At 38.1% G+C, this 144,179-nt stretch overlaps 2 protein-coding genes across 2 annotated transcripts; both read left to right on the forward strand.

Moving 5' to 3' along the window:
- The first annotated feature begins 33,602 nt into the window (after positions 1 to 33,602).
- On the forward strand, positions 33,603 to 68,578 carry ARL8B (ARF like GTPase 8B). Its single transcript, XM_026722616.2, has 7 exons — positions 33,603 to 33,854; positions 57,058 to 57,138; positions 60,260 to 60,333; positions 62,390 to 62,483; positions 63,502 to 63,569; positions 64,275 to 64,345; positions 66,319 to 68,578. Exons 1-7 carry the CDS (start codon positions 33,732 to 33,734, stop codon positions 66,366 to 66,368), a joined length of 561 nt encoding a protein of 186 aa, XP_026578401.1. The 5' UTR covers positions 33,603 to 33,731; the 3' UTR covers positions 66,369 to 68,578.
- A 7,570-nt stretch (positions 68,579 to 76,148) lies between these two features.
- On the forward strand, positions 76,149 to 99,634 carry EDEM1 (ER degradation enhancing alpha-mannosidase like protein 1). Its single transcript, XM_026722600.2, has 12 exons — positions 76,149 to 77,436; positions 81,184 to 81,256; positions 83,409 to 83,512; positions 84,785 to 84,956; positions 85,376 to 85,559; positions 88,350 to 88,524; positions 90,394 to 90,514; positions 90,945 to 91,115; positions 92,281 to 92,354; positions 93,146 to 93,242; positions 94,683 to 94,868; positions 96,329 to 99,634. The coding sequence occupies exons 1-12, from the start codon at positions 76,937 to 76,939 to the stop codon at positions 96,416 to 96,418; spliced, it is 1,947 nt and encodes a 648-aa protein (XP_026578385.1). The 5' UTR covers positions 76,149 to 76,936; the 3' UTR covers positions 96,419 to 99,634.
- The last annotated feature ends 44,545 nt before the right edge of the window (positions 99,635 to 144,179 follow it).

Here is a 144,179-nt window from a genome sequence, read left to right on the forward strand (position 1 = left end):
CACATTACTCTGAGAAGCACAGAGCCGAAGACACAAGCCTGAAGATGATGAATGAGACTTCATTGAAACGTTGCCTAGATATTTCCAATCTTACGCGGGAGAAAACCCGAATAATCATATATATATAGTTTTTGCGGGTACTTACATGTATGGTATTCAGCTTTGTTCGGGTATTTTCCCACGTCATTATAGTTGTACTTTTAAAATTGTAGCAACGTTTCGGCAAAATCTGCAGAACTTAAGAAAACATTAGGACTCCAAGATTACAAGATTTTGTGAGCATGTTTTTCTTTTTCTTAGTCCCTTTCATCAACCTCCGTATTTTGTTAACTTTAGCAACAGAGTCTGGAAAAAGATGGAGAATGGGCCAGAGGGATAATTTCTTTTGCACAAGCATACCTCATTAAATCTCCCTGCATTATGGATTTTGTGGTTTGCATAGTTTTTATAAACAGTCAATGAAGCAGCCTACAGTCTGAATTCATCTACCCTACTTTTTAATTTGTGTGATTTAATCTGCTCCCTTTGTTAACAAGTCCTACAAGGCATTGAAATCTGGATGCTCAGGTACTACTGGAAAATGTTTTCCTACAGCTTCCCTGTCTTACTTCCTTACTACACGATTTATGTAACTTCCTCCATAGAGTTCAAACTCACAGTAGAATTAGGTATGGTCCATTGTTTTTTTCCACTTTATCCTCATCAGAATGTAGAATGTGACAGGATTTTCTACTGTTAGAAAAGAACATCTCACAGTAAGAGCAATTTGACAGTGGAGCCAATTATACAGAGGAATAGTGAGCTAGTGGATATGTACAAACCAAGGCTGGACAGATCTCTGTGTGAGTTGCTTTGATTTTGATACCTGGGCTAGGTAAGGAATTGGTGATTTCAATGGCACCTTCTAGCACTAAGATTCTGTGACACTATTTTGCAAAATAGATTAAGGAGGAAAAAATATGTATAGCAATAGCAATAGCACTTAGACATATATACCACTTCACAGTGCTTTACAGTGCTCTCCAAGCAGTTTACAGAGTCAACATATTGCCTACAACAATCTGGGTCCTCAGTTTACTGACTTCAGAAGAATGCAAGGCTGAGTCAACCTTGAGCCTGGTGAGAATTGAACTGCTGAACTGCTGAACAGCTGGCAGCAGAAGTAGCCTGCAGTACTGCATTCTAACCATTGTGCCACTACAGCTCTTGTATGTATAGCATTATACACGGGGCACAAAACTTGAGTATGAATATTTGTTTTTCTCCTTCCCCTTCTTGAAATTTGAGGACCCAGGATCATACAATGAAGTGGAAAAGGGAGAGATTCTGAATATAAAAAAGGATATAATTATTTATGCCACATATAATTAAATTATACAGTATTCCCATGCAAGATATAATGATGGATGCCAGTTTAGATGGTTTTAAAAGAAAATGGGATAGAGGAACATGCAGTTTGGGGATATTAGTTATGTTGGCTATAGTTCTCTAGTATCCATTTTCCATGAAGAAGAAAAGGAGGGAGGGAGGGAGGGAAGGAGGGAAGGAGGAAGGGAGGAAGGGAGAAAAGGAGGAAGGAAACCAATCTATTCATATCTTCTGGGATCTGGTTAGTTGCAGAACAGAGGACTAGCCCAGGCAAGTCTTTGACCAGATCAGAACAGCAATTTAGGGTTATTTTTGATTTGATCCGCGAACCAGCTGTTCAACTGTCTGCCTCACTCAGTCCTGGGACTTCTTTTTTCTTCACACCATCTTGCCAGAGGGATTATCTTTCACCTAGCAAGCCTCTATATATGAATACATAATCTCTGCCATAGAAACACGATATCTTGTTTTCAAATACTGTAGATGTTTAATCCATCATTTCCTCCACATTTAAGAATCTCTATCAGCTCTCCTCTTAAGATTCAATACAAATGTAGGAAGAAATATTTGGTTAGTGCAAACAGGGAATATTTGTCACAAGCAGTACTAACACACTGGAAGAAACAACAGAGAATAAATTCTTTGACATATGCCAATTAGTTTGGATTTCCAGTTTAGCACATGCTCTGAAATGAAGATTCTTTGATGTTATGCAAATTAAACCCTCTAGTAGTTAACACAGAGAGTCCAGTTTCCTTTCTCTTTGGGGCTGTCAAAGGGTGAAGGCAAGGTCATATGAGGGATTTTAAGAATTGTTCTGATGGTTTTGATCTCTGTCTAATCCTCTGTGTTGTAGCTAATTAGGCACAGCAGCTCCAAGGTGGACTTAGAAAACCAGGTTTTTTGATCAAGTCATGCTGGTCAAATGAAGAGTTCCATCCTGGGAAATGAAGTGCTACTAATTAGTCTGTTACCAAATGCACTCATTGACTTCAGACTCTCAGCAGTAGGGCACTTTTCTCAATTTGGGTCACTCCATCTTGGGCATCCAGATTTGAAAATAAGTTATTTTGATGGTGGCTGACCTAGGTCGTAAGAATGGATTATAACCCGCATTCCTAGAGAGGGGCGATTTGAAGCACAACCTGAATGATGGGAAACTTATTGCACAGTGCTCTATGCCCTTTTCCTTCACAAGTTGGCAACAGGTTTAAAACACCACCAAAAGGGATTTCTAAACATTTTTTGTTAGCTAAACTGTCATGTATTGTAACCATTTTATTCTCTTTCAAATTCTTGCCTTCAATCTTCAATAACTTGGTTTGGCCATAGAAACATGTTTTCTTCTTTTTTTAAAAAAAAAAAAACCTATTAGACTTTGAATCTTTAAAAAGTCTGCATGAGGGAAAAGGAAGATTATAGAAATGCAATTCTGTAGGAAAATGTTGACAGGAAAATAATTAATGATTTGATCGTCTATCTCCTACCCACCACCCACCTGATAAAAACTCTACATATCCAGGTAGTTTTCTTGGCAGTCATAATGAAATGGCAATATCCAGTTTTGTCACTACTATGTTCATGGAAATATAGACAGGAGAGGTTTGATTGGCAGATGTCAAAAGCAGTGGTGGGATTCAAATTTTTTTACTACAGGTTCTATGGGCATGGCTTGGTGGGTGTGGCAGGGGAAGGATACCATAAAATCTCCAGTCAGAGGTGGTATTTGTTGGCTCTCTGAACTACTCAAAATTTCTGCTACCGGTTCTCCAGAACAGGTCAGAACCTGCTGAATACCATCTCTGGATAACTGGAGGATGGCAGTGGAGCCTTTCATGGGACATTATTCAAAACTGTTGCTTAACTACTTGCCTGCCATACTCCATCCAGAGATCCATTTGCCTCACATCAGGAATTTATGGAATCCAGAAAAATGTTATTTTGCTACTGGAAAAAAAAGCAATGACTTTAATCTGTGGAATAAAAATGTTCATATTTAATATAGTTCATGCATATTACACAAAGCTATACTTTTGAGAGTGAAGGACAGAGGAAGCTGAAATCAATATATATGTTCAAATTACTGCATCTGAAGTTTTTCACATGTTCTGGATGGATTTTATGATAATGTAATTCTGAAGCTTCAAGATGGAACAACTGCTAAAGGAATGGCATAGCCTGATGCTTGTAAGCTGCTATAGGTTAATTTTGCATTGGAAATTGTTCCACAATGAAACAGGATGATGAAAAATCTGGCATCAATTGACTCTTCTATTTCAATTAGCTTTTGCCAGTCTGGCACCATTAGGATGAGCTGAGACACAACTCTAGTCATTCTGTTGGCACATCCTCCAAAAGTCACCAAATGGCCTTATACTTTTTTTTCTCTTCTTTAATGTACAAGTACTTGGGAGAACAAAATGACTTTTTAAAAAATGGCACAATGCTGGATACAAGGCCATGATGCATTTTAAAATGCCCTAATATGCTGGAAACCAAAGAAGAAAAAGTGCATTTTAATATATCCGTAACCAATCCTGTCATCATCATCATCCTGCAGTGAATGTGTAGGGTTTAGTGTCTATGTACAGCAGGTGACAAAGTGAAGAGTCGGTAGCTGAAATTATGGCTTCCACACCCTTCTATTGTAATGGGAAATGAGAAGAGTTCTGGATGATTCAACACAGACTCCATGGAGAAGATCACCTAGTTCTAGCTTGAGAGATTATGTATCGGATGATCTGAAAGACTTCTGTCTGTGAGTCAGGGTAATAGGTAATTGTTGTGCAAGGTATCTCCTCATGTGAAAGCTTTGAGTTTGTGTGCCAAATTAGGCTTATTCATCTTCTTTCAGTTCATTTGCCCCCACTTGCTGTTAGACTGCATTGTCTTCTAAATCACACGGGCTATTGATGGGTTGCTGTGAATCAAAATGAACCAGTGTAGTTGTGTAACACATTTCACTAAAAATTAAAATATTTGTAAATGATTGTTCTTTCCATGAAAAGTAAAGAGGCTGAGCAGGATTACTGTTCTAATGCAAAGGTATTTTGGGATAAAACCACAGTGCACTGATGTGTTCTCGTGGTACAATGAGTTACCAAAGATGATTGAATTCCTATTTTATTTGGAATCGAAGATGAAATCCATAGAATTACATGGGCTTTAGATCTTCACAAGTATGCTCTGCCACAAAATCCCTTTGGAGATTGCGTGTGAATTGTGCTAAGCTACTAATATCTCTGGTACCCAAACTGTGTTGTACAAAGGGAATAGTTTCCACTGAGGAGTGGACATTCTTCTCTGCCTGATTTACAACACAGATGACTTTCATTGTAGGAATTTGAAAAAAAAAAAAAAAAGATGGGTAGATCTATGGACTAAGCAAGATAAAATACCGACCTAAGTTAACCCAACAGTAACAAAGAAGATTTCAACCCTCCAAAGAGTCTTGTAGGTATAAGGAAACAGTCCTTTTCTACAGACTTTTTAGTTCTTGGGCCAACTTGTTAATGAATCAGATGTTTGGGGATAAATTCAATAATTATTATGCATTTAAAACTTGAAATTGTAAAATTGATTTTGGAATTCAAGGTACATCTGATACTGAAGTCCTAAGAGATGGGTTTAACAGGATCAGGAGGTCAAATGGGAGAGTATTACAAAGATTAGTGATTTTGCCTGTTTTTAGGTTCAAGATTTTACACTTGAATAAACCAAAATTGCAGCACATTTGCTGAAATATTCCGACATAGTTATTCATTTTTATTCTTCTTCTCCTCCAGGAAATTTCACATGAATCCAAATGATTCTTCATCCATTTTATTGCTATAACAACTATACAAGAGTATAAGGAGATAAATAGCTAGTGGGACAAAGTGAACTTCAAGCTAAACAGGAAATTTCATTATCCAAATCAAAGATTAGAACCTCAGTATTTATGTGTACCTATCAACCTAAATTGTACATACATGTTTGCCACAATCTAAATTCATGGCATGTACTTGGAATTTAGACCTGCATAAATGAGTATTAATGGGGATGGCCTTGTGTCAAGGAGAGAAATGACAAAACACATGGCATGGTCATGCAAACTTGACCCCTTCTATGTTTGCATGTGATATCAAGATACTGATACCAAAAAGGCAGAGCTTCAGTCATGATGTCATGATTGACATTTTGGCATCATTGTGGTAGCTCTGGAAAACCTATCTCTCCATACAGTTTGATTTCCAAATAATGTCAATCCTACAGTAGCTTTTAGAAGCAGCTGCAAGATTGGATTACAAAGCAGGGCTGTTTCTGCCACAATATCTTTACCTTTCTGTCTGACTTTTTCATACACAGCACCAAAGAGCAAACAAAATTGGTAGGAGGATTATCCTTTCCTACCCCTACCCTCCCACCTGGCCTCTGTACATGTACTTTTGAATTTGGTTGAGATGTTGGCACTAGTCACACAGTGTTGCTGTGTTTTCTGGCCTAACATTGATGGTTAAATCTCCTGTCAGTGATTAATGATAAACATGGCTTAGCCTGCTGTACAAGCATAGTAAATTAATAGATAGCTCATTTCTGAGTTATTGGAAGCAGCATATATGTTCATAAAATGTGTAAAAAAAAAGCTGTGCAGACAACTTTTTGCATGCCATTTTTACATCCCTTGGCTTACCAGGTTATAAAATAACTAGTTAAAGGTCTTTAGTACATGTCTCTTTCATCAATAATATAGTCAGCTCTTGAACTTGTTTGCTCAGTTTTTAATTCAAATGCTAAAATTACACTCATATTAAGATTGGCTCTGCTTATTATACTATACAGAGAGCATTTGGAAATAACACATTCCAACTTGAAAGGCATTAGTTGGATGATTAACCTGTCGTGGCAGCATATATTTGGGGCTGAATTTAATTTTTCATTCCTATAAAGTGGGCTGGGTCAGAAAGTTTATAAAATCTTCCATTTTCCAATCTTGTTCCTGCAAAACTGCTTCTTTTCTGTTGCTTTTATGTCCTAGGAAATGAAGTTATCTTTGCTGAGTGATATAGTTTTTGAAAAAACAATAGAGAGAACAGGCAAAATGATGATTTTATTTACTTATTTGTTTCCATCTACTCATGATTCTCTCATCCATTAATTCTCATGGCAAAATTAGAACAATCCACAGTATGGTATATCAGTCCTACATGTATAATATCTGTGACAGCTCTTTAAAGATCTTATTAATTTCTAAACCATGAATAATAAAGTCATAAAAATACTAAAGGTTTAGAAGTGAATGCTTGTTCATGTATATAGATTTTTAGATTTCTCTTAATAGCAGATGTGAGTGTGAAGCCTATCTCTCAGAAGGAGAAAGTTCTACTACATTGATGCTACTCTACAGAATGCCATGGGTCTACTTGTTTCTAGCTGAGCTTCCTTTCAAGATGACATCTAATATAATAAATCCATGAAGATGAATTATCATATTCCTCAAAGATGCCATTGAGAGAGGAATGAAAATATATCAGAACTATGTTTTCAGAACCTCACCTTCCTTGTAAAATTCATCAGGATGCCATAATGTATGGTATCAAAGCCACAAAATAACAGAGTTGGAAAGGACTTTGGAGGTCTTTTAGTCCAACCCTTATTCAAGTAAGAAAACCTATACATTTTAGACAAATAATTGTCCAATCTCTTCCTAAAATTTCCAGTGTTGGAGTATCCACAACTTCTGGAGGCAAGTCATTCCACTGATTAATAGTTCCAATTGTCAGGAAATTTCTCCTTAGTTCTAGGTTGCTTCTCTCATTGAGAAACCGTACTCAACGAGTAGTCCTTAATGGGTCTAAGTCTACATGGAGGGAAGTAAGCAGTGGGGTGCCACAAGGTTCCATCTTAGGCCCAATACTCTTCAATATCTTCATGAACGACTTAGTTGAGGGAATAGAAGGGGAACTTACCAAATTTGTAGATGATACTAAGCTGGCAGGAAGAGCTAACACCCAAGAAGACTAGAACACTGGGCCATATCTAACAAAATGAAATTCAATGTAGAGAAAAGTAAAGTCCTACACTTAGGCAAGAAAAACCAAAAGTACTCATACAGACTGGGTGAAACCAGGCTCAATAGCACTAACTGTGAGAGGGATCTTGGAGTCTTAGTGGACAACCAGCTAAATATGAGCCAGCAGTGTGCAGCAGCAGACAAAAAAACCAATGCAATCCTAAGTTGCATTAACAGAGGGATACAATGAAGTATTCTTTTTAAATACTTTGTTTATTACATAGTTGAATCTGCTGACAACAAAATCACACAAAAATTATCAATGGAAATCAAATTTAGCAACCCACAGAGGTCTGAATTTGGATTTACACTCAAAATTAAAGTGGAAAAAAACACTACAGGCTGATCCAACTTTGATATAATGTCCTTAAAACAAGTCAAAATGAGGCTCAGTAGTGTGTGTGGCCTCCACGTGTCTGTATGACCTCCCTACAATGCCTGGGCATGCTCCTGATGAGGTGGTGGATGGTCTCCTGAGAGATCTCCTCCCACACCTGGACTAAAGCACCCCCAAACTCCTGGACAGTCTGTGGTGCAATGTGGCATTGGTGGATGGAGCGAGACATGATGTCCCAGATATGCTCAATTGGATTCAGGTCTGGGGAATGGGCGGGCCAGTCCATAGCATCAATGCCTTCATCTTGCAGGAACTGCTGACACACTCTAGCCACATGAGGTCTAGCATTGTCTTGCATTAGGAGGAACCCAGGGCCAACCGCACCAGCATATGGTCTCACAAGGGGTCTGAGGATCTGATCTCGGTACCTAATAGCAGTCAGGCTACCTCTGGCAAGCACATGGAGGGCTGTGCAGCCCACTAAAGAAATGCCACCACACACCATTACTGACCCACTGCCAAACCGGTCATGCTGGAGGATGTTGCAGGCAGCAGAACATTCTCCACGGTGTCTCCAGACCCTGTCATGTCTGTCACATGTGCTCAGTGTGAACTTGTTTTCATCTGTGAAGAGCACAGGGCACCAGTGGCAAATTTGCCAATCTTAGTGTTCTCTGGCAAATGCCAAACATCCTTCCTGGTGTTGTCCTGTAAGCACAACCCCCACCTGTGGATGTCGGGCCCTCATACCACTCTCATAGAGTCTGTTTCTGACCGTTTGAGCAGCCACATGCACATTTGTGGCCCACTGAAGGTCATTTGGCAGTGCTCTGGCAGTGCTCGTCCTGTCTCTCCTTGTACAAAGGCGGAGGTAGCGGTCCTGATGCTGGGTTGTTGCTTTCCTACGGCCTCCTCCACGTCTCCTGATGTACTGGCTTGTCTCCTGGTAGCGCCTCCATGCTCTGGACACTACGCTGACAGACACAGCAAGCCTTTCTGCCACAGCTCGCATTGATGTGCCATCCTGGATGAGCTGCACTACCTGAGCCACTTGTGTGGGTTGTAGACTCCATCTCATGCTACCACTAGAGTGGCAGCACCGCCAGCATTCAAAGGTGACCAAACCATCAGCCAGAAAGCATAGGAACTGAGAAGTGGTCTGTGGTCACCACCTGCAAAACCACTCCTTTATTGGGGATATCTTGCTAACTGCCTCTGCTTTCCACTTGTTGTCTATTCCATTTGCACAACAGCATGTGAAATTGATTGTCAATCAGTGTTGCTACCTAAGTGGACAGTTTGATTTCATAGAAGTGGAATTGACTTGGAGTTACATTGTGTTGTTTAAGTGTTTCCTTTATTTTTTTGATCAGTGTACATATATTCCCTTCTGTTAGCATTACTGTTTTCATTAATTTCAATCCAAATGGTACATTTAAATGACCTTGAGAAAATACCTGCAAAGCTGCTGCCAAGGACAAAAGACATGCTCGGCTGTGTCAACTCTAGCATCAGATAGCAGAGCTTGCTAGGGTGCTTTTTAGCAGACAAACCTCTTATGTTCCACTCTCAAGGTCAACGTGTTATTTTTCTCAGTGCCCTGTACACTGTGTATGATCGTATTTGCTTTTGGATTTCCAGGTCACTGATTGGACTAATTTTTGCACTTTCACACTAGTCAACTGGAAGGAGAAGTTTTTGGCTTCTGGTGCTACATAGTTAAGCAGAGGTGAAGATAATCTTTGTCACTGTAAGAATTGGGAGGAGAAACTGTGATGTTCTGCAAATGTCCACTGAACAATGTTCCTGCTACTTCTCTATTTAATATACTGAATTTCTGAAGAACCGGAAACTTTTTAAACAGTTTTAGCTAGGCCAAGCAGAACACTGATCACTGCCATTAGTGCATTTTCACAACTGACAGGAACAAAAAACATCACAAGATCCTGCACTCATTTCTCTCTTTTTTCTCCTTCAAAGCAATAGGAGGTGGCAATGAACTCTGATTTTCACACAATTCTCACTCTCTTTGCAAAATTGAAATGATCTTTCCTTTTGTTGGAAATGTGTCTGATCAAGACCCACACATGTTTTGTTCCATGAGACAAATAGCAACTTCAGGAAGTAGATTTCAATTTCAGTTAGGAAATAGCATGGGGTAAAATGTCATCCGATAAGGGAAGGGCCAGGGAAGGGCATCCCATAGTCGCTTTCAATGTCAATAAAACAAATCAAAGCCACATTTAGCTCCCATCATAGATTATTTGTGATTGGTGTGAATAAGACTTGACTTAGTTCCCAGGCTGTTTAATCAAGGAGAAAATATTCATGGGTTCTTGAGAGTTCATTTTAATGACTGTGGGAGGTTTTTTCATTTTTTTAAAAAAAAGATTATTGCAGAGATACCGGGCTTATTTGCAAAATAAGAACAATGATGAAGTTACTCAAAACCTGTTACTTGACCTTCAACCACAGAGAAAATGGATTTCATAAGTAATTAGTTCATTGGAAAGGATTGTGAAGTAAAATAACCATAAGTAAAAACAGGATGCTAAAAACTTTTGCCTCCATGTTTTTCTTGAATCTTGCTATAGGAAAAATTATGAATGTGGCATTGTATGGTTTGAGGAGAGTGAATGGTGAATCAGCTCTGCTCTGGAGGTATAGGTGCCCTCTCTGAGTTGAAAGGTAGGGGAGAGGATAGGGGTAGAAGCAGCAGCCTGTCATTTAACCTTTGAATGCATATGTGAATCTCTAGGGGAATTGTGTGAACAACAGGTGCAGAAAGTGGGTTGTGTATGCAGATGTCTGGATCAGTGGTGGAATTCAATTTTCTGATTGCCTTAGAATGGCTTGAGACATAGTGGCTCAGTGGTTTAAAAGACACCAGAGAAGGTGTCTTTTAAAGCTCTATCCCCACATATTGGAGTGAGCTCCCATCACTTGCCTCAGCTCCTGCTCCTGCTAGCAGTTCACAAGCATGTAAATGCAAGTAGATAAATTAGACCCACTTTGGTCGGAAGGTAGCAGTGCTCCTTGTTTCGACACACAATTGCAGAAGAAGGTGATAGTTTTCATATCTCTTCATCACTTTCAAGTGGTCATCCATACTTTTATGATTCAGATGTGATAGCCCTAATTAGAGTTTCCTCAACATTTTGCAAGCGTGGAACTACAAAGTATTGTAGAGAGTAAGTGAGATATGGTTTCTTGGTTGCTAATCTAAGTTAGGTAGCTATTTGGGTTTATTCCCCCACTGCCTGCCCTTGCAAAAGTAGAAAGCAGGAACATCTCCAAAATTTCAAAATGGCACAGATAACATGGCTTTTGAGAGCTGCAATCCTATGGAGCTGTTTTACCAAACTTGTTTATGTGAGCATCACATCAGTATGTGATAAAATCTACCGAAAATATTGAGATCTTTTCATAACCAACCTTGTTTAAAACTTAAAAACTCCCACTTTGATAAATATAAAGTGATCTCCAGACCTTGGTTTCCTGAACCAGGTAGAGCCAGGAAAGACATGGATGACATCATGTACTAGGGTTGGGCAACCAATTTTTGTATGGGACATGAGGACTTGCATCAGAGATGGTATTCAGCTGGTTCAGACTGATTCTCGCATATCAGTAGCCTAAATTTTGAGTAGTAGTTCAGAGAATCAGCAAATACTACCTCGGGCTGGTCGCTCCCCTCCCCTCACCCCACCCCCACTGTTACCTCTCCTATATTTCCTTGTTTTTTTAGCCCAGCTGATTCATGTGGCAGAGCGGATTGCCGTGCCTCAGCTAAGCTAAAAAACAGCACAGCTTACCAACATTGACACAGAAGGGCAGTCTTTAAGCTCTGCGTGTGCGTGCAAAGTGTGTGAGCATGCACGAAGCACCCTCTCAGAACCAGTAGGAAAAACATTGGAAACCCAACACTGGTGGAGATAGAGAGACTGATTAGGGAACAGATGTGTCAAGACATTCATTGGGTATGGCAGACTGAATCAGACAAAGGAAAGAAAAGCCACCAAACCAAACCACAAAACACAATTCCTATGAATGTCTGGCAAACCTGATGAAGTGTGGTGAGTCTACTTGGCAGAATGCTCTGACAAGCAGGCAGATTAGCAAATGTAGCTGTTATGCTCACAGTTCTTGCACGCAAGCATACACAATGATTCTCTAACTCTGTGTTTGTATGGTACCAGCTTCCCAATTGCTCTTCTTGGTATCCTGCTGGGCACAGAACTCGGGCAATTGTTGGATAATCAGAAAATTATCTTTGGTGATTCATTGGATTTGTTGTTACAGATTTCAATCAAGAATAGGCCATAATTATTTGGTTTTGGGATTTGATCATGATTTCAGTAATATATAAATATAAGGAAGAAATAAAGAAATAAATAGGGATGGGGTGCTGGCCTAGAAACCAGGCAACTGTGAGTTCTAGACCCACTTTAGGCATGAAAAAATGGCTGGATGACTTTGGCCCAGTCACTCTTTCTCAGTCCAAATTACCTCACAGGACTTTTATTGTGAGGAAAATAAGAAGAGTATTAAGTACCTTTGCTGCCATGAATTACTGGGAAAAGTAATAAAGACGGGATAAAAAAAATCTAATAAATAAATAATATCACAAAGAAGTATATCCCAATACCATAAATATCTCCTGATTATTAATAGAAAACATTGATTAAGGCTCCTAGCTATATCCTCAGAAAAACTATTTCTTAAATTATTCCAAAGATTACAGGCAAAATATGCATATGGCAGGCATGGACATGCTACTTTTTGGCTTTATTTCAAAAGTTCCCTCTAAGTGACCAGTTCAGACTTTTAACCAGAGTCAGTGAGTCTGCTATTCCCTACCAGCATGCTGGATGTGATAACAGGGACCTAGATAAATGAAAATAGAAAGGAGTGGCAAAGAGAAGAGAGACAAAAGTACAAAGAAGTAACTCTCAGTTACGTTTGTCTTAAGCCCTACCTACTGCTGCTACCATCTATTGCCAGTGCAAGTTTTTTTTTTTTTTTTGGGGGGGAGGAATATAGTGATAACCAGGGAAAGGGATTCCTACACTTCTGCCGTAAGGAGTTTCCCCTGAGCAACCCTATACCTTTCAATTAAAATAATAATAAATAAAACACTATGCACATCCAAGTAACTCATACAAATCTCCAAAGAAACTATTAAATTATAGATATCCTCCAAGCCAGGATTGACTTGGACAGTATCAACTGGATGTAACTTCAATGCTTTTGTAATTGACAGTGTTGTGCATAAATATTGAAAATTAACTTTCACATTGCAGAATATGGGAATGAGGTTCAATAAAAGAGAAAAAGTAGATGTGGATTTGGGGGATTCACAACTCAAAATGTGCTTTTTTTTAAATGTAGGAAACATCATTATTTCACAAACACAAGTATTCTCTGGTGGATAATATTGCATACTGATAGCAGGGATTTACTGAATATGTATACAACAATGGATTATAATCTTCAAATAGATTTTTTTGTCATCTAGAGAAGTTCAATTTTTTTTTTTTGACCAGACTTTGCAATGGACTATGCAACTATGTCTGTGCTGAGATTGTCTTGCACTGTATAGATTTACTACAATTGGAACAAAATTATGGAAAGTATTGTTTCAGGAAGCTCAGCTTAATTCATATTGCAGATATATAACTGTGATATATGCACTTTCTGAATGGTAAGACAACATTGAATTCTTCAAGAGTATTTCTAAGCATCTTCACCATTGACTGGATCATCAATTGAATTACATACTCACTGTTTGCAAATGAGGATTTTCTTATTGTAAAGGTCACACTGATCCCAGGTACTTGTTTAACTGAAAGTATGCATTGTAACTTCCAGGGAAGAAATGGTAAACTGGCCACTGCTTTCCTAGAAGTGGAGCTGAAAATTGCAATGAAATGAAGACCTGGCAAGAAATTAAAACATTAAAAGAACGAAGGAGTTATTGTAACAAGGCAGATCACGTCAATGATAAAGATAAAGAAAAATAAATTAACCATTGCTCAATATAGGCTGTAAAATGTATATATGTAGATAGATAGATAGATAGATAGATAGATAGATAGATTTGTCTGTTTTAAATGTATGTCAAATAAATGTTTTTTTCTAGAATAAAATAAAAGAAAAAAGAAAAAGAAATGAACACCTGGCAAGTAGAACCATTCCTTGTAATTCTTCTCTGAACAAGGAGAGGTCTGGAGATTGCTCACAAGTGATCCTTGGGAGAAAACCACTAGACAGCCATCTGGTAGGTTTAGAGATGAGGAAGATGAGGACATAAGCATCTTGCAGAATCCATGATTGATGCCATCAAAAAGATCAGTGGGTTTGCAAGTTTCCTTTTCTAATCACTTTTATACATTTCTTGTTAACTGCTTCACAACTATTAGGAGACTATGGATCAACCAGTTTTATAGCACCAGTTTTCTTCAATCCTTAACTAAATTAAAATTTTTAAAGGACTTACTTTTTTCTGAAATAAAAGCAAAAGGTAATTAGAACTTTGATTTTGGAAAATTACAACTCCAGATGGATTTGAAATAAGACTTTAGAATTAAAAACTTTCCCATTGAGTTTTCTTTTGGAAATTGCTAGGGAGCATTTGAAATCCTCCCTCCCTCCCTTGAATTTCTGCCAACTTTCCCATTTATTTTACGTATGGGAAGCTTCCAGAGAGAAAGTCAGCAGGAAGTTCCAAGTCCAAGACCAGCAGGCAGCTGAGTGACTGCTATCAGGTGAGGGAGGAAGCAAAAAATTGCTCAAGTGGCTGGGAAACTGTCATAGAAAATTGAAAATCAGGATCATGGGAGTTAAACAATGGCCTGGCAATGTTGAAGAAGGGACTAAAGATCAAGTAAAAGGATATAAAATTGGTTTACATGACCAAGGTTAACCAAGGTTAACCAAGGTTAATGTGCAGCATATTCAGAAAGTATTCAGACTTGGTTCACTTTTGTAAATTTTTTAGTTTTTTCTTTTTCATAAATTTACAGACATTTCTAAAATTCTGTTTTTACTTTGTCAATAGGAGGTTTTAAGTGTAGATTAATGAGGAAAAAAATTGAATTTCAACAACTCTAGCAGCATAACAAAATTGACAAAAGTGAAAGGGGTCTGAATGCTTTCTGAATGCACTGTATTGTTATCTCTGGTAACCTTTAATGATTTTGCCAATCAGGATTAAATTGTTTGTTTATAGATAAGAAATGAGATATAGGAAAATTTGTTGTATTTTAAAGATAGACGACAAGTTAATAAAATTGTTTACACTTGTGATAAAGTGGGAAGTCATTCTGGTATATATTTCTTTATTTTTTCTTTATGCTTTACTTCCTTTTCAATTTTTCTTTCTGCACTATTTTACCTTTTTAATTGCAATTTTAATAAAATTACTATTAGAAAAGGGGAGTATACAGTTGCACTGCAATAATAGATAGAGAAAGGGGGATTGTTTGCAAGTGACCCAAACAAATAAAACATAGTCCACCTGAAACTGTAGTGATCAGTCATGCTTTAATAAATACCCTGTTGGAAGAATTATCCTTCTGGGTTCAGTTCCAAGTGGGGAAAAAGACACTGGAAATATGGAGGCTATTTGGGAAGATGGTTTAATGATGGACAGGACCACATGGATTGGAGCTCCAAAGTGAAAAGGATGGTCATATGCTTCAAGGTGAAGGAAAAGATCAAGAAGGGCTGATATGCTGATAGTGCCTGGGTTTTATAACTTTCATTGGGATTTGAATTGGAGCTTATATTCTGATTGGTTGTCCGACTCCCATGGGTCCATGCAGGGAAAACTATGTAGGCTGTCCTGAGTTCCAGGCTTGGTTGAGCCTTGCTGGATGATGATGCACTGAAAGGGCTTTTGGGCAATTTCTATAGCTTTACTTGGAGATCTTTATTATGTAAAGTATTAACAAAGGTGGGGGTGAACGCCTGCTTCTGAGGTGTTTCTGCTCTTGAGTTTCTACTCTTTTTAGGGGAAATATTCTGCCTTTTTAACATTTCCTAGGATATTTCAATTTTCTAGGAGAGGGATGGGTGTTAACTTCCTACAACCCAGTGGTGGGATTCCAAATTTTTTACTACCAGTTCCATGGGCGTGGCTTGGAGGGCGTGATGTGGCTTGTGGGGGTATGGCTTGGTGTGTGTGGCAGGGAAAGGATACTGCAAAATCCCTATTCCCTCCCCACCCCACTAACCTGCTTCCCAGCTCTGTTTTCCTTTGCAGGGCAACAAAAGAAGACCCAGCCAATCAGCTGGGACTCAAAAGGCAGACAATAGATGGGGGTGTGGCTAGTCAGAGGTGGTATATGCGAACTACTCAAAATGTTCACTACCGGTTCTCTAGAACTGGTCAGAACCTGCTGAATACCACCTCTGCTACAACCCTTCCTGTTTAAACTAATTTATTTCCATTCAAAACATTTTTGCAGTGATTAAATTGCTATATGAGAAAGCTAACAGGTAGCTCATTGTAGCAAAGGGATACTTGTATATGTGTGCGTGTGAGAATCTTATCCCCTTATTTTTAATCTGGGTCGCCACCATCTCTTTCCCAGAGGCATTCGTTTTAAAAATAATATCCTGGATCTGGAAGTTGGAACTGCTCAAAAGCTCCCTGCTCTGTTCATTCATCATTTGTCAGCAGCTATTGACCAGAATGGTTGGCTTTGGATTACTATGTGAGCTGGAAGATAAGATTTGTTCAGGCACATGCTGGCTACATTAAGCAGCACAGGAGACCTCAGATCACGAGGAAACCACGTTTCCTGCAGGGGTGGCCTGATTAGCTTTGAGAGAAGAGGCTGTTTTCATGAGATCACAGCTCCCTCTGCTGGATGATGGGGGAGACAGAAGGAGAGCCGGAAATCATAACATAGCATCAGGAACTCACTGGGAAGGGCAGGAAGCAGACAAATGTAAATGTTCTTCAAGGTCACTTATTTAATTGACAAACAATAAACTTTTCATGTTGCTAGCATTCACCTCACATTTAATAGATCTACAGAGAATGCTATAGTCATCACTCTTCACACTGCTCTGACTCATCTAGAACAGCAGGGTGTGTGTGCTATGTGAGGATGCTTTTTGTGGATTTTAGTTCTGCGTTTAACACAATTCTTCCACTGGTGTCTAAACTTCTGGACCTTGGGCTTTCTAATTCAATCTGCCTTTGGATTATGGATTTCCTGTCTGGCCGCTCACAGAGGGTCGGATAAGATAATCACACCTCTTCAGCCCTTATTCAAAATACTGGCACACCACAGGGTTGCGTGTTGAGTCCCTTACTCTATACTCTTTATGGGCATGACTGCATTCCCACTCACACTAGTAATACTAATGCTAAATTTGCAGATGATACAACAGTGGTGGGACTTATCTCCGGGAGAATGAAGTCTTAATTCTGAGGAATTGTGTACAATGGATAGCAAGTGTTATTTGAATACATTAGAATCAGGGGTGGGGATTCTACCGGTTCTGTCTACCTCTGTAGAACCAGTAGTTCTGAAGAGCAGCAGACAGAGAGCATACATAGAACCGGTTCTATGTCTGTTGCTGTTTTGGCCCACTCACCTACCTGGGCTCTTACCTGACCTTTATTTCCTGCTTTTTCAACCACAGGTGCTTTGCGCGACACAGCTGTGGTTGAAAAAGCAGGAAAAAGGGGCTTTTCCAACCACTGCGAACTTGCAAGCAGCGCTGCTCAGCTGTCCAGGCAGCTCAGCAGGTCGTAAATTGCCCTTGCACAATTTGTATGACTAGCCCGTGCGCACACGCGCACACGATGCAGAGCAACAGAACCGGTAGTTATACCAGTCGGATCCCATCCCTGATTAGAATGTCTCTTTTCAAAACCCAAGAAAAGTGTAGGGTGAATGTCATAACAAAATTGCATAGATAAGGCTGGCTTCCTGTACACTAAGGACATAGAACACGGATCATAGAATAATAGAGTTGGAAGAGACCACAGAGGTCTTCTAGTCCAACCTCATGCTCCAGCAGGAAACCCTACACTATTTCGGACAAATGATTGTTTAATCTCTTTTTGATGGAGCACCCACAACTTCTGAAGGCAAGCTATTCCATTGGTTGATTGCTTCCATAGTTAGGAAATTTATCCTTAGTTTTAGGTTGCATGTCTCGTTAGTTATGTAGTTCCCAGTCATTATTTCTCGTATTGCCATTTGGTGCTTTGGAAAATAGTTTATCTTTGTAGGAGCCCCTGAAATATTAGAACTATCATGTCACTCTACTCCTTCTTTTCATTTGACTAGACATACCCAATTCCTGTAACTGTTCTTTGTAGGTTTTAGCTTCCAGTTCCCTAATCATTTTTGTTACCTTTCTTTTCCAGGGTCTCAACATCTTTTTTATATTGTGACCAACACTGGATGCAGTATTCTATGTGTGGTAAAATACTGCACTGGATTCAGTATTCTATGTGAGGCTTTGTAAAGCAGAACTAGAACTTCACATGACCTCAGTTCTATCCCTCTATTAATGCAGCCTAGGATTGCATTGGCTGTTTTGATTGCTGCCACACACTGTTGACTTATATTTAAGTAATTGTCCAGTGGGACTCCAAGATCCCTCTCACAGTTATTGGCATTAAGCTAAGTTTCACCTAGTCTGTAGCTAGATAGCTGGCTTTTCTTGCTGAAGTGTAAAATCTTTTATCTACACTGAATTTCATTTTGTTAGATGGGGCCCAGTGTTCAAGTCTGTCAAGATCTTTTGGGAAAGAACTTGTCAAGATCTTGCCTAAAGCTATCTTGAACTTATCTAAAGCTGTCTAAATAGGCTAATACATTTTGAATTCAAAACACCTCAGAGTTGGAACAGCTGTTTGAGGTTTTCAATTGAATGGGACAGTTTCAAACTTAGAATATCACAGACTGGTCAGATCAACCACTTTTAAACTCAAAACAACTGTTTCAAATTCAAAATGAACCATTGAAACCTGAGATCATCTCAGATGTGAAACCTGTAACTGTCCCCCAACCACTTCTTTTTTTAATATGTCAGGACTGGGTCAGTAGCAATTCTTCCTCAGTGATATAGGTTGTGGGCACCAGATATATGATACATTTAAGATAAATTATCAAGGTGAAAGACATATAAATGACCCCACAAAAAGGGTGCCAGGCTTTGAACTATCACATCAGCAATGGATAATCTTGAATAGGATTCGCAATGTTGAAATATATCGCTAGTCCATATATATGTGCCATATGCTAAATAAATCAAGGTGCATAATGATGTCTATTATTTACTTGCTTATGTACAGGTAGTCCTAGACCTATGATCAAAATTGTGTCCAAAATTTCCATTGCTATGCAAGACAGCTATTAAGTGAATCTTGTCCCCCTTTTATGACCTTTCTTGCCACAGTGGTTAAATGAATCACTGCAGTTGTTCAGTTAGTAACATAGTTGTTAAATGAATCTGGCTTTCCCCTTGTTGTTGCTTGCCAGAGGATCACAAAAAGTGTTCACATGATCCCAGATACTGCAGCCATCATGAATATATGCCAGTTGCCAAGCATCTGAATTTGGATCATGAGATCATAGGGATGCTACAACAGTCGTAAGTGTGAAAAACAGTCATAACATTGTAACTTCAATCACTAAATGGTAGCAATTCGATGCCAACTGTACCATCAAGTTAGTGTCAACTCATGGCGATCATAAAGACAGCTCTCTCTTCAACCTTGCCCTTCAGCTCTTCCAATGGTGCACCCATTATAATATGAGAATCACTATATTTATACATTCCAGGCAAGTGATGGCAATGGTTTCACAAGATAAAATACAGAAACATAGAAAACTGTCTTTAAACCAGGGGTGGGATTCTCCCGGTTTGGACCGGTTCTATAGAACCGGTTGTTATGATTCTGTGCAGTTCAGAGAACTGGCAAATCGTGCCCCTGGCTGGCCCAGCCCCACTCCACCCACCCCTCCCCTCCCTGCCCAGTCAGTCCTTAAGGTATTTCTCCTCCCTCCTGATGATCAGCTGTTCTGATGATCAGCTGTGCCAGGATCCCCCTTGCTGTCTTACTGCTTCACTCAGGAGGCTTCCCAGAGGCCCAGGAGGCAAAGGGGGGAACATGGGGGAAGGAAGCTGTGCCCCCCCAGGCTCCATTATTTGCCTTCCTGAGCCCCAGGGAAGCTTCCTGGGAGCAAAAATGCCCCCCAGGAGGCTCCCCCGAGACCCAGGAGGCTCAAAAATAGGGGGGAGGGTGCTGCAAAAGAGAAGCCACACTTACCCAGTCACATGGCAAATCCTAAGAAGCTTTGAAGTTGTTTTCGGGTGCGTGGTGGGGCCCACTCCAACACAGCCGTACCCACCTAGCCATGCCCACCTAGCCACTCCCCCAGAACTGGTTCTTAAAAAATTTGAATCCCACCCCTGCTTTAAACCAAGTTATATTGGTAGCCCAACATTGTCAGCACTAAGTGACACTTGTTCCCTAGGAAATTTCTCAGTAAATTTGAAAGGAGGGCACCTGCTCCTTTTTTCCTTGAAAAACAATACTCCATGGAGTTATAACAGTGGTGCGATATGTAACTTGAGGCTGTGGCCTAGTTTTAGAAATGGGCTCTTCGCTGTGAGTGGCTCAGTATTTATATTTCAGGAACATTAATAGTCCATAATGAAGTAGAATGAAAACTAAATAGAGAAATATAAATGTGTTATATAATTTATAGTTCTTGGGGCCTATAAGATAATAATTCGTTGAAGCAGGTCTGTGTCTAGTCACTACCAGAAACAAGGGATTGTCCAAGAAATTTTATTCTTTGGGTGGCATTGTGAAAAAAAGAGGAATGATTTTAAATAAATGAAACATACATTTTCCTCTAAATACAGTAGTCTGAGGAGTGAACACAAGATTGACATGTAGATTATATTTCTGTAAACTGTTTAATTAAACTGTTTAATATTATAAGGTAGTAAAAGAACTCTGTAAACTGATTAATATTATAAGGTGGTAAAAGAGCTCTTTGGGTCAGGGAGGTGTGATATTTTAATACTATTTATTATTTATAATTAATAATTACAGATTGCAGTAGCTGTTCTGCTAAAAGCACTTGAAAAAATGCATTTAGTAACCATGAAAAATTAAATCACTGTAATTGACTTCAGAGACATAGTTTCATATAGAAATACATTATAAAAAAATAGGTTTCAGGAAGCTAAAGATAACTCTGAAAAGTATCTGTGAGTCCAGTAATTTCCTTAAAACAAATTTGAACTTTTTGTTAAACTTAGAACAGAGATACCATCTGGTGGCCATAAGGAGAAGAGTTTTAAATGATTAGAAATGTAGAAAACATTTTGCGCTTTGCTTGGATAACCAGATTTGAAGCCAATGTGGAAAGAGACTTCCTTAAATTTTGGATAGATGTATGAATGAAACTCTAGAGACAAGGCAGATACACATTTTCTGATGGCTGGACAGTGCAATTGGGAAAATGGCAGGAAAATTCTGCCCAGCAACTTCTTTCCTTCCCTTTATGTTTTGTTCATTGCTTTCACATAAACAAAGAAAACACCTGTAGCTATGTGGTACAACCCAACAGCACTCTCATTTGAAGAGGGAGAGAGAAATCTCAGGAGCAAATGGCAAGAATTTCAATGAAAAGTAACTGCTTACTCTGGCAGCTTCATGAAAATGTTGGAGCAGTAGCCAAGCAGCCAACCAAAATCAGTAGACTCATGCAAGCTCCATGGTATTATCACAGAAACAAAAGGATAGTGCTATATGTTTTACATGCCATAGCTTCAAGGCACTAGAGTTGATTAGGGCATATATTAGGTGAATTTAGGCTAGTTTTAGTCTACCTATCTCAGAAGAGTTTTGTGATCAGATGCCCTATGCACAGAGAGGACGAAAATATTTTTTTAATGTTTTCAAAAGACAAATCTACAGGTGAAACTTGAAAAATTAGAATATCGTGCAAAAGTTCATTTATTTCAGTAATGCAACTTAAAAGGTAAAACTAGTATATGAGATAGACTCATTCCATGCAAAGCAAGATAGTTCAAGCTGTGCTTTGTCATAATTGAGATGATTATGGCTTGCAGCTCATGAAAACCCCAAATCCACAATCTCAGAAAATTAGAACATTTAGAAAGGGTTCCATATTCTAGGCTCAAAGTGTCCCACTCTAATCAGCTAATTAAGCCATAACACCTGCAAAGGATTCCTGAGCCTTTAAATGGTCTCTCAGTCTGGTTCAGTAGGAATCACAATCATGGGAAAGACTGCTGACCTGACAGTTGTGCAGAAAACCATCATTGACACCCTCCATAAGGAGGGAAAGCCTCAAAAGGTAATTGCAAAAGAAGTTGGATGTTCCCAAAGTGCTGTGGATGGGAAAAATGTGGAAGAAAAAGGTGCACAAGCAGCAGGGATGACTGCAGCCTGGAGAGGATTGTCAGGAAAAGGCCATTCAAAAGTGTTGGGGACTTTCACAATGAGTGGACTGAGGCTGGAGTCAGTGCATCAAGAGCCACCACACACAGATGGATCCTGGACATGGGCTTCAAATGTCGTATTCCTCTTGTCAAGTTGCTCCTGAACAACAAACAACGTCAGAAGCATCTTACCTGGGCTAAAGAAAAAAAAAACTGGTTTGCTGCTCAGTGATCCAAGTCCTCTTTTCTGATGAGAGCAACTTTTGCATCTCGTTTGGAAACCAAGGACCCAGGGTCTGGAGAAAGAATGGAGAGGCACACACTGCAAGATGCTTGAAGTCCAGTGTGAAGTTTCCACAATCTGTGTTGTTTTGGGGAGCCATGTCATCTGCTGGTGTTGGTCTACTGTGCTCCATTAAGTCCAGGGTCAACACAGCCATCTACCAGGAAATTTTGGAGCATTTCATGCTTCCTTCCGCAGACAAGCTTTATGGGGATGCTGACTTCATTTTCCAGCAGGACTTGGCACCAGCCCACACTGCCAAAAGCACCAAAACGTGGTTCAATGACCGTGGGATTACTGTACTTGATTGGCCAGCAAACTCACCTGACCTGAACACCATAGAGAATCTAGGGGGCATTGCCAAGAGAAAGATGAGAGACATGAGAGCGAACAATGCAGAAGAGCTGAACGCCTCTATTGAAGCATCCTGATCTTCCATAACACCTCAGCAGTGCCACAGGCTGATAGCTTCCATGCCACGCCGCATTGAGGCAGTAATTGCTGCAAAAGGGGCCCAAACCAAGTACTGAGTACATATGCATACTTATACTTTTCAGAGGTCCGATATCATTCTATGTACAATCCTTGTTTTATTGATTGCATGTAATATTCTAATTTTCTGAGATTGTGGATTTGGGGTTTTCATGAACTGTAAACTATAATCATCTCAATTATGACAAATCACGGCTTGAACTATCTTGCTTTGCATGTAATGAGTCTATCTCATATACTAGTTTCACCTTTTAAGTTGCATTACTGAAATAAATGAACTTTTGCACAGTATTCTAATTTTTTTGAGTTTCACTCTATGTTAGATAACTTGTTCCATTAGCTTCTGAAAAGAGATCTCTTTTCTAATTTATTATAGTTGTGGTTGATGTTTTAATAGTCTACAGTAGTTACCTCATGGTGAGATAGTTGGCAAACAAATTTAATAAAATAAGTAAATAAATAAATGTTTGTCAACTCTCTTGACAAAATTTTCCTTTAGAAAAAGAAAAGTATTTAAACAAACATAAAAATATCAATACACACATACACTAAGAGGTTTTTTTTATTTTATTTTTCCAAATAGCCTACCCATGCATCCTATGCAAATCCATGGTGAACCAATGGAAAAATGTGGATATTCTCATCACACAATTGCCTCAACATACATAATAGCAGTATTTATGTGATGATGATTCAGATATGAAATTGTCACTTATATGATTTACATGTTATGGTTACAGTTTCATAAACAGAACCATCTGCCTCTTTTTAAAGAGAAAAAAATCAGGGTGGGGAGAATATTCAAGTTTGTATAAATAGCAAGTGATAAAGCTTTGTTAAAAAGCAGTTAACAATGAAGCAGTTTATAGTTAAAATTGTGTTGGTCTAATCTGAGATTTCTAGCATTATTTGTGGACATAATTTATTAGTAATTATTGGAAGAATTATCCTTCTGGGTTCAGTTCCAAGTGGAGAAAAAGACACTGGAAATATGGAGGCTGTTTGGAAAGATGGTTTAATGGTGGACAGGACCACATAGCTTGGAGCTCCAAAGTGAAAAGGATGATAACATGCTTTAAGGTGAAAAAAAAAGGAAGGGGGAGGGCTGAAAGTGCCTGGTTTTATACCCTCTGTTGAAATTTGAATTTGAGCTCGTATTCTGATTGGTTGTCAGACTCCCATGGAGCCATGCAGGGGCAACTCTGTAGGTTGTCCTGCGTTCTAGGCTTGGTTGAGCCTTGCTGGTTGATGAAGTAAGGAAAAGGGCTTTCGGCAATTGCTGTAGCTTTACCTGGAGATCTTTGTTTTGTAAAATATTCTGGTCCAGGCCTTAATGGCCCACCCATTAACAAAGGTGGGGGTGAGCTTCTACTTCTGAGGTGAGTTTCTGCTTCTGAGTTTCTACTCTTTTTAGGGGAAATATTCTGCCTTTTTAATATTTCCCAGGATGTTTCATTTTTCTAGGAGAGAGGTGGGTGCTAACTTTTAGCATAATTTATTCTGCAACTTTATGTTAGACTGACAAAATAATAAAAATTCAAGCTCCCAATCAAAATCGCTCTCATTTTAATGTTCAGACTCAAATCTTTCCTAGAGCAGAATAATATTTGTTTGCATCACAAGAGTTAATTTGATCATTTATTTTGGAAAAATAATTTCAAATAGAAATGTTAAATGAGACTAAGTTTCAGTGACTCTAGTAAACTTGTTTCTGAACAGATTTGTATAAACTTGTACTAAATCACTAGTGATGTATACTTATTTGTATCCATGCCCCACTTTGACTACTAACTCATAAATATTCATACAATTGCATTTTAATGTTTTTGTTTTAACTGCTGGATAATTCTTTTTCAACTGTTGGGGAATATGTTCAAAAATGATGCTTTGGGCATTGCTAGAAACTTAAAACAGCTTGGATCTACAACCATAGACAACATTTAGCCTGAAATTCACTCCTGCATATTTATAAATCTAAATCAAACTTTGGCTAACTTTAAGTAAAAGACAAGCAACCTCAGTGCTAAAGTTTAATCTAGGGCAGTGATTTCCAAAGTAGGCAACTTTAAGATGTGTGGACTTCAAGTCCCAGAATTGCCTAGGCAGCATATCTTGGCTCAGAGATGATAAAGGATTCAGAAATGTTGACATCTGCTATATGCTTATGGAATTCTGAGAGTTAAAGTCTGCACAATTTAAAGTCTGAAAAATATTGATCTACAACGTATCACCAGGGTTTTTGTTTTGTTGTTTGATATGTGCATTTGCCGAAACTGCTACTCTATATAAACTACTCTATATAAAAATAGGCATTTTCTGACTTCTGGGAGGCTTTTTTGTGGATTTTGCAATCTCTTCAAACTGTCATTGCTTAAAACTGTTGATTTTAATATAGTTCAAAACAAAGGCACAGGAAAGAAAGAAAACTCTTGGTCCTTATTTATCTCATCCCTGAAATTAATACATAATTAATATGTAATATTATATTAATATATATAATAAAATAATTAATACATAAATAATCATCCCTGAAATTAATACATAATTAATACATGAATATACACATTGTGCTATACTTTGAAGAATGAGCTAGAATTGTAAGGTTTGTTCGTTTTTATTTGTAGCCTGCCTTTATTATTTTTAGAAATAACTCCAGGTGGCGAACATAACCAATGCACCTTCTTCCTCCTATATGCCCTAGTACAACAACCCTGTGAGGTGAGTTGGGCTGAGATAGAGTGACTGGCCCAAAGTCACCCACTCAGCTTTCATAGCTAAGGCGGGACTTGAACTCACAAGTTTCTGCTTTCTTGCTTGATGCTTTAACCACTAGACCAAACTGGCTCTCATGCATCATAGAAAGAAATAGGCCAAGTTTTATAAATAATGATAGATTTTCACAATAGGATGAGTCTCAATAAAAACAAAACAGCTTCCTGGTAGTTAAGTAATGTATAAATCTACAAAAAATGAAAAAATTTCCTTTATAGGATGGTGGAATAATGGAGTGTGAGGGATTGTCAGAAATTAACAGCTTTAGCTCTCCAATGTAAGAGCTCAGAGAAGGTGTACAGGTAGAACTTACTTACCCACTGCTTTGATTAGTGACTGGAAAATTACAATGGTGAAAAAACAAGTTTTGCCACCCATCTTTACATTTACAAGTGTCATGTGATCATAACTGGGGCACTTCTGCAACTAGTGCACATTTACAATGGTTGCAGCATCCCACGGTCATGTGATTGTCATATGTGTGCTTCCCAACTGGCTTGTAATGAGCAGAGCTAATGGAGAACACAGAAGTTAAATAGCAAGTTGCTGTGATGACCCCGGGGCATGGCACAAAGGCAACACAGTCAGATAATCAGCTTTATTAGCTTCAACTTTGTCCCCATTGTCCTGGTTACCTTCTGACTGGAGAAAAACTCTCCCAGGAACAGTCTTTGGCTGCAGAGAATCAAGTCCAAAGTGCAATCAACAAAAACTGTAATGTTAAGTCCAATAAAGGCAAAATGAGGTAATTAGTCCGGCAGATCAGGAGCAAGAATTCCAGAAGCGAAGGCACAACAATAACTCAACATGATTGGAAAGACGCCAGGAATGCAGATAACCAAAGTAAACACAAGATAAACTGTTGTGGTTAGCCTGCAGCAGGTGCAGACAGCTGAGGAGAGTGAGGACTCAGATGAGGGGCAGGACCAGTAGGGAGTAGACTTCTATCTTCAGAATTTGTGGGGCTGGCAGCAGCAATGAGGAGGTTCCCGAGGAGCCTGTGCCAAGTGCGCATGTGCACAGGATTGCTCGCAGGAAAGAGCAATTACAACAGCATGGGTGAATCGGGAGTATGGCTGCAAGGTAATGGCCCTCCTTCAAGCAGATAAAAGCCAGCTGTGAAACAAACATTCTTTGCAGAAGGCAAAGACGTTTTGAAACTCCAGCCTCATGGACATTCCGGTATCCTGAGTTTGCATTTAAAGATTCTGGTATTGCAAATTATTTCTTGTCTGTTATCTTTTGGCAGTCTTGCACAGTTTGGCAAGGCTTGTGCTTATTACAGCTAATTATTTTGCAGAAGCATTACAAGATTTCTATTCCCTTTGGATTGTGTTTGATTTGTTGGAAAAGGGCATGGGTCAGAACATAAACTCATATTTGTTCCCAGCAGACATCTTTTTTTAAACTCTCTCAGCATGCATCTCTTTTAAACTCTCTTCCCAGGTGTGGCTAATGAAGGGAATCAGGGCCCTTTCCTCCCCCATAAGCCATGCAACCCATGTTGCTCTCTTCTCCATTCCTCCCTGCATGCCTAGGATGAAGAGGGAGTGGGCCTGGGTCTTCCTCTGAACTCCCTCTCCCTTGTTCTACCTCTCCCCTACTCTGCCCAGCTGGACTTTGCCCTTCCCCAGTTTCCTCCACAGTCAACGGAGCCACACTCCCACTCCCTTTTAGCTGTTTGTCTTCCTCCTTGGATTCAGACTCCGTCAGGGGCATGACAGTTGCAATTCCATGACATCTCACCTAATAACCACAGTAATTCACCTAATGACTGTGATATTGTAAGCCAATCACAGTCATGTGATTTTTCTTCTGAGCGACCATACCTCTTGATGAAGTTGCCAATCCTAATTGGGTTACTAAGCAAGGACTATCTATATATTACTCATAGATTCATCAAAATTAAACTAAGCATATGCTGCAAGTCAATATGTGATTTCTGAGTGTTAAATTTTGACGCATCTTTTTCTTTTTGTTCTTTGTGTTATTCCCCTCATATCACAGGGTCCACCCTCTGCATCACGAGAAAAAAAAGAGCTATGAATACAGAAACTGGCAATAGGTTAGCTGGAGAGCATGGTTCTTACTGGTTGCCCAGTGACTACTATTGTTACTCCATTTGGGTAAACTATATTATGTGTTTATGTAGCAGTTTTGCATTCTTCTCTGTCTCTCTGTCTCTGTCTCTGTCTCTGTCTCTCTCACACACTCTCTCTCACACACACACATCTGAATACATCCTCCTGAACGTTTGCAACTTGCATAGAAAACTATTGTCCTATCAATAAACAAATATTTTAAGGGCTCTTATTCTCTAAAAACATAAGTGTACTAGTAATGGATCAGTCCCTCCAAGTTCTGCAGAATTAGACTCAAGAGTTTCATGTCATTACTTTGGAGATGGCTGTATCATTGCCAACCTGAACAGATTTGCCATGAAAAAATGTTGAGTTCTTGGACAGGTCCTTGTAGGATCTTCATAGTAATACCAAAGTGGAATGGAATGGAATGGAATGGAATGGAATAGAATAGAATAGAATAGAATAGAATAGAAATATTTATTGTCACTTTAAAGGTTGACTCAGCCTTCCACTCTTCTGAGATGGATAAAATGAGGACCCAAATTGCTGGGGGCATTAAGTAAACTGCCTACAGAGGGCTGTAAAGCACTGTGAAGCAATATAAGTGCTATTGTTGTTGCTATTAAATGTACACTAATCAGCATACATTAAAATGAAATTTTGTAGCATTCAGCTCTCAAAAGATAACCATTATGCATATACCCCCCCACACACATCTATGACACAAAAAAACATTACAGTCTAGGTTGAATGTATACACATGGAGAAAAAAAAGAATCCTGTGAATTTACAAAATGGATGGCATAAGGAACAAAGCTGCTACAGAATCTAGTAGTCCCGCTATGGATACTTGAAAACCTCCTCCCAGAGGAGAGCACCAGAAACAAACTGTGAAATGGGTGTGTGGGGTTTCTAACAATGCTTCGAGGTCTAAGCACATAGCTCTTATAAGCAGTATCCTGAATAATGGGAAACAAGTTTCCTAAAATCTTCCCAGCTGTCCTTTGCAACTCAGTGATTTGCAACGGTTTTCTAGCCCAGGATGGTACTTTTTATTTATTTATTTCCTAATCTAGACCAGGGGTGTCAAACTCAAGGCCTGTGGGCCGGATCTGGCCCGCAGGGTATTTAGATCTGGCCCATGGAGCTGCCCTGGAAGGACTGGCCTGCATGCCTCTACTAGCGAAAACGGGCTCCCAAGATCCATTTTTGGCTGCAACGACCTCCTGCAATCCTCTGCCAGTGAAAACAGAGCTTGGGAGGGCTGTGCATTTTCACTGGCAGGGGGTTGCAGGAGGCCGTTGCAACCAAAAATGGAGCTTGGGAGCCCGTTTTCGCTGACAGAGTGCTTGGGCCATCACGGGTGCCGACACAAGTGATGTTAAGCTGGCCATGCCCCCCCCCCCCAGATCAAACTCAACTCTGATGCAGCCCTCAATGAAATCGAGTTTGACACCCCTGGTCTAGACTATAGTTTTGGGTACACTTCCTGATGGTTTCAATCTACATAATAAACATTTCAATCTTGCTTAGCCTTTTGAGATCAGCCAAGTTCAGCTAGGTGCTGTCATTTATTGGCAGTGAGGATCTAGGATTAAAACTCACTCTAATATAGAAATTTTACAATTGGATTATCATGTGAATGGGATCTTAATTTAAATTTAATTGATATTGAGATGTATAGTCTATCATATTACTGGATTTTCAGTGCCCTTAGTAAGAGTAAACATATCTGCAATAAAATGCATATGAACATTTTAGTATTTTTTTTGTAGATTCCAGACAGCCACTTATGGCCAATTTTAGAAAATTCTTCTTTTTCCTTCCAAGTCTCAAACCTGTTTTAAGTTGACTGCAGCTGCAGTTGACTTCACAGGTTCTTATGTAAGCAGAAAAGCAAAATATAAATTAAATATTTTTCTTGGCCAAAATACAGGCATTGTTTTCTATTGCTTGCGTTAGGGACTTTTTCAACTTTCTAGACTACAGCTCTTGGATTTCCATTCAAGCACTGTTCAGACCCAAATATGCATAGCTGCCTAGCCCAAGGAAGATAAACCAGATGCTGTAATCTAGATTTTGAAATCTAGATTCTGCTATATGTATTCCTATTTAGACAAGGAAAACAAGAAAAAGGAGATTTTATAGTTACGTTTATGGTTATGTTAAAAGCAGTTAAAGCTCAGTGGCAAAATACTAAATGGGATTGGAATCAAAGCCACAGTGACTGATCACTGTGAAGTCCTGCCTTATCATTTATCAAACATGTTAATATTGGCCATGTTTACTTGGAAAAAAGACATTCACTCTTCAGTGGAGCATTTCTTTTCATATTCTGTCAACTCAGTCATGGTCCTTTAACCTAGCTTCCAAAGGCGGGAAGGAAGGCTATTTCTACCAGTTCTTGCAAATGAGACCACTTGAACCATTTAGATTAATGTAAAAATTGCTATGTTTTTTAAAGGATGTCATCTCTTTTTAAAAAAATTCTCTCTTTTCAGACCATTTTACTTTTGTGCTATTTATTTACATGAATATATAATACAGCACAAAAAGACTCAGAGTGGTTTACATTTTGATGAAACAGATAAAAACAAGTACAATAGATGTAATCAGTATAACCAAACCCACAGAAATCAAATTGCCATCAAGTGCATTTACCCCCAAAACACACAGGAATGGAGGGAACAGGACTGATGGGCCTCTTCAAGAGGCATATTATTCTACAGTGTGAAGGTTGCCACCAAGAAAGCATGTTCCCACCATGCATTGGAAGGACTGTCAGTAGAGATGCACAGGATAAGTTATTTTGGGGTCCTTGGTGTTCTCTGAACTTGGTTAAGGTTTTTTTTTTTGGTGGATGTTTTATTACCAAACTAGGTGACAGTGCGTTGATGGTGTCATCTAGTTTGGTAATAAAATGTCTACAAGAAAACAATCAAATTCAGAGAATACCAAGGACTCCACAGTTCAACCCTGAGCTACAAATTCTTTTTTCAGGACAAGCTACATTTAGTGAGGAAGACCCTCCAAGAGCTTTGTACAGCTTTATAGGTTGCAACCACCACCTTGAATTGAGTTTAGAAGTTTATTGGCAATTGAATCTTATTGTCTCTGTTAAGAACCAGACCACTGCATTTAATATTATCTGCATTTTCAAGTTGTTTTCAAAGATAGCCTAAGCACAAAACAAAGAGGGCATGAGTCACAGTTGCAAATATTTTCCAGTCCCCAAAGGCTCACTGGAAGTTATGTGGTCAAGACTTTCCACTTAGTGATCCAAAGGAGATCTCAGTCCAAAGACTCAGAAATCCAAGAAGTCACAGATGTACTCCCACCTTCTCCAAAACTAATCTAGTGACTGGGATTGAATCAGTTGGATCAGTTAAAACAGGGATATTGGGTACAAGCTTGTTTGAATCCATCAGTCCTGTTTAGTTCCTCCCGACTGGGAAGTATTCAGATCTATTTTGTTTAGGATCTCTTTAGCTGAAACTCCATCAGCATATCCCTAATCTTCTCCTAAAATAGATTTGGGACTGGGCAGAAGTTGTCTAACACAACTTGATCAAGACACTCTCCTTTTGTAATAGGCAGTACTTCTTAAGAAAGCTTTAACCACCTCCGAAATCCATACACACACCTTTAGAGAAAATAGATGGACCAATAGCTCCAGCTTATACATGGTATAACTCATGTCACAGATAAACCTATCTGGTTCCTGGATTGTTACAAGATCAAAATAATGTTACTTTGAGTCACAAGGCATTATTTGATCTAGATTTCCCATTTAACTCTGAGCAAATACGTTCTGCAAAGGGTTGTGGAGATATGTCACAGTGGCCCAAAGGGCAATCTTCATCCGTCTTTCCCCAAAATAGCACAGGTAACTCCCATAAAGGTTGCTGGATACCAGTCTTCAGATGCAGTAAGAGTATAGTAGAAGAAATGCTTTGCTGCTTCTATTCCCACAGTATTTTCCTGTGGTGATATTCACTTGATTTGTTTTCTACCATTATATTGCTGTTCGTTTCAAGGTTCAAGTACCTGGCACCAAAAAGCAGTTGCTTGGGAGCAATCTCATCTAACTTCCTAGTGACAAAAGAGTACAGTGGGACACATTCTTTGATTCTCTGAGGAAAATTTCTAAGTACCTTCAGAAAACTCTCTGGATTCAGCTGGCTTCTTAGTCCAACTGCTTTGTCTGAGTTTGTGTGAGATACCAATAAGCATGCATACAGAGTAATCTGATCATGGCAAAACACTGACAACTTGTCCTCCATCTGCTGATCACCACTATTTTAAAGTAAACACCATATCCTGCGTGCAATCTCTTATCTGCATAAGACCACAGAATGCTTGGGGAAAACCAGTGGTGTTTCAGTATATATATAAATTAAACAAAAATCACCTCAAAGGCAGAATGTATCATGTATCAAGCACATCAAATGTGTATACATCCTGAGATGGAAACAGTGCAATCAAACAAAATAGTCAGTTTAACACTGCAATTTAATAGTTAGAAACTGGGGGACCATGAGTTTTAGTCCTGCTGTAAGCACAAAGCCAGCTGGATGGCTTCGGGCCCGTCATTTTCTCTCAGCCCTAGGAATTAAGTCCACTCCAACTTACTGGCTTTGTATTCTGAGCCAGGACCACCAGTTTTATGAAGTCAAGATGCACTAGTGAAGGAATAAAGAAAAACTATGAACAATTCACTCCCACAGAAACATGTCAACCTTCCTCATTTATCAGCCGGAAGACTCAAATTCAAGAAATCCCCACTGGCACTTGCACAACATCTGCCTAAGATCTTTAGTATTGTTTCCCAACAGAAAGCCAAATACAAAGAGTCTCAGCAGATGCTGTGTGAGGTACATATCCTAATTGCTAATTTGCACCTCATACAGCATCTGCCGAGACTCTCAGTATAAATGGGGCATAGTATCTTCCCCTCAAAGTGACTGCAGGGTCCTGCATCAAACTGTAAATCAACATGGTGACCTGCTGTAAGCTGACGGCATATACTGGTCCAGGATGTATTTTTTAAAAAAATAAACACTGTTTCAATGGTTAGATGGCCCTAGACACTGGCATTTGGACATAGACCTTAATGTTTATATTTTATTGTGTTTTCCTAATCTAGATGAAATATGTGTGTGTGTATATATACACACATACACACCTATATATATACACACACACCTATATATACATACATACATACACATACATACATACTGCTAGTCCATGTATGATATGCCATACACTAAATAAATACTAAATCCTAGGAAGCAGGCAATTGGCAAACCACTTCCAAACTCTTGCCAAGAAAACCACAGGGACTTGTCCAGGCAGTCGCCACGAGTCAAAACTGACGCAAAGGCACGCGCGCACAAACAAAATAACATTCACTTCAAAGTGAATTCTGGCTCAAATTTCTTCCTGATCGGGGCTAACCAGGAATTGCACCCGGGGTGGGAAAGAGCAGAAAATCTTTAACCCAGATCAGGTCTGCCACCCCAGCTCTGCCCGCGTCTCCTTTTGTTGCCTTGGCTATCTATCAGGTAGTTCAGGAAGCGATTCTTGTCCGTCCCTCCCGACCTCTCCGCCTCCTTTAGTCTTCCACGGGTGTGGCGCCACCCCGCTGCCGGCAGAGGCCGCTGTGAGGCCATCCCGGTGGAAGCCGTAGGGACGGGAGCCGTTCTTGTCCTCCGGTACGCCAAGCCGTCATATGACCCACGGACGCGAAGAGGCAGAGGGGAACAGCTGCAGCCGCCGGGAGTCGGTCGGTGTCGTGGTGACGGAAAGGCGAAGCGGAACGAGTGGAGCCGGCGAGGCGGACGCAGGAGAGAGACGCGGGGCTGGGCTGCTGTCGCTGCCACCATGCTGGCCTTGTTGTCTCGGCTGCTGGACTGGTTCCGGTCGCTCTTCTGGAAGGAAGAGATGGAGCTGACGCTGGTCGGGCTGCAGTACTCGGGCAAGACCACCTTCGTCAACGTCATCGCGGTGAGAGAGGCTTCGGAGCGCCCCTGCCCCGCCCCGGCTCGGCTCTTTCTGCCCGGCCGGAGTTTGGGGAAGGGGAAGCGAAGGGAAAGGGGTTGTCCCGGGGCTGCTTCGCCGCTTCCAGTGGGAATCCAGCGGGACCAGAAACTGGCTGATCATCCTCTTTTTTTTTTTTTTTAATGAAAAGTGCCACGGCACGAGAACGTGTCCCACGCAACCTGGGAAGGGGTGGGGGGAAGCCATTTGGTCTGCAAGTGCTGGCTGAAATGCTGCCTTTACGAGGGTGGTTTGTAACAGGGTCACGTACGAAAAAAATGCCTGCAAAGAAGAAAGATCGATGCTTTTTCCCTCCTTCCCCGATCCCGAATCTTTCCCCACGCACGATGTTTTTTTCTCCCCTCTTATGGGCAGCGTTGAGCTATCATAGTTTGCTATCCCGTGGTTTGGGGGAGGTTTTTAAGCTTCGTGGCGTGGGGATGCTGCTGCCTGTAGGGACCGAGGCTTCGTCTTCTTGGGCATGGGGTGGGGCTGAGGATTTTTTTTTTTTAATTTTTAAACCCTAATTGTTCTTAACGCTTTGGAGACGACCAGCTTGGTATCTTCGCCTGGCTGGACCGGAGCTTCCTGCGTAGCTCCTTTGCGATGAGCAAGGTCAGGATCTGCTTGCTCTGGATTACCCTCCCGTCCTTGGGGCTGTTGTCATTCTGAGTCTTTCGTGGGTGTGGCATCCCCCCAAAAGGAATCGTCTAATCGTGGAGGTTAGAGGTTCCCAGGGTGGCAAAGACAAAAGGCGTTTGGGTTTATGGCATTTGACTTTATAGTGCTCTTTTGGGTTTGCCTGTCTTGTCCCTCTTTTGAAGAAATCGGGACACAAAGGTTTAGACTTGACATTTAATGTCAGATCACTTATATGTATAGAGATTGGCCTCATTATGTAGGACTGAATATGGTGGGATCAATTGGAGAACTCAGGACTGTCCTGGAACGTGTCTGAGATTTTCCAGGAAACATACAGATGGCTCATTCATATACCAATAGTTGGTTAGAAATATGCAAAATTTATTGTACCTTTTAACTACCACCTGTATCATTTAACCACTGCCTGTAGTCTTGCTTCCCTAAGTGAGAATTCAGGCTACCTCTTGGGGAACTAGCAATCTTCTTGCACCTCAGAGGCAGGGTATTCTGTAGTTATAACAGATACTTTTCTTTGTCATAGTCTTCATTTTACCTCAGCTGATTTTCTTCTCATATACTATTGAAACAATTAGCTCTGCAAACTTAAGGATGTATATTTAAGAGGTAATTCTCAGTTCAGTGAGATAACTCTCAAAAAAGTTTTGTAAGTTGCAGTCTTAGATGCAAATAGAAATCTTTTGGTATGGTTTGGATTTGGGAATATGATTCTTCATCAGAGATAATTTGAGCAAAAATTACAGTGGAAAAATATGTTATAGTGATCCATACAGCTTCTTAGAACAGTGCGTTATATCTAATGCTTTGATACTGGAATAAACTGTGCTGAATTTGTTTTTATGGCATAGTTAATAAAGACTGAGGGGATTTAGAAAGATAAGAGTTAGGGAGTAGCATCTATGATAGTCATATGATACAACAAAGTCACCTTTTACTTAAAGCAGCAACAATAGGGTGGGGTCAAACTACTGATGGAAACTGGTTGGGATAGATTAGGAAATGCTTTTGCAATGGTACAGTTTAGAACATGCCTGTTTAATTTAGCTGTTCACTTGATTATGCATGCTGAAATTAGTTCAAAAGTCTTTGTTGGTGTTTTTTTAATGTGTTAGTTTGACAGAACAAACAAGATATGTGTGGCCAAGCTGGGTGATCCTGGTAACAGTATTGTTCACTGTTGCTCTAGAATTATCATTTTGGTATATTTAAGGTATTTGTAATGTTGTAATTTACAGTTTTTGAATTTGTAATGTTATGATTTACAGTTATAGTTTGCAGTATAAACTGTAGCTTCATCACATGCTAAGTTATTCTTTACAGCCCCCCTCAATATAATAAACTTTGTAAATATTTTCTATTTTTGTTTATGAAACTTAAAAATGGACCCTGCTTGGATTTTATTACATTTGTATCAATAATGTGTATAAAAAAATAAGCAAGGCACCAATTATGCTTTGTAGAGTATGCCATTTAAACTTGCCCTGAACTTAGGCAAGAGTGCATTTGTAAATATATTTAAATGAGTTATCACTCTTACTAGCAAACTGTGTAAGTATATTATCTGAGATTGAAGCAGGCAATTGAAGCAATTTTAATCTTAAAATTCATTGATATAAATACAATATTCATTGTATTTTTTAAGTGTGGATACAACCCTAATTCTGACAAGATTTTCAAGTGCTTCTTAAGGGAGTATTTAAATGAAGCTGTCCTGTAGGGGTTTTTTTTTGTGTGTGAATTAATGTTCTAGGATCTAATCTGGGTCAGTCACTGGAACTTCTGCTGGAGAGAGGTTCCCTGAACCTCCCAGCATGAGTCTGAAAGCTCAGAAGACCTCTGGTCCCAGTAACTGACCCAGATTATTGGATCCTGCAACATTATTCTGGGATCATAAACACATCATGACTAGTTTCAGCAGTTTATCTGCACTTAAAAGATACGAGCCACTCTCTTAAAGACAGCAAAGTCCACATTTTGGACAGAAAGGATTGCTGGTTTGAAAAAGGAGTAAAAGAAGCCATTGATGTTAAAATTGAGCAGCCCTCTCTCAACAGAGGGGGAGGAATACAACATCATCTATCTCCAATCTACAACACAGTCCTTTCAACAGTTCCAAGAAGGCTCCACTCAGGTGACCCTGATGAAACATAAACCTCCAGGTGACCTTAATGACTCACTAAAAGAATGCAAATGACCAGCTGTCTGCAAGGAATATAAATCCTTCCATGCCCCACTATCCAGTCAAAGTTGAAGAAGCTTCTTGGATGAGAAGTGAAACATATTCAAAGAAAAACCAAAAAGTCCAGTTGCCTTTTGAAAAAGCACCTTTGGGACAACCATGACCTGGATGATTGAGAATCTCCATAGACATTATCCTGGGACACATATATTCACATTCATTATTAATGTTCAATTTAGGAGATGAGCATGTTGACATGTTCTTTTTAATTTGGTTGATACAGGCAGAAAAGCTTTAGTATAAACTAGGTAAAATAGGATCCTAAGATACATTCTTGTTTATTGTTTGAAGGGTCCCTGGCAGCAAAACGCTATTTTCAGGAAGAAGGTAGCTCATATATATATAGGTTATTGAGTAGGTGCTTGAAGATCCTACTCTGTTTGATTCACCCTTTTATTCCAGGTCCTGTATTTTATTTGGATGGGTATAGGTTAGAGTTAGGATTTAAAGCTTAACTAATTGAACATTTTCCTGAAATAATTTACTTCTAAAGTGGGGAAATCATTGCAGATTCCTTAAGGATTGTATTCCTATATAATTTTTCTTTTTTCTTGATGTGATAAGTTGTAGTATTGGGAAGTATGTTTAGCTTTGGGCATAGACATTGCTAAAAATTCAAAAGTTTGGGTGTGCAACCACAAATAAATATGTCCTGAAATTGATTCTGAATAGGGATTTCTTCTTTAAATTTAAAATATATTGATGACTTCTGTTGCTGATAAAAGAGAAGTAAACTACACAAGACCGAAATTAGCCTACTTGCCTAGGCAAAAGAAAATAACAGGAAAATTAGGCAAATATTCACGGAATATATTTCTATGATCAGCACTCAAGTGCTAAATGTATTGCTATGACAAAGTTTTGTGTTGGTATTGTTTGATTAGAGATCTTTATCAAAAGTGGCAGCAGAATACTTGAGTTAATATATAGCCAAATTAAACTAATAAAACATGATCCTGAATATCTTGTTCTTTGACAATTATATTACTTTTTTGAAGATTACAAAGCAAATACATTTAAGCGAGGTAGTTATTGAATTATAATGGTGAAGCCAAAATACCATATCAGCAATGATTTATGCTAGTTTCTTATTCCAATTATTTTTTGAGAGGAGAAGGCTATGTTAGCTTCCTTTCAAAATAATCTTCAAAGTAAACATGCCCTCTTGTAACCTCTTGTAACCTTTCAAATGAATTGTCAGCTATCTTTAACTTGGCATACGTGGCTGTATTTGTATAGATGAAATAAGATTTTGTTTTTATTGATGAGTCAAATTATGAGGAAAAAAATTGCTTCAACTGAGTTGCTATTGGTAACATAATTTTTGTTTTATGAAAGGGACCTTTTTATCTTCAATAAAAATTGGTTTATTATGGAATAACAAGGAGAGGTTGATATACAGATGTGGAAAGAAGGGAGGGTTTTGTATATAAGAAAAGTAAACTTAAATTCTTAAAGCAGAAATAGAATTCATTATAAATGATAGACAGTTATTTGTTAATTCAATTTGTGTAGTCGTAGGATTACCAGATCTGAGCATAAAAAGTACGGATAACCACAAAATAACTACAGAAAGCCCTAATTCTTGGCTGTCATGTTTTGGTCATACTGATTTTTTTAAACCCCAGTTACATAGTTATTGTTTATTTCTTAGTTGAATAAAAAGCTATTAAAATGTGTCTTCACAAGTCCATTGATTAACTTTAATAATTAACTTATTGCTTACTTTATGTAATGCTCTCTTCTAGGAGTCGACTAGGCTCGTATAAGTCCCAAATAACATGATCAATATTTTGAATGATGTCCAGAAACACTTTGAGAATAACAATATATCTGGGTTAACAAGTGAATTATGCATATATAACTAAATTTGGATTCAGCGCAAAGGCTTTGTTGTCCTTTGGACCATACCTTATTGCCATGTGGCAAATGCTACATTGTTTTAGATGGTATTATAAACCTGCTTTAATTTTGTATTGGTCTTCTATTGATAAGAATAATATATCTCCAATAACATGATTAAATTAATAATTTACAGTAATTTATAATTTGCCAAATTATAGGCTCAGGCCTCTGTGGCTTATTTTGTATTGGTGTTCTTGTACCCTTTTAATATTTATTAAATGTTAAAAGATTGTAAGAATCCTTTCCTAGATTGGAATTGATACATATTTAATGTTTATTACTTTATCATAATTCTTGTATTGCAAGTTTTGTTTAAGAACTAAAGTGAATATAATGGTCAGAAACCTAGATAAAGTTTTCATTTTTTTTCCTTTGGGAATGAAATTAGACTGATTTTATATATCTTTTCTTTTGGGTAGTAAAATATAGAATAGTATTATAAATTGTATATGGCATTAAAAACGGTATAGTTATATTTATGTGCAGCCATCATTGTAGCAAGGATCTCTGGAACAATTTCACTTCTGTTAATGGTAATACAGGTAGTCCTATATTTACAATTCATTTAGTGACAGTTTTAAATTATAATGGCATTGAAAAAAATGTCTTATGACCATTTTTCACATTTATGATTGTTACAGCACACCTATGGGCACATGATCAAATTTCAAACACTTGGAAATTGGCATGTATTTATGATGGTTGTAATGTGCCAGGGTCGTGTGGTTACCTTTTATGACCTTCTGACAAGCAAAATCAAAAGGGGAAACCAGATTCACTTAACAACCATGTTACTAACTTAACAGCTGCAGTGATTTACTTAACAGCTGTGGCAAGGAATACTGTAAGATGGGCCAAAATGTTCTTAAAAACTGTCTTGCTTAGGAAGACAGGAATGGAAATTTTGGCCTCTGTTGTAGTTGTAAGTTGAGCATTCCCTTTTCACTGCAAAGTAAACCTTATGTACAATGTAGTTTCTTATGCAGTCATCAGTCAAACTGGATCATGACTTATTTTCCAAATGAATGTAATAGTATTACTCATGAAATACGATGTTACAAAACTGGATAAATTCAGAATATTTAATAAAGCTGAAATCATCTGTTATGAAGCAGAGCATGCCACTCCATTTAGTGTATTAAAGCAAAGGTTGCAGAGTTGTATCTGCTCTTCTTCTAATTTTATGGAATAATATTTGTGGTTGTTAGTGATTGCCAACATCTGGTCACAGATGCTGTTTGCTAATTTATGGCTATTGGGGCCAAAGCATGCGGACACTTCCATGGCTGATTTTGATATATGAAGGTTTAGCAGTGATCTTTGCTAAACCTTTCTTTTGATCTTTATTAAAAGCCTACAGATGACTTATGCAAAGCACAAACAGCTCTAAATAGGAAAAGGAATGCAAATAATAATAATAATAATAATAATAATAATAATGAAATGGCTTTTCATAGGAATATATATATGTATGTATATATGCATGTATGTATGTATATATATATATATCTGTATAGATATATATATGAGATATATGTATATGTAATATTTGTATATATCACAAGTGAAAAGGAAATTACAGCTGTATTTCAGCTAAAGTATGCTTGCAAATAAGGCAACCAGTTAAAGCAATGCAACCCCTCCCTTTAAAACAATAGAATCTATTCAGAAATCACTGTTGATTTGTGTAGCATATTGGCAATAGGTGGAAGGTGTTGAGGGAAAATGTTTCTGATTTATCTAGACAGAGATGTTGAGTTTCCTTGTGCAGCCAGGTGAAAAAAAATTATCTTGGCCTAAAAATTAATGTTTCTGTTTTGGTCATATATACTATCATGGTAAGAATAACGTCAGTTTATTTATACAGTTATATAGAGCATTCTTTTCCTAAATGATTCAGATGGCTTGCAAAACAGAATACAGTGTTTAAAATCATTATTGATCTACCTTAATTAAGTCAGCCCATTGCCATCAGTGCATCTATTCATTCTGTGAAACATCATTTTGGACACAAGAAGGTGAAGGCATTCTATATCTTGAGTGATACGATGTTGTGGGGTGGGAAAGGAAAGCCACTGGGAAGGTGTATCAAGGTTTCACTACCCTTATTTCCAGGGAATGGAAACTTTTAGCGTTGATTGATTATTGATTATGGACTAGGTCGTTTTAGGCTCCTAGGAACCACATCGATTTTCTCCATGTCAATCCTTATCTTGCTCTTTCAGGTCTTGCAATGTGCATTGATCGCCATCATAATTCAATCCACCCATTAAGTTGTTGATCATCTTCTTCTCCTCTATCTTTCCCAGCATTAGAGCCTTTTCCAGAGAGCTAGGTGTTCACCTAAATGCATCTATCAGTTTTCTTGGCTATCCACAATATACTTAAGAGTCTTCTCCAACTTCAGTGTTCAAAGGTATCAATATTCTTCCTATCCTGTTTGTTAAAGATGAATTTTGCTTCCATAGAGTATCACAAGAAATACCATGGCTCGTGTGATTCTAATCTTTAGCATAGTTGTATAGATCTTTAGCATCTTTAGATTGCACATGGCAAGGTGAATTTGGCCTGGGTACCAAGCCATGTAATATTTTAAAGCAGCACTTTGAATTGTACTGGAAACAAAACAGTAGACAGCAGTTTTACTGTTAAACATGTCAATGTTCATTTAGCGAATGAGCACTTCATTTTCATTCAAATGAGCACTGGAAGCACCCATATTTTTTCAAAGGCAGCTCCTTCTAATACATGCTACAATTCTTATTACCTGTTTTCCACCTAATCTGAATATTTAATAGCAATTTACAATCCAGTAGGCATAAAACATTAAAATCACAACTGAAAGCAAAGAAGATATCCCAATAAAAAGTATATGCAAACAATATTTAGTTTTTGTTGTTTCAGTTGCAATTGATTCTATGTGATGAACCAACTATTTATACATAATAAATACCAATGAAGTAGTAATAAGCAACAATAGATCATGCCTGATCTCACTAAGACAACAGTATTATTCCTTGAAGACTGTTGAGTTCTAAAACAGATGGTCCTCAGTTAATGACTTTTCATTCCGTAACTGTTTGGATATACAACAGTGCTAAATAAGTGGTACTTAATGACTGGTCCTCAGTTCTGGCCCTGCAGTTATGCAATTGTGATCTGGGACTTCAGCAACAGGTACACATTTCCAACATGGCTGTTTTTTTGTAGTCATGTAATTGTGACCAAGCAGACCAAGCAGAGTCAATGGGGAAGGTAGCAGGAAATTGGAAGTCAGAGCCACAACGAGATCCTTGTTTAATGTCCAATGGTGATTTGTTTAACTGTGGTGATGGTAATTGGAAACTGCTGGAAGTGTCAGAACTGCCATCACTAAGCAGCATGGTGATGTGACACTGCACTTTATGCTTAGTGATGGATATTTCAATCTCACCATTGTAAATGTTAAGTGAAGACTACCTATAGTTTTAATAAATTTTCAGAGGTGCTAAGAGAAGAGGCTATTCTTATTTCCTATGAAGAATGCTTGTTTCTGTGTCCTATCCTGCCAGATATCTAGGTAGAAGAGAACCTCAATAATACTCTGTATGTATTGGAAGCATAAAACAAGTGATGTTAAAAATGCCCATATCATCCTTTAAATAATTTTATTTCCTCTGAAACTTTTCCTAATTTACTGGATAGAAGTAGAAAGAAGATCCCACTTTTTGCTTCCATTGTGTAAATGCCCATTTATTCCTTCTTTTTGTTTTTCGTTGCTCAGTAAGTTATCGGTCTATTGGAGGACCACTTCTGTAATACCATGATTATTCCAACTTCTCAAGTCTTTGTAGAGAAACTTTGTTGAAAGCTTTTTGAAATTTGAAATTCAGGTTTCAACTGGATTATCTCCATCTGCATGTTTTTGACACTTTCAAAGAACTTAAGCAGTTTAATGAGGCAGAACCTACCACTGTAGAAGTCATGCTAACTCTCCTTCAACAAGGTTGCTGTTCTACATGCTTCATGATTTTAACTTTGATGACATATTCTGCAGGTTGTGCAGTATGTTAACTGACCTGTGCTTTGTGTGGATCTTAAGCAACTTGGGTTGAGAGAGAATCAAACCCTGGAACACCCTGTATAGAGATATCTGAATGCTGAACCTTTTTTGTTCATAAACACCTGAAATCAGCTACTTGGGAACTAATGGAGCAGAATGGTTTCCTTCCTAGACAACACAGGAAAATATTATAGTTGATGTTATTAAAGACCACTGAGAGATCTAGCTTTAAAGGGCTATATGTAGGAGAAGAGCAGGCAGAGCTGGGGGCAGAGTTAAGTGCATCATTAGCTTGGCTTCATTATGTTCCCACAAATGGTATAAATCCAGCACCTCTTGAATTATTTGGCGCCAATTTAGTATTGAACTTTAGTAGGTTTTTTTGACAATAATTTGTATTGTTCTTTTTTACACATATTGTTCTTTTACACATATTGATCTTAATTTTAACAGTACTATGTCATCATTATTATACAAATTATTATACAAACCAATCTCATGTAAATATCTACTTTTATATACCTTTATCATAATTTTTTAAATCTCCTTTATCCTTATTTCTATTGTTCAACCATTTATACCAATTATCCCAAATTTCGTAACACTCCGACTCTTCTTTATCTTTTAATTTTAATGTCAATTTATCCATTTGAGCACAGTCTAGAATTTTTTGAATTATTAATTTCTCCAAAGGGAAGTGTTATTTTGTTCCCAATATTGTGCATATACAATCCTTGTTGCTGTCAAAATATGTAATAAAATATATTTAATCTTCTTCCTATATTTCCCTTTAATTATTCCTAACAGAAACAACTCCGGTGTCAGCAGTTTAAATTCTATTCGATCTTCCACTATCTCTTGTATCCAACTCCATATTTTGGTCCAGTATTTTTGTGCTTCTGGGCATGACCACCACATATGATAGAAGGTACCTTGGTTCTGTTTGCATTTCCACTATGTTGGATTCGTGTTAGGATACAATCTCATTGGTGGAAAAATGCCAGCAATAAAACATCTTGTACATATTTTCTTTATAGGCTGTTGATCTTGTTAATGTATAATTTTTGTTCCAATTTTTTCTCAACTTGCTAAATCTATATTATGTCCAATATTTTTTGCCCATGCTATCATGCAACCTTTTACAACTTCCTCTTCCAATGCAACTTTTAATAATTAATTATACATTCATGTTATGAATTTCTCTTCAGGACCAATTAAGATTTTATCTAATTGTTGCAGCTCAGTATGAATTCCACATTCTCCTTAGAGCTGCTCAGAACATCCAGAAGTGCTTCAGTCTCTGCACTTGTAGGCTGAGCTTAATTTTGAGGAACGCTCCTCCTCCTCCACATGACACCTCCATAGCGTTCCCCAGTTTATGCTCAGCCTCGTGCAGACAGGCAGCAATTTCGAAGAGCTCCTTGGCCGTTTCAAGATTGTTTCTTTCTGACTCATTTTTCGTCCCATTTCAGGTCGTATTGCTCATTTATTTTCCTTAACCCTGCCTTATTGCTTGGTTTTTCCTTTTACTTTCCACTCCGCTTGCCAGCGGCTTGATTTTATTCAGTTAAATACGTTCCGTTCACCCCACCCCCACCCTCCGAACGCCATTTCCTTTGCCTTTTCACTACCAGAAGAGTTTTTCTCTTCCCTTCCTGCCCTCTCCTTTTGCGGACCCTAGATTGTCCCTGGGGAGGTTTTTTCCGCCACTGAGAGGCCCCGAACTACGCGCTTCACTGGCGTCCGCCATTTTGAGCACCGCCTCGTGGTTGGGCGCCATTTTGAATTCACTATAATGCTGCGGTGCGTATTTACCTCAAGGAACGGGACCCGTAGGCCTGTTCAGAGCTGTTCCTTTTTTTTCTATTACCTTCTCCAGCCTTTTTTGCCCTGAGGCTGATTCAGTGCTTTACTATTTGTTGGCTATCCTGCAGCTGGACTCAGCAGGCGCAGCAGTAGCAGCACCACATCCGCCCAGTTCTGCCTGGGAAGGCAGCTGCTGAAGGCCTAGCTCTCCCTCCTCAGGCCTCTGGCGTTCATTTGGCTGATTGGACTCCCATTTTTTGGTATTTTATTGTTTAAAAATAAAATAAAATTAATAACAATAATAAAATTAATAACAATAACAACAACAACAACAACAACAACAACAATAATAATAATAATAATAATAATAATAATATAAGTAAAGAGTAAGTCAAAAGGGGGATGTGAAATAATTCTTTTTTAGGGCTGCTGGCCTTGTTGCAGGTCGAACCCTAGGCGTGCCCACCGCCTCATATTGACTCTTAATCTTCCACGATTCCTTTTGAAATGGTAGAGGGCAATCCTTCCAGAGGTCCTTCGTTGAAGGCCAAATCTAAAACCCACCATTTGCGCAGGCAGGCTAAGGAAACATCCAAAGCCTCTCAGAGGGATGCCTTAAGACGCCACAAGGTGCTGGAAAAGGAGATCGACAGATGCACCAGACAGCCTCTGTGCCTCCTGCCCTTCCACCCTCCACCCCCTCTACCTCCACGCAATCCCCCGCTCCTCCAGTCTATTCCTCTTTATCCAGGCGCAGCTCACCCTCTCAGGGTCATCAAACTCCTGAAGCACCGGCTAGACGTGCACCAGAAGCTATCTTCACCCCTACAGCTGCTGGTCTGCGACAAGAGGAACCCCTCATCCAAGAGGTTCCAGAGCAACTGAGGTCCTGGATGGGGTTGGCTATCTGCCAAGGGATCGCAGAAGGACTCCAGCAGATAGTCAGGCCCGGTATCCATCCGATGGCCCCTGATTACGAATCACAATCAGTAAGATCCCTGCCCAGATCGGAACCGCTCCATGAACAGGTACCCCCCCAAGGGGAAGTCCCCCCTACAATAAGAGAGGAGGAGGAGGTGGAAGGGGACCTAGATCTAATCAGGGAAGAAGAGGAGGAGTTTGATTTGGGGTCTTTGCCATACAGCGAACCCCTTTCTGAGGTAGACCCACTCGAAGCAGAGATGTCCAAGGATGAGGGCCTCACTCCCGACCAACCTGCCTTTGTGGGATTATTCAAGCCTCAATTATTCAAGTCCCTCCTCTTCAAGGCCAGGAATATTTCGGGCCTAAATACTCAGTCTTCCTCTGATCCCACTCCTCTTGCTCCGGAAGGTCCAGAGGACTCCATTTTCAAACAGCCCATAGTAGAGGCTGAGGTCATACCAACTCCTCCCATCTTCTCTGACCTGGTAATCAAGCAGTTGGCCTCTTCAGCGCCCCTCCCACCCCGTTGGCCCACGATAAAAATTTTTTCAACCTGGACCCCGAATTCTCCAATTTATTAGGCACTCTGGAGGTTGATGAGCCCATTGTGGGTCTGGCCTCTTCATCCACCCTCAGTGACCCCTTGGAGGCCTTGAGGCCGGAGGAGAAGCGGGCCGAGCTGGCCTTGCGCCGAGCCCACCAGTTGGATGCCTGGGCAATCAGATCGGCCACTGCTGCCTCCTTCTTCACCCGTTCATCCATTCGCTGGCTCCGCCAGCTCAAGCAACATGTCTCAGTCTCCAATGTCAGAGCTCATCAGGACATTGCCAAGATTATGGCCGCAGCTGAGTTCTCGGCCGACACCACCTTCCACTCTGTCAAATTTTCCACCAGAGCTATTTCTTCCCATATCACTGCCCGCCGTCTGCTCTGGCTGAAGCATTGGCAGGCAGACCTCAAGAATAAGGTTAAACTGGCTTCCGCTCCTCTGGTGGGAAACAAATTATTTGGACCATCTTTGGATCCCCTCTTAGTGGAAGGTCGCAATAAGAAAAAATTTCTCCCATCCCTCACCCGGAAGCCAGAATCTAGAACCTCTCAGCCTTTTCGGAGGGCTCCCTTTCGGCCCTTCTACCAGGCCTCCTTCTCTCCTAGGTATCAAAGGCCCCCTCCCTTTGGGTTGAGCCAACCCCAGGACAGGACCGACTCCTCTGATAGAAACAGAAGGGGCGGTAACTACAAAAGGCCCTTTCGGGGTTCGGGTAGCTGGCCCTTTTGGCGCTCCAGATAGGCCACATGAATCAATCCCCATTGGAGGGCGTCTTAAAGCCTTCGTCAACCAGTGGGATGCCTCTACTTCTGACGCCTGGGTTAGGGACACCATCAGGTTCGGCCTTGCCCTCGAATTTCAATCCCCCCCCCCGATTTCTTTATGCCATGTCCTCTCTCCAGGAACTGCACTGTGCAACCTCATGGATTCAGCGATCCAGCACCTAATTGACATAAGGGCCATCCAACCTGTCCCTCAGTCTCAAAGAGGGCAGGGCTTCTACTCCCACTTGTTCGTGGTCCCAAAACACTCGGTGGGGATGGAGAGCGATACTGGACTTAAAGCGGTTTAACCGCTATCTAGTATATCGCAAGTTCAAGATGCACACATTGCAATCTATCCTCCTGGGAACTAGACAGGGGGACTGGTTGTCATCTATTGACCTCACAGAGGCATACCTTCACATCGCAATCCGACCTTCCCATTACAAATTTCTACATTTTTGTTACAACAACCTACACTTCCAATACGTAGCACTTCCATTTGGTTTAGCCTCCGCCCCCAGAACCTTTACCAAGGTTCTAGCTGCACTAGTGGCCCACCTCAGAACCCTCCCTGTGCACCTCCACTGTTACCTGGATGACATCTTCATCCTATCCCACTCTAAAAATCAAGCAGTGAGGGACACTCAGGTTACTCTAGCCACTCTCCAGGACCATGGGTTTCTTATCAATTGGAAGAAAAGCCAGTTATCCCCTTCCACCAAAACAACACACCTAGGGACGGTGATTGACACTCTGAAAGGGAAGGTGTTCCTATCTCCGGATAGGCTTCTCAGCATCCAGAAATCCATTAGAACCATCAGGCGCCTTAGGAGGGTTTCCCTTCTGGAACTATCTCAATTACCGGGGAAAATGATTTCATGTATTTCCATTATTCCCTGGGCCCGTTTACATTCCAGATCCCTCCAGTAGTTCCTGCTTCCATACCAAAGAACCGGATCAAGCAACTCAAGACTCAGGTTCAGGGTTCCACCAAGGGTCCTCACGTCCCTCCTTTGGTGGAGCAAATCGTCCATCAACAAGGGCTGCCTCCTCAAGGAGCCCCAAAGGCTCACCGTCACCACAGATGCCAATCTGTTCAGATGGGGTGCTCATGTTCAGTCCCTCACATCACAAGGCAGATGGTCAGCGACAGAGCAACTATGCAACATAAACTGGCTGGAACTTCACGCCGTCCACCTGGCCCTCCGCAGCTTCCTCCCTCAGGTACATGGCCACCACATCCTCATCCTCACAGACAATATCACGGCCAAAGCCCACATCAACAAACAAGGGGGCACACAATCATCATGTTTGATGAGGGAGGCCGAGCGCCTCTGTCGTTGGCTGGAGTCCCACCTCCTTTCCCTCAGGGCAGATCACATCTCGGGCCTATCAAACACACAAGCTGACTGGTTGAGCAGGGCCACCATAGACCAGTCGGAGTGGCGCCTCCACCCACCACTGTTCAGGGAGGCAGCATCTATCTTTGGGCAACTGGAGGTGGACCTGTTTGCCTCCCCCCCCTCAATGCCCAACTTCCAAGGTTCTTTTCAAGATTCCCATCCCAAGGGGCAGAGAACCACAACGTCTTACCTTGCCCGTGGCCCAAGGGTCTATTGTATGCATTGCCCCCCCCCCCGGCGCTGGTGCCCAGGGTCATTCAAAGGGTACTTCAAGAGAAAGCGGAACTACTTCTTGTAGCACCTTACTGGCTCAGACGTCCTTGGTTTGCAGACCTCCGCAGCCTCTCAGTGGCCCCACCCTGGAGGATCCCGCCAGACAGGATCTCCCTGTCTCAAGGACCCCTACTCCACCTGGACCCTCAATGGCTCCAACTAGCCGTCTGGAGGTTGAGCGGGACCGCTTGAGGGGTCATTGACACTATACTAGCAGCCAGACGGCCCTCAACTATAAGAATCTACAATGCTATTGGTCCATTTTCCGTAAGTGGTGTGTCAACCTACAAATTGACCCAGCTGCCCCTTCCATTGCCCAAATTCTAGACTTTCTGCAGGAGGGACTCAGCAAGGGGCTATCTCCCAATACATTAAGATGACAGGTAGCAGCCTTATCAACAATTATCTCCTCTAAAGAGGCCGGTTCCCTTTCTCATCATCCCCGTATTCGGGCCTTTCTGAGGGCCCCCCCACAAATTTACACCCTCTGACCCTTCACGGGTACCCAACCTGGGACCTTAACAGGGTCCTTATCTCGCTCACAAAACCCCCTTTTGAGCCCTTAAGGGAAGTTTCTCTCCAGTTTCTATCATACAAGGTAGTCTTCCTTGTAATGATCACATCAGCTCGTAGGATATCAGAGATCGCCGCACTATCCATCAGGAAAGACCTTTGTGTATTTCACACTGATCGAGTGGTCCTCCGTCCTGACCCTTCCTTTTTGCCCAAAGTCAATTCGGTTTTCCACAGGGCTCAGGAACTTATCCTCCCAAATTTTTGCCCCAGGCCATCACAGGAAAGGGAGAGGCAATGGCACACTCTGGATGTGAGGCGTGCCTTGCATGTTTACATCAAACGCACAGAGACCTTTCGAAAGTCAGAAGCCTTGTTTATTTCCTTTCAGCCTAAAACACAGGGACTTAAGGTTCCACCAACCACCATAAGCTGCTGGATAAGGGCTGCCATTGCCAGGTCATACCAGTCACAGGCTCTCCAGGTACCCAGGGGTATCACGGCTCACTCCACTAGGAGTGCGGCAGCTTCGGCTGCCTGGGCTACCCAGGCTCCAATAAACGAAATCTGCCAGGCAGCGACGTGGGCCTCCCCGTCACCCTTTATCAGGCACTACAAGATTGACACGTATGCCTCAGCTGAGGCTTCCTTTGGCAGAAGGGTCCTACAGAAGATCCCCAGAGAACCCGGCGTGACTACAGACCAGACAGCGCCCCTCCCGTAGGACAAGCCCAGCTTTGGTATGTCCCACTTCTGGATGCTCCGAGCAGCTCTAAGGAGAATGGGCATTGGTACTTACCTGACACGCCATTTCTCTTCGAGCTGCGAGGAGCATCCAGCCCCACCCTAATTTCACCGTCTAGTGAGGTCTTGTTTCAGCCAATGAACCATTAGTTAGTTAGGATGTGAGCACGAATTTTTTTCCTCTCGTCTTCGCAAAACTGGGGAACGCTACGGAGGTGTCACATGGAGGAGGAGGAGGAGGAGCGTTCCTCAAAATTAAGCTCAGCCTACAAGTGCAGAGACTGAAGCACCACCCACTTCTGGATGCTCCTCGCAGCTTGAAGAGAAATGGCATGTCAGGTAAGTACCAACGCCCATTCTTCTACATCTTTTTTGTATCTGTTTTGTAATTGAAGATATGGCCACCAGTCTATGATTATACCTTGCTCTTTTAATTCCTGATTTGTTTTTAATTTTCCTTGTTTATGTAATAATTCTTTGTATCTGACCATTTTGCTCAAATCCAATGTATTGGGGTATATCATTGCTTCCATGGTAGATAACCAGGCAGATATTTTCATATAATGTTTTTTCCTAATTTTATTCCAAATCTGTATCAATGAATCTCTCATATAATGTCAATAAAAATATGTTTGCATCTTACTTTTCTTTTCCCATAGAAAGGTGTGCCACTCCATCTGTAAATCATGGCCCTCCAGAATTAATATCCTTTTATTACTCAAATTTATCCATTCCTTAATCCATATAATGCTGCCGCATTATAATGGAGTTCCCAGTCCAGGAGTCCAAAGCCACCTCTACTTCTACTGTCCTGTAACACTATTAATTTTATTCTGGCTTTCTTTCCTGACCATATAAATTTTAACATAGTTTTGTCCAGTTCCGTAAAAAAAATTATCTAATTTTATGGGGATTGTTTGAAATAAGTATAATAATTTGGGTAAAATATTCATTTTAATCACAACGACTCTCCCTAATAATGATAATTGTAATTTCTCCCATTGTTCCAAATCTTTCTTTATTTGATACAATAATTTCATGTAGTTATTTTCTTTTACTGAGTATTGAACTTTAGTTAACTAGATTCTTGTCTATAAGCTTGAGCAATAAATCTTCTGAACTGAAACTTAATGTATGATCCTGTTCTCTTCCCCTAATGTTATACTACCCATATACAAATCCTGCCATAAATTATCTGTAAGATCAACCAATTCAGTATTTGTCCTGTGTTTGGGCCTGTCAGGAGTCCAAATAATCTACTTCTTTTTGTGTTCCAGTAGTTTACTGTATTCCATTCAGTTGTGGTATACTGTAATATGGGCTGAGTAGCAGCCAGAATTTCTGATTCACAACCTTTCAAATCAGACTCTGTTAAGACTGGTCATCAGAATAATTAATAGTATTTGTTCCTTGATTAAAAAAATTGAATTAAATGATGTAGTTTGGGAATATTATTAAAGAGCTCAGTATATACCTCTAAATAAATTGTCTATCATTATATTGTTTACATATTGTTTAGATTTTTTTCTTTATTTATTATTCTTAATTTATATACTGTCCGTCTCACTGTCAAGCCGCGCTGGATGGCTTACAACTTTATAAATAAGAATATAAACAATTAGAGCATTAAAACCATTAAAAAAATAAGCATTAAAAGTGGAAACATTAAAATTAAAAACAAACTGATTAAAAAGATATCAATGGGTGTGGGGGGAATGGACCAACAAAATGAGATGCCTCAAGGCAGATGAGAATTGAAATAGGTGGGCTGTGGCTAATGTATCCACAGTGTAAAAAGAAGTACCATAAATTGCTGTGTCATTTGCTCCAACGATAAAAATTTGCATATATTTGATGTCTCTTTCATTAATACATCTGCTTCCTGGCTTGTTCAGAATAATCCTTTATTCCCACCTACTGGTTAAATTTTCAACTTTTCAGCATTTATTATTTAAACAACTCCTAAAGATTCTTAAAATACTCTTCCCAGCTTGGGCTGAGGGCCTTGCAAGATAGGTATTGGAAGAGTGAAACTGTTATATTTAAATTGTAAGTGAAATCCTCAAAACCACAGTTGATTTTTAATGATTTACTGATTTGTAACAAGCTTTGGAGTATTTTAATAATCTAATCATTCATTTATTTGTTGGCCAGTAAATAAAAACACCTCTGCTGCTTAATTTTAAACCAATATGATTTTAATACTCACTACCTTTGAGTCATTGTCTGATCTTGACAGTGGGCCTCATGAGAGAGTATGTGTGCCTTTGAGTCAGTCTTTCTCCTAGGCAGGTTCCTGCAGTTTTCTTGGCAATATCTCAGAAGTAGTTTGCCTTTGCCTGCTTCCTAGGCCCAAAAAAGAGTGACTGGTCCAAGGTCACAAGGTTGGCTTCATACCTAAGGTGGGACTAGAACTAATTAAGGCAATTCTAGCCAGGTGCCTTAACTACTACACCCATGGTGAACCTATGGCATGTGTGCCACAGGTGGCACACAGTGCCATTTGTATCAGCACGCAAGCCACAGGCAGACTTACCTCACTGCGCATGCACGCATCTCACAGCTGATTTTCGGCTGGTTTGAGGCCTTTTTCGGCCTCTTAGAGGCTTGAAAAAAGCCTCTGCAGGCCACAAGGCCTGTTTTGTCACTTCCTGTAATAGCGGAAGTGACAAAATGGGCCTATTCAGCCTTTAGAGGCTTTTTTCAAGCCTCTGGGAGGCCAAGAAAGGCCTCAAACCAGCCTCAAACCAGCTGTGAGGCGCAGTGCAGGTAAGGGGGCGGGGGGGGATTGTGCGTGCAGGGTGTGTGTGGTGACCTACGCACTGCCTTCTGGGTGCTGGCATGTGAGCGCACGTGCACCAGCGCACACACAATTTTTGGCATAGGAGCCCAAAAAGGTTAGCCGCCACTGTACTACACCAAACCAGCTAACTGTATAAGACAGTACAAGGTGAACAAAATCCAGGCAAAGAGGAAGGTCCATAAAGAAAAAAACCCCCTGAACTTTGGGAACAAATTGAAGCTTTTTTTGGATGGAGTTATATTCCACCAGAAACAGTAAATTTATAGTCTGAGATTACCGTAATCTTTAATTTCCAGTGCTGTTGGACTTGAGTTGTGGCAAGGAGTGTTTTATTTTTTACAGTTATAGCTAGTGTGCAAACAGTGATGTGAGCTAGTTGAATTTAGCAGCTATCCACAACATGGTTACAGCCAGCTTTGTTTACTTCAACTGTTTTGCCATAAGTGAGGTTCGTTTATTAGGTTGTAGTAACATATATCACATAGCATACCTGTTTTCCAGCTTTAAGCAAAACAATGGAATATTAACAATGTATCATTGTTTTTTTGAACTCCTAGAAGGAATTTAGAATAAGAAACGCAGATCAAACTATTTGACTTTTCACTATGCTTTCTGTTTCAAGTGTATCCATAGGGTTAGACTCATTAATGGAGGTGGCAGATTAAGCAGGAGGGTTTGTGCATGTTTTACCGAAAACATAGCCTTTTTAGTAGCTTTGCTAAATATATTGTAATACTTATATAACCACCCATTTCATGGACCAATAACTCTGGATATTGTACAACAAAGTGATGATATCATACTCCATGACAATTAATTATCTCACCCAGAGGCTTCACAAAAATATTAAATAGGAGTGGAGAGAATACTGAACCCTGTAGAACCCCACATAACAGAAATTGAGGATGGGACCTGTTTCGTCTTTCTAAGCTTTTCTGTAAACCATGAAGATCAACCAGATCAATGAGAGAGGAGAGGTTGAATATGACTGTGATCTAGTCCAAAGCCTCAGCTCCCTCTTGTTCCACACAATGTCCAATGTTCAGGCAAACTAACAGGGATAAGCCCAGCTCTGGAACCCATCCAGGTTCATCAGTCCTGGGGATGGACCAATTTAATAGGTCCAGTCTCCTTTGGGCAGGAGGGCAGTGGCCGAGGATCTGATTACTACCAGGGCAAGATCTAACTATGACAGTTGATGTACAATTCCCCCAATTCAGAACATATTGCTACTACTCTGATGAGAAAACCAGTGTTGGAGACACTGCCCCTGGTTGACCACTAACTTCTAAGATACCTCTAAGGAGCCTTGGTAGCATAGTGGTTGGAACGCAGTATTGCAGGCTACTTCTTCTGGCTGTTGATTGCCTGTAATTTGGCAGATTGAATCCCACCAGGCTCAAGGTTGATGTAGCCTTCCATCCTTCCAAAGTGGGTAAAATGATAATGCAGATTGTTGGAGACAATATGCTTAGAGAGGGCTGTAAAGCACTATATAGCGGTATACAAGTCTTAAGTGCTATTGCTATTGCTACCTCAGAGCCTGTTCCCAGGGAAGGCAGACTAAAATCCCCAGTACCATAAACCTCAGGAACTGCACTGCCAGTTCTGAGTCAGAATCAAGAGGTTCAGGCAAGGATTTTGCTATGCAGCCAAGAAGCTGTGGTACAACAGTAACAATTCCAAAAGATTCCTATAGCCCAACTTCATATCCAGTAACTTGTGGAGCAGGAGAGACACAGAGCTTAAGAGAGCTTTGGAAGATAATCTGATCCTGACATGAAGTCTCAACTGATGTCAAACCCAAAATTCAGCTGGGCACATTTCTGAGAAGTCTCAGTAATAGATAACAAGTTGGTTCTCTCGTCTGTGATTAAGGAAGCTAACATTGTGTTTAGCAGCAGCAGCCAAAAGCCAAGACCTCTGAAGACCAGCTGACAAGGGAATGGGGTTGAGTCACTTATGTGGTGATGTTATAATGAAAAAGATGCACACTTTGTCATTTAGATAATGATATTATTAAGCAACTGATATAAATCAATGTAATGACGTAATTGTCTAATAGATATTTGGGGACCCATTCATTGCAGAATGAATGTTCTGCTAAATTGATTTGCTATTTGAGAGTGTTGAACTTGCCAGAGCAAGAGGTAGCAAAAATGTTGAGTGGAGAATGGAAAGGATTCATTATTATTTTCCATAGTGGAATAAAGACTGATTTGTTGTATATAGTCAGTTTTTGCTTATCCTATATTTGTAAATGTTTCCAGAAGTTAACTTCATAAGAGCTTGTCCTTATCTTTGGGAATTCTAGAAATATATTTCAGATTTGTGATTTAGCAGAATAACTAGAATAATCAGGCTTTATTGTTTTGATCTTTATTCCTTTTTTGAAGAATGAATTATTTAAGTAACTGATAGCACTAGATTCTGATTTATTTAAACGGAATGCATGTTGCCATAACATGTTGACATTCTGACAAGTGGGGTCAGTCTAGTAAAATAAACTGAATTCAATAGAGAAGATACAGCATAGGAACGATTAAACCAGTTTTCTTTCCACCAGTGACTGCAAACTTTAGTAATATTTATGGTACCCATAAAATACTCACAGATGTCTGAAGATGGGAAGCAGCTGCTAAAAATGGGGCTACCATATCTAGTTTTGTTCCAGGAAAAACTGTATATGCACATAGTAATTCTTCAGCATTCTAGTTCTTAAGACTTAAATATATTCTGCTAATATTACAGGACATCTACCTAAGCATTTGCCACAGGAACTGAAAGTAGTTGGACTTCCTAAAGGACAAATGCTAAGCAATTGTGAACTGCACCGTGGCCTGTAAGCCCCCTTTGTGCAGTTCTTAGCAGCACAAGCAGCACACTTAGCAAGTTTACATTCGTGGGTTTCCATGAAGTTTACAAAATATCAGATACGGTTTCCTACTATTGTTAAATGAAAAATAAGAAAATGTGTAAATAATTGGATGGATTTCATATACCTTAATAGCTTCTTTTAAACAATTAAAGATTAATTATATATGCAAAAATAGCTGTAAAATTAAAGCTCCAATTTATATAATATCATGACTTCATTGTCCTACGTACTGTAAACCTGAGTGGCTGACAAGAAAGAATTGCCTGCCCATGTCATAACGTACAGTAATTTTCCTGTTGCTTCATCAAACTGTCAGTTCCTTTTACATATATGTGACATACTATGTTTGCATTGCTACTCCATAAGATGCCATGAGTCTTTCTTGGGATCTCTCTGTCTCTCTCTCTGTCTCTGTCTCTGTCTCTCTCTCTCTCTCTCTCACACACACACACACACACACACACGTTTTATTCCAACAAAGACTCATGGCATCTTATGGAATAGCAATGCAAACATTCACAGTATATCACAAAGATATATCTTCAAGCCCAGCCACATCCACTCCAAGTCCCTAAGGAGTTCTAAGCTAGACCGAAATCCTTGGGAAAAGAAGCAGCAAAGATGCCAAGTGGTGCCTTTAATAGTGTTCAAGGTAGAGAAAAAGTTCACAGAAGATCCATTGTGGTGTTGCTTGCTCCTTTTATCAGCAGATCCTGAGAGAGCAGCATGAAGCTAGCTTTATATATTTGATCTAAACTCCCGTTGAGCTGGCCTAGAGCAAGTGCTTCATGAATTCAAGGAAGATATATATTTGCATGTATTGAAATTATAAGCCACTCGGTCATCTCGCAGTGAGATGGACAGCAAACAAATTTAATACATAAATATGTTTTGAAGTGTTTTCTCATATTTGTTCCATCTTGGAATATACCATATTGAAATAAATAGCTATAAATTCTTTAATAAAAATATAAATAACTTACATGTCATGTTACAGTAGAATATTAGATGTACAATTTTTGAAAATTCATTTATCATATTTCACAAGTGTTTCAAGCCTGGGCTCATCCTTTAAGTAAACTTTCAGGTTTTATGCTTTGGAATAATGTTGTATGATGCTGACTTCATACTTTCCCATGAAGTGCATAAGCTTTTCAGGTTCTTCCAGATGCTATTGTGTTGACTCAGGGTATTGGGAAGATTACTTTTTATGCTGATGTCCAATTTAAAAAAAGGAACAACATGAGACATTCTAATTGGCCAGTACTGATTCCTAACACTTTTTGGGAGAAAACAATTTATTTCTGGGAGTAGCCTTCTAGATTTAATAGAGTATGCTGGGAAACTTGAATAATTTCAATCCAATATTTCTAAACCAACAAAGTATTTTTGAGTCATTACATATGACTCTGTATATGTTGGCCTCTTGTTCCCTTTTATCCCTTTTCCTTCCACTTCATAATTTTCCTGGCCTCACTCACATGCGATACATACTTATTAACTGTCTTAATTGCAAAAAATTAACCTTCTAAAATAGAAGGGGAAGAAAAATAATGCTAACTAAGACTTAGTATTACAAACGTTTTTCTGTTCTATCCAGCAAATACCCTTGTATCTGAAAGCAACTGACAGATCTCACTAAAGGCTATCTCTTTTCTGTCTTCAGTCAGGCCAGTTCAGTGAAGACATGATTCCTACAGTGGGCTTCAACATGAGGAAAGTTACCAAGGGTAATGTTACAATAAAGGTATGTATCTAAGTTAATTATATTTTGCTAATGAGAAAATCATGGGAAGAGTGATTAGATTGTTTTAATCTTTGAATAAGATTAACATAGTTCCCTGATCATCTGTGTTCAAATATATAGAGAAAACATTACATAGAACATTTTACTAAAATCTCATGGGAGAATATGTTACATGTAGTCCTATCTTTGAGGAACAAACTTATGTAATAACCTAAGAACTATTGCAGCCACCATCTTGTACTGCTGGGTTTCAAGTTCACAGGCTGCATGCTAGGACTGGCCAGTCTCTGGAATAAGAGTATAACCAGACTACCAAATGAGCTTCTGCGAGCTTCTTATCTGATGGGAGATGAAACTAATTAAAGGCATCTAAAGCAGCGGCCGCCAACCGATGGGCCGCAGCCCACTGGCAGGCCGTGAGCAAATTTTGGTGGGCCACAGAGAAATCTCACCCCCAGAGCACCCCCACAAAGCAATTAATCCAGGCTGCGCAGAAACGCAAGGCTGCTCAGCCCACATGGCCCATGGGAACCCTCTCCACCCACTCACCTTACCCGACAAATTTGTCTGCTAAGGTGCTATTTTTCTTTTTTCCGACCATCATCTGTTCTGCTGTGCCGGGAGATTTAGATTAGCTAGGAAGCAGGAAATGGTTGGATTTCTAGCTAAGCACAGCTGAACCTCCCTTAGGACTGAAGGTTTGCTTGCAAGCAAATTCAGTGCAGACTCACCGCAAGCAAATATGAGAGATGAGCTAGCTGATGGCAGATAGATAGATCACTGAATGATTCGGTGAGGAACTCAATCTGCCTGCTTTGCCTGATTTTGGATAAAAGTTGCTTTTTTAATAAAAAAAATAATCAATATTTGCATGCATGTTGTGTTGTGAGTTAATTTTGTGAGTTTGCTTACTAGCAAATTTTATGTGACGGTCTGAGCTAGCCAATGGCAGATAGATAGATTTCTGAATGAATCTGTGATTCTGTGAGCAACTCAATCTGCCTGCCTGCTTTGCCTGATTTTGGGTAAAAGTTGCTCTTTTTTAAATAAAAAAATTCAATATTTACATGCATGGTGTGTTGTGAGTTAATTTTGTGAGTTTGCTTGCAAGCAAATTTTATGTGATAGACTGAACTAGTTAATGGCAGATAGATAGATTTCTGAATGAATCTGTGATTCTGTGAGCAACTCAATCTGACTGCTGATTTTGAGTAAAAGTTGCTCTTTTTTATAAAAAAATCAATATTTATATAAATATTTATAATATTTACATACAAGCCATGCCCAGCCAGTCACATGATCACCAAGCCACACCCACAAATTAGGCCACGCCCACAGACCAGTTAGTGGTCCCTGGGATCTAAAATTATGAGTTTGGTGGTCCCTGAGGTCCAAAAGGTTGGCGACCCCTGATCTAAAGCAATGGTTGCAAAAGACCACAAATGAATTTGACTAAGTAGTGGCCTACAAAGTAGTAATAATGGTGGCAAAGCATTTGTACTTTTTTTGTTGTTATTGCAGCCATAAATTTCTGTCCACTAGACCTATTCGAGATGACACAGTTCCTTTTGGGAAATACAGGAGTGACAAGGTAGCCAGGGGTCCTGTGATGTTTTGTATGGGACTATTTGGGGATAGAGGCAATACTGATGAAATCTGTACCATCTGTAGTATCCATTCAAGGCTGTGCTGTGCTGTTCTGCCTAGTTACCTTGTCTGCATTGTTTCAGATTGTTTAGAACAGGCTTGTCCAACCCGCGGCCCACGGGCCGCATGCGGCCCAGGTCACCTCGTAATGCGGCCCAGTGCCCACCCCAACCATGGTGCCACAGCCAGCGAGGAGGAGGAGGAGAGGCAGGTGCGAGGCGGGGCGAGGCGAGCGCCAGGCCAAGCAGCAAGAGAAAAGACGGGCGCCGTCAGAGCGCCACCTCCTGCTGTTACCACCGCCGCTTCTGCCCCTGCCACCGCTGCTGCTTCTGCCCCCGCCGCCGCTGCTGCCCCCGCCGCCACCGCTTCTGCCCCGCCGCCTCCCCGCCGCTTCTGCCACCCCGCCGCCACCCCCGCCGCTTCTGCCCCGCCGCCAACCCCCCGCCGCCACCCCCACCGCTTCTGCCCGCCGCCCCCGCCCCCGCCGCTTCTGCCCTGCTACTGCTTCTGCCGCTGCTGCTGGCCCCGCCCCGCCGCTTGTTCTCTCGCCGCCACCTCCGCCGCTTCTGCTCCGCTGCCACCCCCGCTTCTGCCCCGCCGCTTCTGCCCGCCGCCACCGCTTCTTCTCCCGCCACCACTTCTGCTTCTGCCCCGCCGCCGCTGCCTGCGCGGGCGGGGAAGAAGCGGCGGTGGTGGGGAAGAAGGCACAGCGGGGCAGAAGCGAAGGCAAAAGCAGCGGGGGCAGAAGCGGCGGCGGGGCAGAAGCAGCAGCGGTGGCGGGGCAGAAGCGGCGGGGGCAGCGGCAGCGGGGCAGAAGCAGCAGCGTGGGGCAGAGGGGAAGAAGCGGCAGCGGGGCAGAAGCAGCAGCGGTGGTGGGGAAAAGGCGGCGGGGCAGAAGCCTTCCCCGCCGCTGCTTCTGCCCCCGCCGTTGCTGCTGCTGCTTCTGCCTTCCAGTCCTGCCTCATCCAGCCTATCCAGGCTATTTGCAGGAGGAGAGGTAGGCATGAGGCAGGTGAGCTTTCTCCCCCCCTCCTCTCCCCCCACCCCGCAAAATTTCGCCGGAAAATAAACTGTGGTAAAAAAAACTGTGATAAAAAAACCGTGATAAAAACAAATAATTTTTAATAAATAATTAATAATAAATAATAAAAACATCTCACTAACTTTATTTCCAAATAAATTTAATATGTTAACTATGTTTTCTATGGTTTTTTGGGATGATCGAGTATCGTTACTGTTATTTTATTTTATGTGCGGCCCAAACCAAATTTTCATCTTCTAATGTGGCCCAGGGAAGGTGAAAGGTTGGACACCCCTGGTTTAGAACTTTGCAGGTCTAACCAGCATCTTATATTGCAAAGAGTATTAAAAGAGATGTTTGGTTGCTGTTCCTGACAAATGAACATTGTGAGCTATAGTAGTCTTTTTAATTGCAAAATCTCCAGATATAATTGTTTTTTCCCCTCTTAAAAAGATTTGGGATATAGGAGGACAGCCACGATTCCGAAGTATGTGGGAACGCTACTGCAGAGGAGTTAATGCTATTGTGTAAGTTCTTTTTTGTCTTTTGGTTACTTTAAATGTTTTTTTTCTGCTGTGTTTTGTTGCATGTTATTCTCAACTGTTTAGTAAGAAGTCTGGATTATAAAACTATGAAGTTCTTTAAACTATCACTTGGAAGTCGATAGGTCTCACCTCATCCTCTTTTCTTTGTAGTCCCCATGGCCTATTACAGAAATTTGGTAACAAAATCACATGTTGATGGTATACATTTATTTATTAAAGCAAAGAAAGAAGCAAAATAGGTACATTAAGTTTCCACTAAGTTTATCACACGTAATTTACTTAAAATTCTCCCTTCCAAAAGCACAAAATAAAACTTGTTCACTTTTTTGGGTGATGTAATTATAATGTACCTCTCCCTTCTTAGAAGTTGATTTTATATAGGTAGCACTTAACCTGCTACTATTTAAAATTATGATGGAGATGAATGAAGGGGACTATGACCAGTCCATGAAGATACAGCCATCAGTGTCCCACCATCACATGATTGGCATCTTACTAAATGAAACAAGACTTTTAAGATTCAGGCTGCAAAAACCCAGATGACCACTAAATAGTGGCAAAGAGATTCAGAAAATTCTAATATTTTGCTGCCATCTATTGGTCATCAGATTTTTGCAACGCAGACCTGGTAGCACTAACTTGGAACACTTAGCAAATATGAGACCAAAATTTTCTAAAAGAATGAGCTTAAGGGCATGATGAATGTAGGTTTCTAATACTATGTCTTATTAACAAGAATACATTAGAACTTTTGTTCCTTAGTCCAGACAAAATAAGAAATTGCAATATAGTTTGTTTACTTTCTATATTTCTAAACTACAACATTCCCTAAGGACACAAGCTTTATAGCATAATGACATGACAAAGGATTTCAAACAAGTTTGAAATCAAGTTTGAGTATTACAAAACTGAAATTAGTATTAAGTAATGAAAGCTTCCAAATATATCTTGGAGTTGGGGAATGGAGAATGGTAACCTAAGATTTGCTGCAGCTTTTCCTTGTATTACTCTGTCAATGATATTCTGAATGTAAATATTTGAGTTAAATATGGCTAAGTAATTTACATTATAGTAATTTACATATTTACATTACATGTAATTTAGATTATAGTTCGATGAATTCTAAAGTCTTAGATGAAAATGTTTTTAATAGTAGCAATTATAAATGAAAACTTGGAATTCAATATTGTTCCATATTTAACATGGCTTAGAAGCCATATTGGAACTCTGTGGTGACATAGAATATAGTTAGTCCTCGACTTATGACTATTTCAGCCCAGAATTATGGTTGTAAGTTGTTCTGTTTGTTATGTGAGTCAATACCTGACTGAATCTAATTTGATGGCAGTTTTTGTTGTGGTCATTAAGTGAATTCATTTTACCCAATGAACCTTTTTTTTGCCTGAAAGCAGCAAAAAATATCAAACATCACAGTCATATGACTGCTGACCATATGGTAAGCTGGTTGTCAAATGTCAAAACTAATCACATGACCGCAGAGGGATGCATCCGTTGTAACTTTAACACTGGGTTGTAGGTAGCTTTTGAGGAAGTCCGTTATAACTTCAAATGATCTTTAAGTGTCCAGTTATAAGTGGAGGAGTACCTATAGAATTCAAATGTTGAAACTCTGTTACAAAAACAGATATCAACATATTTAAAGTACAGTATAAGGAAATTTTTAGGCAATACTGATCAGAAAGAGGATCGGTTTTGCAATTTTCAAATTAGACGTGTCTTGTTACTTCCCCTCAGTTGTTATGAGGAAGAATTCTGAAAAACTTCAAACATATTTTAATATAATTTTAGCCATGCTGTCCTATAATTTAAGGCTTTGATTAGTGTTGTGCGGTCAGATTACCAGTTTTTAGTCACTAAATGAGATTTTGGCTTGCAATTTTCTGATACCTTTTATAATATTTTGATGAAATTCCTTGTTATTTGAGATTCTTTGGGAGGGGAATGTGGGTAATATTGCTGGACTGGACTGGTGTACCTTGCATTGCCCAAACTGGTTTAAACAAATTCTTTTTAATAGCTATATGGTAGATGCTGCAGATCGTGAAAAAATTGAAGCTTCTAGAAATGAGTTACACAATCTCCTAGACAAACCACAGCTACAAGGAATTCCTGTGAGTAGTGGACATGTTAATACTGCCTGAAAATTTTGAAGAAATCGATGAGGAAATGTGCTTGAAATTTTAATTTGTTTCGAAAATAATTGCATTGTTGTCTGTGGACAGCTTTTTTTGAAGTTTGATGTATTGCTTATTAAGCACGTCTCTGTCATGTAAAGCTTCCTCAGCCATCGACATCTTGAGATATTGAGTAAATTATTAAGCAAGATAGGAATATCTTGTTTCGAAAGAGAAAGTAAAGAGCTTTGGACTATCTGTGCAGAAAAAGACTAACCTGAAATGACTTACTATTGGCCAATTATTTCTGACTTGTACTATTCAATTTCTCATCTACTATACCAAATTTTCCTTTTGAAATGGCTTTTCCTGTAGCTTCTGAGTGCTTCTGATAAGATCTAAGGTTTATCTGGTTGTGACTGTCAGACTAGCCCATCCTGTTCTGTATTATAACCTGCTATGAATACTCTTCTTTGACCAAGAGAACAGTAACATACAGAGTTCTAAGAGACAATACTTGTGAGTTACATATGGATATAATGTGCTGGTAGCAGAGGTGGCCAACTACTGCTACCAGAATCATACCACCAGACAAGATCAGCATGATTTCCTGCTATTTTTAACAAAAAATAATATGCTCATGATCTTTTGATAAGTGTAATATCTATTTTATTTTTTTAAGTGAAGGAAGGATTGAAAATTCTGCTAGCTCTGATACTTTGGACATGGCACGAGTAGCCCAAGTGAAAAAAAATAAGTGTTCTTCTAGCTCTGGAATTCATTTTATCCCTTGTCTAGAGGAATATCTGATATTTATCATTCATCAGTAATGTTTTTTTTTATTTAAAGACTGGTTATTCGTATCAGGGAATAAATGTTGCAACTTTAAGTTCCTTAATATGAGTGTTTTATTTCCTCTATGTGTCACAAAAATGGATTCTTATTGAATTGAAATTTAACTGCTTCCTGCCTTAACAAGCTAAGTGCTAAAATCAGTACATACTTTCTGTTCCAGGTTCTAGTACTTGGAAACAAAAGAGACCTTGCTAATGCACTGGATGAGAAGCAGCTGATTGAAAAAATGTAAGTGAGTAAGCAAGCATTTCTTAAGAAGTAAGGTTTAAAAAAAGAACATGTTTTAGATTGGTGTGTCCAACCTTAGCATCTTTAAGACTTGTGTCTATGGAGATTCTCAGTCATCCAGGTCATAGTTGTCCCAAAAGTACCTTTTCAAGAGACAACTGGACTTTCTCTGTTTTTCCTTGAAGACGTTTCGTTTTTCATCCAAGAAGCTTCTTCAGCTCTGACTGGATGGTGGGGAATAAATCTTTCCATTCCCCACCATCCAGTCAGAGCTAAAGAAGCTTCTTGGATGAGAAGCTAAACATCTTCAAGGAAAAACCTTTAAGACTTGTAAACGTTAAATCCCAGAATTCCCCAGACAGCCCATGATGCTTTGCTATTACATCAGTCACATAAGGACTATGGAATATTGTCCATCAGTAAATACGGGTATGTCCAGCATATATCACAGAATTCTTTTTAAAAAAAGAACAGTCTATTTGCTGGATCTATGAAATGATCTGTGCCTGGACTTTCTAACAATAGATTACTTTAGTTATGGTTATTTTGATGTGTATATATGTTTGCTGTCATAGGAAAAAGTTTCAAATAAACTGCCTTTGTAATTAAAAATAATTCATATTTTAATGTGAATCACATGTACGTCATTTTTTAATAGGATGTTGCTGTCAATTTTCAATAAATTATAAATTGTTTCTCTTCCAGGAACCTGGCTGCTATTCAAGACAGAGAAATCTGCTGCTATTCCATTTCCTGCAAAGAAAAGGACAATATAGGTAATAACAATATCAGAAATGCTAACTTTTAGAGTACACAGTATGTGACCCGTGGCTACCACAATTCAAAAAGGACAATGTCAAATTGAAAGTTTAAAAGGAAGGCTACTAAAATGGTGCACCATTCTGGAAACAAAGCCTCTGAGGAATAGTTAAAGGATCCGGGTGTGTTTAGTCTACAGAAAGATGATTTAGAGGAGATATGATAGCTCTCTTCAAATATTTGAAGGGTTTTCACAAGATGAGGGAATGAATTTATTCTGTGTTGCCTAGCAAATAGTAGTAGAATTAAAGAAAGGTACAGGTTAGACATCAAGCTGTTAGTCAGTAGAATAGGCTGATACATGAAGTTGTGAGTTTTTCTTTCTAAGTTATCTTCAAATAATGTTGGATTGTGAAAGATGCTGTATAGCCACCCCTCTTATAACAAATTCTGGGCAGCTCCCAAACAAAATTTTTAAAAAACCAAAACTCTATTAAGTAAATACTACTTTATAATGCCTTGTTAGTAAGGTTAGACTTGGAATACTGCATCCAGTTTTGGTTGCCATGATGTAAAAAAGATGTTGAGACTCCAGAAAGAGTGAAGAGAAGAGCAACAAACATCATTAGGGGATTGGAGTTTAAAACGTATAAAGAAGAGTTGCTGGAATTGGGTATGCCTAGTTTAATTTAAAGAAGGACTACAGGTGACATGATAACAGTGTTCCAATACCTCAGGGGTTACCACAGAGTAGAAGGAGTCAAGCTATTCTCCATAGCACCTGAAGGCAAGACAAGAAGCAACGAATGGAAACTAATCAAGGAGAGGAACAACCTAAAATTAAGGAGAAATTTCCTGACAGTAAAAACAATTAATCAGTGGAACAACTTGCCTCCAGAAGTTGTGAATGCTCCCAACACTGGAAGCTTTTAAGAAGACATTGGATAATCATTTGTCTGAAGTGGTGTAGGGTTTCATGGTCTGAGCAGGGGGTTGGACCAGAACACCTCCAAGGTCCCTTCCAACTCTGTTATTCTGTTGTGTTCTGTTCCATTCCACTTTATTCTATTCAAACAAATCAAAATCAAAAACCTGGTGCTATTGAAAAAAAAATCCACACATTCTTGAATTTTAAATCAGTGCCATCTAGAAGGCAAATCCTTTTTGTATAAAATGAGGCTGATGTGAAAACACAAGTTTGCGAAATGATGGTTTTTCACATCAGCCTCATTTTATGCAAAGGTTTGTTATTTATGACTTGAACAGAAAACTATTTGAAAATATGTCTTTAAAGATGTCTTAAAAATAAAAATATATCTTTAAAGATCCTTTAAGAATTTATAAAAAGAACTCCCTTATATTTTCAACGTTTCTAAGGTTATGATTCAAGAAGTTCATACTTACAAATGGATGTACAATATGCTTTCAAGTGATGGTTCAGTCCAGTTAAATGCAAGGCAAGATCCATATGTGCTAAATTTATATGCAGTATTTTTTTTTCTTTTACAAGGATCTGATTTTCTTGCATGCATATCTTTTAATGAACTGTCTAACACTTGATAGCAAATCTTGCTTTGTGAAAAAAACTATTGACTGTGACGAAGGATCTTGTTAAATAAAGGAATCTAATTTTTAGATACGGTTTTCATAGAATAACACCTACTGACTAAAGAATTTGAATTAGCACTTGGGCAGCCTTATTGCTTGCATTGAAATTCATTTTTAATTAGTAATGCAGTAAGAACAAATGTTGAATGAATTAAAATTACCAAAGTCTGTCCAAATAACTGCCACAAATTTTTAACAATCTCAGAAATATTTTCATTATTGATTCAGCCACACAGAACATGCTTCTGCTTGCTAGCTTTTACAGTGGATGGAATCTGAAAAAATGAATCCATGTGCACTCCAATATAAATGCTGATTTTTTTAAGGATAATTAGTTAAACAATTATCTTGAAAACCAATTGTCGTATTTTCCTTTTTTTAGATATCACACTTCAGTGGCTTATTCAGCATTCAAAGTCTCGAAGAAGCTGAAAATGTTCACATAGCTGCTCATTTGGCCATATTCTCAATTGTCTACTCCCTCCGTGATGAATTGTTATCCAGGATAGTCCTCCTGTGTCCAAGGAATTGCCTTTTTTCACAGTTCATGCCTCCATATATGCACTGCTGAATGACTTATAATCTACTTCTGTCAAAGAGTTGGCTAGAGTTGTCATAAGTCGTGCAAATGTTTTTTATTCATTTCATCTAGACAGTGGCAGTGGGTACTTCTTCTCCAGAATTTTTTCTTTCTTTCTGGTCTTCCTGATCCAGATTTTTATATTAGATTTTCCGCACAATTATTTCATTCTTGTATGTAGCCACTCATTGGAAATGCTGGCACGTGGTCACATGGATTATGTCAACTCTTATATAAAGCTTTTCCAATACTGTTTAAATGGGATACTGTACTAATTTTTCCTCTCAGATGCATGTGATGTTTATTGTAAAAAAGTTTCAATGGAAAGTAAGAGGCACTAGAATTAAATCACTAAATTATCATAAATTCTCAAATTGTATACCTCCCAATGAATAAAAAATGCAGGTTGTCAGCTTTTTTTGTATTGTGCAGGACATTGCTGATTTCTTTATATTTGCTAAAGCTCTTTTAAGTGGAGCAAGGAATAAAATACTTCAAAATCAGCCTCTCAAAAAATTGAACATATAAGCAGGTATTATGTAATGTTGAATTTGATGGAAGAGTCACATGTTTCTTCTAAAAATGCTTTACACAGATCACAGCTGTATGATATTCTGGATGTCATATTGATTTCCAGCACAACAATATGTGTCACTATCTAGCTTATTCTTCTATTAATGGAGTAGTTGTGCACAGTTGCACTTGGTGCTAAATACCTAGGCTATTGTGACAACACTAGGTTTGCCTGCTTCTCACTGTGTAATCATGTATAAAGTTCATAGGCTATGAAATATTAAATTGTGTCTTGAAGCACAAGGAAATTTATGAAGTGATTGTCTTTCTCAGCTTCTGCAGCATAGAGGTTATTTGAACTGGAAAAATTAACACTACTTTCATATCTTTACATTCTTGGTAGTGTCTATATTTAAACAGATTTGTCAAAGCTGAAATTGTTGATGCAGTAATGTTGAGGTAGGCTACAGTATGCAAATACCTGGTACAAGTGTTTCTGTTGCTCCTCACTGTGTTATTATTTTAAGGAACACCTGTATGTATTTAAATGCTGTTCAGAGCCCATTTAATATATGTTTGATGCATCCATAGGTACCTTCTTTATGTGCTTGTTCAAGTACAAAATTTTGAACATTTTATATTGGATCAAGTACTATTATTAGCTATAGTATGTTTTCTTTTGTTACCTGCATGCATAATGAAACTTCTCTGGCCTTATATAGATAATTCTGTTATTTTCAAGGATTCTTTGCCCAAAGGCATAGATGGTACCTCTACAGTAATACATGAAATGTTTGTATAAGCCTGTTGTATTTCTGTAATAGATCATCTGGAGAAAGTAAAATGAGAAGCTACAGTGGCAGCAAGTCTAGATTACTTCTAAAGTGTGCTTAAAGCATTACAAGTGTAATGTACAAATTCTGTACTAAATTGCACCATTTCCCCCATAATGATTGGACTGAGGTTACAACCTAAAAATGTGCCCCTGCACAATAAATTTTGAGTTATAATTGCCATGGCCTTATTGTTCCTGTTCAAATTCCTGCACTGTTGCAACATGCAAGTATTGCCTCCATTTACAAATTGAGCTTGCAATTTTAACTATGCTTCAATAAAATCCTACATTGTTGGTGCTGTAGAAAAGGTTCACTGACTCCCGATTGTATATGTAGCTCACTATGGACTGCTGTATTTGACAAGAGCAATTCTGCTTGTGCCTAAAAATATAAGGAAATTGAATTAGAACATATAAACCTTTCCTGCAGAAACTAAATTATTGTTTAGGTAACTGGCCTTTTGCTGAATTCAATATATTTGGGGTTTTAGTGTATATCACACAGCTTTCAGTGTTTTGACGTCCCCAAACCACTATCAACTTTTTAATCTTGCATTAATCTTGGCATGTGAACAACTTACACATTTATGAAATTCTGTAAATATGTGAATTTTTTTATTTAGGTGGAATGCGTTTTATTTGTTTACTGCTATTTAGCTTTATCCAATAAACTTAGGGTCATGTTGATATTTATATAACTTGACTCCTCAAGAATCGTTGTCTAGTTGAAATATGTAAGAGCACATATCTACTCCAATTATTTCACTCAAACCTGAGTATATGCTTTATATACGACAAGTAACTGAAGTGTCTGAGTTAGAGACTATATTCTCTCTCCGTTGTGTTTTCTAAAATTAGAGCACATGAACCAGATTTAGTGAAATGGTTAAAGGTCTTGAGTTCTACTTCTGCCTTAGATATGAAGCCAGCTTTGGGCCAGTCAGTATCTCAGCCTTAGGAATATGACAAGGGCAAGTGACTCTTAAAATCTTATCAAGAAAATTTTAGGAGTCAAGACTGACTTGAAGACCAACAGAAAAAAATATAGCCAGTTATCTATCTTATTTAATAGAAACATGTTTTCTGTACATTTTCTTTTCTCCAAAAACATTGCTTACCCACTAAGTGCTTAAAACTAGGTTGGAAAAATTAGAATAGTTTCAAATCCACTTTATATTAGTTCAACTCTCTCAAAAGAGCAGAATCACCAGAGAAGGAAGTAAAAAAAAAATTGGGGTTCCAGCAGCCTCCAGCATAGACCTTTGGCATGTTTTCTTCAAATTAATGCACTGGTCCTTAAGCTAGCATAATGTGATGATGACACCACCCCATCACAAAACAATTATATATGTTTGCATGTAACAATTGTCACATCTGATGTATTCTATTTGCTTTCATTATAGCCTAATTGAAGTGGAATAGATAAGTAGTAGCACTGCTGACTTAAGCATAAGGCTTGCTGGATAAGACCAAAATTGCTCTTACAGCAACTTTTTTCTGCAGGGCCAACCCAATATTTTTGGGACATACATAAATATCTCTGTGCTGTCATTGCTCCCTTACTGTTGATGAGTGCTGTTCCAGTACTCTTGCTGGGACATTGAATCTTAAAGATTCTGTAAGCCAGGGCTGTCAAACTTTTGCCCATGGGCTGGATGCGTCACACTTTGTCATGCCCCCACTTGGTTTAGCAAAGGAGGAAAAAGTCAGATATGTCATGTGACACTGCCATGGTGACACAAGTTTGTCACCTCTGCTCTAAGCCCTTAAGAGATGTCCTCCATGAATTTATCTAACCCGTCCCCCAGCCATCCAAGTTCGTAGTCACCACATCTTCCAATCAGCTTCACGGGATAATTGTTGGTTGCCATGGTTTGAGATAGCAGGAAACACTCTCTGTCCACTTTCTTCATGTTATAAATGACTTATCTCATTTCCCCACTCCTGTTTTGGTTTGCACACCTGTTTTGCTGTTGCCGTTTTCAAGTGTAGAGGATAGAACTCTATATACTGTATATACTGTAATGGCTATCCTTCCAATCGGGTGGGATTCAGCCGGTATTACTACCAGTTCAGTACTTACGTTTTGCTGCACGCATGTGTAATACAATGAAAGCTGTGCCTCCCGGACAATTGATAAGTGCTGCGCGCAGGTGCGCAGCATTTGAAAAAAGCCTTTTTTAAACTGATTTTTCAGTCTCGGCTTTGCCAAGCAAAGCAGCTGAGGTTGAAAAAGCAGGAAATAAAGGTCAGGTAAGAGCCTGGGCAGGTGGGTGGGCCAAATAGCAGCAGACACAGAACCGGTTCTGTGTCTGCTGCTCTTTAGAGATACCAATTCTACAGAGCCAGGCAGAACCGGTAGTATCCCACCCCTGCTTCCAATCCAATTTATTCTGATCAAAGACCACTTCAATCAGCATGTTTCTCTACAGAAAAAGCATTTTAGTACCAGTGATAAAAATTTGTCTAAAGAGCATATTGTTCGATGCGACATGAGGTTGGTTGTTTACAGATATTGATAGCAAACTTACAAAGGTTTATAATATGTATGACAAAGATGTTCTTATCACCTGTATCATAGATTTGTATAAATTTTCTAATGATTCCAAGCATGAATTTGCCGTTTTCATATCTGCTGCACACTGAGTCCCATTTACATCGACCCATTTGCCGTAAAACTGGTTGCTGTCCCTATTACAGGAGGGTGAACTTGGCAGTGGATGTCATTTTCTCAAATTATTTCAGTTTCCTTAAGTTAACCAGCACTTCATTTATCATAAGGTGATTTAAACAAAGCCCTAACAATTACTTTTACATCTGTTCAGTTTAATATCAACCACAAACTTTAATAACCCAATTTGAATTGTGTGTAAAACAAAGTTAAAAGTATAACTATAGTCTGAATATAGATACTTGAGAGACTCCATCTTTTTTTCTTCCTGGGAAAATTGCCATCTGCTCCAATTCTATGGTTTCTGTTTTTTAATCTGTAAAATGACAAACTCTTATTTTAAGATTGTTATGTTTAGTGAAAAACTTTTGATGACAACCTTCAGTTAAAGGTTTCTGAAAAATCCAGATATATAGTATCAACAAGGTCACTTCTATCTGAAAGCCTGTCAACACTTAGAAAATTCTAGAATGCTGTTGAGGCAAAACTTCTGCAAAATATGTTATTTTCATTCCTTTCTTGGTCATTTTTTTTGCCGTTTCTACCAATTCACTTGGAACATATTTCAACTTAGTAGCTGTTAATTTCCTGCTCTGTCCCTTATTAAAATGTGCCTCCATTAAGCTAGGACTTTTTGAACTCTATTCTACAAATCCCTCAGAATTTGAAGAGGTTTTATGAGAAATTTAAAAACAAGGGGGAAAAGTTAATTTAAAACATAACCAAATTCTAATCAGTAAAGCTTTCCCTCTTTGACTAGGAATTTAGATTCTTTCAAAAGTTCCTCTGTCTGAAAAGCCCTATAATAAACTTTTTTTGAAAAAGGATGCTCATTTTCTCTAGATTTGTATGCTACCAGATTAATGTGAGGATTTTAAATTCAACATTTTCTTGCCATAGAAGTCTAGGAAAAATCAGACAGCTTTTCCCTGGGTTCTTTCCCAAGTCAGGAATTCCATAAAACTCACCAGATAAAGATTTTTTTAAAAAATACATTTATTCCACCCCAAATTATCAAATAGTTTTGGATTGGCAGCAACAATAGAGTGTCCCTCTGTCTTCCTTTTTATAGTGTTTTAATTAAATTTAAAACTTAAAGGTTTAGCTAATCATTAACAATGGAATGATTTCCTTATTACAAACAAATGTTATTTTTAGAGTGAAAGCAAACACTTCCTTATAGTTAAAGCACATATCTTTTTATCTAGAGTTAAAACAGATACATTTTCTATGCATAGAATATATATGGTTACGTGAGTTTTGCTATTTGATGTCTCTTGTATATATACTGCCAGTCTTTATTAAATGATATTCCTTAATTTAAACTTATTGTAAACATAACATTCCAACAGAATGATTTTAGATCAACAATATTTTGAATAATTTCTCTATTTATTTCCGGTTAGCTTTACTTATTTCCGGTTAGAGTTAGGGAACTTCTGAATCTAATAAAATAAATCTAATGATCATAAACATGACTGCAGGGATGCATCAAAATGCAAAACCTTATGCAATTGGATTCCTATTGTGTATATATTCCCGTTGCTTGCATACATGTAGTCCTTGAGTTTTGACTATAAATCAGCCCTGCAACTGCAGTTGTAAAGCAGGTTGTAAAGTGGATCATTAGTGACCAGAACTGATTTTATAACATTTTTGTGGTGATTGTTAAGTAAACGTAGCAATCATTAAGCAAACCCATTGTTTGCAATGGGACATTTTTTGCCAGAAACAGGAACATCAGAATTTTGAAACCAGATCTTATGTAGTTTTTTTGGTGTGTGTATCTGTGATTGTGTGTGTGTGTGTGTGTGTGTGTGTGTGTACATGCAGGGGTGAGCTGCTGTGGGTTCACACAGGTTCGGGCGATCTTCTAGCTAAGATTCTGCACAGTTCAGCGAATTTGCAAATCCCACCCCTGGCTGGCCCCGCCCTCCCCTTCCAGGACTCCTCATGTGGCCCGTTTTGGATGCCAGGTAAGTACAGGGCCTGCACAGCGGCTTGGGGAGGTGAAAAACAGTCCTCCCAGAAGTTCCATCCTCCAGAGGGCCTCCAAAGCCCAGGGGAGGCCGTTTTGCCCTCCTGGAAGCTTGAGCGAAGCCTCCAGAGTCTGGGGAGAGCAAAGATGCTCCCCCCACCGCTGTGGTGCAGGAAGCCGACTAGGCCACGTCCACCATGGCCTCGCTTACCCAGCAACTGGGCAGAGAACCAGTTGCTAAATTTTTTGAAGCCCATCCGTGTGTGTGTGTTCTGTTGTAGCTTCAAATAGTTGCTAAGAACTATTTACAGCAGCAGCCCTCAACCTTTGAGCACCCAGGACCGGTTCTGTGGAGAAAGGTTTTTCCATGGACGAAGGGGGCATGGTTTCATGTGCTGCCTGCATCCTGCAGATGGGGCTTCACTTGTTTGCCCGGCCTGGTTTCTGGCATGCCATGGTCTGGTGCCAGTCCCCGGACAGACGGGGACCCCTGACCTACAGTATGCTCCAACATACAGCAACCCACATTTCTTAGATATCCTTCGCTTCCTAGGAAGCAAAATATTTTAAAGACCCCTTGATTATATAAAGTTTTTGCTTGAGATGGAGGAGTAGTTATATTCTGGATAATTTTCTCTGAAGTTTTGTAACAATGTTGCAGAACAACACAGATAAAATAAAAGCTGTATGGTACTCCACAAATCGAATACTGAGAAATGAAACAAAATAACTGCTACTATTTTGGGTGCTGACTGAAAATCGGGAACTGCTATAATATTGCATCTTAAGCAATGGCATATCATGATTGATGTGACAAATGTTGCTGAGAAATCTGGTAGAAGCAGGACAACTTCCTCTTTTCAGTCTAGAGAATCCTTCAGGGAATCAAGTCATTTCCACCCGGAACAAAATCAGAATCCTAAACAGGAAGGGAGAAGTTTTCTTCAAACAAAACTATGGAATATTAATTTATTGTTTATTTATATGTACTCTTGACCTTGTTTGAACAATGATTTGTGCTTTGTATATGATATTCTGTAAACAGCAGAAATCTCTCATGCATTTGTGTAATATAATATGAGCAATGTAATTAATGCAGTCCTTGTGCATCACATTAAAAAGAGAAATAAAATAAGCATTCAGGGAATAAATCTTCTATAGTTAGAACATAGAATAACAAGGCTGGAAGGAACCTTGGAAGTCTTCTATCCAATCCCCTGCTTGAGCAGAAGAAGACCTCATATTATTTAGAATCTATCCAAAGTTACCTTGTGGAAGAGATAAATAAAATAAAAATTGAGCAATCTTTATTTCCAGTTTATAGCCACTTTTATACAAAGCATTGGTTTTTAATAACTAGAATTTATATTTTCAGAAATGGAATATTTAAATTTTTGTTCTTCCTAACTAGGCATAGGAAAATCTAATGAGCATAATCTAATACCATTGGATCTAATGAGACCCAATATGAAAGCTTTCCATTATACAGGTCATTATGGTGTCATCGTCCTTTTCCAACAAATTTCTTGAAATTCAAAACTTGCAACAATTGTCAGCTGTTCTAATATTGAGGGTTCATTCCCTCCCCCTCAAATAAGGGCTTCATTTTAGCCATTATTGCTTATGATATTTGGTTTAGTGTGCATGATTTTTCTTTGCTTTATCATTGCCTCCTGTTAAAAAAATATAGGCAAACTCAAACCAAAATTGAAAACAACATACCTGTAACTCATAATCCACAAGAATTCTCATGTGCTATTAAATGTAAATGTTTAACTGAAATTTGAGGGCTTTCTTAATTCAAAAATGATTCTTCTTAAAAAGGAACAATGGTTTTGCTGCTGAATTTCATAGAACAAAAGCTAAATGCAAGTTGACTAAGCATTCTTGACATTGAACACCCCCACCCCAAAAAGAACCCCAGGTTATGTGAGTCGTATTATTCTTGTAAAATTATAAGCAGGTTCTAGTTATTTTCTGAAGCTGAATCCATGTTATGTTCTTCAACAGTAAATAAACTGCAGAGCTACAGAGCAATTTCATATACTACTTCATACCTGTAGTACTTGTTATACATCCAAGATCTGATTAACTAATGAAAAATAGATATTTCTCACAACTTTGTATTTATGCATGTTGGGAATATGAAAGAAAACTGAGAACTAATGCTTCATTTAACTGTTTAGTTTCCTCCATCAAGTCCTGCTATGCTGCCTCATTATTGGGGGTGGGGGGTAGTGGGTATTCCTGTGTGGGATAAGCAGAGAATACTGGTTCCCAAGACATGAAGGCCACCTCTGTTAAAGCAGGCAGCCACCCTATATCAGGCATCAGACAGTATAGAAAAGTGTTGTGATAAATCATATGTATGTTTATCAAGATAAAGTGATTATATAGACAGCCATTAAAAGATAAGATGCAACTTTAAAATGACCTTTGTAAAGACACAGAAGATAGAAACAGATACGGAAAAACATAGAAAGTCTTTCAAAAGATCTATAACCTCAAAAGGTTTCAAACTCAGATTTTCTAAAGCATAGCAATGGACAGGTAGAACTGATTGCAAAAAGATCAAATAGGGATGGAAGGAATATATTGAAATTATGTACAGTAGAAATGCCAACATGTAAGATATTTTAGAAGATATTATCTCCTTACAAGAACCTCTAGCATTAGAAAATTAATTTATACCAGTCATCACAAAGTCAGAAGGCTATAGGCAGTAATGGAATACCCACAGAAATTTGCCAAACAACTCAATATTTCAATAAGGACTCTAAACAAGCTTTGCCAGCATAGCTGGAGGATGGCACAATGCCCATCGGATTGGAAGAGGTCAGTCTAATATCACTACGAGGAGACTTAGCAGAGGATGCAAGCTATCATGAATTTTTAATTTCACATGGTAGCAAAATAATGTGTCAGGCCAGTCCCAGCTTAGATATTCAGGAAAGAAAGACCATTGACTCCATTTGTAGTGAGAGGTATACTTTTACTGAAGCCAAGTAGCAAAGCTACTGAGGATTTCAGGCACAACTGAAATCTGAGGATTTCAGGCACAACCTAGGTAACTTTCCCTTCTCTCAGGCCCTCCCCACCTTGGACATCTTGGTGGTGTCCAATAAGGTTCAAACTTGGTGTTTTGGTAACAGTTCCACATTTTGGCACCTCTTTGAATGGGTTTCACATTCCTTTCCCAAGATTGTGTCCTTGGATCTTTCAACCATTGCTTCTGGATGGCACCTGATTCCTGTCATTCCCCCCTCCCTATCTTCCCATTCCCCTTCACCACATTTTATGGCAGGCTGGCACCAAAGCGAAGGAGTGAAGCAGATCTGACATAACAGCTATGATCACTGAAGGCATATTCTTAGAGCCCTCCAATGGAAATAGAAATCGCAGATGCTCAAGCCGGTTTTAGAAAAAGCAGAGACATTAGTGCAGATGTACACTAAGTGATACAGAAAGTCAAGGAATACTCCACATTATTTCATTGATTATAGATAAGTGTTTTGATTGTGTCACATCGAAGGGCAGAATGTCCTTGGAAAAATGGGAATCCTGAAACATCTCATTGTCCTCATGAAAATGCGATACACAAGACAGAAGACACGGTCTGCAATATGGACGAAGAGGACGAATTCTTTATTATTATAGCGATGGATGCACCGTCCAAAAACCTGAAGGGTCAGATTAGGAATGCATCATCCAGAAAAAAATACCCACGTGGTTGGCAACGCCTTGATGGCAACCAACTAAAAAACGATTAGTGTAGTGAAAACACGGTAATAGGTGGCAAAGCGTGTAGTTGGCACCAAGGGTTGTTTTTTTTTGGGGGACAGATAATTTCCCCTTTCCGTTAGCCAGTCAGCTAAACTTGTAATCCCCGCCCTCGCCCTCTCCCCCCCACCCGGCGACGCAGCAGCCGAAAGGCCAGCCAATCCCCAATCTTGCAAAGGCGCAGCGATATAGCTCCGCCCAAAAAACTAACCCCTTCTTTCTGATTGGCTAAGCCGTGCCGGGGAGAAAAAAATCGCAGAGCGCCACATCAACTCTTTCTCGTCTGAAGCCCTTCCCACACGCAGTCCACGGCGACAATCACCTTTCGCTGACGTCATTTTCATCCGTCCGCTCTTCAGTCGGAAGCCTATGGGGAAGTTTTCGAAGGCGAATCCAAACGCCAATTGTCGCAATGCTTCCTTTCCAAACCCTGTCTTTCCTCTCCGTGTCACAGCCTTCGCTCTTAAAGGAGACGCGTCATCTTTTGGGGGCCGAGGCGGAGTTGGAGGAGGAGGAGGAGGCGCGGCGCGGCTTCGCTTACGGGCCCCGCCCGCGCTTCCCCAGGCGCGGAGCGTTCTAAGCACAACTTCCGCGAGAAGTATGCGCGTGAGAGGAGAGCGCGGCGGCTGCGACTCCTCCGACCATGCAATGGCGGTCGTTGGTGTTGGCGCTGCTGGCCCTGAGACTGGCCGGGCAGGCCCTCCTGTGGCTGGCGGGGCCCAGCTTCGGCTTCTACCAGCAGCGCCTCCGCGCCTTTTCCTGCGGCAGCCCGGCCAAGGAAGGAGACTCCTCCGGCTCGCGGTGTCTCAAAGCCCCTCACTGGGCCTCTTTCTTGGGACGAGCATGGGGAGGCGATAGCGGCGGAGGCGATAAAGGAGGTGGTGGCGGCGGCGGCGGCGGCGGCGGCGGCAGCCCTGGCCCGGCCGCTGCTTCTTCTTCATGGTCCCGCCGCAATGGCGGCGGCGGCGACGAGTATGAGAAGCGCTACAACCGGGCTTTCTCCCCGGATCTCCGGTCCCAGTTGCGCGACGCCGCCCGCAGCATGTTCTCTTTCGGCTACGACAACTACATGGCCTACGCTTTCCCTCAGGACGAGCTAAACCCCATCCACTGCCAGGGCCGCGGGCCCGATCGAGCCGACCCGTAAGTTGACACGCCGGGCTCGGAAGCGTTGAAGTGGCCGAGAGGGTAGAGGTTACCGCCTTGGCTCTTGCTTTCCCTCCAGCCCCGGTTGCTTGTGTCCGGGACATGGGATGTGGTTGGCGAGAAGAGGTGGAAAAAACAGGCATTGGGTTAGTAGCATCCTTAGGGGAGGTAGCTGCCTCCTTGTCTGTAAGTTAAATGGACAGTGAGTGTCTGTGATACGGTAATTTACAGATTTGGCTTTAAAAAGAAAATTAAGTACCGAGTTAATTATGTGAGGACCGAGGGGTACATTGAAAGTACCTTTCCAAAAGATAAGAATAGTTTTTGTCGTTTTGATTCAGTCATCTCAGTGGTTAATGGGTTTCCAGTTCATTACTATTCATTGCATATGTAAGAACAATTAAAATGCCCTGATTTAGGTGGCTGACAATAACAAAAGTCCCCAGTGGTAAAAAGACAAGGGTATAAATAACAAAGAAGGTCCCCAGTAGTATGTGTGGAGGTACTGCAAGATTTGTAGGATATGAACAGATGAAAGGTTATGATAGTGATAATAAAACATAATTACTGTTTACTGAAATATTCAATTTCTTTGACGCTGTATGTGAAGGATTTAATAGAGGGTGACAACCATGATTTAATGGAGTTTTTTTTCAAATCCCTTTTCTTTATTAGATTGTATAGTCCAGCATCTGACAGAATTATGTTGAGTTTGTTGATCATATTTTACATGTTGTTTATACTTCTAAAGATCCTCGACCTGCTTGAAAATTGCATAAGCATTGCTTCATTCCTCCCAAGAGGAATCTTTCTCAGGTGTAAATACTAAGCTTATTGCTTTGAAAGTACTAATAATTTCTTTGTATGCCTGTCTCTTACAGACATTATAATCAACCTCAGATTACTTCTGAATAGTTACAGGTGTATGGTATGGTGCACTTTCTAGATTAACTAATCTAAGGGGACATGTCTCATTGTGTATATTTTTGGGCAAGTTGATTTAGAAACGAGTTTTATGACATCTTAAAAATAGTGTATTCTTTTCTAAATAATGCCAACCTGAGAATATAATAAAAACCCTGATGGATAATTCTTCTATCTAATCTTCTCTTAGAATTGCTAACCAATAAATAACATTTTGGGGAGCAATAGGCTATTCTTAGCGCAGTTCCCAACAATTGGCATTGATATTGGGGATAAAGTATACACACTTATGTGTATAAAATCCATCTTAACCAATAGGGTCGTGTAAGTTACTTGTAATAATTTTATCTGTACAGCAACATCATGAGTAAATCATTCATGATTAAGTCGTTGTCCTTGTTGATATGTCCACTTTAACAGCTGTTCCTGTGAGTACATTCATAAAAGTCGTCTTTGTTGGAACTGCTGAATTGAAGCAAACTTCCAGAAAATGAATATTGCTCTAATGAAAAATAGCTATTGATAGTTGCTAGTTCAACATAGGCTTATTCTCCATGGCTATATAATCCTTTTTTAAAGTGAGCACATATTGCACTATTAGATTTTGTAGTTAACGGACATAGTATGATTTTTTAACAATCCTGAATGCCTCTGTACTTCATTGGATGTTTTTAAATTTTGCTACATCATATATGAGAATAGAGCATTCTTTTTTTAATATATTTTTTACACATGCTACCTTTTTCTTAACTTTTAGCAGCTGTAAAATCTTTTTGCTATAATCTATAATGCATATAATATTGACAGCCTTTTTAGTGTCTCTTCTAATGTTCCCCATATAGAATTTACCTACACAATTGGCACAGCAGTTTTCATTGTGTTATTTAATACATTTCAAAAGAACTTTAAGCAACATAGTCATTGGAAGAATATTTATAATGTTAATTTTTCCTTCCATATGGATTCCATTTTATTTTGTAACAATGATATTCATTTACCATTTTATTTGCAGTTTTGAAATATTCTTCTGAAACTATGTGTTATTTTTTGCTTTTAGTAATCTTAAAACATTAAAGCCATCATCAAAATGTAGCCTTCTCACTATTCATCCTTAACTTTAGAGATGGTTCATGAACAGTTTAAAAAGTACTGGACCCAATACAGGCCATTGAGAAATATTAGTTATGGTAGTTATCTGTAAAAAAGTGCTCTTTTTTTCCTTTCCAATTATATAAGCCACGAATTCTCAGATTGCTACAGATTTTGAACAGTTTCTAAATAGAAAGTATTGGCAAAATGGCAGTTTTTCTAATAAAACTATTTTTATGGAAATAATATATATCAGTTGTCTGGAATCAGTTATGTGACACAAATGGTTACATATAGAAATAATGTGAGGTTGAAATTCATATTTGATCTGAACAAAAATTCTTGGAATATGTGGAAAGCTGTTCATTCAGATTTATACATATTCGTACTGGACTTGAATTTATTAAAAATTCTTCAAAAATCTGGCTGTTTGTTAGAAGTACATTTTGTCAGTATAAATTTGAACTCTTATTAGAAATAAAGTAATATAATGTGCTGTCAATGTTATCCATGCTAATCTTTTAGATATTATAACTGTGGCTATTTTCAAACATGTGCCATTAAGAAGTACAGTTCTCTGATTTCTGCAATCATTTTTTCCAAATAGCCTAGCTTAATCTGATTATAGGATTAGCCAGATTATTGTAATTATCATAATACATTAGGCAGGTAAACCCTCCCGCTCTCCCCCCTCTGTGTGTGTGAGTATACAGTGGAACCTTGGGTCACGAACACTTCTGACCATGACGAAATGGGACAATGGCCAATTTCAGAAAATTTTTGCTTCTGGTTGTGAACATATCCTCGGGTGGCGATCAAACACAGCCACAGCGATCGTGTCCGCACATGTGCAGTCAGTCTTGCTTCCCAGTCATGACCAAATTGGGTTGCGACCAAAGTCCTAGAACGGATTACGGTCATGGCTGGAGATTCCACAGTAATGATATATGTTGTATAGGGAAATATTTCTGTAATCTCTGTTTTTCAAAGATTGGTTTATATAATCTTGTATCTTTTAACAGTGTTCATGGTGTTATCTTGTTAGAATAATGAAACATTGAAGCAAATACTTAAAATTTGTCTAGGTATTATAAAATCCCCAGTGTTCTTGGATGACTGTCTTTTTTTTTTTTAGGACAGATGTTTTTCTATATTTTTCATAGAATTATCATAGATTAATTGTATCTCCATTTTTTTTAAAAAAAAAACCATTCATAGACTACTATAATTAATTATAGACCATTGGCTAAAATCACCTTGTGTAGAGTCCAATACTTAATATATTGGGCTACATTAGTTGTGATATAAATAATAGATTATTGTTTAAAATACCATATGTATCCAGTTTTTAAAATCAGATTTGCGGAATCTACTATAATTCACTTGAATACTCCTTTTAATCATAATTAAAACTTCAGTGGAAATAAGTCCCAGCTTCTTTGGTTTCTAAGTTTCATACCATGATATTAATATACAATTCCAAACATAGTTTGTCTACGAAATAAATAAAAATGGGATAAAAATCTAGTAAATAATAAACTATGAAAGTGTTAATATTTGGTTTAAGCTATGTAGCTGCAATCCTTTATGCCCTTATTTAAGAATATTTCCCTTAAAATTCTTTGGGATGTTCTTCCAGTTAATAATTTAAGCTATATCACTTAAAATTTACTTAAGTGAATTAAGTATTTTAAAATTTGGTTGAACTAACTCTAATGTAATCTATTTCAGTTCAAATCTGAATATCAACGATGTCCTGGGAAACTATTCGCTTACTCTGATTGATGCATTGGATACCCTAGCAGTGAGTTAAATTTGTTTTTTTAATTTCTGAAAGGAAAAACAAGTACTATCAGAAAAATATATATCAAAATTTCAGAAAAAATATCTTCATTAACACAAGTGCCTAATCCCTCAGTTTTGTAATCTTGAGAATTCTAGGCCAATATTGACAACAGTTCTTGCAAGATTATGAGAGGATCCTTTTCTTTAGCCTGTAATAGGAAGGTGGGGTTTTTTTTCCCATTCGTGCTTGGCTTGGGAAGAAGAAGAGATTCTTTTCTGCATGCCACAGAGTTAAGGAGTAGAGACGTTTGTAGCAAACACATATTTTACAATTCAAAAGTTTTGACATCAAGGTAGTTATTATTATTAGGTAGTTTTTATTTTAATATATTGTTTTTTCTTGTTTTCCTTGCTAGCAGGGATAGGGAAGAAGTTATTTCAGTTCATATTTTAAGGTAAAGCTAATCATTTTATATTTCTCAACTAAGGCACATTTAGTATTTTACATTAATAGATTTCCAGGTTTTGTGGTGGAGCTATATGAACAAAAATAATACAACAAAATATTTGTCATAAAGAAATATGTAATTGTAACAGCAAAACTATGCAGGTGGCCCTTGGCGTTTGTGGTTCCATGGCCCATGACTTTGTTTATCTATGATTGCTAAAAATACAACATATTTTGGAAATTGTGGTAAAAAATTTCAGTTATCTGCAGATTTTTTTTGGTAACAGTCTTCCAATATTTGAGGCACTGTTAACAGAGAAGAGGGGGTCAACCTATTCTCCAAAGCACCTGAGGGCAGGACAGGAAGTAACGGATTGGAGTTTTATCAAAGAGAGATCCAACTTAGAATTAAGGAGAAATTTCCTACAGTAAGAACAATTAATTGGTGGAATGGCTTGCCTCCAGAAGTTTAGGTGCTCCAGGTTTTAAAGAAGAGATTGGACAGCCATTTGTACAGTGTTTCCTGCTTAAGGGAGTTGGACTAGAAGACCTCCAAGGTTCCTTCCAACTCTATTATGTAATTCTGAAAAAATGACAGGCTTTGCATGTACTGTATACATTTTTTTCAGGGTTTCATTATCTATGGTTCTTTGACTGGAATAAAACCACACATAAGGACCATTTAATTATTAAAGGGAACGTTGTTTATAGAAACATTAAGAAAAATATCACCCAAAGTTCATGTTTTAGGGCAAATGTTCATAACTGCATAATTTTTGTAGGTATGGACTTTTTTTTTTTTAAAAAAAAGCATAATGATGCAGAGATTGAAAAAAAGAAAGCACTTAAAGTAAGAATAGTGAATTGAAATTGACAGATTTGTCCAGCTCTTCGATTAAATCATATGGAAATCATTGATTTTATTGCAAGCTGATAATTTAACGTTTTTTAACCTCAATGTTGTTAGTAAGTCTGTTCTAGCTGTATGCCTATCACTAAATATTTTATCACGTTATTAAATACTTTTAAAATACATGTTATGCATTTAATCCTGCTTTCTCCCCCTTTCTCCCTGCCTCTCTCCCCCTTCACTTCTCTTCTGTCGCTAGTTACAAGTTAAAACATTTTTTTGTAAATTAACACTTGATTTCTCTGTTGTTTTGTTTAACCTAGTGGGTCCGCTATTATCTGTAACAGAAATATAGATTGTCTTCGGCTTATGACCAGTTGTTTAATAATGACCATTCAAAGTTATGGTGGAAACAAAAAAGTTACTTATGATCCATGCTCAAAGTTACAACTGCTGCATCACCCCCACAGTCATGTGATTGCATTCCAGGCGTTTGACAACCAGTTCATATTTACGACTGGTTGCATCGTCCCATGGTTATGTGATCGAGTTTTTTTGACTTTTTTTGCCATTTACCACCTAAAAAAAATTCATTGGATAAAGCTGGATTAGGATTTCCTACCACATGGTTTGCTTAATCATGGAGTTTGCAGCCATGTGATTCCTTTTATTGCCACCATAAAATAGAGTCCTATCATGTAGTGACTTGACTTAACAAACAAATTCTGGCCTTAATTGTGGTCATAAGAGTGAATTGCTTTTATATTTATAGGACATCAATTACAGACACTTCAATTTATTTTTCAAATTTAACAATTTTTGTATAAAAATATGTGGAGAATTTTTTCAGGCCTTTTTTTCTTTTTTTAAAAGGTAATGGGAAATTCTTCAGAATTTCGGAAAGCAGTGAAGCTTGTGATAGACACGGTAACATTTGACACAGATTCAACTGTCCAAGTCTTCGAGGCAACAATTAGGTAGGATGTTACTGAAATTTGACAACACTGAATGTGAATAATGCATTCAAGAAACTCTGAAACAAAATTTACTCTGCTTGCTGTCTAACTGATGAAATTTATATTATCAATGTCTTAAAATGATATATTTAAAGCAGTTCATATTATGGTTCAATAACTTGGGTGTATAATTAATAGTTTATAAATTACAATTTAAGACTAGTTCTTTTAATACAGCTACTCATCAAAATCATAATAAATTCTTGCTCTTCTATTTGACTCGGTCTTATCCAATAAAATGATAAATATTCCACCTGGTAATTATGAAATGCAGGATTAAGGGACAAAGTCAGAACTTTATGATTAAGAAATGCTTGTTTTGAATGGATTTAAATCTCCTAGAATTCATGAATTACATTCGTAAATACTGAAGGACCTTGCTGAACTGCCTGTAATCTTTGAGAAATTTTGAAGAATGAGCAAAGGCAATGTAATTCTTCACCTTCAAAAATATTGTAGATGAAACAATATCAGATTTATTAGGAAGCTTGAAATTGAATCTTGTAAGGATAGAAGTAGAAACCCTGAGGTATGCATCACCGATAAACACTTGTATTTCAGAAAGTAAAATCTGAAATGTCATTTTTAAACCACTCCCCCCAAAAAAGTAAAGTAAAAAAAGAACATGGACTCATAAAGCATGAACCGTGAATGGTACAATTTGTCAGACAAAATAAAAGGGGAGAGAAATTGCACTGTGTGATTAAAAATATTGATTCTCAGAAATATACATTAATGAACATGTAATGCTGGCAAGAACATTTATGTTACAAATAAGAGGAACAAATGAAAGCAATACTGTATTGACTTTTATCACTTTACCTTTCCAAGAAGATGTAAGTTCTTCCAAAACCAACTTGCAGTTCTTTCAAAAAGCTATCTTTTGTAGCAATGTAAGTCTTCAATTGTTCTGACATAAGTTAGAGCCAGTTCTATCAAACATTATCTTTCTAGGAGATTCCTGATTTGTTGCATGCTCTTTCAGAGATTAGAGAAATAACTTTAACTTAAATAACACAATAACTTTTAGGGTATTTTTATTGCTTTATTATGCTTTTCTGCCTTTAAAAACATCTTATTATTGTGTTGAGTCTGCTGATATAGACTGTACATACTTTGCCTGATTGCTAATATGTGTGGTTATAAGGGTGATCATAATTCTGTTATTTCTGTTGCTATAATATTCACATATATTGTCTCATTTAAAATAATAACCAATATAATTTCTTTTAGGGTTTTGGGAAGTCTGCTTTCAGCCCACATAATAATTACAGATACAAGACAGCCTTTTGGTGATATGACTATTAAGGGATATGATGATGAACTGTTGCATATGGCTCATGACCTGGCAGTAAGGCTATTACCTGCCTTTGAGAATACCAAAACTGGAATTCCTTATCCAAGGGTATGTGTACAACAATTGCCAATTTTCAGGCAAAGGAAATTCTTTTAAAGTCTTTTAATCCAAGGTGTAACATGTTAAATATTTGAATTTAACTTGGCCTTTAAAAATGTTCCCGGTAGCGCTATTTATAAGGTTGAGATGAATATGCCATTGCCATTGTTTAAATATATTTTGGAAATAAGATTCTGTAGTAAATATACTGAATTAATTGCTTGAGGATCCTTGAGGATTTCAGTGTTCTGATTTCTTGATGGCTAAATGCTGACATGGTCTAGATATGCCTTTACGATAGTTTCTATGTAGAATATGATGCAAGTTTGTGACAGAACACTGATGAAATCTCTGTCACTAACTTTGAAACAGTAAAACAGTTGCTTATTCCTTAGTAAGCTTGCTTATAAACCTTCATATCTTTGCAGGTGAACTTAAGGACAGGAGTTCCTTCTGGGAGCAATAATGAGACTTGCACTGCAGGGGCTGGATCATTACTGGTGGAATTCGGAATTCTTAGTCGGCTTCTTGGGGATTCAACTTTTGAGTGGGTTGCCCGTCGAGCTGTAAAAGCCCTCTGGAACTTAAGGAGCAATGACACTGGGTTACTAGGTATTTTATCTTTTTTCCTGGATACCATTCATATCACTTTTTGGTTTGTATTATTCTGATAGCTGATCCTTTGTATTCATATTAGTATGAGAGCAAAATCTTTCACCATTGAATTAACTAGATCTCTAGACAATTCCAATTCCTTGGGAATATTAAATTAATCATTATAGCACTTGCTCTTCTTTATCTTATATATTACTAGGATGAAAATAGTTCTAGTCAAATGGAACCTCTAATCAAATGGAATAAGTTCCTGGGATTTGTATTTTTCATTTATTTGCCTTGGATTCAGAATATGGATTTAGCTCAACTGTCAGTTAATGCTAACAAACATTCAATATGTTAACAGACCTTCCAAGTAAAAGATTTATTTCAGAGTATGATTTGTCCTTTTTCATATATGTGTAATCTGATTTACACTGTTGAGTTTTATTATGTACTGATCTTCAGCGGCAATACAAATTATAATTACTTTAAGAAATACACAGGGTAGAAAATACTCTTTCTACTTAAGCAACATCTAGAAAAGAAGGAAATGTGAGACATGGAGAGTTGCTTTTGTCTTAAACACAGAGACTCATTTAACTTAGCAATATGCCAGATGAGAACTATCTTTTCCTGTCAGAACAGCTCATAGGTGCAAAGAGGTGATGCAATCATCAGCAATTCTTAATTGCCCATCCTGATATAGATAGCTGATAAACAGCTCATCTACTTCTGAAGACATTTGTGACTCATTGTTGCAAGTAATGAAAAAGCCAGTGGGTTTTTATGCTCTGGGATCCCCTAAGCTATATGACAAGGTGTGTATACAACCCATTCCTTAGGTCTGGTTGCTATAAATGAGCCACAGAGAATCATGCAATAGAAAGTAAACCATAGATATGTAGAATGTTCTGAAATACACATCTAAAGCTAGAACTATATGGTTCCTAGTTCTCAGCAAATCATATTTTTCTGTCTTAAATTGATTGATTGATAAATCAAATTAAATGTAAAGGTTTCTAATTAGATTGGTTTTTTTTAAAGCCTCATGTGAATAATAGGCTTTATAATAGGCTCTAAATAATAGGCTTTGTACCCATCTATATCCATTGGCTAAAGCAGTGATCACCAACTGGTGGTCCATGGTACGCAAAAAAATGTCAGTGGTCCACAGAATTTTTTTTTTTTTTTGCATTTTTGTATTCCACTAAATTGGGTCCTCAAACTATGGCCCCTGGGCAGGTTACGTGCAGTCAATGTTTGTGTTGATGCAGAGAGTCTCCCTTTTCAGGGTCTTTGTGTGGGTTGGAGTGGGGGGCAGAAATTCTGACTTGGGAGCTGCTTCAGCCTCCTGGTACAGTGCTTTGGGCAAAGGCTAGACGGAAGTGCTGCTGGTGGCGAAGAGCCAGAGGGCATTGTTCCAGTGGGAATGTATCATAGCCTGGAACTGGCTGACCATCTCAGCCCAGCTGAGCCTCCAGGCTCCGGTCCAGCCTTGCACTGATCTTCGCTCTGCTTGGAAATCCTATACCTGTAGTAATCAGTGAAGTGCTTCTGTTGAGCCGCCTTCTCAGTCAGATCCAATTTGAACTGAGCCAGCTGTTTTGCCAACTCTTTCTCGTGATGGCTGCATAGCTCCAACAACTGCTTCCTCTAGGGGCCCTAAGGAGTCCTGGTGGGCAGGCAAGGAGGGTCTGGGAGGAGGGGCAAATAGAAGTTGGTGAGGCGTTCCTTGGTGTGATATTGAGTTGGCCACACCCACCCAGTCACATGACCACCTAGTCACGTCCACTAGCTGGCCATTAGGCAGATCATATTAATGGTCCACAGGATTTAAAATTATGAATTTAGTAGTCCCTGAGGTCCGAAAAGTTGGTGACCCCTGGGCTAAAGGAAGGTTCTGTGATTGTATAGAAGCTTTTCTAAGTTGATATCGAATGGAAATCTTTTAAAATGATTTATTGCCTTTCCTTCCCAAGAGGTTGAGATGTGCGTGATTGACTGTAAAGAACTGTAGAAGGAAGAATTGTCTATCTGTACATGGAAGCTTCTGCTGACTTAGATAATTTATCAATGGAGTGTACAAATTAGATGTAGTCCAATGTTAGTGCAGCTTTGAATTTGGTTTTATCTTCATTTTCTGATATTATTGGTAATTGTACAGATCAAAAATCTCTAGTGTGATGTAATAGATGTATGTGATGTTATAGATGTGCCTGCTGGATTTGCTGCTTATGTCCAAGAATACCTTCTGTAAGTTCTTCTCCTTTACTTTAAAGCAAAACATATAAAACAGCCGTAACTCATTTATTCTCTTGTGAAATAATATTTGTGTTTATTATTATTACTATTGATGCTGCATAAATATATTAAGAAGATTAGATTACATTCTTTATGTGGTGAATTATCTGCAAATTTTAATCTAAAATACTAAACCCATAATTGTCTTTCAGAGTCACAGATAAATATAATAATAAAGTATATGGATTGTTATTTGGCCATATATAACACACTTCATACATTTAAGTCAAGTGAATAAGGTGTTTAGTTATCCAAAAGTATTCATATTTGAATATTTTGTATCTTGTAATTTTACTGTACTCAAAATTATGCTTGTTTTAAATGTTTAGGTCCTTTGTGAATTTTCCATAAATAGATGTTCTTTAATTTAGTATTATTGTACAAATACGGGAATTTTATTGTCCCCTGAGAGTTGATTAATTGGATTATGATTCAGATATGTGCATTTACATTTAAATAATATTTTCCTTTCTCTTTCTCTCTTTCTCTTTTCTTACTCCACAGGTAATGTTGTGAATATTCAAACTGGCCATTGGGTGGGAAAACAAAGTGGTTTAGGAGCAGGCTTAGATTCATTTTATGAGTATCTTTTGAAATCATACATCCTCTTTGGAGAAAAAGAAGATTTAGAGATGTTCAATGATGTTTATCGGAGTATTCAGAACTACTTAAGGCGAGGGTATGTCAATTATGGATCTATTTTTAAGTTATTATAGCACTGTTTGGAGAGCCAGTTTAATGTAATGGCTAAGATATCAAATTAGAAACTGGGAAATCATGCATTCTAGTCCTACCTTAGGTACGAATTCAACTGGGTGGTCTCAAGCCTGTTACTCACTTTTGGAAGAAAATAATAACTTGCATAACAACTTGCATAAATCTTGCCAAGAGAACCATGAGGACTGCTCAAGTTACCAAGAGCCAACAATAATGATTTGAAGGCAATAAATAAATCACCATTGAGTGACAGAAAATATGAAACGGGTTCGTTCCTTCATGTTATAAGTAGTCAAGTTAACTATTTGTTCAGTAACCAAAGTTACAGTGATGCTGACTGAATGGTATTTATATATGGTCTTCAAAGTTACAGAGGTTGCAGCACTCCAGTGGTTACATGATCAAAAATTAGATCTTGGCAGCTGCCTACACTTTACAAACAGGAAAGCGCTTCAACCTATCCATCACTCCCCCATCTGTACCCTTTGGGTCCCCAAAATTGGTGTCCCCTGCCACCCTTTACTCTTCTGACCCCACTTATCTTTGTCACCTTCTTACTCCAGTTTTTGACAAAATGGCTATCCTGGTTCTTTGCTAGGCAGCTTTCTGATTGAGGTTGCACATGGTGGTTTCCTCAAGAGATCTCAGGAAAAAGACCTTGTGACCCATGCCTTGTTAAGGGCAGCAGCAGGTGAAATAAGAAGCTGGTAAAAGCCAGCTGGAATGGTGGAGTACAAGGCAGCTGGGAACTTGGAGTGTTGTGGGGGGATGCAACTGGGCCAGGTTGGGGCTTCTTGAGGTGGTTGCAGCTTCAAACTATGTTATGAAGAACCAGACTGGGCTGTCTGGTTCCATGTCATGCTGCTTGTCTAGGTTGGGTTGGGTGGGGTGCTGTAGCCTCAGGTGTCTTGGGCTTCTGGAAGGAGCTATGAAACCACTGAACTTCAGCATGGCAAACGGCCCTAGAATTGTGTGATCCTGGACCTGTTTGCCTTTTGCACTATTTTTTTTTAAATTGTGAGTTAATTTTTCCTTCCAAACCATAATTTTTTTGCCCTTGCCTCTTATTGATATTACATCCCTACAGTTTTTGTAGACACATTACATTATACATGTAATAAAATGTATCTTTGAGTCAGAAAAAAAAATGTCCATACTTAGTAAGGATACTAATACTTAGTAAATGTACTAATATTTGTTGAGCTTTTAATTGTTCTCATCATTTCTTGCCCTGTATCAAGTTAACAGATAAAGTACATCTCTGGGGTTGGAGCTGTGTTGGATACTATTAATACTGTATCTGTTATGTAACATATACTTTGATTTTAATGTTGCTCAATATTTATTACAATTTTTGCTATAATCCTTGCATTGAGTGGTAGAGAATTAAAAGGAATACCATTTGATAACTTCTTCAAACTATTGAGTATGTATGCTTGTTGATATAGTACCTTAGGTTAGGACTTGATGTCCAGTTATCCAATTTTCAGAATGGAAATTTTAATACCTGTTAGGACTATTTATTAATTGCACTAGCAACAATAATAGTAATTTAACTTGCATGCCACCTGACTATCATTGATTCTGGGTGGCTCACAAGAATCAAAAAAATTAAAATCAAAACATAAAAGAGATGAACATTACAAGATGACATTCAGATTCATATGAAAAATGAGGTCACTCACTCCTGCTGTGTGATTTCTGGGTAATTTTTCTCTGTAAAGATTGCATGCTGTTTGATCATAGGAATTAAAATTATGAATAATTCAAATAATTGTTCCTTGCTTGCCCTCAAATATTGATATGAAATATTGTACATCATTTTTCATAGGAGGGAAGCCTGCAATGAAGGTGAAGGAGACCCACCTCTTTATGTTAATGTTAATATGTTTAGCGGCCAGCTGATGAACACCTGGATTGATTCTCTTCAAGCTTTTTTTCCTGGACTTCAGGTATTTCTTCTGTGGTGGAGAGAAAATAGGAAATTTGAAATATATGTATGGTACTACATCAAGAATTCCCAATTGGTATGAAAGTGGCTGGGACTTGATTAGAACAGACTACAAGCTTGTGTGGGGAAGAGAATCAGAAGTCCATTTTTTTAACTAATACTTCGAAGCCCTAGTGGCTCTTCCCACCAAATTCTTTAATTTTGGGGATGCTTTACCCCTCATCAATGCAAATGAATTATGATATTTCTTTGTTTATTTACATAAAGAAAATAGCATATGGTTGTCTCAGAGTGTCTAATCAGTACAATGGTGCTTTCTTGCATTAGGATGTTATAATTTCTGAGTCACAATAAGTATGGTGCATTCCATCTTTATAAAATCAACTATTAAATATAATGTAGAATGTTTCATTTTTGTTATTTTGCTTCAGGTTTTAATAGGTGATGTAGAAGATGCCATTTGCCTTCATGCATTTTATTATGCAATATGGAAACGATATGGTGCTCTTCCAGAGAGATATAATTGGCAGTTACAAGCACCTGATGTTCTCTTTTATCCTCTAAGGCCTGAATTAGTAGAATCTACATATCTCCTGTATCAGGTATGTAAGTTTTTTTCTTCAAAGCTTGATTTTGAAATACAGTAAGTCCTTCATTAAATATATAAGTGTGTATTATTTTTACTGCTGAGATGTGACCTTTTGCACATTTTAGAATTGGTTCTCAGCTGGTGGTTTTTTTTTTTTTAAAGCAGAGGTGGTACTCAGCAGGTTCTGACCAGTTCTGGAGAACTGGCAGCAGAATTTTTGAGTAGTTCAGAGAACCGGCAAATACCACCTCTGACTGGAGATTTTACAGTATCCTTCCCCTGCCACACCCACCAAGCCACGCCCAACAGAACCAGTAGTAAAAAAATTTGAATCCCACCACCGAAAAAAAGGATTCAAGTCTTTGTTATACCAGAATAGACCAACACATAAAAATAATGTATAGAGATTTAGGAATTTCAACATGAAGCCTTTCTGTACTGTTAGGTCTGTGATCTGTGGATTAGACCCTTATCCCTCCTGGTTAGTGAAAGATGCTAGGACAAGGATGGGAGGCTAGCAGGGGCTGATGGAAAATATATCCTTAAGAGGGTAGTTCGCCTGCTCTAAAATAGGAGATAGTGTAGATCATCAAGAAAAATTGTGTGGCCCGACTAGTTTGGATAATTATCAACTAGTATCCAATCTTCTCTTTTTTAGGAAAGATTGCCGAGCAGGTTGCAGAAAATCCTGGATTAGATGGATTATTTTTAGTTGAGATTCAGGCATGGGTGTGAATCTGAAACCATGTTCTTTTGATTAACTTTAATTGGACCAGGACAGTGTGAATTCAACTCTCCTGATCCTGATAGACTTTTCAGTGGTTTTTGATACCACTGACCACAATATTCTTTTGAATGCCCTTAAACTGAAATGGTTGAAAGTGGGTGGCACTATTACCAAAGATGTTCCAGTGAATCATTTTGGAGGCTGTGTTATGGTATTGTTTATAATAAGTTTGTGCAATTTTTTTTGCACGAACTGAATATATGTTCTACTGTTTCTTCAGCTTCGTTGAACAGTCTGAACTTTGAATCATTTGGTGATTTTAAGTTTTGGCCTTGATTGCATTAGTTCATATAGCTTGTTCTTGCACAGTCAAAATCAAGCTTCATTTTCTTTTAATGTTATTGTTATCATATAACACCATTTCTTACATTTATTTCCTTTATTTCATTAGGCCACAAAGAACCCTTTTTATCTTCATGTAGGAATGGATATTCTTCAGAGTTTAGAGAAGTATACTAAAGCAAAGTAAGCCTTCAGTATAAATTACTAAATCTTTGCTGAACTGAACTGTGTTGCTGTACATAATTCAAACATATATACCTTCTTAATGTTGACCTAACAATTGAAGTTGAAATCCCATGTGTGCTTACATAAAATAAGTCCTACTAATATAATGTTGAGTGAATATGTAGAATTGCATAAGTATTTTATTAGAAACACTAATAGGTGTGCTTGGAACTGTGTTTTAAATAGTTCTAATCATATAACAATTAAATTATAAATTTATTTATTTTTTGTATTTTGTTTTGTCTAATAATCAACATTCCTGAAGCAACTTGAATGTGTAAAATAGATCAGTTGCATTGATTAGATTTTCCAGCTGTAATTTTGTGGCTAACTTCAGGCCATTGGAAATAACTCTGGTTGAATTATTAGGCTTGTTTTCATGTACTTCTATGTTTCACCAGAGAATATGAAGTCTTGTGAGATTTATGTTCATTTTTTCCAACTTGATTAGAAAGTATTGCTATTGTGCCAAACAGCTGGATTTCTGAGAAAAACAAAAGATGTTTCAGTTGTTACAGTATCTCTGTTCTCAAAAGAGACAATAGTTCTGTTTTTTTTCTTTGTTGAATCTCTGGTCTGACTTTGAATCTCTGGTCTGACTTTGTAAAATTATAGTTTCAGAGCTAAGTAGAGAAAAACTATGCTACATAAATTGCAAGCTCTTCATAAAACAACCAGCTTAATTCCTTAGAGCTTTCCTATGATTGAAGCTAAAAGGGGGATGAAAAGTGTTCAATTCTGTTTTTCAGATGTGGTTATGCTACTCTTCACCATGTTATAGAGAAATCCAAAGAAGATCGGATGGAAAGTTTTTTTCTCAGTGAAACATGTAAATATTTGTTTTTGGTATGTATCTTCATAGGAGCACTTTTTCTTTAAAGCACACTTTATTTACTAGAACTGCAATTAGGAACACATTTTTGTTACAGTAAAATAAAGTTTAATATTTCTACGTATTTTAAGTATGTTGTTATTAAGATGGTAAATCAAGAATGTCTGTCGTAAGTACTTTAATGGAACTTTGCTGTGTGATGTATACTATTACTTGAGGTATATTCCCTCCATTCAAGAACCAGGGAACATTACAACTGACCAATGCCCTGTTATACATCCCATATCTGGAACTGTATCCTGATTGTAGAGGATCCAGACAATTTGTTTTGTATAACACCTCTGCACCTACTCTTTACCCATTTTCTTTAAAACCTTTTCTAAAAAGGGAAGGTTGACATGGCTGAATAGAGAGATGACTCTTCAATTACGGGGATACATCCTCACAAATCCAGGCAATCATACCACTCCTTTTGTCTGGGAAAAAAAACCCACAGAGGGTAAGTGGCTGAGCTCACAATGGAGAAGTCTGTTCTTTTCATCAGGTTCCTTGAATCCTGGTCACCTCACAAGATTCTGCTCGAATTACTTACTTGACTTAGAACTACACTAATGATAATAATGTGATAATAATGCTACAACATACCTCATAAATAATATACATCAAGTAATAGCGTATATCTATTTTTTAAATTACTCTGTAATCCTTGACACCATTGCCCATGGTATCCATCTGGAGGTGTAAAAAAATTTGAGTATTGGGGCTGTGTTCAATAGTTCCTTTGAAAATTGGTAGTTCTAATTGATATTGGTATGAGAACTAATTGATCCCATGGCTCCCTGGATATTGAGTACCACAGTGCTTGGCACTATCTCAAGTGTTGCTTAACGTTTTTATAAAATCTCTGGAAAAAGTAAACTGATTATTTAGAGGTGAGATCACATGACTATGAAGATATCTGTATCTACTTTTAAGCTAAACAAGAGTTGCTAAGGTTATTCTGCCCTACTGTTTCGAAGCTGCAAAGTTCTGGATAGGACAAAACAGGCTATAATTGAATCCCAGTAACAACACATGCTGGTTGTTTTCCTAGAAGACAGCTAGTTGTGACAAATTGAGAGCAGAAAGTGACTTTGAAAATGGGTAGTGTCAGTCGTTTCTCCCTGAAGAATACGCTGAGGCCTGTATTATGTACTGCATCTGCAGCCCTATCTTCTCACAAAGCAATCAAAAAATCTTTGAAATAATATTTGGAGATAAAGAGCCATTTTGTTTTTAATTCCTGTGTTGTTTTGCTATTTCTTACTTATTACAATATTATTATAAGGCATCATAAAGTATTTATGAGTTTTTGATCTCCTGCAGTCTCTGGAGTGAAGTGAGATATAAATATTAAAAAATAATGTTATTTCCCCACTTGGACATTTATATATTCTGAATTTCTTAAATTTCAGCTGTTTGATGAAGAAAATCCTGTGCACAAATCAGGCAATAAGTACATGTTTACCACAGAAGGACACATAGTATCACTGGATAAGCGCCTTCGTGTTTCAGTAGGGCAAAATACCTCCCCTGAGGAGCAGAAGGACCCTGGAAAAATAAAGCCAAATGAACTAAAAGCAAATAACTCCATTTCTAATGTAAGTATAGGCCAGTGTCTTACATAGTTTGAATCTAGAAGTTTGGTACAGCAGTTGTCTGACAAAATGTTTAATAGGCCTAAATATATTCTCTCTCTTCCATTGATAGTGCCAGATACAGTGTGAAAGAGTTAGGATAATGAAATCACAAATTGATGGAATTGCAAGGATATACTTGAAGCTTAATTCTTTATAGAATAAGACTATCTTGATCACTAAGTATTCCATCTTTATGCATACTATATATGGTGTTCAAGCCAGAGTGATATCGTGGTTAGACGTCAGCTAGAAGCTGATTTGGTGACTGGAATTAGTCATTTTAACCCACTTCACCAGGTGGTTATTGTAGCAAATGTTACATATTCTGCCTGCATAAATTGGTGCAATAGAAACAACTACTCCAAGATATGTTAAATAAGCTATAAAATGGCATAGTAGCCTCAGCAGGTTTTCCATTATTTTAGCATACAAATTCAGTATTGTGCATGCTTTGTGATTATTTAAGATTCTGGATTCACAGCAGCCTTTTGCTCTTTGTAAAGTGGCCCGAGCTTCTTCACACTTGTGGAAATTTGCAAAAAGAGGCTGCTTTAATGAATAGTGAAGAAGAGGAGTATTTGCATAAAGGGTGAAGTACTTCTTTAGAATCATTCTTAAAGCATGCATAGTTCTAATATATTCTTATTTTGGCTTGAAATACCTGCAGTATTTATGTTCATGGGTAGTCTGAGCTTCACAATTGTATCCTGAGGACTGTAGTTGCAAATCTCCAATTTTTCATTGCAAGACTGAAAGGAAAGCATTCTCTGTCTCTATTTTCATTAATTAATTTCAATTATTATTCTTTCCTTTTACACTTTTTGGGAGTTCAGCTTCCAATACGGTGCTCAAAATACTAAAGCAACTTTTCCCCTGACTAAATTGTCTACCTTAATGTAGGTACAAAAAATACATTCAGCTATTTTCTAGTTGAATTTTAAATATATATTTTTAGGAAAATGGGAAACACATAAACTTTTTCAGGGGAGAGAAATAATATCTGAGCAGATTAGTTAGTCAGTATTCAACAAGTATAGCTGTGTTTAACTATTTTCTATTGCTATATAACTCATAAGCAATACAGATACATTGAATTGATTATTGCTCTAGATCATTTCAGTTAAGTAACATTTATTCCTTGTGAAAGTCAGTGTAATTTATTTTGTGTTGTTTCAGAGGTAAACTTTTCAGTATTGTGGACTATTTATCTGCTCAATTTCTAAAGATGAAGGTTTCTAACCTCAAAATGTAAAATATCTGCATCTTTGTAATTTTTGGACACAAAGCCTTATGACAAGCAGTACTTGAGCATCTTGACTTTTTTAGGGAAATTCTTTTTTGACAATATGGTTTTTTGCCAAAGTGAACTTTAGAAAATGTGAATATCTCCAATTTCAATTTAAATAAATATCTATTTACAGTGTAACAGAGTACCAGACGAGAGAAGATACCTGCTGCCTTTGAAGAGCATTTATATGAGACAGATAGATCAGATGGTGGGTTTGATCTGAACAGCTGTGAAATAATGCTAAGAAGATGCAAGACAACATCTTATTTGAAGATTATGATCCTCTTGAACTACAAGGCTAACAGCAAATACAGGTGCTTAAGTAGACCCTCATTGTAATGAGAGTTTGATCTCATATTAAAAAGAGCATTCCATGTTAGATTGCAGTTACTGTAACTGAAATGGAGTAAAACATGGCACAACACAAACTTAAGATCTCATACATCAAACTTCAGAGCTCATATTGCTGATAGTTAAAGTTACTTTAGTGGCTTGCACCTAAAATGCTGCCTTGCTATCACTTATTTGTCTTCCAAAAGAGAACATTTGGAAAGAACTTGCAACTTAAAATATATTTCTTTTAGAAAAAAGGTGGTCAGAGGAACAAAAGGGAATGTGCAATGACTTCCACCAAGTTGAAAGGTTTCACAAGCAATAAATAGTACTAATTATTGCTCAGGTAGGAAAATGGCTATAGGTTCTGGTTTACCTAAGATATCTTGCTAAATATATCATAATTGAAGCACAGCTTGCATACCAGCCAAGCTATTGCAGGACTATGTTCAGGACTAACATCATATTGATTGATGTTGCAAACAGTGTTCTTAATTTGAATTGCACATCTAAGGGTGTATGGAGTTTACTAGTTTCTGAAACCGGTATTTTTCTTTTCTTTTTTTAATGTGCCTTCTGGTAGATAAAAATGCAAAAAAAAAAAAAAAAGCAAAAGCCATTCAGTTTTGTTCACTGAGTGGCCTTGCGTTGCTGATTTGAAGATATTGCTATGTTTTTATGTTTTGTATTTATTCTTTCATGCCTTTCCTAAAAATCAACCTGAATTAATATAAAATTGAAGTATTCACATTCCATGCAGTCCTAATATGCAAGCTATTGGAACTAGTGCCTTGTTACTTTGTGACTCAGAACAGAACTGAAGAGTTTAGCTCAGTCTTTCCTAAAGCAATTTTAGATTAATTGTATTCCAAAACTTAATTAGCTTCAGAAAGAATATTTGGGAGTTGTATACTTTTCAGACTCATTTTGAACTGAGTATTTTACATAAGATTGTAACCTTTACTCTGGACAAGTATTTTTAATTTGGAGGACATGGAGAGGAACCAATTCTGTAAGAGGTTCTAACGTTTAATTTCAACTTTAATAATTGTGACAAGAATTTTCATTTGTCTGAAGATGATTATATTGGTGAGTCATTTTTAAGAAGGTTGGGCTGAAAGAACCAAAATGTCTATGGCCAAAGGCTTTATGTAAAATATCTCATGTTCTCCATCACCATCCCCAAATTATTCTTAGTGGCTAGGAGAGTTAAAAAATATCTACCTTCGTATAATTATAGAACACAGCTTTATCATTCTTGAAGATTATCTCTCAGTAGACTGAAGCATGATTATTATTTCTCATCAAAGGATAAACTTGGCTTAAATTCCTAATCCAGAAGCAAGTTAACTTAGATCACAACTTAAATATTTTATAACATTTAAATATTCTTTTCATTACGTAATGCAATCTTATTATTTATAAAATATATTTTGTGTTATAAATCACATTTTAAGTTAATCAGATAACATTGCAAATAATTAAGGCTTGCTAAATCTCTTTGGCAAACAATAAATCTCAGGGATCTCAAGGTAGGGTTCTGTTTGCCAAATAGATTTTGTTTCTCCCTAAAAGTTATTTTCCTGTTTCACAATTGTTCTTTTTTTTAAAAAAATGTAGGCAAATCAGAATCAACAGAACAAAATTCTGTGAAAAACGAAGCAGTCTTTGTGACTGAGTCTAGATCTAAATTGTCTCCCTCCTTCCAAAACTATCCCTAGAATGTTTGACTTAAGTACTGATTTAGAAGCCAAACATTTTTGCTGGTATGTCCAAAGTGTATTAGGACAATGTAGTCGGTAAAAAGTGGAGAGACCATTAATTAGTTATTCAGTATCAGCAGGTCTGCTAATCCTAAACAACTGAATATTGTAACAATAGCTGCATTGGTAGGAGTATCCATCCTCAGAAGGTTAGGTTCCTTTAGAATCATGGCCTTTTAAAGTAGGAAAATTCAAGCCAATTTAGAGGCATCTCATTCTTTATATTAGCTTAGTAGATTTCTCAGCTTTATCAAAGTCAATTCCATCCCTGCTATCTGCCTGCTTTTGACTCGAGCTCTTGAGCGTGTAGGAAATAAGGTCTTAATGCTTCCTTGGTTTGAGGAATAGATTTCATGGACCATAATAAGTACTTGGTATGAAGGGGGGGAAATGCAAGCCAAAGCAATTTAGTTTACTGCTGTAATCATGTTGTCAAGGCATGTAACTTCTTGCAACGAAACTGCATTAATGTGTATGAGGACTAAACCTCTTCTGTTCAGATTGTTTTGCTACACCACTTTTCAAAGTTTGTGCCTACTAAAATGTTAAGTATCCAAATTTGAATTATTTATTTTTTAAAAAGTAAAGTAATAATTTGAGATGTAGGGTTTTTTTTAAAAAAAACACCTTAAGGTTTGTTTTAGTCAGGTTACTAAAGTTCAAAGTTTTGAAGTTTATAGCTCTAAAACAACCAAGTGAACCTCAAGAAAAGTGCTACAAGTGATTGAATCAACATAATTCTGTTTGATAAGGATGAATATAGTAATTGATTAAGTTTACCTGTAGCAGTGGGAATGTGTTGAATTTGTTGACTTTAAATCCCATCACTGCTAGGGAGCATGTCCAATAGTGAAGAGTGATGGGAACTGCAGTCCAGCGATTTCTAGAGAGCTACATACTACACTATTTTTTAAGTTGATTTCTTACTCTACCCCTGTATTGTAATGATTTCAGATAGATACCTGACAAATTGATCTAAAGTCTTTAAAACTGTCTGAAAAGATTATAGAGAGCAAACTCAAATTTTCAAATGAAATATTTGAAACTCTCGGTTTTATCTAGTAAAACCCATGTTTAGTTCATGAAAAATAAGTAAAAAATTAGTGTTAAGGCCGAATCTAAAATATTGTTCAGGTAATTTGCCAAGTCATAATTTCAGGCTGAATTTTTCACTATGATGTGCAATATGAATTTTTCTAGCCTAAAATGGCATTGTTGTAACATGTATGTAATAGTGTGGGAGTTAAGATTGATTTTTTAAAGAAAAGAATGTTCTGGAAATTGTGAAGATTTAAAAATGAATAAATTTTACATATAATTTGTATTAAAGGATTGTTTCTTAACTTGCTGCTGTTTGTCATTTCTGAATAGTTATGGATACTAAAAAGTTCTAAATTATATTGCATGGAATAGGAACTTGTTTTCCGTATAATTAGATAAACATGAAGCCCACATAAAAGAACTACTTGAGTCTGTACAGTTTTGTCCTGGGCAGGCTTTTTCCTTTAAACAAGAATCCACCAGGTTTTGATTTTACATCATAGTTTAAGAACAGTATAAAATATAAACGAAGTTCTTGTAAAGAGAAGATAATGCCAGCTATATTCTAATTTGTCTGCCTACAAGCTTGTGAATACTCAGGTGGTGCAAGATTGATAAGGAAATGTATTAACCCTAGAATTTAAGAACCAAGAGCAAGTATGAGAGTCTACAGGTGAAACTCGAAAAATTAGAATATCGTGCAAAAGTTCATTTATTTCAGTAATGCAACTTAAAAGGTGAAACTAATATATGAGATAGACTCATTACATGCAAAGCAAGATAATTCAAGCCGTGATTTGTCATAATTGAGATGATTATGGCTTACAGCTCATGAAAACCCCAAATCCACAATCTCAGAAAATTAGAATATTGTGAAAAGGTTCAATATTCTAGGCTCAAAGTGTCCCACTCTAATCAGCTAAATAAGCCATAACACCTGCAAAGGGTTTCTGAGCCTTTAAATAGTCTCTCAGCCTGGTTCAGTAGGAATCACAATCATGGGAAAGACTGACAGTTGTGAAGAAAACCATCATTGACACCCTCCATAAGGAGGGAAAGCCTCAAAAGGTAATTGCAAAAGAAGTTGGATGTTCCCAAAGTGCTGTGGACGGGAAAAATGTGGAAGAAAAAGGTGCACAAGCAGCAGGGATGACCGCAGCCTGGAGAGATTGTCAGGAAAAGGCCATTCAAAAGTGTTGGGGACTTTCACAAGGAGTGGACTGAGGCTGGAGTCAGTGTATCAAGAGCCACCACACACAGACGGATCCTGAACATGGGCTTCAAATGTCATATTTCTCTTGTCAAGCCGCTCCTGAACAACAAACGTCAGAAGCATCTTACCTGGGCTAAAGAAAAACAGAACTGGTCTGTTGCTCAGTGGTCCAAAGTCCTCTTTTCTGATGAGAGCAACTTTTGCATCTCATTTGGAAACCAAGGACCCAGAGTCTGGAGGAAGAATGGAGAGGCACACGCTGCAAGATGCTTGAAATCCAGTGTGAAGTTTCCACAGTCTGTTGATTTGGGGAGCTATGTCATCTGCTGGTGTTGGTCCACTGTGCTTCATTAAGTCCAGGGTAAATGCAGCTGTCCACCAGGAGATTTTGGAGCACTTCATGCTTCCTTCCACAGACGAGCTTTATGGGGATGCTGACTTCATTTTCCAGCAGGACTTGGCACCTGCCCACTCTGCCAAAAGCACCAAAACCTGGTTCAATGACTGTGGGATTACTGTGCTTGATTGGCCAGCAAACTCGCCTGACCTGAATCCCATAGAAAATCTATGGAGCATTACCAAGAGAAAGATGAGAGACATGAGACCGAACAATGCAGAAGAGCTGCAGGCTGCTATTGAAGCATCTTGGTCTTCCATATCACCTCAGCAGTGCCACAGGCTGATAGCTTCCATGCCCCGCCACATTGAGGGAGTAATTGCTGCAAAAGGGCCAAACCAAGTACTGAGTACATATGCATGCTTATACTTTTCAGAGGTCTGATATTGTTCTATGTACAATCCTTGTTTTATTGATTGCATGTAATATTCTAATTTTCTGAGATCGTGGATTTGGGGTTTTCATGAGCTGTAAGCCATAATCATCACAATTATGACAAATCACAGCTTGAACTATCTTGCTTTGCATGTAATGGGTCTATCTCATATATTAGTTTCACCTTTTAAGTTGCATTACTGAAATAAATGAACTTTTGCACGATATTCTACGTTTTCAAGTTTCACCAGTAGAAAAATACAGAGAAAAGCAACCAGATGATCAGGGGACTGGAGACTAAAATATATGAAGAATGGTTACAGGAACTAAGCATGGCTTTTCAATTTCAATTTCATTGTACATATGTTGTGCATTGACAATAAACATTTGATTTGATTTTGATTTGAATTGGTTAATCTAGTGAAGAGAAGGACCAGGGAAGTGTTCCAATATTTGAGGGGCTACCACAGAGAGGAAGGGGTCAAGCTATTTTCTAAAGCACCTGTAGGCCAGGTAAGGAATAATGTATGGAAACTGAACAAGGAGAGATTTAACCTGGAAATAAGGAGAAATTTTCTGACAGAACAATCAACCAATAGAACAACTTGCCTTCTGAAGTGGGAATTTCATCACTTCAGACTTTCAAGAAGATATTGGACTGCCATTTGTCAGAAATGGTGTAGGGCAAGGGTCTTCAAACTTTGCAAGTTTAAGACTTGTAGGTTTCAACTCCCAGAATTCCTGAGCTAACATGATTGGAGGAGGAATTCTGGGAGTTGAAGTCCACAAGTCTTAATGCTGTCAATTTGAAGACCCCCGGTGTAGTGTCTCCTTGGATGGGGGTTGGACTAGATGACCTACAAGGTCCCTTTCAACTCTGTTAATCTGTAAATCTGTATGTTCAAGAATTGTGATTTTCTTATATTAAAATGAAAAAGCATATTTTAAGGATGAGATTTGTGAGGGTCATAGTACTGTAAAAAAACAAAACTTTTCTGCTAATGTGTAACATGCTAGATTGTGACAAATATTAACTGACAGTATGAAGGACTTAGAATAATTTTATTGTCACTTCAAATGTACATTAATTGGCATACATTAAAATGAAATTTTGTTGCACACAGCTCTCAAAGGGTCACCACCTCCAATATATACTACATAAACATGACAAAATAAATGCATACAAAATTATGCATATACTCACATGCCCACATATATGACACAAAGAAAAGTTGTTATGGAGAATTCGTACATTCTACAGAAAACTGGGTAATGTGCATTCAGTGGGTGGGATTCCATTTGTCAGTTTACTAATATCCAAGCCTTTGGAATAGCTGAGAGGAAGACCAAAGGGAAGAGAAATCCAGTCTTTTCAAATCTAAAATGTGGGATTGGATTTGGTTTATTGTTTACGTACCTCTAAATGTGAAGTAGTCAAATGTGTTTACTACTATTGTTCCTTGTATGTGTGATTCTTAACCACTAGAGGTCATCCTGGCTGCACTGAATTTTTTGGAAAGTCAAATACTGAAAAACTTTTTAATCAATACACAAGAGAACCAATTGACCAGTCTTCAATTGAACAAGAATGATAGAGAAAAGAGTTTACAGCTGTGTGCCAATTATCCACAGTGCAGTTTGATACATATAGTCAGAAAATTAGGAGACAAACTTATCAAATTTCATGGAAGGAGGGTAATAGAAAAGAGACAAATTCAACATTTCCTCAGAATGAAGCATGACAATGTTGCTATCACAAGCTTGTTCCCCCCCCCCCCAAACCCATTTGATTGAATGACATTTGGAGCAGTGGGGTTGGTAGGCTGACAGGTACACTGCATTCTTCATACTGACAGATTTTCTCCCTCTCTTTCAAACATTAAAACTGAGAGAACTAATGAAGCTATATGAAAGGTCTCAAAGGTAGATGATAAAGGGGCAGAGATATATGAATGCAAGAGGTACATTGTATAATATGTACCTCTTGCATTCAAGGATGGTGGCCACTAATATGGATGGCACAAAAGAATAATTTCTTCAAGAACAAGACTGAAAAGCCACTAATCTTAAGAGAAAGCATGCAATATTTGAAGTTGAAGTGGGCAAAGAACACTTCAAACATCTTTGCTCTACCTACTGTTAGATCCTTGAAGGAATTACCTTTTCCTGGTCTTGCAGAATAGTATCCCCTAGTATGCCTTTGAGTTAAGGAGGAGCTTACAATGCTTGTAAAGCAGAGTGCTGAAGTGGTGAAGGACCAGGAGTGGGGAAAGAATGAACAGATTGCTAAAATTATTTAATCCTGACGAAAAGTAAGTGTGCAAAAAAAAAAGAAAACTGTTGGTGTTGCTTGATATGAGATGGACTAGAGCAGGGGTGTCAAACTCGTATTGTCATGGTGGCATGATGTATCAGGACATTTTTTCTCTTCGCTAAACTGGGCAGGGGCAGGGCCAGCATGTGACGCATCTAGCCCACGGGCCGCAAGTTTGACAGCCCTAGACGAGAAAAACTCTGATAAGCTTTCAATATTCTCTTATTCTACTCTATAACAATGAAGAACATTTCTGAAATCTCTGCCGTGGCCTTGTCTTGCCCTTATCTACCTTGACCATGGTAGATCAGAATAAGCTACAGGAGCTGGGCTTCCGGTTTGAGTCTCTTTGGCGATAGACCGAAATCTGCGATCGTGCGTGGATTCGATCTGTGTTCACTGTCAGAGCGCCCTGAGCCAGCTGGTTTGGGGGTTAAGCCACCCCATAGAGGTGGTGAAGAGGGGGGAGACTGCCAGCAGGGTCGAGGAGAGCCGCACCTCTCTTCCCCAGCTGGACATAAAACAGTAATAAGATATAGAATAGAACATAAAAACGAGCATGAAATTGAGTTTGTGTCTGTATGAAGAAGTGATAACCTGGGACCGTGCTATTTCCAAAAAAAAAGATGTTTCATTTGTATTTTGTTTTTGTGAAAACCCAAACAAAATTTTCAAAAAAAAGAAAAAATAATAAGCTACAGGAGCTGACAACAAGGTATAGCAAATAAGTCCATGCAGGATCTGAAGCATCTTCGTACATTTTCAGATTTGAGGGCTTGACAACTCAAATCTCAAGTTAGCATACCTTGGAGTTAGAGGCAGCAAATTCCAAATATCACTGGCAGTGGAACAGTGGTGACTGATGGTATGTCGCCAATGCTTGCTTTTGACAACCCAATAAATATCTGGCTGCCTACTTTAAGAAACAGAATTGCAGGCCTTGTATGGTAGCCCTTGGGTTCCTCTAGCAGACTTTTTGTTCCCTTCATTTCCTAACTTTAAAATCAATTTATTTCAAAACAGCTGTTAAGCGCACACACTTTCAAATCATGCATTTGGGCCATTCTGTGCTGCTAAATAATCTGTTCATCCATCCCCCCAAGGTAAAGTAAAGATCTTAAAAATCCACTAACTAATGTATATACTAATGTACTCCTGAGAGATGACCCTGAATTTGATAACTCCTTCAAAGAAGATGCAGACGAAAAAGGATACACTGACAGAGAGAAACCTACTTGCTGTCTGTCTATCATCTATCTATCTCTATCTATCTATGTATCTATCTATCTATCTATCTATCTATCTATCTATCTATCTATCTATCTAATCTAATCTAATCTATCTGGAATTGTCCATTTCTGTCATTAGATGATTCCCTGTTCTTCATTTAACCAATCATTATTTGGAGAAATTCCTATATGTTTCCTATTAAAGCGGGCAGAGATGGCTGTATGTGAAGGCTGTGAACTCCATTCCCAATACAACCACCCTTCAAGAGAAATTCACTCTCTTGCTTCCCTGTGCAAGAAAGGAATGGTAGACACTTTCAATTTTTTTCTGCTCTTGTAAAAATTCTCCTTTTTAATTTGTTTTTACACACACATCTGTAATTTGTGTTTTCAATGCAAGAATAATAAAAAGGGAACATTTCAAGGAAAGAGAAAGTCATGTTGGAACAAGAGATGAGAGGCCTGCTTCCATTTACCATATAGACTATGTCTTCATAGCATTATCAGTCCATAGCATTATCAGTCATTCATGAAAATAATTTGATAAAGACAATTGTAAAACAAACTCCCATTGAACAAATGTCAAAACCATGAGAACAGAACAATCAAAACATAATTTATTTTACTTCTTTGTTTTTCTACAAAACAAAACAACAATTCTGTAAATAAAAATACAAACAAAAAGGAAAATCAAACAATGATAAAAAGGAAAAGAAATTACATACAAACCACATATATAATTTCAAAGAGAAATATAAAGATTTAAAACATGTTTAATATGTGGGCAATATTTTTTTATATCAGATTTCACACTTTAAAATTTTTTCTTCTGATTATTTTCAGTGTTTTTCAGTTTTATTTTGTTTCATTTTCTGCCTAAAATTGTCCCTGATTTTGAAAATGTAATATTTGGCCTACCTGGAAGTAACCAAAAAAGTAGTTCAATGGTTTCTACCTCAACCTCTCCCCTCCTCCCCCACAAAAGGCAGTCATTCTGTGTTGAGGCTCCATACCTATGTATCTATGAGAAAGTAATACAATTTTGTCAAAACAGAATCTAGACTCCAAAAAATTCAGCCCACTTTACAGATAGAGATGTGCATAGCTTCACTTTCCTCATGGCCGGTAGCTACAAAAATGACAGATCCACTGCCTGACAGGCAGCATAGAGAAGACAAATGAGGAATATTGGCTAGGAAGCAGTACTTCAAGAGATAACGTCTATAATATTCCTGTCAGCCTGATTTATTGTTATGTTTCAGTTCAAGGATTTTTAGCCTTGCCCCAAACAAGATGGATCATCAGAACAGTTTTATTGCTGCCTATAACAGATGCCAATCTCTGCCCTCCCCTCTTTCTCCCCCTTGCTCCTTCCCTCCCTCCCTCCTCTCTCCCCCTCTAATAATGACCAAGTTATCCTAAATCAGGCAAGAGAGAAGGCAATGTTTCTTAACCTTGTAAATTTCAGCTCCCAACTCCATGGCTGGCTGGGGAATTCTGGGAATTGAAATCTACACACCTTAAAAAGTTGCCAAGGTTGAGAAACACTGACTCAGAGGCTTATTTTCAATACAAAAAAGAGGAAATAATATTTCTTACTGTTTTGACAATAATCTGTAGTCAGTGCTTAAAGTTATGAATGAAGGTGCCTTTCTAAAACTCACCCAATGCTTTCATGCCAAAGTTTTTCTTGAATAACGGCACACATCCCTTGAAAACTCACAAGGTTTTTTTTTTTTTTAAAGGAATTGAAATGAAGTCAGCACAAGCTGATTTGCAGACAGAGCCAGAGCAAGCTGGGACAACTGAATAAAGAGAGTCTCCTGAACAGAAATGTATATGGCATACTGCACACATTTATTAAAATGGAACATTTTGCTTCAATTTATGTAACACAGTTGTTATGTAACACAGATAAAACCAAGGGCCTTCAGACACCTCAAAGGCAAACTCATTTACTGTGGCATTTGTTTTCATGAGTAAGATGCAAGCTAGTTATTTGTAACTTGTAAAGAGTTGGAGGACAACTGGGTTATATTATACAAGCAGTCTAGATTGTATTATGCAAGCAATCTAAATAATGTATTTCAGCCAGAAATAGAGCAAATAGATGATCCTCAAAATTTCTAGAAAAGCGGCCCCCAACCTTTTGGGCACAAGGGGCCAGTTCCATGGAGAAAGATTTTTCCACAGACCGGAGGGGACGTGGTTTTGTGTGCTGCCTGCATCCCTTGAATGGGGCTTCACTTATTCATGCGGCCTGGTTGCTGGCGTGTCATGGTCCGGTGTGGGTCCACAGACCAAGTGTTGGAACCCCTGTTCTAGAATATAGAGTAAATTTGGTGTAGTGATTAAAGCACCAGATTAGAAACCAGAAGGCTGTAAACTCTAGTCCTGACTTAGGCACAAAGCCACCAGGGTCTGGCCAGTTTCTCTCAGCCTAGGAAGGAGATATTGGCAAACCACTTACAAAATCCTGCCAAAAAACCTGCAGGGATTAATACTCAAAGGCTTTAAAAAATGAGTGGAAAACTTCCATTGTAAAAGGCGACAGAGTCTTGGCTGAAGAGTATCACATATCAAAAACAAAACAAAACTATTGAGTCATTATTTATTTATTTATTCCATTTATACAGCCACCAATTCAGCTTGGTTTTGTCAGCAGGATTGGGAATTGCCTGGAATTAGGATGCTTGTGAAATGACTATATTTCACATAAGAGCTTGAAGGCACTCTCCCATGGTTTTAGTTATATTGATATTTTAATTGTTTAATGGATGTTAAAGTTTTATTTTAATTGTTCTGTTTTTATTGTATACTGCCCAGAGTCAAATTTTGCAGATGGACAGCTATATAAACTTGACAAATATATAAACATAAACGAACAAACTAATGATAAAAAAAATCAACAGACCTCATTCAGAAGGGTGAACACACTCTTTGTGACCATGCCTTCTTTTTTTTTTAGAAAAAAGTTTTTACTTTTTAAGACAAACATATACAAAGAAAATATAAAAACATACAACCATCTTCCATTTTATATACATACAGTGTGTCGGTTATAAATGTTTTGTGCTATCCTTTCATAGTCATTACTCATAGTTTATATAAATTTTCACATTGTCAAACTAACATGTTTATATATTTATCAGTTATTAATCATCCATGACTAAACTACTTATTCCATCATTTTATACGAGATATTCCAAATTTTATTTTGAAATTTATATTGTACTTTCATCCAGTGGTTCTATATGTCTGTATTATATTTTATATCAATCTATTAAACTTCTTTTACCAAATTACCTAGTCTATTATATTACCATGTCTTTTTGTCCAACCATTGATAAGGCAAATCCCATATCATATAAAATTCTATATTTCTTGTTCTCTAATTTCAAATGTCAATTTACTCATTTCAGCACAGTCCGTGACCATGCCTTCTTCAATGAGGTTTGATTCTGTTGTTGCCATGCTGGGATATAGTTGTGATGTAAAACTGAATGCAGTTAATATTTCATAAACATGGTAATTTACATGTGTAATGCTTCATATTAATAATTCATGAAAAATGTCTTGTTAGAATTTATTTTCTCTAGAAATTAACCATAGTAAGGTGAAATTTGATCTTAAACCAGGGGTAAACAACCTGTCATATTCCAGGTGTTACAAACTTAAGTTCTAACAGGAACAGGGAAGTATGACCAGGAAGTTGGCAATTGCACTTTAATGCTTTGTCCTATGGTAACTGTTTGTGTTCAAAGCTAAAAAAGCTTGAAATAGTGGAAGGGGATCAAAGCCAATGGTCACCTATCCCAGCAGCAATTTCCCTCTGTCAGTGCTTTAAGGGGAGACCCAAGTAGCCTCAGATCTTCAAGAAGTCTTGAATCATAGATTGATTTCAACCAAACTCTTCTTTGAGATATTTGACTAGTGTGATTAAGGTGTTAGAGTAGGATTGGAGTGAAATAGACCTTGTTCTTTCATTGGAAGCTATAACTCAGGTTTAAAGAGCAAATATAAATTGTTTGTGAATTAAAGCGCACATATCTAGTACAAAAACCCATTTGTATTTGCTAATTAGAGGTTAGTCCTCAGTTAAAATAATATCATTTAGCAGCTTTTCACTTTTAATCTGCAAGAAGATCATTTTCTTATTATAGTTGATAGCAAATATTAGTGATTTCATCAGATATCTGCATGTTCTTATGTGTGCATTCATTTTATTCAAGAAACACTCAAAATGATAGAGAGGGTTATTTGGCATTCTGGATAGCAGAGAAAATCTTCAACGTGTATAACATTTGCAAAAGTGTTTCAGAGACCGAGGAAAAGTTTCAGATTAGTAACTTGAGAGAAAAAAACATCTATTTGTAGAACACTTAGTTTAAATGCCTGGTTTCAGAAAGCCCAGGTGTCCATCAAAAGATCTTTGTTAAAACCAACAATGCTATCTACACAATGATAATTACTGTGGTTGAGTAATGCCTATGTTTTTTTTCTCAAAAGGGCAGATACCAAGGATTACCCAATGCAGATATTTTGCTGGTCAAAATCAGAACACTGGTCTAAAAGCAGCTATGCAACTTCAGCATTTTAATCATAAATACCGAAACTGAAACTAATAAATTGTCATAGTTTAAGAGTCTCTTGTCATCCATCCATCTTTAAAAGACTAAGATTATCAAAAGAATAAAGATAGTCTTTTATTGGGAAATGCTACTATTTCTTGCAAGATCCTAATTACTATGAGGTCTTCGGTGCTCTCGAAGGTTGGTGGTATTCCTGCAGATGTTTCTGCCAGCACTGTTGCTAGCACTGATATCATCTAGTCTGGTATTGAAACATCTGCAAGAAAATCACCAAACTCACAGAACACCAAGGACCCGAGTTCAACCTGAGCTACAATTATTATTTTATCAATATCTTAATCACTGCATTGCCTAATTACAATGGCAAACTACATACAGTAATTATGGGCAAGTAGTTACATTTTCATATTGAGGGTATACTTCAGAGATGCAAAAGTGTGGGTAGTAGTCTTCAGACACCTATAGAATTGTCCCTAATTGTAGTTATTAATGTACCAGCAGGGGTCACACTTAGGCCTCATAGGTACCTTTAGGGTAGATACCTTGAACCCAATCCTTGATTTGTAAGTGGGTGCCCAGAAAAAGACAAAGGAAACAAAGGAAAGTTGATGTGGAAGAGAACATTCTTAAAGAGTTTGGCTTAATCTAATAGAAAATGAATTATTGGTGATGAGATACATCCAATATGGTAATCATTTTGTGAATTGGTAGGTTTCTTTCTAAAGCAGCCAATTTTGTGAGCATGGCTGTGACATCTCCAAACTTTATGAGCATGGCTAATCCCCAAAACATTACTATCCATGTTTATTCTATCTTATTTTAACAAGACTGCTTCCTGTTGTAAAAAACAAACAAACTCTATATTCTTATGAACTTCAACAGTTCTCCTTCAAGTATTTTTACTACCTGGATACAGGCAAAATCTCTTTTTAGTTGGACAAAAATACTCACATGCACAAATGAACAAAAAAATAATATAGCCAACAGATAATCTAATGAAATATTCAGTTATAATACAAGACACAAAAGAAAATCAGCATTCCCAAACTCTTCCCAAGAATTGAAACTAAATGTCTCAAGGTCACACAGCTAACTCCCTACTGGATGACCTTGAGCCATTTACTCTCAAGTCTTGAAAAGATTTTGGGGATGCTGATTTTCTTTTTGTGTCTTTTGTATTATGACTGATTATTTCATTAGATCATCTATGGCATTACAAATCACTCACGGTTTCTAGCTTGGTATGAATCTTTCTCTTGAAAAGATTATAGCCCACAAACACAAACTGTCCTAAGGCAAGCCCTAGTACTTAAAGACCATGCAGACTCTTTATTTTGTAACATTTTGTGGTGATGGTTTAATCTGGCTTGCAGTTTCTTAGGCAATAGTTTGAGAAGGGGTCTACCATTGCCTTCTTCCTAGGGATGAGAAGGAGTGACTAGCTCGCCATCCCCTAGTGAGGCTTCCTTGTTCCTAGTCCAACAACCTAACCATAAACCATTGTTTTAAAGAAGTTTTTAGACATATTTCTGCTTAAAGACCAAGTAGGAAATATTCACAATGATGACTTTGAAAGTTACACTCATCATTTACATCTGTTTCTTCCTGGTTCTCAAGATTGACAGTGAGTGATTATGCCATTACTGTCATCTTAAAAACAAGGTGACAGTTTTATTGCAATAGTGAGCATGGACCATTACTAGATTTGTCAGAATCATATTTTACCATTGTACAATCCCTCATTAATAAAATCCAGGAGTGTAACCCTGTGCAAATTAGGAAAAAGACCCACATTTGTAACTTCCCCCTCCTTCATCATTCTTTGTGAATCACTGCTGCTTATTTATCAGAACTAAAAGTTTATAGAAAATGCTTTTTATGAAGGTCCTGTGGGAGGGAGGTCAAAGCCTACCCCCCTCCCAATATCGCCTTTCCTCTGTTTCCTACCTGACCTTCCAATGAACTCTAGACAATAAGACAAAAGATTACTTAAGTCAATTGAAAGCTTGGCTGAAGCTGACCATGCACTTTTAACATAAATGAAATTGGTGAAAAGCATCAACTGAACCAAATAAGAAAATTCCCTCAAGTTATTAAAAGTTTCTCCTTCCGATAATTGATTTCCTCACAAAAGCCCATCACTCAAAAGGTCATCACCCTGACTCACAAAAGATAAAGATCATAAGCCCTGCAGGACACCAAGCTGCATTTTCACTCCACCAGACCTAGTGCACTTTTCCAAGAATCCCTAAAAGATAAACTGAGTTCTCTAGCTTTCTAGAAACCATAGATTAACTTCTTCTGTAAAAGAACAGCCCCACCTCCAAACATAATTTATGGCCACCTTCAACAGCTACAAGTTGGCACTCTGCTTGTGTCTTGCCTTTAAATAAACATCTCAGTTTCAAGTAACTGCCCTGTTGTTTTTTTCTTTCAAAGACAGTTTGGAACAGATCAATATTTTCTTCTAATAGTCCCTTTTCTTGACCTTTTGTTCTAACATGTTAGTGTAAATGTACCTTGCGTCTGCATCTAGTTTTCACTCTGATCTAATTTACAATCGTATCTTTTATCACCATATGTGTTTGTGTGTGTGTGTGTGTGAGAGAGAGAGAGAGAGTGTGTGTGTGTTCCAACACACACACACACACACACACACACACACACACACACAGAGGAGAGAGAGAGAGAGAGAGAGAGAGAGAGAGAGAGAGATGGTTGATAGAACATAAATTTGTGCATGTTGCCACAGACTGCATTCTATGAAGTCTTGTGACACAGAATGGTTTGTCTGCTTTTCCTGCGATAGCCTGTTGCATATTAGACAGGCTTCTCATTGGAAAAAGTCTTATTGTATTTGATTGGGCAGGATTAGGTTCCCTGCATATAATGATCTGAATCTGAAAGTATGACAGGGAATACCCAGCAGGGAACTTCTGATTGTGCTCTGCACTCCAATATTTTTTGCTCTTTAGAACCCTGTTATTTACACCTTGTCTATGGCTGTCCCCTAGTCATGTGCCAGGCAAGGATACTAACGCCAAATAGAAATAGCCTGATTAAAGATTATGAGATATTTCTGGGTTTCAGGACTTGAGAAATGAAAGTGATATTAAAAATGTTTTATTCATAACAAGGAAACTATTGCTTTCCTCTTGAGTTGACACATGATTATTATTTCCTGAGGCTTGCTCTACCTATGTCTATTTTGTTAGTGACACAACATGTACTAGGACTTCTCTAACCTCAGATATAATTTAGAAATTCAGATCCAGCCATGAAGAAAAAGAGACTTTGTTAGCACAGAATGATCCAAAATAAATACAACTTCAATTTCATGGCTGACCTGAGTCGTAATTTGATACTGGTGCTTTCTCTAACCGAATGCACATTTATTACTCTAAATTCCTAGCTGTTAGCAAAATTAGTTCAAGCTCTCGTCTATTGGCTAAATGGATTGATGTAAAATAAAAAAAGGTTAAGCTAAATCCTTAAGAGACTTCTCATTGTGGTCATAAAAGTAAAAATTAATGAAAGCCCCCCCCAGGTTTTAAAAAGCTGTGCTAATTTTTTTGCTTTAGATCTCCACCAGCTATCTTTATAGATTAGAAAAGTATTTTATGTAATCTCAAGTTTTAAGAGAAATACAATCCTGATTCTTGCATTTTATATAGATAGCATAGATAATGAAAAAAAATATCACACTCTCTGGGTTATATTTTCAATTAGTTTTAACATAGTTCACTTTAAGATAGTTTGATTTTCTGGCAGTGGCAGTTTTTTCTCTATAGAAATTTCAAAGTTGGCCCATGGGCAAATAATAAATTTCCATGTGTTTAAATGATTTAATGTACATTTGGGATTTATATGGAAGGTTTTTAACTCCTCAGGTCTTTAAGGCTTCTGAATAGGTCTTTGTCTCATCCCTTTTAAAAAATAATTTGTCTTATTTTAGTGGGAATTAAGTAGATGAGTACAGAAGAACCAGTTTGGTGCAGTGGTTAAAGCATCAAGTTAGAAACCAGGAGACTCTGAGTTCTACTCCCACCTTGGGCATTAAAGCTAGCAGGCTACTCATGGGCCAGTCCCCCCCCTCTCTCTCTCAGCCCAAAACACCTCACAGGCTTGTTGTTGTGGGGAAAATAGGCGGAGGAAGGAGTATTAGTTATGTTTTCTCCCTGCGTTATTTATTTAATAAAACAACACAGGCAAGGTAAAAAAAAATCTTAAAAAAGATTACCTTGCAAAGAACTGTAGAATCATTTATTGAACTAGAACTGAAACTTGACACATTGGCAGAACTTAAAGAAAAGCTAATCAGGTTTGGATTGGGATAATACGTATTTCAATAGAAAACCACTAAGAAATCCTATAGTTGTGAACTAGATGGGAAAGTTAAAAAAAAAATCTGAAGAAAGCAGTAGCAAATTAATGGTGTATTATTGCCAAGAAAACTATTTATTCTTCTGAGATCAGTAAAATGAGGACCCAGATTGTTGGGGGCAATATGTTGACTTCGTAAACTGCTTAGAGAGGGCTGTGAATCACTGTGAAGCGGTATATAAGTCTATGTGTTATAGCTGTTTGGACCAATCAAGTATCTTCCAGGAATTAAATTTGGAAGATTTGAAAGTTCATTCCTCTTCTGAGTATAGGAAATTTTTTGCCTCCTTTTAGACATAGTTTTATTGGTGAAGTTCTCTTTATTTTCAAATATTTTCTGTAATGTTCAGCCAGAATCTGTCTTCCTCTATGTAAGACCAAAATGATTAGATATCTTGAATCTAATATATTATTCAGTTATACCAATAATTCTAATAGGTAAAAGTCCTTTCAGTAAGTCATCCTAGTTATGATTTGGTCTTGGTTTGGAGAACTAATATTTAGAAATATTAAAGTATAGTATAGATGCAAGCTATGAAGTCTTAAAAATGTCTCACTTAAACAGAAATTTTGGGCTCCATTGTGGTTATAAGTCAAGGACTACCTGTAAAGAAGATTCATAGTTGCATAAGTCACCATGAAATTGGATTTTTGAAATATTGCTTTATAGCTGTGGTTGCAATTAAAAATCTGACATCTTTTCGAACATTGCTTATTGTTGATGCTCAAAAGTTGAATTGTACCACTGCTCTCACTAAACATAGAATAATATTACATTCTAAGCTAATAGAAAGCATAAGGCTCAGTAGAAATAAATATATGGTGGGGCAGAGCAGTATCTATAAATAGGTGGCTGCCACTCTAATGCATTTAAAATAATTCCAGTAATTATCGTGATTCATTCATTGCTTTACCTTCTCTTGCAAACCTCAACTTAGTAATGCCAAGATAGCTGTGTGAGGTCTCTTTCTCTTTCATTGAGTGAGAAATGTCTCAATTAGAGGGTTAATTAGCACTGTCGTTTAAACCAAGAGCACAGTCTCATTAAATTAATGCATCTTGTTGGAAATGTTTTAATTAATGAGGTAATAAAGCCACTGCATCAATACATACACAGAGAGACAAGTTTTGCAGGTTAATGAAGCTCATGGATCTATTCATTAAGCAATAAAAGGTTTCTCCTCTTGGTAGTCTCTTTTTCTGCTCTCTCTTAGTACTCTTCAAATAATCTTTCCCCCTTCAAATCCAAAATGGTGCAAAACATAATGAAAGAATTAGTTTATTTCTATTTTTTAAGGAAAGGTGTTAGTAACCTTGAATAGAAAAGGGCTGACACAAATGTGAAACCCTCAAACTCCATTGTGTGTTTCATGACAGCAATTGACCATACATCCTTCTACATAATGTTCAACATAATCCTAATTATTTTACAAACCTTAGTGTCTGTACACATTAATAAAGCCAACATGAAACAATATATTAAAGGGAGCTCAAAATGTCCCTCTAATGTCAAAATATAGACAATAGTTCCTTAGTTATCATATGAAATATCTACTTTCTACTGGGAATCCAGGTTAACCTACACATAACTTGAAGTAGATCCCATAAATTCATCTTAATTTTTTGGGGAAGTTGGAAGAAAGATGTTCCTGGACATCAATTTAGTTTTTAGATTTTTATCCTATCTTTATTTTTGGTCCAATCAAGATAGTATGCAACTTCGCATTTCCCCCACAATAACAATCCTGTGAGGTGGGTTGTACTGAGAGAATGTGAGTAACCCAAAAGAACCCAGCTGACTTTCCTACTAAAGGAAGGAATTACCTCCTTATTTCTAGTTTGAATTTAATCACTGCACTACATTGATTCTAATGATTTTTGGTGCATGAAAGTATTACTAGTTTTTCCATGATATCTCTGAGGTGGTGCAGTGGTTAGAATACAGTATTGTAGGCTAATTCTGCTGACTGCCAGCAATTCGATCCTGACCACCTCAAGATTGACTCAATTTTCCATTCTTCTGAGGTCTGTAAAATGAGGACCCAGATTGTTGGGGGCAATATGCTAACTCTGTAAACTACTTAGAAAGGGTTGTAAAGCACTGTGAAGTGATATCTAAGTCTAAGTGCTATTGCTATATTTAATGTAATGTAATTAATATAAATACTATAAATATGCATATTGAAATAGCAGTTCAAGTAGCTTGGGTATGCAGCTGATGATGGGAAGAACGTGCTTTTTAAATTAATCCAGAGTTAAATATTTATTCAAGACTAACGTTTGAATAAACATAGTCCTTTTTGTGATATGATATTCAAAATGGGGTCCCCAATTGGTACTACTTGCCCCTATTATAACCACCTCCTCTCTGCTTTTAATATTTTTTAAAAAATACTGATTTAATTTTAAAGAGAATTAAAAAGGGGGGTAGTAATAAAATCAGTTTCAGCTTGGTGCTAATATCAGGTTAACAACAGCAACAACAACCAACCCTTGTATATAGTGACAGAAAAGGAATTGGCTTCACTGTCCCTGATGTATTTCCTCCTCAGCAGATCACCATTTGAGAGACAGAGAAGATACTCAGTGTAAGTTATAACCATGCAATCATATTGGAAGCGAGTATTTGTCTGAAAGATCTAAGAGATTATAACCATAGCACCAACAAAGCAGGTGGTAATATAAGAAGGCTCAGACCCCCAATGTCTTCTGAGGCAGCAATACTGTAGCTATTGCTCCTTATCCCGATTTATACATATCCATTGTCCCTTGGGTCATTTTTTAAAGATCTAGAAGCCATTTTTTAAAAAATCTAGAAGCAAATATATATTATTGAAATTTGTTTTCCCAGGAGGCCATTTCATTGGCTCGCTTGGGATAACGTATGCAGACCAAGCTTTTGTTTCCTGATTAATCTGTTTAATTATTTTCTGTGGCTTTCTGTACTGTGGATTTTCTTAGCAATCCTTCACAGTGCTTTTTAAAGAAAACACACCACCAAACTTTGCACTTAAGTTTTCAGTTTTTCTCCATTGTCACCCTCGAAAGATTTTCTGAAACTGACCACAGTTAATCTTTTTTCCTTAGCTTCTGAAGGATAATGATTTATTTCCCAAGACACACTGCTGAGGTCTTCCACATAAGGATTTATTTCTTTGGCTTGTTCATTCACATTTAATGGGAAGTTGAAATATGCCAGACTGGCACAGTGATCATAGCCATGGTGGTGCAGTGGTTAGAATGAAGTATTACGGGCTAACTCTGCCAATTGCCAGGAGCTCGATACTGACTGGGTTAAGGTTGACTCAGCCTTCCATCCTTCCTAGGTCAATAAAATGAGGACCCAGATTGTTGCGGGCAATAGGCTGACTCTGTAAACTGCTTAGAGAGGGCTTAGTAAAGCACTACAAAGCGGTACATAAATCTAAGTGCTATTGCTATTTGGAATAGGGATGGATAAAAATACTTCCAAGTCCACACTCAGTCATGCTAGAAGATCAGGAGCACTGATTTGGTTACTATATCCTACTAAGCCAGCAGCCCCCAACGTTTTGTGTACCAGTTCTGTGGAGAGAGGTTTTTTTTGTGGACTGGAGGGAGTGCGATTGCATATGTTGCATGCATCAAACAGATGGGGCTTTGCTTGTTGGTGCAGCCCAGTTTCTGGTATGCTGCAGCCCGATGCCAGTCCATGGGCCATGGGCTAGAGACCCTTATACTAAGCCGTAATGTGATCTGTATGGGTTTGGTTTAAAGTGATGTGTAAAATCAGCACATCTTATCTCACATTATGTAATGTCGAAAGAAGTGGAGAAAGGATAACATGACATCCTAATATATTATGAGTGGCAAGGAGAGCAGGGCTACAAATCTGAGAAGCAAAGATCCAAATGACAATTAGATGGCAGCAAATAAAGAATATGAACACTTTGCTGACTTTTAAGTGGCTGTCCTGATGTTTGCAAACCACACCTTGTAGCCCTAATCGAAACAGTAAGAACCAATATATTCATTTATAATCTTCCTGTATTTCCATAGGTTGGTTTTTCTAGAGACCACATTTTTATTCCAGAAAGATGAAAGAGTCATGCAATTTGCAGGCATTAGAAGTGACTCAGTGCATCAATGTTAATTTTTTTTAAACCAGAAGAAAATTTTATATCACATTAAGTAGCTTGTTAAAAGTAGAGAGTTTTCATAATTACAAAAAAAGCATCACAAAAGAATAAAATGATACATTACTCAGTACTGATTGTGTACTGAGGCTATCCAAAGGTTTGACTACCCAAAAAACCCCACAAATACCAACATTTTTTTGCTGGTCATCTAGTGTTTTTGTTTTCCTTTCAGTGGTTAGGCAACACCCATCTCTACTCTTTAGAACCCAAAGTGATTAACTCTTTTAATATGCATCAGTATGTAGGACAATGTCTATGGAGATTCTCCATTATGCAGGTCATGGTTGTCCCAAAGGTGCTTTTCCAAGAGGCAACTGGACTTTCTGGTTTTTCTTTGAAGAAGTTTCGCTTCTCATCCAAGAAGGTTCTGCAGTTCTGAGTTGAAGAAGCTTCTTGGATGAGAAGCAAAACATCTTTAAAGAAAAACCAGAAAGTCTAGTTGACTCTTGAGAAAGCACCTTTGGGACAATATGTAGGACACTTTTTCTGAGATTCTAGGTATCTTACATCCAAGCATACAAAAATTGATTAGCTTGCTGTCATTTTTCTAGCTCCCTGCTGGCCATATGATTATTATTAGAAATTTTCCGTCTGGTAGCTGGAACAGGCACCTTAAGCAATGTAATCTAGGGATCTCCATGAAGTCACAAACACACCCTGGATTTGATCTATAGACTAAACACATCTATTTCTAGTAGAGTGACTAACTCCCTTGAGGGAGGAGAAAAAGGAGGCAGAGCTTTTCTGAGAGCTTTTGTTCTTCTTTTTTGTTCTTTTCAGTAGAAAGAAGCAAGTTATTCAAGGGAAAGGAATCAAACATACAACCCTCCCCCGACCTGCAATGAGGTTACTAGAATGTAGGAATTAAACTCATAGATGTTTGTGGCTAGAGTTTGCTTTCTCTCTTTTTTTGTGTGCACGAGACACTTTCCTTGAAAGTTCATTGTTTTCCTGAATCCCAGTCTTCCCCTGAACCCACCTGTTGTTCCTTTCATCCTCATGACTCTTTTGAAATCTAATCCTTTTTTCTATGCACAATATTTTCCTGTGTTTTCTTTGCCATTGTGTGTTCTTAGTTAACTTGGGATACATTTGAGCAGACATTTTTAGCACCAATTTGAATCTCTGGGGTGGGGGTAGGGTTTATAATCTATAACCTGCTTCTCTATATATTAGAGCCTGAGTATCATGTGTGGCAGCTACAGTATCCTTTACAATGCAAGATACTTTTTGCTGCTGTCATTATTATTATTTTTAAATCCTTCATTTCCATAATACAATCTTTTCACAGCCTCTGGATGTCTGTGTGCCCTTCTTTTTTTCTCTACATGCTGATATCCGTGCTGATTTACACACCAGTGATATTTCCCCAGACACCAAGTGTTCCTTTCATGATCACTCTTAATAAATTTTGTTAACATTGGGGTGGGGTTGTTGAAGAAGAAGAAGAAAATGCATTGAACCAATTGAGGCACTAAAAAATAGGCAATTCTTTCTGTGTGAGTATGTATATGTACCTCTGCACATATGCATATGTGGTGGCTGCTCATTGCTATTGTCCTAAGAAAAATGTTTGCAAGTCAGAGAATTTGGTTTTGGAGATTAGTTTCTGAGAATTATCCAAGAAAGTGGATTCTCAGGATTTCTCCAGGAGGCATGTTTCAGTATCTCCCACTTGTTCAGAAATACGTGTGTTGAGTCTAAAAGAGAGAAATGGGCGTGTTCAATCTTTGGATCTAGCTATTGTATGCTTGGCCATTCTAGAGGATTATTATCTCAAAATATCTGTACATTCAATGATAGAACCACTTGATGCTTAGTTTGAATATCCAAACCTGATAAGTATATTACTTTGCTCATCTTTCATGTGATTCTTTTCTTTTCTTTTGGTAGAAGCAACAGCAATGGAAATCAATTTCCATTTTGCAGTGTATCATAGCTAGCAACATTGTATTGAAAACTGAACTCTCTCTTTCCAGATTATTTGGTTCCTTTTCACAAGGATCAGGCACTCTTTGTATACCAACTGAGGACAAACTTTGGTCTGTATGGGTTTGGTTTAAAGTGATGTGTCAAATTAGCAAACTGGAGATTTAAACTGTAGCTAATAAAGGAGGGTCATAACAGCCTATGGATTTGGTTAGGTGTGTATTGCATCCTTTGTCAACAGGAAGAAGATAAGAAACATTGGCTCCATTTGCACATTAACCATGGTTTTAAAAAATACATGGATTCATACAATACACTAAACAAAAGCTGAACAAACAACAACTTAGCGTAAAGCTAAGCCGTATGAGCCAACATCCAGACAATTCCATTCCTTTGCAATCATTTACTGAAGGTCTTTATTGATGCTGATTCCAAAACTCAGCTTTGTTGTCTGTTTTTAGTATCTTACACTGAAAAAAAAGATCGAGCTTTTCCTTGAGTTTTCCACTCCAAACTTCTGCCCAAATTAACATTAAAGAGACCGCACATGGAGTACTGCATCCGGTTTTGGTCACCACAAGGTAAAAAAGATGTTGAGACTCTAGAAAGAGTGCAGAGAAGAGTAATAAAGATGATTAGGGGACAGGAGGCTAAAACATATGAAGAACAGTTGCAGGAATTGGATATGTCTAGTCTAATGAAAAGAAGGACTAGGGATGACATGATAGCAGTGTTCCAATATCTTAGGGTTTGCTACAAAGAAGAGGGAGTCAAGCTATTCTCCAAAGCACTTGAAGACAGGAGAAGAAGCAGTGGGTGGAAACTAATCAAGGAGAAAAGGAATCTGAAACTAAGGAGAAATTTCCTGACAGTTCAAACAATTTTCATAGGAAGGAATAATAAGTTCTTCTAGCTGCAGGCCCCATTTTCCATTATTTCATTATTGTGGTTAACTCTGATCAAGTGTATGACTTATTTGGTTTATTTTAACTTACTCAAATGAAGCAAAAGGAAGTCAGGGTTGGACAAGAATCATATGACCATAATGTGTCAGTGTGGTATAAATATGGCATTAGGGAAATCTTCATGTTGATGGAGCTACATTCCTGTCTGGAAGAGATTGGCAGACTCCAGATAGAGATAAACTATGTCATTTTCTCATGTTAAAATTTACTGTCACTTTTAGTTTACATGATAACAATAATCATACTTCAATGATAATTGCCCTCTGCTTACATGACTTATTTTTGTACATGGATGTACAATATTAAGTGAAGATTCAGAGCACCTTTGCACCATAATGTTTCCATTACCATTACAATTTCCATTTTCTAACCTCTCAAAAGTATTGTGAAACTGATCTATAATCTTTTCAATCCTACCAGCCTTGAATCAATAGTAAGAGAATGGGGTAGGGCAAGACAAGAGATCCTGCTAATTGAGAAGAAACGTGAGATGAACTAAGAGAACCCCCAAAAGGGAAAGAACTCAACTACAATAGTTTCTAGGACAGCTTTGCTAAAATTTCATATATATCATAGTGAAACCATCAGTTGTTCAATTCAGCTCAATGATGACATAGTTGATGTTGAAGAAATGGCTCGTCTGGAGATTATTTTGGATTGCTGCAAAAGTCCTATATGGAAGTGCACCCTGATATATGTAGAACAAACTACAGCTTTAGTTTGTAGAAAAATGCGAAGTTCTGACAGCTCTACTTCCTTCTACAACCCTGCAATTGAAATTATAAGAGATACATTTATACAATTAGTTATTCCAGCTGAATTATCTGATGTTCGTTTAAGACACCCATGTTACTTGCCTGAAGGAGAAAGATGTGACCCAGCCAAGATCAAAGAGAACCATCCTTGTAGGAATCTCTTCAAACACTCTTTCCTAGAAGACCAAAGGTGCCAAGCTAAAAAAATTAGAAAAAAGAGGAAAAAAATCAAAAGGATTGATAGAAAGCAAGCCAAGCATGACAAGCTGAGCTGTACTGATGATCTTTTGCCCTGCAGAAATGACATCCTTTTTCTAATTAATCTCATCCTCACTGAAGGACTCCAAGCTTAGGTATGCAAAGCTATAATTTATTACAGAGCAAAAGCAAAAATCCAGGCCTGAGCATGAAGGGAAAGTACTGTAGAAAGATGACTAAGTTATTTTAATAGTAACTTTATGAAAAATTATAATGGCAAAGATAGAAAACTAATACAAATCAGGAACAGAATTAAAAGAAAAATAAAAGGTGCAGAAAAGAAAAAATAGAAAAGAAAGAAAAATAAGAATATAATAAAGAAAAAGAAAAGAAATATATAAAGAAATGACTTCTTTCAACAGAAATATAAACAATTTTACTAACTTATCACCTTCTATTAAAATATAACAATCTATTTTTCACATATCTCATCTCTTATCTATAAATAAACTCTTAAATCCTCCTTGTTACAGTCCTGATCAGCAAAAGTCTATTAAGAACTACCAGAGAAAACAACATATATATTTTAACCTTGATCAAATAAATGAACTATATCCCTTCTTTTTACATTTAACTATTTTTATCTTTAGTCCCTTCTAATTAATGTTCTAGGGATCAATTTATGTTCCTTTTTTTCTTTGTCCATTCTCACAAAATCCTTCAAAACTTTAAAAAGTTTATTTTGTAATTCAAAAATAGGAAAATTATCTAGATGACCCTTAGGTGGTTATTTGTATACCCTACTTTTTAAAGACATCAGCCATTTTTACATGTCCAGTGTAGCATCTTTTTTCCATATCATTCTTGTAGCCTGTCATTTTAAAATGAACTGTCAGATCAGTATCAATCTTGTAAGGTAAAACTTGATTCTTTTGTACATCATATTTTAAAAATAATCTATCTATAGGTAGTCCTTGATTTATGCTTCTTGTTCAGTGTCTGTTGAAATTACAGTGTTGAACAAAGATACCTGTGCCTGAAGTTATAGCTATTTTGTTCATAGTCACATGAACAAAATTTGAGTATTGGGTATCTGCCCACATTTATAGCTGCAGGAGTGCTTCAATTCCCCTCACTCACCTATCTCAATCAACCATCCATTTCAACCACCCAATTGGCCCACTTCTGCATGGAAACTTACCACAGCCTAGCAGACCTCATCCAGCCACCTAGCTACCCGCATACAGAAAGCCCTTCACTTATCTTTTTTATTTTTCTTTAGCTGCTGAAAGTCACACCTGAACTTCATGAGGTACTGCATTCCTCCTAAGGCCATTTCATGCTATTCTCCAAGAACTCTATATTGACCAATTTGGGCTGGCTTCCAAAGGCCCACAAAGAACCAGCTCCATCTTCAGAAGCTTTATTCTATTTCTGTGTTAATCCTTTCTTTTTATTGGAAAAGAAGACTTCTGAAAAAAATAATAGCAGCAATCCTCGACAAAAAAATGCAGTATGAAAACAAAGTTCATTTAAAATTCAAAGCAAAGCAAAACTCCCAAACTAAAAGGCAATCTGGTTGAAGAAGAGAATTTACCCTAGGAAAGTCTTCCTTTTGAAAAGTTAGAAAAGACTTTTTGGACACAGCAAAGGCAGGTGATTCAGACTTCACTGCTTGCCTTACAGGCATTTTGCCATTCCCTTCTTATGCATAATTAAAGGCAGCAGCTTTTAGGGCTGAGGTCATTTTTCTAAGCATTAAATTGATTATGCTTGAGCAACACAATATCCCTGGTGGAATTATGTGTGAAGCCACAGGGCTCAATAAAAGCCTATTACCTCTAACACAAAAGTTGCCTTTCGGTGTTGTTAGACTTTTGGGGTTAGATTCTTACTGGACTTGAGAAAATAAGCTTTAAATACTAGTTAAGTTATTAGCGTATGTTGCTGTCTAAGCAAGCTCATGCCACCTCATTAATGGAAAACAACTTGTTCTTCCTATGCAGCTAAAGCTTAATTCATCTCCCAGAATGTTCCATTGACAAAGGCAACACAGAAGCTGGATTTTAATTGCAAATGCAATGAAAATGTTTTCAGTTCCACCTTTGTTCTCCATTTCCCTCTCTCATGCAACACAGATTACAGACAGATTCCTTTTATGAAAGCTAATCCCTCATGAGCCACGATAGTGCTTGGCGCAGTGGTTAGAGTACAGTATTGCAGGCTACTTCTGCTCACTGCCAGCTGCCTGCAATTTGGCAGATCGAATCTCACCAGGCTCAAGATTGACTCAGCCTTCCATCCTTCTGAGGTTGGTAAAATGAGGACCCAGATTGTTGGGTGCAATATGCTGACTCTGTAAACCGCTTAGAGAGGACTGTGAAGCACTGTGAAGCGGTATATAAGTCTAAGTGTTATTGCTATTGCTCATGCATACATAGAAAAGGTCCTGTATAGCACCACAGGTAACACTTTCTGTAAGCCTCTAACCATCAGATTGTTATTGGATATTTTTATTAATTAGCCCAAAGTATTGTGGAGCTGGGGCAGCATATCAGGGTATTTGTTCTTTGTTCTTGATTATGTATTTTGATATGAGAAAAATTTATAAATAAATAAATATTGGGGCAAACTGGTGGTTAACAAAGGCAAGTGACTTTGGGAAAAATCTGGCTTGGTGGTTTTGCTGCCTGTAAAAAAAAAGGATTTGGATTGGTTCCAGATTTATTGTTCAGTTAATGATTAGATACATAAATCAATAATAAACATATTTAAGAATTATTACAAAGCAGGCAAAAGCTGGAGATAGCATATTTCTTGTGGAGAGAATGCCTTCTTGTCAACTTTTTATGGTAGGAAGCTAGGGAGCAGAGGGAAATCCACAAGAAATCCTAGGACTCTGTTTTATTATAAACTATCATAATTGACTCTTGAAGGTCTTCATTTTCCCTCCCCACTCTCCCACCCATGGGCAAAGCTAATTTGAATGCCTTTCTAATGTTTTCTTCATTTGTTGGGCTTAATTTATATTTTCAAAACTGATAAAACATAGAATAATAATATAGTTGGAAGGGACTTTGGAGGTCTTCTAGTCCAACTCAGTTTCTCCAAGGTCATCTCTGTACTCCTCTCCATTTGTGATGTAACATGCGTGGAGAAGCAGTAGAGGAGAGTTTTTTTGTGGGGGCTGGATTAAGGGATTTGGGGGAGGGGGGCTGGATTATAGAAAAGTAAAGTCCTATACTTAGGCAAGAAAAACCCAAAGTACACATATAGACTGGGTGAAAACAGGCTCAATAGCAGTAACTGTGAGAGGGATCTTGGAGTCTTTGTGGACAACCAGCTAAATATGAGCCAGCAGTGTGCAGCAGCAGCCAAAAAAAAAAAACTAATGCAATCCTAAATTGTATTAACAGAGGGATACAATCAAGATCAAGGGAAGTACTAATACCACACTATAAAGCCTTAGTAAAACCACACCTAGAGTACTGCATTCAGTTTTGGTCACCACATTATAAAAAAGATGTTTCTGTACTCAAGAAAAAGTACAAAGAGCAACCAAGATGATTAGGGGACTGGAGACTAAAACATATGAAGAACGGTTGCAGGAACTAGGCTTGGCTAGTCTAGTAAAGAGAAGGACCAGGGGAGACATGACAGCGGTCTTCCAATAATTGAGGGGCTACCACAGAGTGGAAGGGATCAAGCTATTTTCTAAAGCGTCTGTAGGCTGGACAAGGAATAATGGATGGAAACTGAACAAGGAGAGATTTAACCTGGAAATAAGGAGAAACTTTCTGACAGTGAGAACAATCAACCAGTGGAACAGCTTGCCCTCGGAAGTTGTGGAAGTGCCATCACTTGAGACTTTCAAGAAGAGATTGGACTGCCATTTGTCAGAAATGGTGTAGGGTCTCCAGCTTGTGCATGGGGGTTGGACTAGATGACCTACAAGGTCCCTTCCAACTCTGATTAGCTGTTATCTGTTATCTGACAACAGAGACTTGAGCTTGATGGGAGAGGGAGAGAGGTTCTGAATAGCACACCCTAAAATCCTTCAAGATCTATCTAGTAGGTCAGAAAGTTATACCTTTAGTTTAGAAAGATTCTGTCCATTAAGTGTAAGCAAATAAAGGATCGAACTCAATTGGATTTCTTTGTGTCTCTGGACTTGGGCCTGACAAAATTTCCTTAAAAGAAAAAAAATGAGGCCATGACTGGTTGGTAGAATACCAGAGAGCCATGATCAGGTAGGAAGTTCTAGAGATAAGAGGTAGCCCCTGAGAAGGCTCTTTCTCTTGTTTCAAACAATTAGAGCCCTCTCATTGTCAGGACTTAGAGAAAGATTTCACTGCTATATCTCAGGGAATGGGCAGGCCATTGTAGGAGGAGGCAACTCACAAGATATCCTGAATCAGGATGTGTAGGACTTTAAAGGTTATCAGCCACACTTTTAATGTGTCCAGATAAACCAGTGGGGAGAAAATAACCCTGCCTGCAGGCACCCGCTGATGTTCTTGCAGCTGCATTCTAGACTGATTGCAATTTCTTGAAGTTCTTCATAAGTACTCCCAAGCCTAGTGTAAAAAATTAATCTGGATGCAATAGTAACGTGAGAGGAATCTTGGAGTCCTAGTGGACCAATCACTTAAAATGAGCCAGCAGTGTGCTGCAGCTGCCAAAAAAAGCCAACACAGTCCTAGCTTGTATTAACAGAAGGATAGAATCAAGACCATGTGCACTGTTAATGTTACTTTATAATGCCTTGGTAAGGCCACACTTGGAATATTGCATCCAGTTTTGGTCACCACAAGATAAAAAAAGATGTTGAGATTCTAGAAAGAGTGCAGAGAGAAGAGAAGAGCAACAAAGATGATTAGGAAACTGAAGGCTACAACATACAATATAAAGAACAATTGTTGGAGTGGGGTATGTCTGGTTTAATGAAAAGGACTAGGGACGACATAACAGTGTTTCAATATCTAAGGGGCTGCCACAAAGAAGAGGGGGTCAACCTATTTTCCAAAGCACCTGAATGCAGTGGAATGACTTGCCTCCAGATATAGTGGATGCTCCAATACTTGAAGTTTTTATGAAGAACTTGGACAATCATTTGTCTAAATGATATAGGATTTCTTGCTTGAGCAGGGAGTTGGACTGGAAGACCTCCAAGGTCCTTTCCAACTTTGTTATTCTGTTATGTAGCTCTTAGAGCTCCAGATAACAAATCAAATCCACTTGCAGCCAACTCTAACACATACTTTGAAATTGCTGTTATGTAATACAATATCCTATTGCTACAAGATGAATGCTGCTTAAAAGTTCAATAAATATATGTTTTAGGTGGCTGCTGTTAAATAAGGGACATATTTGTCTTTCTCATAAGGCATGGAATCAGATATAAAGCATAAACATTTAAAATACCATTGTTGGGAGAAATGTCCATCTGGGTTCAGTTCCAAGTGGGAAGAAAGACACTGGAAACATGATGACTGCTTGGAAAGGTGGTTTTAATGGTGGATAGGACCACATGGCTTGGAGCTCCTGGGTGAAAAGGGAAGAGATGCTGAACTTGCTTCCTGTTCCTGTGGCAAGAAATGTATCCTGATTGATTGTCAGACTCCCATGGGGCCATGCAGGGGTAGCTTGGTTGAATCTTGCTGGGTGATGCAATCTTCCCAGGTGCCATGTGGTGAGATGAGTAGAGGGCTATCATGCCCTGATCCCATCACCCTGGTGGAGGGAGCTGCAGGAAGCTGCTTTGTCTTTAAAGACATGTTTCTCCTTTACTCACCCACAAAAGTATAATATTCTGCCTTTTTAATATTTCCTATAATATTTCATTCTTCTAGGGGAGGGATGGGTGCTAACCTTCTACAAAATTAAGTCAGTACATGGCACTCTCTTGCCCCAATTTTGAGGGGTGGGGTGGATGCAAATGGGAACAAATCACCCAACCTGGGCAGACATGGAAAGGGAGCCTCCAAAGGATACAGACAGACTTGATGGACAAACACCTACAAGATGATTGAAATAACGCAGAGAGCATATCAGTCTTGCAGCCCAGAAGGCCCAGATGAAATGGGTGTGCAATGGAAGAATCAGGAGGGAGAGGCAAGCACTGTAGCCAGTCACATATGTAGCAGCAATTATATTTAAAATGAAGTACTAGAATTATCTGCTCTAAAGGAATTAAGAAGCCTGGTTTGGAAAAAAAAACTTTGACTCAAATCTTGAAAGCATCTCCAAAGATCCATTTGCAGTTGGTTGTAAGTGGACCTAAGTAGGAGAAGACATTATCTATCCTTACATTCAGTAAATGATGAGTGGCCTTGACTAGTGATGGGAAAGCTGAAGGTAAAGCTTTGCTCAAAATATATTTATCTTTTTCATACTATTTGTTAGCCAGACATTGGAGGAAGTTGGCTTCCTTCAAAATAATCTTGAATTATATAGCACTTTAAAAAATTAATTCAAACAATCAAACTGTTGTTGATCACAGAACTTGTATCAACAGTATGAAGTATTTGTTTTTGTAAAGCTATTTCTTCAGGATAGTGTCAGAAGCTGGGAATGGAGAGAAACAAAGGTAGATACATAGGCACACAAAATTAGCAAGTGTATACAGTGCTGTTTATTGATCTACAACAGGGCTGCCAAACTCCTGCCCGTGGGCCGGATGCATCATGTGCTTGGCGCTCAAGTCTGGTTTAATAATGGGGGCAAAAGTCCCAATATGTCACATGATGCGGCCATGATGACATGAGTTTGACACCCCTGCTATACAAGCTTAGTGCAAAGTGCATTTTTCAGAATTCCAGTGAGCATTTGTATGTATCTCTGTCTGTGGTGCGTGTTAGTGCTAATGTAAATAGAATAGAATTCCCATAAATATGCACATATTATATTTTAGTTATAAAATATAACTGTAAGAGATGAGAAATTAAATGACTAAACAAGAATGCTTCTCTTTGTTCTGGCATCAATACTTTATCTTCATTTTCATCATCATTATCATGAACATCATCATTATTAACAGTTATTAATAAATTCTTCCCCAAAGGGATCAAAATCACATTGATATATGTTTTTCTTTCACCAAAATCTTTGATAAACATTATGATAGACTTTAGATCTGATAATTGTAACAGGGATGGATTAAATGGGTGGGCTCCAATTTTGTAATTAGAAAGATGATGCAAAAGCAAATGTAATTTCTTTCTGAGTAGGAGTCCATGAAGGCACATTAATGAGATTTTAATAGATAGTGAGAAGGATTTTGAAGTGCCTTTACCACATTCATTACAGGTGTTTTAACCCACAGCTGCTTGATTAAAAGTTTTATGTGATTTTGGAATACATAAAATACATTCCATAAGAAGTGTCTTAACAATAAACATGAAAATGCTAAACAGTATTAGACATTGCACTCCACTGTTCTGTGCTCACAGCCATAAATGTATATGCATGTAGCATTGATTAAGAAGCTTCAAATACACACAGGTTGTGGGTAAAATTGAGGGTGGGAGTGCTGTATATCTAGCCTTTGAGACTACCATCTTACATGGTGGGAAAGTCTTATTGAAGATAGTATCACTTGTTTTTGAATAGACCTCTGTTGGATTTTGTAGACCTAAGCACAGTTATTTTCAAACAAATTCTATTTTATCAGGAGTGCAATTAGAAGAACTACACTCCCCTATATTTCAGACAGCATAGGAAAATCATATAGAATCAGAGCAAATGAGCTTAAAATCCATGTTATAGATAATTATTAATCTTGGATTGAATTCAAAGTTATTCTGATTGAATTCATTGTAAAATATCAGACCAAAAGAACACATCTGTGTAAAAGTTGCTGTAATGTCAACATACATATGTAAACCCCATATGGGCATTAATAATACAAAGACTGTGTTTACTGCCAGATCCATAACACTAAGAAATCTAAAACTGTTAGATCTGCAAAGGAAAGTTGGGTGCTGTTATTTAATTAGTTATGCAATTTACCAGCTTCCTAAATCTATATCTAGGCAATTTACACATATCACTTTATACTTTATTTTGTTTGGGAGAATTCATGGGTAAATAATTTTTGTTTCTTCCAAAATACATTCTGAATGTTAGTTCTGTAAACAATAATACAAATATTCAGTCTCAGAAAAGTATCTGTAGAGGGTGCTAGTAGAACAATAAAACTTACTACTGTATACTCTAGAATAGGATATTCCAAAAGGAATGATTATAGTATGGATTGCAACAGTAGATTTATGGAAAAGAATAGGTAAATGAATTAAGTTTTTAAATTGGCACCTAAATATGTGACAACCACTTTTCTGTCTTCCAGTAGAGGAGAATGGGCAGCTCAGGGTTGAACTGGGGAGTCCTTGGTTCTCTGTCTCTGTCTTTCTCTCTTTCTCTCTCTCTCTCCCTCCCTCCCCCCCTCTCTTAAAAAAATATATTAACCACTTAGCAAAACTACCATTGGAGAGATATATGCTTTTATGCATCATTCATCAATTTAGCCATTGTGCATGTAATAGGCCCATTCTTTGGCCTCCCACCTGTAATTAGCTCAATTGTTTTTACCTCAGACATGTTAATCAATGGAAGCTTAACTCCATCTTCCTCCCCTGTCATGCCCTGCTTGGACTGCTCATCCCCAAGAAACGGTGCTGAACTTTCAGCTGTTACTTTGATGGCATTCTCTCTGGCCCCCTCCAGATAGATAGATAGATAGATGATAGATAGATAGATAGATAGATAGATAGATAGATAGATAGATAGATAGATAGATAGATAGATAGTCTGGATGAAAGAAGGGAGGCTGCTGAGAAATAGAAGGATTTTGGAATTAGAAGAACACAACCTAAAATTCTTGTGGCATGGATATTTGTGATACAGCAAAGTCAAAGTCAATATGGATTTTAAAAATCATTATGTTTCACCTGCCATAGTGAGAATATGGAATAGATACAAATGGAAATTGTTTCCCAAAATATCTTTGTGGTTCTCAGCAGAACAAACACTTTATAGATTAAAAAAGAAAGAAAAGATAAGTACAAATGGCTAACTTATCGTGAGGTATCTTGTCACGGAGAATGCAAAATAAAATCAAGGGAAGAACTGGTGGTAGAGGGATATAGTTGTCAAGATTCTCTTATTTAACATTGTTATCTGAAAGATTTAAAATAGACAAAAGAATATAGGAATACCATAAGACTGGCTTGGAAATAGAGTTGTATATTAAACCTCAAAATCCTCTGAATCAATGTATGGATTTGAATCCAAAATTTTCTAGCTTTTTTACAAGTCCACCCAACATAATAAAACATCCCTCCTTGTTCTTTGAATAAAGTACTGGAGAACCTATGACCCTTTGGGCCTTCCTTTTGTCAGTATTTGCTTACCTAAAGAGATAAACAGAATGGCCACAGGTGGGCACAAAATGTTGCCTCTGCCAAGAAAATTTTTAAAACTCCACACTTCATTTTAGGTACTGTAGTGATTTTAATTTAATGCCTGCTCAAAAGCAAAGAAACAGGCCTCAGATATACCTATCTGAACAGTTAATTACAGCAAACAGTAGATAAGAGCAACTTTCTGAGCATAGTTGCAATGGGAGTGAGTGGGGGATTTACTCCCTGTTTATATACAGTACCTGTCAGTTGGTTTAGTTTTCTTCTTGGTGTTCCTTGATTAGAGTAATGGTTTCTGCTTGACTTTTGTCTGGTGTTAATCCCTGCTTATTTGAGGATGTGTCTTTTTGTTTCCTTCTTAACTTTTTATTGTCTCTTTTGAATGGTTTCTAAATACAGTTTATTTCTACGTGTCTGTTGATGGGTGATTTTCCTTAATGTGAACCTTCCAGGAATTCCCTAGTGCTTTTAAATTTAGATTGGTCTAGGATGCTTAACGTTTCCCAGTTGAAACAAGGTTGAGTCAGTCCATGTGTTCCAAGATTAAGGAGTTTTCATCTTGTCTCCTGACTGTCAGTCAGTGCTCATGGATGCACTCGTCTAGTCTTATATTACTGATATAACTAAACTACATTTATATCTTTTGGCAGACCAAGATGACATACATGGCTGGTTTCCCTTCATTTTCCCCAAACTGATATAGTAATTTGGACTAAAAGAAAGAATGATTGGCTGAAAATTATCCAGACATTTCTATTGGTTATATAAGGAATTAAACCTCGGTGTCCTTAGGCATAATGAACAGTTTAATCATTAAGTTCAGCTAGGACAGAACCACTGCTAGCATATATATGTAGAAATACTTTGGCTGCATATTACTTTCCTGAAGACTTATTTTAGCACAGTTATTATTTTAAAGAAAGCATTTTCATTTTGTCAAATCTGAAGTGGTACAGAAAAAAAGATTTAATAGGTATGTATTTGGAGCACACAATTTTCTCTAGGGAAGAGCTCTAGAAGTTTCAACTTTTCATCTGACCAGAGAAGCCTGGCAATTCATGGAGAGGTCTTCAAATCACTTCAGTTTGAAACTAATTCATATATATGTTGGTTTTCAATCCTTGAAATATTTCTGGTTCTTGAGCCATTTTTCAAAGCCTTAAAATATCTGCAGATCTAGCATTATTGTAATTGGGGTGATGATTTATTGCTACTTGACATGTAAGTGTATTTTTTAATGGAATACTTTGACCATTCAACTGTATCTTCTTCCCATCGTTAATCTGAACATTTTGCTCCTGGTAATAACAAAACTGCTGCTAAATTCTTATACTGAACGTAGTTGAGTATGTTAGTCCTAAAGCATTATTTAAAGTTTTACTTTCTGAAAGTTATTTTTCTAGATTGATTTAGTAGTTCACATATGAAATGGTTTTTTTTCAGAGGCAATTTGAAACCACAAAATATTTAACTAAACACTGATTGTAATCATACCGTAAAGACTACTTTTTGGCCACAAAAACATTTCCTTCCTCCATAGCTATTTCATCACTCCAGTGCAGGGGTGGGATTCAATTTTTTAAACAACCAGTTCTCTGGGCGTGGCTTAATTAGTGGGCGTGGCTTGGTGGTCATGTGACTGGGTGGACCTGCCTTGGTGGTCATGTTATTCAGTGGGCGTGGCCAACTCAATATCACTCACATTGAGGCACCATCTCCTCACCTGGCCTCTCATGACTGTGGGGATGCTGCAACAGTCCTAAGTGTGAAAAAGAGTCATAAGTCACTTTTTTCAGTGCCATTGTAACTTTGAATGGTCACTCCGCACAAGCAAAGTACCAGCAAAGGAGGAAAAAAAAAACCTCCAGAGTTGTTCCTGAGAGAGGAAGTCTAGCCCTGCCAAGAATGTAATAAGGGTTAACGGAGAGGCAGTTTCTGTAAGCAACACCAGAACGTTTCCTTCCTGCCTTCCTTACAGGATTAGGCCAGTAATTTCTTCTAACAACCAGTTCTCCAAACTGCTTAGAATGTTAACAACCGGTTCTAGCGAATAGGTGCGAACTGGTAGAATCCCACCCCTGCTCCAGTGAAGGAAAACTGAAGTTGCCATACTGAAAATAAAGTCAATGAGCTCTCAAATTAAGTTACCATTAAAAAAAGAAATTTAGGAGAAAATTTATTTATGTGATCACTTATGTGTTAAGTTGATACTAACTTGATGACTCATAATCAATCAATCAATCAAACCAGCAAAAATATGACTGTATGGGGTGATTTCAATTTATACAAAAGTGGATTATCTATGAATGATTTGCATGTGTAATCAATGATTTGCATGTGTAATCAAGGGATGCAATTATAAACAGAAAGCACTTAAAGGCACCAACAACAGCAGTGTTAATAAACACCTGGCACACACTAAACATTAATTTTTTTCTGGATCAGAGTAACCTCATATTCAAATAACTTCTAAAACAGAAATATATCTCACTAATGTGTGCTTTAGAAATATGTTCAAACATAATATTATTGAAGCAAAATATTTCATAACAATGACCCATTCTGTATTTGATGAGATAAAGAGAGGAATACACGTACACATACACACACTGTGTGTGTATCTTTGATGCTGTTCCATATCAGGGCAAGCTGTGTTATGTCAAGCACAAAAAGGTGGAAGAATAGTAAACCAAAGAAATTAATGGCATGAGATAAGAAACAATATATAGCTAAATGTACCAATAAAGGATAATATTGGGCTGATGTGAGAGGTCCTTGGTGCTCTCTGAGCTTGCTTGTTTTCATTACCCAAACTAGGTAATATCTAGTTCATCAGTTCATCAGTGATGAACTTCTAGTTAATCAGTGCTAGTAGGGAGTGCGGTTCACTGTCAGTTTACTGCTTACAGATTAACAGAGTTGGAAGGGGCCTTGTAGGTCATCTAGTCCAACCCCCCCCACCCAAGCAGGAGACCTTACACCATTTCTGACAAATGGCAGTCCAATTTCTTCTTGAAAGCCTCCAGTGATGAAGCTCCCGCAACTGCCCAAGGCAAGCTGTTCTGTACTGCTATTAAGCCTGGTTAGTGTTAGTGGGGGTTGTCTTAGAGATTCTTTGGTTGGACAGTCAATCAAGCATCCCAAAAGGGAACAAAAAACCCTAAGCACCTCTCCACCAGCACCTACATCAGTATAGATTAACTCCAAGATTAACTTCAGATCAACAATCAAGTAAACAATACTCCAATCAAGAAACTTCCAAAGAAGCCAACAGAAAACAGCCCAACCAAATAATATCTAAGACCAGTCTCACCAACATTGACAGACAACCCACCAGAATATAAACTGACAGCACTCCTTACTATCATTGATGATGTTACCTAGTTAGGGTAATGAAACATCTGCAAAAAAACAAGCAAGCTCAGAGAGCATCAAGGACCACTCATAGCTAAATGTACTAGATGCATTGCATTTCTTTTTATTCTTGCAAAATACCAGATATTTTATACTGTATCTACTATGTCCATGCACCACTTCATATGTTGCCCACTATATTTTACATTTCTGACCTCATGGATTCCATACAATTACAAATTCCCTCTTTTCCTTACTTATTTACACTCCCTTCATAGATTTGTGTATGGATTTGATTTGATTCAGTCTCTTTATATAACTCAACCACTTTATTATACTGGTAGTCCTCAGGTTACATCCATTTGTTCAATGATTGTTCAAAGTTACAACAATGTGAAAAAAATGGACTTAACAATGCAGAAAATATTTAAAATATAAATATTAATGAAATCTGAAGCTTTTCTTTTAGGCATGGTGGACAAACCAATTGAAACAATTGGGGTGCTGCTCCGTCATATTGTGACAGTTAGGATTGTACTTTATTTATTTATTTATTTAATTTATTTATTTTTGTCAATTGCTTACAAGATAATAAGCATAAGTAAAAACATAGTTATGAATTCATGGGTACATATAAGAAAAATAAAAGAAACAATAGAACAGGGATGGTAGGCACATTGGTACGCTTATGCACGCCCCCTACAGACCACTTAGGAAAGGGGTGAGGTCAACAGTAGACAGTCTAAAGTTAAAGTTTTGGGGGTTTGGGGAAGAAACCACAGAGTCAGGTAGAGTATTCCAGACATTGACCACTCTGTTGCTGAAGTTGTATTTCCTGCAATCAAGTTTGGTGCGATTAACCTTGAGTTTGTATCTATTGTTTGCTCTTGTATTGTTATGGCTGAAGCTGAAGTATTCATTGACAGGTAGGACATTGTAATGTAGGATTTTATATACTATACTTAGATCGGACTGAAGGCAGCGTAGTTCTAGGTTTTCTAGAATACTTGCCAAACCCTAGAAAGAAAAAGGGATACCCACTGTTGAATGGATTTTGAAATTGACTGAATTACCAGAGATGGCAAAATTAACTGGTTTGATTGGAGATAATGGACTAGACAGCTTTATAAAAGATTGGAAACCATTTGTGGACTTTCTACATGCTTTTTTCAGCACCAAGTCAAGGTGGATTCTACATGTTAAATGTTAAATTTATTTAATCACCTTTTCCTCTTTTTTTTGTACACATTATTTTTCTTCGTTGTTGTTGGGATTGAATGTATGTTTTTGTTTTGTTTGTTTTTCTGTTTTCTATTTTCCTTTAATGATAAAACAATAAATAATCTATAACAAGAAAAAATAGATATAGCTGGTTCTCAATATTCTGGCCATTGCAATGCTCCCACAATCACATGATCAAAATTTGGCCCAGATTTATGACTTGTCTCCCCACCCATTTTCCACTTCCTCTGCATTCCATTTATTTCTGTGTTTTTCTGGAGCTACCCAAGTCTCACTGTTAAATAAGAATGTCAGCAGAAACCTGCTTTTTCAACCATTTTATTTCAATAATGATCATTTTAAAATGCACCCATAGCACTATCACTTTTAGTACCTTTAAGATCTGGACCAAATATGAACGTTATTGATAAGCAAATTTTGAAATATCTGAATCTTGTTCTACACCATAGGGACAATAAAGAAATTATTCTTCAAAGAATAATTAGATTCAAAGATATAATTATGCCAACTTTGATTTCCTGGCCTTGCCTTCCTTATAACTATCTTAATACAAAACATTAATCATTAAGGAGGAAAAAAAATAGCTCGCTTGAATTGATCCTGAAGCTGAGCAGGGAAATTAGGCAAAGTAATGATTGCATAAAATTTCTAGCAAAGCAATAATTCTCCTTAACTAATTTTGCTAAAGGGTACTGGTTAGTAACCTTCTGCAAAATAAAGAAGCTGATTTTTCCTTTCACATATTTAATTCTTCTCTGTAAGAGAGATGAAGCCATTTTATAGTATGAGGTAGTTTAGGTCAGACTGGAAAATTAGCTAGTGGCTAAATTCCAGATAGTGATGCCTAGAAATGTTTTAATGCATTTCAATCTATAAATATCCAAATATTTATTCTTTTTAAAGAAATCTAATAATTTCAATCGTGCCAAGTTCTTTATTTGAGCTTGCATATGGAACCAGTGGCCCCACTGATCTCTCTTCTTCATGACCCTTTTCTTTCATCTTCATGTTGTTCACCTTCATATTGTTACTTTTTATTTTTCTTATATGTATCCATTTCATGTATTCATAACTATGTTTATACTTATACCTGTTATCTTATAATCGCTTGACAAATAAATAAATAAAATAAATTGTTGAGGCAAAGATATTACAGTTCAGGGACAGAGCTCTTGCTGTAAAGGTCCAGTGTTTAATCTGCTGCTTGGTCAGTGGTGGATTAAGGCTTACTGGTGCCCTAAGCACTGACAAATCTTGGTGCCCCCTCCTCCTTTGTACATACTGTACAAATGAAGCCAAGCTTAGGCTACATGAAAGTTTTTGTGGTGCCCCCTTTGGGCCTGGTGCTCTAAGCATGAGCTTAGTCTGCTTAATGGTCAACACACCACTGTGTTGTTATCTCCACTTAGAAGAATCTCCAGTAAAAAAGAAGAGAAAAGGATAGCCTTTGCCCAAAATATTGCATGGATGATGTCAGTCTAGGTGAATGCTAAATAATTTTTATGCGCACTTCCATTCCATAGTGGGGAAATGGGCAAAATAACAAAATGGCTCTGAGATACTTCAATGTTTAGCAAACGGCCTAAAAATGTAACATGCAAAATAGCCTACTAAGGAGCTGAAACTGCAAATTCAGAGGCTATTTACTGTAATGGGAAAATCGCCCCCTGACTATTATCTTTGGTTTAAGTCAAATTGCTGACTCAAAAGGAGGGGAGACCTGCAGATCCCCCAACTGTTTCAACTCCTTTCCTCAGGACGGCATTAAAGGGCATTGTATACCAAGAGAAATAGTCACAGAAACAGTTTCTTCCATTGTGCCATCATTTTTCTGAACATCTAATTCTCACAGCTGTCAAAAATACAGTGACTACTAAGTTTTTTGTCTAATGTGTATGGATACTAACCCACATGGGTGTGGCTGCAGTATTATTATTTTATTATTTTAATTATTTTTTATCTCCCCCTTTTATTGGGGGTATACTTAGTATCATTTTTATAATTGTATTCTGTTATTTTGCAAGGATACTGAGTACCGGAGACAAATTCTTTATGCGTCTAACTACACTTGGCCCAAAATATAAAGCGTAAAGTGTATAAACAAACCAAGGGCTAAAGAAGATGAGCTTCAACAATCCTTGCAAAATAACAGAATACATTGACCACTCTGTTGTTGAAGTCATATTTCCTGCAATCAAGTTTGGTGTGATTAACCTTGAGTTTGTATCTTGACAGATGCAGTAAGCAAGGTCTGCTTTTTGATATGTATGAATCCAGCCCAGTTCCTTTTTTTAAATTCCGGCTTGTGCTGTCCTACTGTTTGAAATTAAGAAATAGTTTTAGCCTGGTGACAGTGAAGATCATAAGAACTACTTTGAAATGCCCTAATTATGGAGAAAAAAACCTGTGTTAAACTTCTGCTGCACTGATTGCATACACAAATAGAGGTTAATATAAGTAATTACATACAGTTAATCTCATTTCTCAGCCATTGGAGATTTGCCCTCAAATTGAAGAACTTTCAAAGAAGGGATTTTGATCACAGCAAGAAAGAAAGGGTTACAAATTTCCCTCCTATTTGATCCTGGGTTATTTTGCCCTCCTTCACATCCTGGTGATGTAAATTGCATTTAAAAAAATCCCACAGCAATTACATCCAAAGAGGTATTTAACATCATGTTATGATGTAGCTTTACCTTGAACCACACTTCAGCTTAAGAGAATAGTCATTTTCCAAACTCTCTAAGGGTTTCAGAGTGATGAAATGCAGGTAAGATTATACTCACTTGCTTTCCGTGCTGAAGAGATAGCTTTAATAAAATGTTTTGTGACCAGTTTGACTGAGATAGATGAAGAATATAGGTTTCAAAACAATATTGAAGAGTGCTCAAATTTAAACTAGGACTGCAAAATGGATAACCATTTGCAAACCCCAAGGATGTTTTATTTGGAAATACTTAAAAGTAACTCTTTCAAGCATATCTACTCAAGTTAATTGATCTCTTGCTTTTTGGCATCTATATCCAGGTAGTTCTCAAGTTATGACCACACTCGAGCCCAAAATTTATGTTCCTAAATGAAACAGTTGTTAAGTGAGCTTTGCTGCATTTTACAACTTTTCTTGCCACAGTTGTTAAATGAATCATTGCATTTGTTAAGTTAGTGATATGGTTGTTAAGTGAATCTGGATTCCCCATTGACTTTGCTTGTCAGAAGGTTGCAAAAACAGATCACATGACCCTAGGACATTGCAACCATCATAAATATGAACCAGCTGCCAAACATCTGGATTTTGATCACATGATCATGGGATACTGCAACAGTTGTGTGAAAAATGGTCATAAGTCACTTTTTTCAGTGCCGTTGCAACTTTGAGCTGTCACTAAATGAACCGTTGTAAGTTGAGGACTACCAGTATAGGGTTCCCAGAGAACATTTTCATAAGTCTATTGCTTGGGCCTGGTTCTCTGAGCTTTAACAGATGACTACCTCATCAACCTCAAACTCTGCCTTGAAAATTCATATTGAATTGGTTTGTAGGACTGTGCAATCTAAATCAGTGCTTCAGCAGGTTCGAGAGTACAACATAGCACACTTTCTTGTACAATTCATTAAAGCAGCTGCTGTTTTATTTAGGCAGATCTAGCTGCTGTGAAGAGGATTCTTCTACATCTGCACTATGCTGGAAAAAAAGTGGGAAGATGCAGACAATGCTGCATTTACACTCTTTCCTATTCTGAAACATCTTTGTCAAATCAATTTTGAAGCATTACACAAGTCTATTAATGCATATGAATGTATGTATGAACCTATATAATGGGCAAACCCAACCATAACGTGCACACATTATGTGAGCTCTTTCTGGGGCTGGATCCTGGAAGGTTTCCTACTTTTCAAAGTAGCTCCAGGAGAAGAAATGTGTGAGAGGTGCCTAGAACAGCACTGGGAAAAAAAAAAAAGAACAAGTCTGAGCAAGCACAGATAAGAGCCTAAATTAATGTTTACCTTGTCACCACAAGGTAAAGCTGGCAAAATGTACTTATTTTTCCTCATAATTTGACGACCACATGTCATGTGACTTGGTTCCTTTTGAGTAAGAAGAAGATAGAGGAGCTTTATAAGGGTCATTATAAGGATTGTACTGAGCATCTGATGATAGTTGTGTCAAGGTTCCGACGGTTTGGATTAAGTTGAAGTTAGACTGCAGCTTGCTGATCTTGTAGAGGTGACTGCAATCCGGTCTGTCTGGTTAACTGAATGAAGTTTGATCTGGTTATTACAAAGGAGGTGGACAAAGTCTCAAGATGGTGAATTTTTGCAGTGTAAATCTTTTTTTAAGAGAGAGACCACACCTAGAATACTGCATCCAGTTTTAGTCACCACACTATAAAAAAAGATGTTGAGACTCCTGAAAAAATGCAGAGAAAAGCAACTAGGATGATTAGGGGACTGGAGACTAAAATATATGAAGAACAGTTACAGGAACTGGACATGTCTAGTCTAGTGGAGAGAAGGACCAGGGGAGATATGATAGGAGTGTTCCAATATTTGAGGGGCTGCCACAGAGAGGAAGGGGTCAAGCTATTTTCTAAGGCACCTAAAGGACACAAGGAATAATGGATGGAAACTGAACAAGGAGAGATTTAACCTGGAAATAAGGATAAATTTTCTGACAGTGAGAACAATCAACCAATGGAACAACTTGCCCTCGGAAGTTGTGGCAGTTTCATCACTTGAGACTTTCAAGAAGAGATTGGACTGCCATTTGTCAGAAATGGTGTAGGGTATCCCACTTGGGTGGGTGGGGTTGGACTAGATGACCTACAAGTTTCCTTCTAATTCTGTTAATCTGTTAAATCTGTTAAATTCTGTCACCTGTGTATCAGATCCATGTTCCTCTTGTGTAGTTATGGCCTTCTGAGAGGTGATATGTGGCTGGGTTCAAGCAGTATTAAATTCCTCTTTCTGAGAAAAGGAAATTGCATCTGCCTTGAAGGAGGTTCCCACAAGTCCTCATTCCTTGTCAACTGGTTGAGGACAGCTTCAGCCAGTGTTTTTGTTTTTGGTTAATCCAAACTAGAAAAGGCTGAAGAATCATTATGGATTGACCCTTTGTATCCCAAATCCTATTTTATTTTACTTAGAAAGACAATAAGGAGGGTGGGGGTGGGGGTGTTTGGGCTGTATATTTTTGCCCAGAAGAGTAGCTGCTGGATAAAAAGCCTGAAGGAAGAATTGCATTTTTCTTTTTTGCTTTCTGCCATTTAATTCAACCCACCTTTTGTTTCTTTAGCTTAGTCTATGTGATAAAAGACTTGTATCATCTTTCTAAATCAGCCCACTCTACAGAGAATTTAGCTTTTTATAAGTCCCAGCTAGTCTGCTAAGTTAAAGAATAGGCGGACTGGTTGTTATGATTCTGCAAAGTTCGGAGAACTAGCAAATCATGCCCCTAGCTGGCCCTGCCCCCTCCCCTCCCCACTTAGTCCTTATTGCGTATGCGTGACATAGCGTGTATGCCCAACATCGCTGCCTGCATTCTCCCCTGCCCAGTCTCTCCTTAAGGTATTTTTTTTCCCCTCCTCCCGATGATCAGCTGTGCTGGAATCCCCCTCGCTGTCTTACTGTTTTGCCCAGGAGGCCCAGGAGGAAAAACAACGGAGCACAGGAGGAGTGCTGCATGCCCCCGCCTCCCCCGTGCTCCGTTTTTTGTCTTCCTGGGCCTCAGGGAAGCCTCCTGAGAGCAATAACAGTCCCCCCAAGGAGTCTTCCCCGAGGAAACCCCCAAAACCCTATGTCCATCCAGCTACATGGCCATGCCCACCTGGCCACCTCCACCTAGCCACGCCCACAGAACCAGTAGTAAAAATATTTGCATCCCATCCCTGAATGCAGGACAGATTTCTCTCTCTCTTTCCTGATTAACCTACAGAGATAAATTATATGTGGAATAAGAGAATGGAGGCAGGATAAAAAAATATTCTCTCCAGGAATGTTGGAGGAAGCAGGGACGTTATATCTAGCAGATGAAGAGATCTTCTGGGGAATCAGCCTCATCCATCATGTTCCCAAGTATATGTGTATGTGTGTGTGTGAGAGAGCTTGTAAGCAACATATCCCACTGTAACTGGATTAGAAGTTTTTTTTTTTTACTGACATGCTAGTTTCTTTATTGACAAAGCTCTTTGTGTGCTATAAAAAGGGTGATTCCTGAATCTTGTTTAGATACATACTTTATTATAGCAACCAAGGAAGTGATTTTTGGCATAGTGGTTAAAGACATTAGCTAGAAAGTGGGAGACTGAATTTGTATCCCATTTTAAGGAGAAAACCAGTTAGGTGACTGTGAGCCATACTTGTCTCTTATCCCTAGGAGAGAGATAATGGCAAAGCACTTGTGAAAGTACAAAGGAAACTGTGGGAATTTGTTCAGGCATTTTTCAGGAATCAACACTGACCTGAAGGTATCAAGTAAATATTTTTTTAAAATCTTGGTACAAAGAAAGTGAGACTGGATTTCTTATTTGTATTGTTGGAAGATATATCCAGCTGGTTCAGTTCCAAGTTGGGAGAAAGACAGTGAAAACATGGAAGCTGTTTGAAAAGATGGTTTAATGATGAAGCAGAACCACCAAGCATATGGTTCTGGTGCAGCGAACTATCTTGCCCCAGGCAATATTTATCTTCCCAAAATACCTGGGATAAGGAGCTAAACACTACAAAGGCTTCCATACAAAGTTTCTTTATTGGATTATATCAGGCATCCTCAAGGTATAATTCACAGTTATGCTGAGATTTATCTAATGCCCAATCTTTGCATTGTCGTCTTCATAGTGTGAAAAGATAGTTATCTTCATCCCATAATGACACAGCAAGGGAAGACTCCAGCACCTTACTGGGGTCCAAGTAAGAATGAACAAAACTCCCCCCAACCCAACCAGAGGTCAATTCAGTGACCAATCAGGAGTAAAGGTGTGACCACATGACATGAACTACATCTTCCATGAGGCATTAACTACATTTTCCATGAGGCATTCCCTTAAGGGGACAGCTCCCATTCCCAAACTAACTATATACTGTCTAACCAGCACAGGACCATATGGAGTTGAGAGTGGGGGGTATTTATACCGTCTTTTGGGCTTTGCACTTGAACTTCCAAGAACATCAGAGGTGGGTTTCTACCGGTTCTGTCCACTTCTGTAGAACCGGTTGCTCCAAAGAGCAGCTGACATAGAACTGGTTTTGTGTCTGCTGCTGATTTGGCCCACCCGCTCGCCTGGGCTCTTACCTGACCTTTATTTCCTGCTTTTTCAACTGCAGCTGCATTGTGCGAAACAGCTGCAGTTGAAAAAAGCAGGAAAAAAGGACTTTTTCCAACCACTGTGCACTTGCACGCAGTGCTGCTCAGCTGTCTGGGCAGCTCAGCAGGTTGTAAATTGCACTTGCGTGACTCGTGCATGTGCGCGTGACGCTAATAGACAGAACCGGTAGTTATACCAGTCAGATCCCATCCCTGAAGAACATGTATTATATTGGCTGTTGTCAGACTCTCAGGGGGGCATGTACAAATCCTAGGAGTTTGTCTGAGCTACTGTGAGTTTGGTTAAGTTTGTGGGCGGGGGGGGGTAGTGCAACTGAGATGATGCAATGAAGGGGCTCGTGTTTTGAAAGGATGTTGGGCAATTCCTATTATGGCTTAATAGATCTTGACTGAGGGCTAGTTCTATCACTCTGGATTGTTTCAAAATATCCTGTCTTGAATGGATTTCTGCCTGCAGTATTTTATCTTTTCTCCAGGGAAAAGTTGAAGGCAAACAAGGTCCAGGCAGAAGAAAAACATCATGGCTTCATCTACTTTTTTGTGTGGCTGTTGATAAAAATAGGAGGAGAAGAAGGAAGAAGAAGAAGAAGAAGAAGAAGAAGAAGAAGAAGAAGAAGAAGAAGAAGAAGAAGAAGAAGAAGAAGAAGAAGAAGAAGAAGAAGAAGAAGAAGAAGAAGAAGAAGAAGAAGAAGAAGAAGAAGAAGAAGAAGAAGAAGAAGAAGAAGAAGAAGAAGAATTATTTTATCTATGAATAGAGCTACCTAGATACTTGGCCTCTTTCAATAAGCTCTTTATCTCTTAAGTCTGACATCTGCTGAGGGCTATTCAGAAAGGTGGGGGGCTGCTTTCTCCCTCTAAAAAACTTCTCCAGGGAAATATAATAGTCTGCCTTTTTAATATTTCTCAAAATATTGCATTCTTCTAGGAGATGGGTGGGTGCTAGCTTTCTACAGTATGTGACACTGCCTTTTTGTCCTCCTGCA

Source organism: Pseudonaja textilis, chromosome 2, assembly GCF_049901715.1.
Source record: "Pseudonaja textilis isolate UNSWEBS1 chromosome 2, rPseTex1.2, whole genome shotgun sequence".
Taxonomy (NCBI): Eukaryota; Metazoa; Chordata; class Lepidosauria; order Squamata; family Elapidae; genus Pseudonaja; species Pseudonaja textilis.

Bases quoted from the DNA above. Each gene is read 5' to 3' on its own strand.
- ARL8B (XM_026722616.2), top strand. From the start codon at position 33,732: ATGCTGGCCTTGTTGTCTCGGCTGCTGGACTGGTTCCGGTCGCTCTTC. The intron at 62,484-63,501 runs GTGAGTAGTGGA...TTTCTGTTCCAG, and splicing joins CACAGCTACAAGGAATTCCT to GTTCTAGTACTTGGAAACAA. The intron at 63,570-64,274 runs GTAAGTGAGTAA...TTTCTCTTCCAG, and splicing joins AAGCAGCTGATTGAAAAAAT to GAACCTGGCTGCTATTCAAG.
- EDEM1 (XM_026722600.2), top strand. From the start codon at position 76,937: ATGCAATGGCGGTCGTTGGTGTTGGCGCTGCTGGCCCTGAGACTGGCC. The intron at 91,116-92,280 runs GTATGTAAGTTT...TTATTTCATTAG, and splicing joins CTACATATCTCCTGTATCAG to GCCACAAAGAACCCTTTTTA. The intron at 92,355-93,145 runs GTAAGCCTTCAG...TCTGTTTTTCAG, and splicing joins GAGAAGTATACTAAAGCAAA to ATGTGGTTATGCTACTCTTC.